The 144,179-nt window shown below is 44.6% G+C and overlaps 1 protein-coding gene and 1 long non-coding RNA gene across 2 annotated transcripts; one reads left to right on the top strand and one right to left on the bottom strand.

Moving 5' to 3' along the window:
• The first annotated feature begins 37,659 nt into the window (after positions 1-37,659).
• On the top strand, positions 37,660-46,002 carry LOC311231436. The gene is made up of 3 exons (XR_014619869.1): positions 37,660-37,998; positions 42,933-43,504; positions 43,708-46,002. It is a non-coding gene; the product is annotated as an uncharacterized lncRNA (long non-coding RNA).
• Positions 46,003-82,330: 36,328 nt separating this feature from the next.
• LOC311232641 (uncharacterized protein) lies at positions 82,331-133,057 on the bottom strand (the record flags this gene model as incomplete). The annotated part of the gene is made up of 13 exons (XM_084319500.1): positions 82,331-82,406; positions 106,787-106,908; positions 107,574-107,712; positions 108,482-108,655; positions 114,696-114,869; positions 116,410-116,583; positions 119,169-119,188; positions 120,021-120,180; positions 120,964-121,137; positions 125,253-125,426; positions 132,207-132,303; positions 132,431-132,484; positions 132,808-133,057. 13 exons carry the CDS (start codon positions 133,055-133,057, stop codon positions 82,331-82,333), a joined length of 1,788 nt encoding a protein of 595 aa, XP_084175626.1.
• Between the last annotated feature and the right edge of the window lie 11,122 nt (positions 133,058-144,179).

Here is a 144,179-nt window from a genome sequence, read left to right as displayed (position 1 = left end):
ATTGACATTCAAGAGGCCGACCAGACGATCGAATCTTGGTACGTGCCCCACCACAAGGTCCACCACAACGGCAAGGATCGCATTGTATTCAACTGCAGCTACCAGATCGGACTACAGAATCTGAATAAAGAACTCTTGCTCGGCCCGACACTCGGCCCCTCTCTCCTCGGCGTACTACTACGTTTCCGCCAAGACAAGGTGGCCATCAGCGGCGATATCAAAGGGATGTTCCTGCAGGTGCGACTAGTGGAGGAGGACAAGCCCTTGCTGCGGTTCCTATGGAGAGAGAGGATCAAAGATGAGCAACCATCCATCTACCAATGGGAGGTCCTCCCCTTCGGAACCACATGCAGCCCATGCTGTGCTACGTTCGCACTGCAAAAACATGTGACAGAAGACCCTGAAGCTGACGAGGAGGTCAGACAAAGTGTAGAGAGGAGTTTCTACGTGGACAACTGTCTGCAAAGCGTCTCGACGCCAGAAGATGCCGAAGCCCTCCTACTCAAGCTCCGCGCCTCACTGATCAAAGGCGGCTTTGATCTCCGGCAGTGGGCCAGCAGTGACCCTCAAGTACTTCGCAGCCTCTCCCCAGAGACAAAGGCAGCAAGCAGCGAGACCTGGATGGCGACCACCCCAGGTGAAGCACAGGAAATGACATTGGGCCTAGTCTGGCGCTTCAAAACAGACTCGCTCCATTACAAATACACACCCCTGACCACGGAGCAGGGAAGGTCGACCCCTCTACCGACCACCAGACGGAGCATATACAGAACACTCGCAAGTCAGTACGACCCGCTGGGGTGTATCCTACCTTACACCACTCGGGCGAAAATGATTGTATGAGAGCTGTGGGACAAGGAACAGGGCTGGGACGACCCCATACCCGACCACCTAGCTTCCACCTGGAGAGAGTGGGAGAGAGAACTCAGCTTGCTCCAAAATGTGAACATACGCCGAAGCTACTTCCCACCCACAGTGCGGCTGGAGACGTGCCAGATGGACCTGCACGTCTTCAGCGACGCCTCGGAAGTGGCCTACGGTTCGGTGGCTTACTTGCGGGCTCGAGAGGAGGGAGGAGAAATACACACAGCCTTCATCCTGGCTCGCTCAAGGATAGCCCCCCGCAAGCAACAATCGATCCCGCGTCTAGAGCTCTGCGCAGCTCTGGTAGGCGCGCAACTCGCCACGTTAATCCAACGTGAACTCACCATCCCGGTGCAAAGAACAATCTTGTGGTCAGACTCCATGACCGTACTCACATGGATCCAGTCCGATTCTTGTAGATACAAGGTCTTCGTGGGAGTCAGAATCATAGAGATTCAAGACCTAGTAGGATCAGCGTGCTGGAGGTACGTGGACACGAAACAGAACCCAGCCGATGTCATCACACGGGGGATGTCCCTAGATGACCTCACACGTCACAATATCTACAGTGACGGTCCTGAGTTCCTCAAGCTCCCGGAGGAAGAGTGGCCTACCCCCACCCCTCGGGAGGCTAGTCAAGAGGAGGCAGAGATCAAGAAATCTATGTTCTGTGGGTTGACGCACACCCCAGTCCCCACTGACCCTAACATAGACGACTGCCTCACCTTTGAGAGTGCGCAGCTAAAGTCATTCCTGTGGCACCACCCTGAGGTTCCCCCCACTACCGACATTGACGCATCGAACTACGCAGAGGCAGAACTCCTTCTGCTACAGCGAGCCCAAAGAGACTCGTTCCCCGACGAGCTAGACTGCCTGCAGGGAACTAAGCCAATCCCGTCAGACAGCAGACTGCTCCACTTGGCCCCCGAGCGCGACACCCATGGCCTCATCAGGGTGGGTGGTCGTCTGAGACGGGCCCCGGACTTAACGGATGACGTCAAGTTTCCTATAGTCCTCAACAGCTGACACAAGGTCACTGAGCTCATCATAAAGAAATACGACGAGGATGTGCACCACGCTGGGGCAGAGAGAGTCTTCGCTGAGATCCGACGTCGCTATTGGATACTGAATGGAAGAGAAGCAGTACGTCGCTTCCAGCGGACTCGTCTAGACTGTTGCAAGTGGCGAGCACAACGCCCTCGAGTACGTCTCAAGTGATGTAGCAGATGTCGACCCAGTCACCCCCAACACTCTCTTGATGGTGCGGCTGGACCCCGCGCTTCCACAGACGGTGTACAGACCCGAAGAAGCGAAAGGCCGAAGAATGTGGAGGTACAGTCAAGTATTGGCTGACAAGTTTTGGAACAGTTTCCTCCTCCACTACCTACCGTCTCTCCAAACCCGCCAGAAATGGGTAAAGGATAGAGACAACTTACAAGTGGACACAGTCGTTATGATCATAGACCAGTCACTACCCCGAGCTATGTGGCCGGCCGGCCGCGTAAGCAAAGTGATCACTGGTGCCGACGGAAAGGTCAGAGCGGCAGAAGTTATTGTCCAGGGGCGGACCTACACCCGACCCGTGGCGAGGCTGATAGAGTTGCCGAGGCTCCCTGACCCCCCTGATGACGATCATGACCCACTGACTTTGTAGATTGCCCTACTCCCCACAACAGACATTGAGCAGTTGACTGGACTATTAATCTGTCTCCCTTTAACTAATTAGGTGCGGACTAATTAGGAGGCGGCTGTTGTGAAGGGCCAGATTAAACTGAGAATCTACCTTTATTGTTTGATATACTTTGTATATTATTTATATATATACACGGAATATCCCTTTACCTGCGTTCAGACCAGAGTAATATTCGCTCTCCTATTGGACAGCGCCCCCAGGCGCCAGCGCGCAAGCCCCCAACGGCAAGTTCAAAGACAACTGCAGGCATGTCAGAACATGCCCGGAGTCAGCGTAGTGATACCAGACAAGGACTGAGGTTGGGACTAGATATTCAGCTTAGTTTTGCTTAGTTCAATTCAGTTACGTTCAGTACCTTACCCACCTTCACCACGAGTCAACGTGCAGTGAAGTGAGCAACCTTGCGTCTAACAGAGCATTGAGAACCGCGTGCGAATAGAATGGTAAAAGTGTCAGAGTTTAATGAAGTAACGTTGAGTTCGACTTAATCTAATGTGAAGTAAATAGTCGTTCATTTATTGTATATTGTGCGGCCACAGTTTGTCCGTGTGTAGCATTACCCAGCGGTTCGTCGTGTCTTTAGCTAGTGTACTTAACCAGGCTGTGTGGCCTAAATACGTCGCCCACACCCGAGGAGTCCTAGGCGGAGAACCGTTGGACATGTACACCGGAGAATCGACGTTGGCGATTGCAGAACCATTCCTGGTTGGATTATATTGATTTGGAACGTGGTACCCGGAGAAGAGCATCGTTGATTTCCACTATCGTTTGGGATTCAACCTTGTGAGGATTACAACTCGGGTCGGCCTCGTGGACGGGGCTGGCTAGCTGTCATCAATGCTGTCGAGCATCTGGATTACAATTATTACTTTGCTGCTGATCAAGGGAGTTTACAAGGACCGACTCCTGTACCTGGAGTCTCTTTATTCCTCATTGAATCAGACGGAGTACCCGAACATTCCTCTACCCTCCAGGCCTTACACCCCCGGAGGGAACCCATTGTCTCCAGTCGGTACCAGTGTTGCCCTATATAGTTGCTACTATACGACAGGTGGTGTCAACTTAGACCCATCGTAGGATTCCTGCTATTCTTAGTGACTCATGCTCTTGACTGACTTTACGTATATTCTTCGCCATACAAGCGCGACCCTAATTCTCATTCTGTAACCTAACGTTGCCTAATAATAATAAATTACCCTCAAAAACTATTTCTGTGTCAATGCCGTGTTCTTGTGGGTGTTCACCATCTATATTTGATGTACTGTCTGGCCAGTAATTAAAGTACATAACTAGCAGTGGTTTAATCTATCACAATCTTTAATACAGTCAGGGTTTTGTAACCCCTCAGTTACAATAGGGACTAACTTTGCAACTCTTCCTCTGCTGACATACCGCCGCGTTTCTATAGTGCTTTCTCATACCACGCGTTGAGCTACACACAGGCATATAGGACACATGTCCTCCTGGTGTGGATTTGTCCATCTGAAATAGTTATTCAGGCACTGGGGGACGAATTACACAGATGCTTCCTGGCTGTTTGGCCAGGATTGTTACCTGAGCCTTCAGATTAACGAGCTGTTCAGAAGAAGCATTGCCCTTTGTGGCATCACACCATTACAGGACACAATTAGCGTGGGTTAGCCAGACAGGGATGGGAATAATTCATGTAGAATTCGGTGCAGGTGTGCCACCCCCCGGTCAAAAAAACACACAGAAATAATGCATGCTCAATACAAGGGAGGAAAGGTTGTGGAAAATAAATACAATTTGATTTAGACTGGTTTCTTCTGTTCCGTTCCAAACATGTTATACAACTTCCTTGAATCTGTATAACACTGTTGAAAAGATACAAAAATATGGGACGTTCCAACACCTTGTGCACATTCTTAACATACTAATTGCGTTAAACAAACACTGAAGGCATGGATTCTGATAGTCAAATAGGTGATATTTTTTTTTTTTTTTATTGATCTTTTTCCCCCTCCTTTTTCCTCTGATTTTTTCTCCCATCCCAATGTTAGCCGTTATGCCAATTCCCAATCCCCTTCCTGGTCGCTGCACACGTACCCCCCACAGTCGGTCTGGGAGAGTGGAGGCTATCACGTGCTTCCTCCGACACACGTCTAGCCAATCAACCGCTTCTTTTCACCTGGCAGTGCGGACTCTCACTGAGAGGGTGTAACGTGTGGAAGGATCACACTACCCCCCTTAGATCCTATCCGCGCTGAGCAGGCGCCCCGACCGAACTGTAGGAGTCGCTGTTTACAACGACCCGGACCCACCCCGCCAGCTTTCCCACCCTCTAATACAGCCACTTGTATTAGTGTGAACGGCCAGCCAAGCTGGTGACAACGCCGGAGCTGTGAGCTGGATTCGAACAGGCGAATTCAGCGTCTCCGGTGTTGGTGACAAACGCAATCTCCGCTACGCCACCTGACCGCTCCAAATAGGTGATATTCTTGATGCAAATGAACATTTTCATAAAGTAGAGAAGAATATCGTCAAAAAGTTAATCGTTTCTTACATTTTACAAGTCAGGGGCCTGAATTAGGCCTTATGGAATCAAATCAATGTTGTTGATTACATTGTTGCATGTATCCCCTCCCTACTTCCCATTTCCCCACGTGGAATGCACCTGATTGGATAACTGACATGCTGGTGCTCTAGTTCGACATCTAGTGGTGAATGTTATCTATAGCACCTTTAATTACAGTTTGCATACTTGTGGGAACATTTTGGATGCTTCTAGGGATGAAAATCATGAAAGACTGTCAGGTTTTAAACTCTGTGAGTATCAAACAGGAAGAAAGACTGTCCGGTTTTAAACTCTGTGAGTATCAAACAGGAAGAAAGACTGTCCGGTTTTAAACTGTGTGGGTATCAAACAGGAAGAAAGACTGTCTGGTTTTAAACTCTGTGAGTATCAAACAGGAAGAAAGACTGTCAGGTTTTAACACATTCATGGCCATTTGGATCCGTCTAAAATCACTGTAGACGGCCAGCATTTCTAAACAGACTTGCATAGTCCGTGGGGCTGTTTGTAGAGCTAAATCTATACTTTATATTATTGCTACCTGTCCATTCTCATTGTCAATTGAGACCATAAACCGTCCCTTCAAAATGGCTTAAAGAAAGAATTTTTTCATCAATACGTTCTCATTTTATAGCATCTTGAATATAAGCGTTATAGGGGATTTCGGCTGGGATATTTCCTGGAACGCGAGATACAGGGCTAATAGCTACTAACGTTAAATCCAATGGCATTTCGGATATACAGAAGCTAGTTAAAACTCAAACTGCATATGATCGGGGGCGGGGGACGTTGTTTCTGATTATTGATTACCAATAACCGCGTTAGCCTCATTAGCCTCATTCGCTGATCGGGTGGATGGCTATCATAACAAGCCCTGATCAGCATGTAATTTACGTGAAAAAGATCTTACCGTGGGCCGGTTGGATCCCCCAAAGCATTTCCCAGTTATCGATCGCCATCTGGTAGATCCATATCGCCATTGGCTGATGATATATTCCTTTACTGCATAGTGAATTCGGCGTCGCAAAAGGTATTCCAAGCTACTAGGCTGCACATTCAGAATCCAGCTAACTGGAAACTCCATTGAAAGTAAAAAAAAAGAATGCACCGTTCTGCCACAGGGCACACTGCATTATCGAGACAGCGCCCCTAAGAGGATCTGGCCGGTAATGCACTTTTCAGAATTCGAAGAGGAGGGTAGATCTGCAGTGCAGCTCGTGACATCGAGTAGGATATTACAATGGAATAAAAGCCAAAACAACCTTGCCACGGACATGTCCGTGGTTGGTCCTCAACCGTTGGATTCGAAACAAGGATTTATCCGTGGTTGGCCCCGAAACGGTTAAACTGAGTATCAAACAGGAAGAAAGACTGTCCGGTTTTAAACTGTGTGGGTATCAAACAGGAAGAAAGACTGTCCGGTTTTAAACTCTGTGAGTATCAAACAGGAAGAAAGACTGTCCGGTTTTAAACTCTGTGGGTATCAAACAGGAAGAAAGACTGTCAGGTTTTAAACTGTGTGAGTCAATATTTGTATTGTTATTACCTGCATTGCTTTTACCCTTTTTCTTATTCTCTGCGTTGCTTTTATTCTGTCTATTTCATGCTCATGTTATGTCTATTTTACTGCTGTGAAGCACTTTGGGCTGCAATTCTTGTATGTTATACAAATAAAGTGTATTATTACTATCATCTTTAACATGATGAATGTCATTTAATTGTAAAAGCTGTACCACCCTCTCTGCTCACTGCTTCAGCTACACATTGGAGGATGTGTGTCCTGTTCCCTCAAGAGGATAATGTAACTTCAGTGGTCGTAACCTTAATTGCTTGTAAGGGGTCAGGGCCACAGGCCTCAAAGCCAATCACGTGCCATCTTTCCCCTCCCAACCGTTGTTATTGGATGGACCTTCTGCCAATAAGGGGTGCAAAGGTTTGAGATAAGATATTCCTTTATTGATCCCCTTGGGGAAATTCGGGGGTTATATTGTGTTCTAGTCCTTAAACCGTTAAATTTACCGCCCAGTTAAGTCAAGTTGTTTGAGGAAGTTGCATACCACTGTTGAAAAAGATACTAAAATATGGCACGTTCCAACACCTCCGAGGACGACTTGGTGGTACATTGAAGTAGTAAACTCTGTTAGTTTCATAACGGTGCATTCAGTCAGTCCTCGTTGACTCGTAAAGTCAAATTGACCTTGTGACAAAGTGGTAATAATTACGAGGTGATACTGTCTGGGGGCAAAGTAACTACTTAGGACCAGTCAGATGGAAGGCAGCAGATTCACTACTTAGGACCAGTCAGATGGATGGAAGGCAGCAGATTAACTACTTAGGACCAGTCAGATGGATGGAAGCAGATTCACTACTTAGGACCAGTCAGATGGAAGGCAGCAGATTAACTACTTAGGACCAGTCAGATGGAAGGCAGCAGATTAACTACTTAGGACCAGTCAGATGGATGGAAGGCAGCAGATTAACTACTTAGGACCAGTCAGATGGAAGGCAGCAGATTAACTACTTAGGACCAGTCAGATGGATGGAAGGCAGCAGATTCACTACTTAGGACCAGTCAGATGGAAGGCAGCAGATTCACTACTTAGGACCAGTCAGATGGAAGGCAGCAGATTAACTACTTAGGACCAGTCAGATGGAAGGAAGGCAGCAGGTTCACTACTTAGGACCAGTCAGATGGAAGGAAGGCAGCAGATTCACTACTTAGGACCAGTCAGATGGAAGGCAGCAGATTCACTACTTAGGACCAGTCAGATGGAAGGCAGCAGATTCACTACTTAGGACCAGTCAGATGGAAGGAAGGCAGCAGGTTCACTACTTAGGACCAGTCAGATGGAAGGAAGGCAGCAGATTCACTACTTAGGACCAGTCAGATGGAAGGAAGGCAGCAGATTCACTACTTAGGACCAGTCAGATGGAAGGCAGCAGATTCACTACTTAGGACCAGTCAGATGGATGGAAGCTGCAGATTAACTACTTAGGACCAGTCAGATGGATGGAAGCTGCAGATTAACTACTTAGGACCAGTCAGATGGATGGAAGGCAGCAGGTTCACTACTTAGGACCAGTCAGATGGATGGAAGCTGCAGATTAACTACTTAGGACCAGTCAGATGGAAGGCAGCAGATTCACTACTTAGGACCAGTCAGATGGAAGGCAGCAGATTAACTACTTAGGACCAGTCAGATGGAAGGCAGCAGATTAACTACTTAGGACCAGTCAGATTGATGGAAGGCAGCAGATTCACTACTTAGGACCAGTCAGATGGAAGGCAGCAGATTAACTACTTAGGACCAGTCAGATGGAAGGCAGCAGATTAACTACTTAGGACCAGTCAGATGGATGGAAGGCAGCAGATTCACTACTTAGGACCAGTCAGATGGAAGGCAGCAGATTCACTACTTAGGACCAGTCAGATGGATGGAAGCTGCAGATTAAATACTTAGGACCAGTCAGATGGAAGGCAGCAGATTCACTACTTAGGACCAGTCAGATGGAAGGCAGCAGATTCACTACTTAGGACCAGTCAGATGGATGGAAGGCAGCAGGTTCACTACTTAGGACCAGTCAGATGGAAGGAAGGCAGCAGATTCACTACTTAGGACCAGTCAGATGGAAGGAAGGCAGCAGATTCACTACTTAGGACCAGTCAGATGGAAGGAAGGCAGCAGATTCACTACTTAGGACCAGTCAGATGGAAGGAAGGCAGCAGATTCACTACTTAGGACCAGTCAGATGGAAGGAAGGCAGCAGATTCACTACTTAGGACCAGTCAGATGGAAGGAAGGCAGCAGATTCACTACTTAGGACCAGTCAGATGGATGGAAGGCAGCAGATTCACTACTTAGGACCAGTCAGATGGAAGGCAGCAGATTCACTACTTAGGACCAGTCAGATGGAAGGCAGGCAGCAGATTAACTACTTAGGACCAGTCAGATGGATGGAAGGCAGCAGATTCACTACTTAGGACCAGTCAGATGGATGGAAGGCAGCAGATTCACTACTTAGGACCAGTCAGATGGAAGGCAGCAGATTCACTACTTAGGACCAGTCAGATGGAAGGCAGCAGATTAACTACTTAGGACCAGTCAGATGGAAGGAAGGCAGCAGGTTCACTACTTAGGACCAGTCAGATGGAAGGAAGGCAGCAGATTCACTACTTAGGACCAGTCAGATGGAAGGCAGCAGATTCACTACTTAGGACCAGTCAGATGGAAGGAAGGCAGCAGGTTCACTACTTAGGACCAGTCAGATGGAAGGAAGGCAGCAGATTCACTACTTAGGACCAGTCAGATGGAAGGAAGGCAGCAGATTCACTACTTAGGACCAGTCAGATGGAAGGAAGGCAGCAGATTCACTACTTAGGACCAGTCAGATGGATGGAAGCTGCAGATTAACTACTTAGGACCAGTCAGATGGATGGAAGCTGCAGATTAACTACTTAGGACCAGTCAGATGGATGGAAGGCAGCAGGTTCACTACTTAGGACCAGTCAGATGGATGGAAGCTGCAGATTAACTACTTAGGACCAGTCAGATGGAAGGCAGCAGATTCACTACTTAGGACCAGTCAGATGGAAGGCAGCATATTAACTACTTAGGACCAGTCAGATGGAAGGCAGCAGATTAACTACTTAGGACCAGTCAGATGGATGGAAGGCAGCAGATTCACTACTTAGGACCAGTCAGATGGAAGGCAGCAGATTAACTACTTAGGACCAGTCAGATGGAAGGCAGCAGATTAACTACTTAGGACCAGTCAGATGGATGGAAGGCAGCAGATTCACTACTTAGGACCAGTCAGATGGAAGGCAGCAGATTCACTACTTAGGACCAGTCAGATGGATGGAAGCTGCAGATTAAATACTTAGGACCAGTCAGATGGAAGGCAGCAGATTCACTACTTAGGACCAGTCAGATGGAAGGCAGCAGATTCACTACTTAGGACCAGTCAGATGGATGGAAGGCAGCAGGTTCACTACTTAGGACCAGTCAGATGGAAGGAAGGCAGCAGATTCACTACTTAGGACCAGTCAGATGGAAGGAAGGCAGCAGATTCACTACTTAGGACCAGTCAGATGGAAGGAAGGCAGCAGGTTCACTACTTAGGACCAGTCAGATGGAAGGAAGGCAGCAGATTCACTACTTAGGACCAGTCAGATGGAAGAAAGGCAGCAGATTCACTACTTAGGACCAGTCAGATGGAAGGAAGGCAGCAGATTCACTACTTAGGACCAGTCAGATGGATGGAAGGCAGCAGATTCACTACTTAGGACCAGTCAGATGGAAGGCAGCAGATTCACTACTTAGGACCAGTCAGATGGAAGGAAGGCAGCAGATTCACTACTTAGGACCAGTCAGATGGATGGAAGGCAGCAGATTCACTACTTAGGACCAGTCAGATGGAAGGAAGGCAGTAGATTCACTACTTAGGACCAGTCAGATGGAAGGAAGGCAGCAGATTCACTACTTAGGACCAGTCAGATGGATGGAAGGCAGCAGATTAACTACTTAGGACCAGTCAGATGGAAGGAAGGCAGCAGATTCACTACTTAGGACCAGTCAGATGGAAGGAAGGCAGCAGATTCACTACTTAGGACCAGTCAGATGGAAGGAAGGCAGCAGATTCACTACTTAGGACCAGTCAGATGGAAGGAAGGCAGCAGGTTCACTACTTAGGACCAGTCAGATGGATGGAAGGCAGCAGATTCACTACTTAGGACCAGTCAGATGGATGGAAGCTGCAGATTAACTTCTTAGGACCAGTCAGATGGATGGAAGCTGCAAAGTAACTACTTAGGACCAGTCAGATGGATGGCAGCAGATTCACATTATTCAACCAGTCTTTCTTGGTCTGGGTCATTGAAACAAAGTAGAATATTCTCTGTCCTGGACGCCTGTATCAGTTCCGCAACCGTTCCTATTTCCGGGGTAGGCCTGATTGGCCTCGACAGGCACGTGACCCGCCGCGGCCACGCCCCGCGGCAGCCCCAGGACGCGGCAACGAGGCTGCTGTGGTTCACCGCCGCTTTCCGCCTTCAACGCCGCAGAGTTACCATACGCTATACAATATACTATGCAATGTACTAATATACAATACGGCTCACTTTTCCCACTTCAATGACAGAGCCGCTGTTTAATAATATTGTCGCGGCGGAGCTCCGTCGCGGCAGCATTATGTAGCAGTAATCCCCCCTTTTTTACCATTGACCACTAGCTCAATTGGTAACGCTGCTTGGCTGTGGATCCTATGGTCCGTTTGTGACAAGTTGGATTCCCTTATATATTTTTTTTTTAACGTGCATTGCACTATAGCGTATTGTATATTGTATATTGTATGGTACAGTAACGGTCTCTGGAGCGCAACAGTAAGAAGCATTTGCACTGCAACGCATACACCTTACTGTAAATTGTACCTCATCCCATTTCTGCTTTGCACTATAGCGTATTGTATATTGTATATTGTATGGTACAGTAACGGTCTCTGGAGCGCAACAGTAAGAAGCATTTGCACTGCAACGCATACACCTTACTGTAAATTGTACCTCATCCCATTTCTGCTTTGCACTATAGCGTATTGTATATTGTATGGTAACTCAGTTACTTCTATTCTGCATCGAACGCTGTACATATGTCTCTATACTATTTTATTTCATACAACAATGTATGTCTTTCAAATGTTAAATGATAAATGATTGCATGATACACACTGAAATAATCCTGCGCTCTCGCAAATTTGCTGCTGCGGGCGGCGTTGAAGGCGGAAAGCGGCGGTGAACCACAGCAGCCTCGTTGCCGCGTCCTGGGGCTGCCGCGGGGCGTGGCCGCGGCGGGTCAAGTGCCTGTGGGGGCCAATCAGGCCTACTCCGGAAATAGGAACGGTTGCGGAACTGATACAGGCGTCCTGGACAGCTATTTCCTGGCCAACTAAAAACACCTTTTCAATCAATATCTGAATTAAGATAAATAACCTTACTGTCTTGTACTATTGTGGATGTCTATGCATATACTACTACTGTACCTACTGTCTATACTACTACCTACTATGTCTATACTACTATCAACTATGCCTATACTACTACCTACTATGTCTATACTACTAAGATAAGATGATCCTTACTACTAAGATAAGATGATCCTTTATTAATCCCCTTGGGGAAATTCAGGTGTCAAAGCAGCATGGGTGGGGGGGATACAGAACTTCACAGTCCAATAATATACTATACGATACAATATAAAAGGTACAAGATAGTGCAATTTGAAGTGGTGTGTGTGTGCGCGTGTGCAGAGAAAAGGAGTCATCTTTCTAGTTGTTCTCGAGTTCTGACGCCGTTAGTTCTCCTGGCAGCAGAGCCTGTGTTCTGCCGAATTCTACTGCTTCCTTGAAAACTGCTGCCGTAGCGCGAATCAGCTGGGTGCTGAATCCTAGTAGTAGTTGATAATTCGAAAGAAAGACTATAGGAAAGCACTCTAATCCAAGCCCTTGGTTGAAGAGCCTGATGGCTGCCGGCAGGGGTGTAGCTCCAGATTCTGGGCCCCATGAAAGAATGTATTTGTAGGCCCCCAGTGAATGCGAGCGCGCGTAAGCGCGCGAGTGGAATTTTTTTTTGCCATTTTTTTATTGATGAAAACGCATAATATGGTTTTTACCTATACATTCGGATCAGCAGTTCAGCACCTGCACTGTTGGTGGGTGAGCCTAGTAAAGGATGTCGCATTGCGTTCATCTTCAATGAATGGACCAATGCAATAGTCTACCAAAGCCCCCCCTCTCTCTATATATATCTCACACACACACACACACACACACACACACACACACACACACACACACACACACACACACACACACACACACACACACACACACACACACACACACACACACACACATCAGAAACAAACATAGTATCAATGAGAGCATCAATAATACACCTGAGTGATGTCTAGTAAAAAAAAAAAAAAAAAAAGTTTGGGGGCCCCCCCCAGTGCTGGGCCCTTGGAATCATCCTAAGCTACCCCCCCCCAGCTACGCCCCTGGCTGCTGGTATAAAGGACCGGCCTAGGCGGTTTGTAGTGTGTCGGGGAGGAGATGAGTCTGAACGTGCTCTTCATTCTGGCTAGGTCCTCGTAGAGGGGTTCTCCAGGATGGTTTCTAGCTTTTTCCTTATCCTCCTCAGCCACCACCTCTAGATTAGCCAGCTCACCACCCACTACGGTGCTAGCCTTCTTCACCAGCTTGCTGGAGTCCCTCGAGCTGATGTTGCCCCCCCCCAGCAAAAAAGAGGACGCTGGCTACAACCGACTGGTAGAAGGATAACAGCAGTCGGTTGCACACGTTGAACGACCTGAGTCTATTCAGGAAGAACAGTAGTATACTATCTATACCTACTATGTCTATACTACTATCAACTATGCCTATTCTACTACCTACTATGTCTATACTACTACCTACTGTCTATACTACTACCTATGCCTATACTACTACCTACTATGTCTATATATACTACTACCTACTATGTCTTTACTATCAACTATGCCTAAGATACTACTACCTACTATGCTAATGTCTATACTACTATGCACTCAGAGTGAAGCACTCAAGTTAGACACTGTTTGACAATCTTACCTACTCTTAGCTGCGAGTTGTACCCTTCCTACTGACTTGTTGTACAGAACTTGTAGGTTGCTTCGGAGAAAAGAGTCAGCTAAATGACTAAATGTTTTAAATGTAGGTGGTCATCGATATTCAATGTACGGTCTATATATATTTTTTATTAATATCATTGTTTAAGTTGTATTTTTCTCCAAATTGATGGTCCAGTCATCTAATTTTATTGGGCTATAATGCAATTCACTTCCTATTGATGATGAAATAAAATAAAAACGATCCTGCACTTAAAGGGGCACTTCGCCAAAAAAACAACAATGCTGAGTCATGTAGCTGAACGCTTTTATCCAAAGTGACTTACAAGTTCTGTACGACAAGTCAGCAGGAAGGGTACAACTCTTTCAGCTGAGTAACAATGTTCATCAAACAGTGTTGAGTGCATAGTAGTAGAGACATATTAGTATAGTAGGTAGTAATATAGACAAGGAAGAGTATTTGGTGGAAGAGTGCATGATAGTAGAAGACAGTACGAAGGTTAGTCTTCTTCCATGATTCATTTTGTATTTATATAACCTCACACACGTCCAAAAAGGTTTTGACCACCTTCCTTTAGTTTGACAGTTATTGAGTATAAATGAGTGTGAATATGACCACCAGCGATGTCATCTGGGACATTGAATCCTTGTGTTGTGTTAATTACAGTTCCATGAACTGATAAGGTAGCAGTTCCCTATAAAAAGGTATTGCTATTTTTTTTTCATCTACAACATCATTACACGGAGCAGGAATGAACACATCTTCAACACTGGTCTTTACAGGAACCTGCAACACACAGAGCTCATCTCGCAGCCCCGTTATGATTCAACAATCCTTCCTTTATTACCGGACACATCTCATACAGCAGGAAGAAGAACAAAGGGACATTTTCACTTTAGTAGAACCAAATTCAGCAGATGTACCTCTATCTAAAGTCACCTACAAGTAACCTTAACAGTCTTACCCCCATCTAAAGTAATCTACAAGTAAACTACTGTAGCAGAGTAGCAGTCTTACCTCTATCTAAAGCAGGGGTCTCAAACTCGCGGCCCGCGGGCCATTTGCGGCCCGCGGGATGATATTTTGCGGCCCCCTACTTGACGTCAAAGTTTAGTGTTAATGCGGCCCGCGCGCAACTGTTTGCCGAGTCGTTGCGCGAGAGTTGGACGTTTTATGGGGCTGCGGCACTGCAGATATACCCTACTCCAATGATCCGCACGGACATTAGACGGTGTTGCACTCGCTACCCAGTCTGTAGCAGTCGTAGAGGCTCTGGCTAGTAGTGACGTTCGAATGTTGTGATTTTCGATGCAAAATAAATATCACCATTCTCTTTTGAGACTCCGCCTCAGACTCTTATCCTTTGGCACTTGGAACTTGCTGTACTTTGCTTGCAAGTCTGCAGCCATTATTGCTGGATTATGAATAGCACCAACTTTAGCCACGGTACCGTTGTCAAGCTAAGCTAGCTGACCTAGCTCGTCTTCCCCGCAAGGTTTTCACATTGACATTTGATAACGTTAGTCAGCTAACGCTAGTCAGTAGCTACTTGACTTAAATACGATTCACCGTGGGTGCATTATTGTTGATAGACGGACAGTGTCAGGTCCTGGAGAAAGGACAGGCCATCATCTGATTTGATGTAACGTAGCTAACGCTAGCTTTTCAGCTAATGCTATAATAACACCAAGCAAAACACATCCCGTCCGAGCTCCCTGTCAGTCACACGCTCTGTCGGGGACAATGGAATTTAAGAAAGTGTATCTGCTGTTAAAATGACAAACAGCATCACACTTTAAAACATGTTCATTTTATAATCCTCACTCTCCGCAGGAGATAAATGACGTCATGGGATCGGAGGCTAGAATTGACGTGTATTGATTGATTGATTGATTGATTGATTGATTGAAAACTTTATTAACAGATTGCAGAATGGGTACAATACAGTACAGCTCAATACACACAATTGTTAAGGGGATGCAGACCAGAGAAAGACTTTAGTCTCAGGGTCCCCCATTTTCAATTCATCAGGACATATACATACAGATACCAAGTCCTCACTCAGTGGCAAGAAGCCATTCTCTCTCTCTGATGCATGTAATAAAATAATGTATGACTGAAGTGATGGAGACCATGTTTGAAGGCAAACAAAAGCAAATCCCCCTCAGATCGCACAGCAACCAGAATAACTGAAATACTGGCTGGTGATTTGATTAAACAGCTTTGTGATAGAATAAAAAAAATGCACAGTGCATTTCCATAGCTGTGGATGAGTCCACTGACACCACTGAGAAGCCTATGTTCTGAAGAACCGTTCATGTTCTGAAGAACTGTTCATGTTCTGAATTGTTATTGCTAAAGATTGAGAAGATTGGATCAGTTGTACTTTTTTTTGGAATACTTGAAACCCTTTTTTTGTGGAATATTTGATGCGGCCCAGCCTCACCCAGACTCTACCTCCAGCGGCCCCCAGGTAAATTGAGTTTGAGACCCCTGACCAAGAGGATGCTCAGAAATTGACAGATGTAAAAATGTACAGAGAAGCTGTAGGTAGCCTCATTTATTTGACAACATGTACTCGCCCTGACCTATGTTTTGTAGTGAGTAAATTATCACAGCATTTTGCTGATCCCACAGAAGAGCACTGGATTACAGCAAAACATGTTTTTCGTTATCTCAAAGGCACAGCAGATAAACAGCTTTGTTTCAGAAAGAGCAGCGAGGGCTTAGGGCTTCAAGCCTATAGTGATGCAGATTGGGCGGCAGACGCCACAGACAGAAGAAGTACCACAGGGTATTGTGTGAGTATGGGTACAGACAGCTCACTGGTTTCATGGAAAACAAAGAAACAGCCCACAGTGGCACTATCAACGTGTGAAGCCGAATATATGGCTCTAGCTTTGACAATACAGGAATGTATTTATCTAGAACAACTGCTTGAAGGAATGGATACCTATGTATATAAGAAAACTGTTGTTTATACAGACAACCAGGGAACCATTGCACTTGCTAGAAACCCTGTGTGCTGACAGAGGTGTAAACATGTGGATATAAAATATCACTTCATTAGATCTGTCATCAGAGAAGAAAGGATGACACTTGTTTACTGTCCTACAGACGACATGGTTGCAGACGCTATGACCAAGCCTGTCTCCAAACTGAAATTGAAAAGATTTGCAGAGGTCATGTTTGGTGTGTAAAATATTGCCTGTTATGTAATATTGACTGCCATGTTCTTTTGATGTTTTGAACTGTATTTTTTCTTGGAAAAGTTTGTACAGTATACACGTCATTCATAAGTGGGAGTGTTAAATGTAAGTAATAATATGATTGAATATAACTGCACTTTAACTGTTCCACAAGAGGGCGCTATAGGCGTAAGGAGATGCAGCTATAGCAGCTGACGTCAGGTAGCAGGTATAAGAGGGAATGTTCCCTCCCCCTCTGTCTCTCTCACTCTAGCTCTCAAGGAGAGCAGGTCTCGTGGTGCAAATGTACATATGAAAATAAACCACGGCAGTTAAGGCTAAAGAGGACCTCGTTGTCATGACCAGTTATTTTGGCTCCCCAGGTGACTCTGTCCACACACTGCCACCAAGCCTCTTCAAATCATTGTTCTGAATAAAGAGAGTTATGTACCGAAAAAAGGTACCGTTGGGTACCGATACCGAATTCCAGGAACTGGTACCGGGTTGAGCCCGAACCAACCTCTCAAAAGTAACCATGCAGCACCAGAAGTCGCATTAAAAGTAAGACATTTAAGACTCAGAAGAAGCTTCTATCCCCAGGCCATCAGGATGCTCAACGAACAATAACACTATGTAACAACCATCAAATGCACTCACAGCACACACATGTACTTCTGTATGACAATTAATAAAGAAACTTCAACTTGAACTTCAACTTGAATAAAATTTATTACAAGTCAAGAGAGGTACAGTATGTAAATTATCTCTTCTGTTGGCTGTCCTTGTAGGCATTCCAGGCATCCCTATGCCCTTCATAGTACTTGTGCTCCTTCGCTTCCTGGAAGTAAGATGATAATAATAATATTAATAATAATAATAATCCATTACATTACATTTATATAGCGCTTTTCTAGACTCAAAGCGTGTAATAGTTTTGACGGCAACGCGTTCTTCATCTCCAGTAGCCCGCGGTGCTGTTTAAAAGTCACACGTTTGAATGTCACACACCTGTTCAGCGTTGGTCCGATTGATCGCACCCCACTTCTGATGAAACGATGGCTCGTTTTCCTGCAAATACAAGGTAAGAAACCTTTTTTTTTAACATGTAAAACATCACTTTACAACAAGTCTTGTAAATAAATGTGATGTTATAATTAGCTGCTCTACAAACGCTCTACACATTTGCACGCAATAGTTTTGACGGCAGCGTGTTCTTCATCTCCAGTAGCCGGCGGTGCTGTTTAAAAGTCACACGTTTGAATGTCACACACCTTGGGGGCCTCGGGCTGTATCTTTTGCTTGGGACGGGCCCGGGGGCGTTGTCCACTTCGACCGGGTATGTTAAACTGCAAATACAAGGTAAGAATTTTTTTTTTAAACAGATAAAACATCACTTTACAACAAGTCTTGTAATAAATGTGATGTTATAATTAGCTGCATTTTGAGGTGAAATGTGAGTTTTAAAGATGTTTTAAATGAATAACCATACATCATGGTGTCCTCCCTGTTGCGCCATCTCCTGTAGGATATAAATCAAATCAAATCAAATCAGATTTATTTATAAGGCCCGACAACACACGTTAATGTCCCCATGGGCCGTACAGGTCTTAAAATATATATATATGTCACTGTGCCCAGCTAACTCACACACACACACACACACAAACTTCTCTTAAACACTATCAATGATGCTTGATACACCCTATACTTAACCTTCCACTGCCACACTGCAGAAGGTTAACCTTTTCACTAACACACTACAGAAGGTTCTGTATCGTTAGTGGCTTAGCTTGGCATCGCCTTCTGCACTATCTCGCGTACGTGCACGCGTACTGAATAAACCACAAATGTACCTCTAATACCAGTATTAGTCTGACCACACCCCTCATCAGCTTACCTTCATAAGCAGGTGTGTGGTCACCTGCTCTCCTCCTTCTCGCTTTCACCACAAGGAAGAGGTGCCTCGGTAGATCCCCACACTTGACACCATGATGGAAGAAATTGGATTAGGAACAGCTTGGGAAACAAGGATACGTTGACATCATATCTTTATTTTCTCTCTCACTATTTTCGAGAAAATACGGCGATATTGTCTTCGTACTGGAGTGTCTAGAAGATGATGATCATTCTACAAACCCTCCACCGGTTTTCGTATTGGGAGCACGCCGCTGCATGCTTCTCAACTGCAGTTCCTTGCTGTGTTTGTTGGGGTGAAACCTGTCAGGCCACAGCTGAACTGTCGGACATGCCGCTGTTGTGAGGAGCGGTGCGTTCCAGGTTGGGTGAGTAGTGTTTGCTGGCGGGCTCCACTTGTCTGTTAGTGCTATGGGGGCTACTTGACAAAGTTTATGGAAACCGGCCCCAGGCTAGGGTCCTTTGTTTAGCCGTCTAGGCGACAGAAGGCCTTGGTCTGGCGACCATTATAGTTTTAACTAGTGGGCCGCGACCATTGACACTGGTGATCCCTGTGTGTTCTGGACGAGTGGATTCTCTCTGTCACCGTGTTAAGACCCCATCTTTCATATCCAAATGAGAGTATTCCTTCACGAGGGGATATGTGCATGTAATGTGCGATAGCGGCAGATTCATGTTCAAAGTCAGCTATACAGGCCAGTTGGTACTGTGCTGATTCCGCCGGACGTGTTAATGTCACCGTTGTGAAGCGGTGTTGACGTCTTGTTTTCTCTTTTCTCTTAAAAAGTGAGGAGGGTTCAGAACGGCGGCCTGTCTGGGTGAGTGTTATGTCATTGTTTACATGTTCATAGCTTACGGTTAGCCGGTCGGTGGCCTGGCGCGGGGTAGCTTGGCTTCTCGCGCGCCGCCGGGAGCTCGCTCCTGATCGCGTGCGTCGTAGATCGGCGTCTCGCGAGCGGAAGCAATAGCACCCGAACGGTTGGAGCAGCCGTTAGCTTGATGCTATTCTGTTGAACGTGCTTTGATTTTTAACATGTTTTACACTCTTGACCACGACGTCATCCTTGACAGGGGATGTTCGTCAACCCTGCCTGAGCCTAGACGGGGATTGCGTCAACAAAGAGGACTGTAGCGACTGGTGGAGCGGCGACGCTGCCCGGATCGAACAACACGGGACGGCTGTGTTCTACGGTGGCTTGTGACTGCACTTCGCTGATCTGCGTTCCGGGCAGGTACGGGGTTGGCCAGACCTCATAAACACGTCTTCTGGTTTTACCTTGCTAAATGTATTGTGAATAACGGTGTTTTTTCCCAAAACGTGTGTTGTTGCAATGCATTTGAGATACGTTGCGGGTTGTGTGTGAGCTGTTTTTGTCACTGGCAGTAGCTTCTCCGTGCAGATCGTGATGTATTGATCTGGTTGTTGTGTGAGAAACATCATGGTGTTTATGTGTACCGTGTACTCACTACTAAGGCAACTAACCTATGAAGCTATGCTTGGTGACGAGTGAGTAAAAGAATGTTCTTTCTCAGACTGTAATGACAATGAACAGTGAGTTCACACATTAACAGGTTTTCCTGTTTTAACTGGCCGTATTGAGGGTAAAATAGGAGGATTGTGTTTTCCCCCCCCGGTTCCCTGGGGACTTTATCACCTCCTATCAGACATGTTGTGCATTAATTGTGTCTTTTGTGTGGTAGGGATACGATGTAACTCTCAGCTTGATTGCTGAGGTTGTGCTAAATCTGCTGGAGAAACTTATTTCCTAAAGGGAAATTGGTTTGGTTGCTGTCATGTGTGCTTAGCAAGGCCTGTGGTCGATACTAATCAAGAATGATGTATTCTCTCATTGTGAAAAAAACGGCGTTCCTCTGTTGAGTGTTTTTGCCATTTTTTGTAGGTGATGATGGGTTGTGTGTGTCATGTGACCTACAACTGGGTTGTACTGGCCACAGAAGCACATGTGTATGTTGGACCGGGGTTCTTAGAGCCCTCTCTATTCTGTGTTTTTCCTTAGTAAAAATCAGATAGCAGGTTAGCTCGTGCGCTGTGTGGAGCTGTGAAACGCTTCATAGAGCTGACTATGACTGTGTCATATTCTCTTTTTGTCGTTACGTCGTATCATGGGTGTGGGGTCGTAAAGGGGTGAACTGGTAACCTTTCCTCTCCCCATTGTTCTGTCGGTCAGGGGTACACCCCCTGTCCTTCAAGGTTCCCGTCACGTGGCGGTTCGGCACGTTACGGGGGGGGGGGGGGGGGGGGGGGGAGGGAGTTCCTGGTCCCACGGCCTGGTATATTGGGCGTGTGCACCGCAGGAATTCCCCCGCCATAGAGTACGTCACCGTGCGCGTCTCTGTTGGTAGGACTTCCGTGTGCTGTTCAGGTCCATGTGATGGATCTGTTTTCAGGGGGGGTGGTCAGGGCTCCTCCTCACCAAGCGCCTACTCAGGCCTTCTGTGAGTTCGGACTCCTTCTTCCATGTGAGGAAGCCTCCATCAGAGTACAGAGCCTTCCTCCTCAGATTGTCAAAGTGAGTGGACCCTCTAGAAGGGTCCTTTTCTATTGTATGTATATTCGATTCAATTCGTTTATTGAGTGTGTATGGGTTCGGTGCCTCTTCCCCGGAGGCCCTAAAACCAGTTTTTTACATGGCTCAAGGTGCAATATATTCTTTTCAATCTGTACAGCTCGCGTGGGAAGTCTCTCTGGGGATCCCCGTCTCTTTCCTATGGGAGGGTGGTGGGATGTAAAAATGTGAACATTTTTTACCCCGGCTGTGTAGACTGGGATACATACTGTTGATGCTTCCTTCTTTCTATTCCAGAAGTGTTGGAGTTAGGGAGTGTCACACCCCTCTTGTCGTTCCCCTGGGCGCCTTGGGGATTCAATGACAGGTCTAAATAGCCTGTTCATTGATGGGGGTGTGTCCCGACGCACGTATAGTGCTAGCTCGCTGTAAACAGGCGATTGACTGGCACGCCTTAGTTGCTTGTGGTTGAAACAGCGTTTTTATAAAGCAACTGAGATGGGGGTTTTTCCTCTTCCGGCGACCACATCCCATGACCTGGGTGGGTTGTCGACGGATTCTCGTTCATGTCTGGGGGATGATGACGGGATGGATCTGAACATATGTAGTGGGGTCTCACGCCCTTGGGGTGGGCCACCAGGCGCGGTTCGTCCCGACGTCTGGGTGGCGCCTTCTTTTCATGTTAAGATCAACACGCATATCTGCCCTTCTCCTGGGGCATGTCGGCGTGGTTAGGGCACGGGACTGGTTCTGGTCACGCTGGTCCAGATCAGTTGAACCCGTTGTCCGCCGGGGATGCAGATCTGCTGTTCTGGTACCCTGAGGGACTTGGGCTTTTTTCAGGGGGAAAAATGCCAGGTCGGTCTGGGTGTCACAGGGTTAAGCGCTATGGAGACCCTGGTTGGGTATGTTTTTACTCAGCACTGTCGTCATGGCTTACAGCCATGCCATTCTGTACGCGCTCGATCTCGTCGGATCTCGGCCGCTACACAGGTTGGTCCTGGTTAGTACTTGGTTGGGAGACCGCCGGGGAATACCAGGTACGGTGTGCTTAGGGGCTGGTTCTCCATTATTTTTCGCTCCTCTCTCACGCATGGCGAAGAGGGGCCTGTGGGGGTGGTTTTTTGACCTCCTCTGGTGACCCTGTGCTTCCCGTACCGCCAGGCCCGGTCCGAAGTGATGTTTGCGACCCGTAGGCCTGGGTTAACCCTTTTTGGAAACTGAAACACTTGTACTGCGGTATAGCCGGTGTATACCCGCAGGTGTGTTTTGGAGTTTTTTCTTGAGGGGTTATAGGAACAACCACCGCATTGGGTAACACCGAGGTGGTTGATTCCCTGGTGTGTTGGAGCAGTGTCAACTCCCGGGTTCACCGTTTGAGGGTGCCCCTGCACGTTCATGACGTCTGCCAATCGTGTCAGCCTTCTCTGCCTCGACCCCTCTGGGTGGGGGTTGTTCAATGGAGGCTTGGTCATGCAACACCGCCAGCTTACGCTCCTTCCGCCGGGGCGGCTGTGTTCAGCTGTCCCCTCTGGCGCCTGTCTCGTCCGCAGTCTCCAGGCTAGGGTTAACAGCCTGTTGCCTGGTTTTTCCCCGGTGCGCTGCCTGCTTCCGTTGGTTAACCTTTTTTGTGTGCTTACGGCCATGCTGACTGCCTATTCTGCAGGGTCAGTGTGCCAGGCGGTGTACTATTGGGGGGACGGGGCCCGCTCGGCTTACGGCCATACCGACCTGAACACGCCCGGTCTCGTCCGATCTCGGAAGCTGGGCAGGTTCTGGCCTGGTTGGTTCCGCCTGGGAATACCAGGTGCAGTAGCTGAGGGGCCTTTGTCCGAATACGCTGGCGATGTGGGGGGCGGGGCACTACGTGCCCACCTGGTGGGGTCTTGATGCTGGCATCATGGACTTCTCCGGGCCCCCATTCCAGGGAGTCCAGTCCTTTTGGTGGGTCTGGGTCTTCCTTCGTGCTCCGCTGCTACGGCCTTGCCACGGGGTTGGGTTTGCCCTTGACCCCGTGATTCTGGGGGCAGTAACGAGGTTGTTCCTCCGTTCGTTCCCGGGTGGCATGCGGGTTGTGCGTGTGTGTAGTCGTGGGTCAAGCCACGGTCTGCTCACCCTGTGCGTTGAGTTGCTTGAGTGCCTCTTCGCACGGTCGGGTCCGTCGCCCTCCCGTGACGTCCCTAATAGGGGGGCTACCCTCCATTAGGGGGGGTCGGGGGGGCTCGGCCCTCCCTGTTCTGATGGTTTTGGGGGGCTGTCAGCGGGGTGTATTTGTCAGCCAAGTGGCTCCGCTTGGCCTCCCTTGTGCAGAAGGCGATGCCAAGCTAAGCCACTAACGATACAGAACGTTAGGTTATGACTATAACCAAGTTCTGTTAGTTAGGGGCGATGCTTGGCATCGGACGCCGCTGCAGCCCTTGTCCTCACCTTGTGGTGAAAGCTTGGGAAGGAGGAGAGCAGGTGACCACACACCTGCTTATGAAGGTAAGCTGATGAGGGGTGTGGTCAGACTAATACTGGTATTAGAGGTACATTTGTGGTTTATTCAGTACGCGTGCACGTACGCGAGATAGTGCAGAAGGCGATGCCAAGCATCGCCCCTAACTAACAGAACTTGGTTATAGTCATAACCTAACGTTAACCTTTCACTACCACACTACAGAAGGTTAACCCGTTCACTAACACTACAGAAGGTTAACCTTTCACTACCACACTACATATGGTTAACCCATCAGCGTATTTAGACCACTATCAGTAGGGCTGATGAGCATCTGTGCCCCACTGATAAAAAAAAAAAAAATCTTTTTTTAAACAAATGTTTTTTATTTTCCCTTTTTTAACATGATCAAATGATCATTTAACATGATCAAATCATTATTATAATATTGTTTACTTCGCTTTGAAATATTATAGTGAAATATTTTACACTGCATTTATCTTGTTGAAATCCTCCAACAGGCTCTTTTTTGTAAGTTGACTGGTTTGCACACCAATAATACAGTGCAATAATAGAATAGTAGAATAGATAGTAAAATTATGCAATAGAATGGCCAGAGTAAAATAATGCTACAGTACAATCAACAGCGGGGTGTATTAGAAGGCTATGGTGAAGAGGTACGTTTTTAGCTTATTTCTGAAAATATTAAGAGATCTAGCTTCCCTAATGTCCATAGGTAGTGTGTTCCATAACTTTGGTGCATAGTTAGCAAAGGCTGCATCCCTGATTTTCTTTAGACTGTGGCTTGGAACCTTCAATAGACCAGTAGTAGATGATCGCAATGTTTATACTTTGTATATAAGGAGGAGGACCTTGAAATCAATTCTAAATGTTACCAGAAGCCAGTGTAGGTTACTTACTTGTAACTTCGGGTTTGATCCAAGGAGTAAGTTGCCCCATATTGCTCTGTAACATTTCTCTTTTTGTTATAGGACCGACTAGTAGGATTTCAGTTTTGCCCTCATTTAATTTTAGGAAGTTGTTCGTCATCCATTTGTTTATTGCTAAGAGACAGGCGGAAATGGAGTTTATAGCTGTGTGATAATTTGGTTCAGCGGAGATGTACAATTGTGTGTCATCTGCGTAACTATGGAAACATACATTGTGCTTTCTAATGATGTCTCCTCAATGTTCAATGCAATGTTCAATGCAAGTAAAGCACTTTAAACTTTAAGTATGACTAAATGCTTTCTTGACTATATATATAGTAACTGTTCCAAAATGCATAGATTTCTATGTATTTTAGGGGTTTGGGTGGCTAGCTCTTTTTAATATAAATGTCAGATTGTTTTATTTATTTCATACGTAGATTTCTATGCATTTCAGGAGTTTGGGGGGCTGGCTCCCCAAAATAATTAAATAACATAACCCCAACCTAACCCTAAAACCGAAATAAAGTAAAAAAAAAATTGTTACAAAATCCACCCATTTTCGCCCACAAACCGGCCAAAACCGGCCAAATTTTTTCCGCGGTCGAGCTACGCGCTCCCGCTTCATACAGTAGTTTTTGGTGCCCTTCTGTGCCCTACTGAAGTGCTGGGTCTAGATACGCCCCTGGGTTAACCTACCACAATACAGATGCTTGGCCGTCTGTGGTGTAGTAGTGAAGGGGTTGACCTTCTGTGGTGTGGTTGTGAAAGGGTTATTAACCCATTGTCATGTGGCAGAGAAAGGGTAATAGAAATAAAAAAGATACACCCATACACTGGCGGACTCAGGGGGGGGCAGGGGGGCGATCGCCCCCCCTGGTGCCCCTACGGTAGAAAAACACGCGCTAAAGTGCCCTTTTGAGTGGCGAAAAATTTGAGGGTTTGCGCTATTGGTGCTCTTCCAATGGTCTAAACTTGACCATGTGCCCCCACAGTTGAAAAACATCACGCAAAAGTGCCCTTTTGAGTGAAAAAACTAGAGGATGTGCCCATTGGTGCCCGTCCAATGGTTTAAATGTGACCATGTGCCCCCACAGTTGAAAACATTACGCTAAACCTAAAGTGCCCTTTTGAGTGAAGAAAACTAGAGGACGTGCTCCTTCCAATGGTTAAACTTGACCATGTGCCCCCACAGTTGAAAACATCGCGCTTAAGTGCCCTTTTGAGTGGCGAAAATGAGAGGATGTGCCCATTGGTGCCCCGCCAATGGTTAAACTTGACAATGTGCCCCGACGGTTGAAAACATTGCGCTAAAATGCCCTTTTGAGTGTCGAAAATGAGAGGACATGCTCATTGGTGCCCCTCCAATTGTGAGGGCTGTGTGTGTGTGTGTGGGTCATGAGCAGATAACGGACTCTTAAAGTTATCTGTGAAACGGACAACCACTAGACTGCTTACGCAGATATTTTAGGAGAGGGGAAAAATTAAACAGAAAACAACCTTTACAGGTGGAAATCTCAAAGTGAGTAATTAAGAAAATAAATCAAGCCCCAAAAAACAGGACTACTCTCAATAAAGAGGTATAGTATAAAAGTAAATAAGCCACAAGGACACCTCCTAATAAAGGAGTTTATATTGGAAAAAGTAAAACAATAAACCTCCACTAAGGGAGTTTATGTGTAGAATCACGTGAGTAGCCTAAAATAAGAATGACTACCATAAAGCTCAATTCTGAATCAGAGATCAGACTACGGGGGGGCAGGTGGCGCACGGAGATTATGTTCGTCACCAACACCGGGAGACACTGGATTCGCCTGTTCGAATCCAGCTCCCGGCGTTGCTATCAGCTTGGCTGGCCTCTCACACTGATACAATTAAGCATTACATCACGCGCAGGAGTGGTTTGTGAACAATAAACCATGCCTAGGGGTGGTCGTTAGACCCCCCTAGGCATGGTTTATTGTTCACAAATCACGACTGCAAGTGGTGTAAAGCTTTTATACAACTGCCAGATTCATTCAACCTTATTGCTATACAATAAACACACATTAATCGAAGATTTATTGAAAAAACCATCCGCCAGAAAAAGTTGTTCCCACAACTACAAAAAAGACAATTTGCCTCCATGTGGAAGCAGCTCGGAAGTGCATCCAACCAACTAACACATCCAACTGTGTATTATTGGAATGATTGAGAGAAGTTGCCTCATGTGGAAGCAGCTCGGAAGTGCATCCAACCAACTATCACATCCAACTGTGTATTATTGGAATGATTGATTGAACATTTTATTACCAGATGCAGAATGGGTACAATACAGTACGGCTCAATACACACAATTGTTAAGGGGATGCAGACCTACTTTCTATAGAACTTCATTCTTAGATGCTTCTATAGAAAGTAGGTAAAACAAATTAAAACGTTTTCTTTGCCCTATAGGAAAGAAAAGTTTTCTTCGCCCTATTTTTTTATTTATTTTTTTAGCCTAAACTTAACCAGTTGGAAACCAGGCGTACAGTAATAAAATTAGCAATCAACCAATCAATCAATTCAATAGACCATGCTCACTTAAAACAGCGCAGCACTCAGCTGCTCCTCTCTCAGTCTGACTTTCCCCCGCTGTTGCAGACAGGTGTGTGTGTGTGTGTGTGTGTGTGTGTGTGTGTGTGTGTGTGTGTGTGTGTGTGTGTGTGTGTGTGTGTGTGTGTGTGTGTGTGTGTGTGTGTGTGTGTGTGTGAATGTGTGTGTGTGTGTGAATATGTGTGTGTGTGTGTGTGTGTGTGTGTGTGCGTGTGTGTGTGTGTGTGTGTGTGTGTGTGTGTGTGTGTGTGTGTGTGTGTGTATGTGTGTGTGTGTGTGTGTGTGTGTGTGTGGGGGGGGGGGGGGGGGTGGCGGCGGTGGGTGGAGACTAGAGCCAGCGCTGGAGTCAGAGGGAAGGAAAAAGAAATTGAAAAGAAAATAGCAAATTAATCAATCAATCAATCCGCGATTTTTCTTTTGTTCTGTATTGACTCATGACCCATCAATTACATCATTGATTGATTGATTGATTGAAAACTTTATTAACAGATTGCAGAATGGGTACAATACAGTACAGCTCAATACACACAATTGTTAAGGGGATGCAGACCAGAGAAAGACTTTCGTCTTGTTTACATCAGGGTCCCCCATTTTCAATTCATCAGGACATATATGACATACATGACATACAGATAGTCAGTACTGCTACATCTATACATTTATGACATACCAGATTTGCAAATACCGTACTGTTTGTGATACAGAAGGAGTCAAGAAAAGGGAGTATATACATTTGACGTAGAAACTGTACATTGGAGGAGGTTGGGTGGGGGGGTTGGGTACATTGGGATATTGACAACCATACTGGGTAATTTACATTGGAGGTGGTTGGGGGGGGGGGCACACTGTATAAACAAGCAAAACTGTACATTGAGGGGGGGGGGAGACACTGTACAAACAAACAAAATTGTACATTGGACTATTGACAAAACCATACTAGGTAAATGACTGTACATTGGAGGGGGTTGGGTTAGGATATTTACAGGGGCCAGTGTTGAATTGCAGTCTCCCGTAGGTGTCCCTTGAGAGAGGTTTTGAAAGTGGGTAGTGATCCACATTCCTTTACAGCTTTGGGTAGGGCGTTCCACATTGATGTGGCATAATTGCGAAACGTGTTTAGTCCCTTATTTGAGCCGAATCTGGGTTTAACATGATTTGTGGAGCTCCCTCTGGTGTTGTGATCGTGGTATTCACTGACCTTTGGGAAGTATTTTGACATGTACATGGGTACCTTGGTCGTGTAGTGTATCTTGTAGACCAGGCCCATTGCAAGTTGCTGTACTCTGTCGTCTACTCTAAGCCATCCTAGGTTGTCAAAGTGGGCAGGGGTGAGGTGGGTTCTAGGAGTAAGGTCAAGCAGTAGTCCAACATTGTTTAAAGGACTACGACATTCGCCGTGACAGAATCGCTTCATATTTAGTCGTTAGGACGCTATCATTGTTAAAGATTATTGTCCGCCATCTTGTGATCCGGCGGAGTGATGTGAAGTGATTCGGTTGTGGGCGGGTCCTAGGACCAGCCAGCGTGGACTGTTCCCAATACATACGTGTAAATGGACTGTTTCAGCCAATCAGAATCGAGAAATTTGCAGGCCGTTGTATAATTGGCTGTATCAGAGGGTGGGAAAGCTGAAGGGTGGGTCCTGGGGGTTGTGGACAGCGACCCCTGCAGTTCGGTCGGGGCGCCTGCTCAGCAAGGGTTGGAACTAAGGAGAGATAGTGTGGCCTCCCACACGCTACACTCTCCCCGGTGAGAACCTGCGCGGCCAGGTTGGCCTGCCGGCAGGCTGCACATGCGTCGGAGGAAAGCATGTGACAGTCTCCGGTCTCCCGGACCAACAGTAGGGGAAAGTACGCAACAACCAGGAAGGGTGGGATGGGAGAAAAATCGGGAAAAAAGAGGGAAAGAAATATAAAAAAAAAAAAAAGGATCAGACTACACTTCAATATAATGAGCGTGACCAAAAGGACAGCCAACACTAGGAAATCTAAAAGCAGTTGACACTGCGATCTCCAAACTTAAATAGACTCCACATGGCCATAGGCACAGCTGCACTGCATCAGGTGCAATCAAGCCCACACACCTGCCGACCCATGAGGCAATTAACCACAGGGAACAGGGATTGACAGCTATCCCTCACAGAGAGGTGAAATAAAGCAAAAATAGACAGCTGTCCCTCACAGAAAGGTGCAATAAGGCAAAAACCATGACACCAATGGTCTAAACTTGACCATGTGCCCTGACGGTTAAATAATGTCACGCAAAAGTGACTTTTTGAGTGAACAAAATTAGAGGACGTGCCCTATTGGTGCCCCTCTAATGGTTAAAAGTTACCATGTGCCCCCACAGTTGAAAACATCGCGCTAAATGCCTCTTTGAGTGGCGAAAATGAGATGACGTGCCCATTGGTGCCCCTCCAATGGTTACATTTTACCATGTGCCCCAGAGTTGAAAACATCACGCTAAAATGCCCTTTTGAGTGGCAAAAATTTTAGGATGTGCCCTATTGGTGCCCCTCCAATGGTCTAAACTTGACCATGTGCCCCCACGGTTGAAAAACATCATGCTAAAGTGCCCTATTGAGTGGTGAAAACATAGCAAGAAAATGAAATAACGTGTCTTAATGACTGCTCTGTTAGTGGATAAAATGTGATGCCGCTTACTAGGGCAGGCTTTCCCAAAGTGGGTGACATGATGAAGACAGTATAGGGATGTTGCAAAATAGTTAAACCCTGCTTATATTCTAAACACATTATATGGCCATTAGCAAATATTTTCTGAGTTTTTGCAAGGAACCGATGGGCTAATATCTAGCTAACATTTTGATGTTTCTCGATCTGCACTTGTCCCGGTGCCCAAGAAGGGACGACCCAGCACCCTCAACGACTACAGGCCAGTTCCTCTGACGTCACACGTCATGAAGACGTTTGAGAGACTGGTCCTGCAACACCTCAAGCCCCTGGTGCGTGACTCCCTCGACCCCCTGCAGTTTGCATACCAGGCAAACATCGGGGTGGAAGACGCCATCATCTACATGCTCCACAGAGCGTACACGCACCTGGAGAAACCGTGCAGCTCAGTGAGGATTATGTTCTTTGATTTCTCCAGTGCCTTCAACACCATCCAGCCGTCACTGCTAGCGGAGAACCTCTCTGCGATGCAGCTGGAGCACGGCTTGGTGGCCTGGATCAATGACTACCTCACTGAGAGACCGCAGTCAGTCTGACGTACTTGTGAGTAACACCGGCACCCCCCAAGGAACTGTGCTGTCACCCTACCTCTTCACCCTCTATACCTCAGACTTCTGCCGCAACTCAAGCGGGTGCCACCTGCAGAAGTTCTCAGACGACTCCTCCATCGTAAGCTACATCACCGACGATGATGAAGAGGAGTACAGAGCCCTGGTGGAGAGCTTTGTGGGGTGGAGCGACAGCAACCACCTCCAACTCAACACTAGTAAGACCAAGGAGCTGGTGGTGGACTTCCGGAGGGGCAAGAAGAGGCCCCCCCCGATTCCCATCACCATCCGAGGGGTGGAGGTGGAGGTGGGGGACTCATATAAGTTCCTTGGGGTATACCTGAACAATAAACTGGACTGGTCGGATAACACAGGCCCTCTACAGGAAGGGACAGAACAGGCTGTTCTTCCTGAGGAGACTCTGGTCCTTCAACGTGTGCAATAGACTGCTGCAGTCATTTTACCAGTCTGTAGTGGCCAGCGTCCTCTTCTATGCTGTGGCATGCTGGGGAGGCTACATCAACTCAAGGGACACCAACAAGCTCAATAAGCTGGTGAGGAAGGCTAGCTCCGTGGTGGGAGTCGAGCTACCTAGACTAGAGGTGATGGCAGAGAGGGGGATGAGAAGGAAGCTGGCTGCCATCATGGAGAACCCCTACCACCCCCTCTACGACGAGCTAGTCAAGATGAGAAGCTCGTTCAGCCACAGACTCATACCCCCCGACACTCAACTAACCGCCTCGGACAGTCCTTCATACCAGCAGCCATCAGGCTTTACAACAGTGGGCAGCGACTAGCTGCCTCCAGGCTCCACAACAGGGGGCAGCGACTGCTGCCAGACATTGACCTGGGACTAATAGGAACCCAAGGAGGACAATAACACTACCTTAGGCATACTGCACCTTATGTGGATACTGTGATACTGTGAATAATGTATATTTCAGTGGATACTGTGATACTGTGAATAATGTATATTTCAGTAGATAGTAAATTATAACACTACCTTATGCATACTGCACCTTATGTGACACTGTGAATACTGTGAATATATTTTTCAGCTAGTTAGATAGTAAATTATATTGACCTATTTGTTTACACTGCTTGTGTTGTTTTTACTACCTGTACCCCCCCCCTTCCCCCATGCTGCTATGATGCCTGAATTTCCCCAAGGGGATCAATAAAGGAATATCTTATCTTATCTTATTTTGACTCAATAGTAGGGAGCTTTAGTTCTGCTAAGGGTGGAGAACTTACCAACAAAAAGAAAAATTATATTTGGGTAGAAATCACCCAGAATGTGAATGCCATGGGGTCTGGCCAGAAGAGGACCACAGAGCAAGTGAAAGCTAGATGGAAGAATTTTAGGGCCAGCGCAACAAAGGACCACGCTGAAGCCAAAAACACCCAAACAGGCAACAAGCCCTTTAAGAGGGGTGATTACACATGTGTGGTACTTGACATTATTGGAGGTGAGACGTCACAAACTGCATGGGATTCAAGGTGTTGTAGGGGATGGTGAGCCTGCGATTGGAGAGGAAAGTGAGCCAGTTCCTCCTGATCCAGAGGACACATTTATTTTGGATCTCAGCCCCAACATTGAGGAAGAAGGTGAATCCTCACTGGTAGAGCCAGTAGTTGCCACAGGAGCTCAGAAAAGAGGCTTGAAGTGTCCTTTGGCAAACGGAGATGGTGATTATAAGGCACTTCTGTAAAGAGAGACTGAAAGGGCGGAAGTACAGACTCGTCTGGCAGAGGAACAACTGACTCTTACCTGACTACAGCAAAGCAAGGCTAGACTTGAGATCCGCCTCCTAAAAGCCAAGCTTGTACAAGCTGGTCTCTCCACAGCAGATGATGAAGAACTCTGAAGTTATTTATTTTTGGTAAGTATTGGACATTTAGCTTTTTTATTCAATTCAATACATCTTTATTTGAAACTTGTTCTAAATATCCACAATGTACAGTATTTGTGAGTAATGTATATTTTAATTTATTTGTTGTAGGTCTCAGATGAGCTGACTGCCGGTTTCCAAAAATAGAATACTTTTTTTGTTTTATTGTGTGGTTTTCTGTTAAAATAAAAAAAATTAAAACACTTGAAGTGACCCCACGCTGGCTATTCTACCTGTCTACATAGTAGCCTACATTGTGATAGCCTATCCCCTTTCGAGCACTGGTTATCCGGATTTGATAATCCTGAAAAGTTTGTATCCGGATCAGAGTAATCCAATCCGATGTTGCTTTGAAAAAACGGCACAAAAATAAACTGGATTACGTGATCCTGGATAGCAAAACATAGGATTTCCAAATCCCGATCAGTTTTATCCGGATTAAAACTTTTGAACAACCGGCCTGGAGTTCAAAACTTTGAATCCCTATCTGATCCAATCAGATTTTTAAATCCCATTTTTTGTGATCCAGGATCAGACAAATCGGACAGATTTTGTCCCGGTATTTCAAAGCAATCCAGGATAGGATCACCCTGATCCAGATTCAGACTTTTCAAGATGACTAGATCCTGAATATCAGTGCTTTAATCCTACCGATCTCCATCTAGTGGATATACATTTTTTTTTAAACCAGATGATTCAGGCGTGCTTTGAGGGGCTGAATTCTAAGTGAGGTTTGCTGAAGGTGATGAGTGATGACGGACTTTTTTTGTTGAAGATATTTATTCTTTAATCTAAATTACATTTGTGATTGACAATCTGTGTTGTGATGCTTTTATGAGCATAAACATTTATGTAATCAGCATTTGGTTGAAAACAAAATAGGCCACCACAAGTGTGATCAAAAGATAAACATTTAATTGATTTGCCATGAAGGCTAACATTTTGTATTATTTCAGTTAACAAACTTTGCCATCTTATTTATATTGAAACATATTTTAAAATAAATTGTATAGTACATTTTGCTCTTGTAATCCACTGGAAATCCACCCCTTTGGTGGGATCAAGTTAATCCAGTTTTTTGGGATGTTGTCGGTTTGAACTACCCGTTTTGAAGATTTGATAAAATGCTGTTTCCCAAATATTTATATTCCTCACTGATATATTTAGCATTGAGAAATGCACTGTACCACTGCAGCAATGGTTTAGGGCAGGCCTTCAAACACCACCATAATCTACTTTTCAAACACCATGATAATTTACTTTTCAAACACCATGATAAATCGATTCTACAGCCTGAGTCCGCCACTGCATACAATACATTACAGAAAATCATTCACAATTAGCACATTAGCATAGCAAAACATGTTAATTTGTTGACATGCTAGCACTGTCTAACTACCGTTATAGGGTAGACCCTATTGATGGTGGATCGGTTGTGTGAAAGTGTTAGCAGCCAATTCTAAACAGTTTGATGTACTAAATCGGAATTGATTGATTGAACTTTTCAATCAATCAATTCCGACTTAGTAAAACTTTAAAAACAAGTTAAATAGGTGTTTACTCACGACACACTTTGGACAATTTGTCTTCAGTTGTAATTAAGTGGTCAGCGGTTATCCGGCACTACTGTGGGAGTACAAGAGGAGAATGAGAGGACAGGAGGAGAGGACATGAGGAGAGAAGGGGAGGAGAGAAGGAGAGTTAGGAGAGAGAAAGGAAGATTTTTTCAACCAAGGAATGATTTTAGTGAAAAATACATGATTGCAATCAACTCAGAATCATGGTAAAACCCTAGTTTGACCCCTCACAAGTTACCCAATGCCAAACAGAACATTTTAGATTTTTCGGAAATCGGTATTCGGTACCTCAACTTTGAGCAGTTGAAAAAACATACAGGATTTGAACTTCAACTTTTTAATACATCTTACTACACACCTTTACAAACACATTAGTGATGAAATTGATTGGTAAGGAATTAGTTTGCAGATGTTCATATATTTATAAGAAGAAGCTCAGCCAGCACTAAAATTAACTTCAACTGTTAAACTGTTTTATATCCTGTAAAATGAATGTTGTAAATAGCTTTTAAAGAATAGGTTCACTATTTTTCAACCCAGACCATATTAAAATGCTGTTTCCCAAATATTTATATTTCTCACTGATATATTTCTTGATATTATTTTTATTCAGTGTTTTAACAGATACAAACAAAGCAGACAGGACAGACAAAATCAAGACACCCCAGCGACAAAATAAAAAATTACCCCCCTCCCAAAATAAAAAAATAAAAAAAATAAAAAACAAGACAACCAGTCACTCCTTCGTGTCTCTTACCAGTGTTAGACCTAGACACATCAAATCAGATATTGAGAATATATATCTATAATAGACATTCAGTCCACATAGTCCATTTATAGTCTTTGTACAAAATACCATCAGGTCATCAAGAGTCCCTTTAGTTGATGCCTATAGAGGAATGAGCCGAGGGAAGAAACATCACACAACAATCACATAGCAAAAACAAAACACAGAAAAATAAAAAAAATGGTGCTCTATAAGTTCACATTGTTTTAGATATCTACAGTATATATGTAGTTGTTTGTTAGTTTTAAGATAGATAATCAAGAAAAGGTTGCCAAATGTCTTTAAATGTGCTGGGTTGCCCTGCGTTCTCATAGCGTATTCTCTCCATGTGTAGCATATTAATGAGTTCTGTCAACCAGGTTTGGAAAAGTGGTACTGTTTCTTTGTTCCACAGCATTAAAATGCATTTCTTTGCAATTACCATGCCATACTGTATAGTCTGTATCTCAGAGTAATTGAGTGTTGTCATATTATGTGACCAGGCAGCCAAAGATAGCCACTATTGGGTCTGGGGGAAAGTCATGGGTGTAGATGTTTGAGTAGCATTGGAACACCTCACTCCAGAACCTATGGAGCTTCGGGCAAAACCAGAAGAGGTGACCCAGTGAGCCCTCAGCAGATTTACATCTGGTACAGAGTGGTGAGACTGAGGGGTATATTGAGTGCAATCTTGTACAAGAATAATGAAGTCTATGCATCACCTTAAATTGAATTAACTGATGTCTGGAATTAATAGAACAAGAGTGGATACTGCGGAAGCCCTCATCCCAGGTGTCTATTGGAATGTCCACCTGAATATCTCTCTCCCAGGACCTCCTCAAGCATTGTGTGTAGATGGAATATAGTGTTCTGTAAATGAGTCTACAAACTTGGATATCAGGCCTTTGGTATTGGGCTCTGTATTCATAAGGGAGCAAATACTGCTGCATGGTCATGCTGGACCTACAAAAGGCCTTCGACACTGTCAATCACACCATTCTGATTGACAAGCTAAAAGCAATTGGTTTTGATAGTCTATCAGTGAGCTGGATACAATCCTACCTGGAGGGGAGAGAACAGATGGTGGAGGTAAACGGTACCCTATCCCCCCCCTCACAGTGAGCTGTGGTGTTCCACAAGGAAGCATACTAGGACCGCTACTATTCCTAATTTATGCAAATGACATGTCGTCAGCTTGTGACTGCAACTTGTTCCTGTTTGTGGACGACTCAGCCCTGCTGGTCTCTGACAAGAACAAGTTACAGGTTGAAAAAGCCCTCAGCTCGGAACTAGGCAAAATCTGCATATGGCTCGCAGACAACAAACTATCATTACACATGGGCAAAACAGAGTCCATTCTCTTCGGTTCAAATAACAAACTCAGCAAGACCGACGGCTTCTCAGTTACAGTGGGTGACAACATTGTCACAAGGAAAGATGAAATTACCTACATGGGTTCCATCCTAGAGGCTAATCTTTCCTGTGACAAAATGGCATCCAATGTAATAAAAAAAGTCAACCAACGAACTCGATTCTTGTACTGGATCTCCTCTCTGGTAAACAAGAATACCCTGAAGACTCTGGCAGGAGCACTCATTCAAGGGTACTACGACTATGCTTGCACCTCATGGTACCAAAGCACCTCAAAGGCACTAAAAAACAAATTACAAACATCTCAAAACAAACTAGTCAGACTACTGCTTGACCTGACTCCTAGAACCCACCTCACCCCTGCCCACTTTGACAACCTAGGATGGCTTAGAGTAGACGACAGAGTACAGCAACTTGCAATGGGCCTGGTCTACAAGATACACTACACGACCAAGCTACCCATGTACATGTCAAAATACTTCCCAAAGGTCAGTGAATACCACGATCACAACACCAGAGGGAGTTCCACAAATCATGTGAAACCCAGATTCGGCTCAAACAAGGGACTAAACACGTTTCGCAATTATGCCACATCAATGTGGAACGCACTACCCAAAGCTGTAAAGGAATGTGAATCACTACCCACTTTCAAAAACACTCTCAAAGAACACCTACGGGAGACTGCAATTCGAAACTGGCCCCTACAAATGTCCTAACCCAGTTGTACAGTAAATGACCAAGTATGGCTTTGTCAGTATTCCAATGTACAGTGTGTCTCCCCCCCCCCCTACCCAACCCCCCCCCCCCCCCCCCCCCCCCCCACCTCCAATGTACAGCCCCCCACCCACCCACCCAACCCTACCCCACCTACCCAACCTCCTCCAATGTACAGTTTCTACGTCAAATGTATATACACTCTTTTTCTGGACACTTTTTGTATCACAAACAGTACTGTATTTGCAAATCTGGTACGTCATAAATGTATAGATGTAGCAGTACTGTCCAGCTGTATGTCATGTGTGTCATTTATGTTATGATGAATTGAAAATGGGGGACCCTGATGTAAACAAGACGAAAGTCTTTCTCTGGTCTGCATCCCCTTAACAATTGTATGTATTGAGCTGTACTGTACTGTACCCATTCTGCAATCTGTTAATACACTTTTCAATCAATCAATCAATCAGGTTTTTTTCATGACGACAACGAGAAGTGACGTCACGTTATTGAAGACCACGTGACGCCAACGCTACTAAATAGTTAATTATATATCGTTGACCACAACTAAGGACACGAAAATGTAATTTACAAAAACCAGGACGAAATTTCTCTTCATGTATGTTCATATTGTTGACTAAAACAAGACGAGACAAAATAATTATAACTTTTTGAATTATTATTTCAGTATTTCCGTTTCCGGCTGTGACGTAGGTCTCTGCAGCAGGCAGGGGACGCAGCGCGTGGGGCTTTCATTCTTTCCCTGACACAGCACAAGCACGGAGGTAGAAAGACCAGTAGGTGGTATACTGGAATTATCAAATAGCTCAGCTGAGCCGCCCCCCTCACTCAGTCAGACAATGGCGACCGCGAACCAACAGCAACAGGGTCGTCTCAACAATGATCAATTATCTCGTGGGCTTGGAAGAAAACGAAGACCAGACCTCTGGTGGGCATACTTTATATATAGCTCGAAGGACTGACTGAATGTATTGTTGAAAAAAGTGAAACACGAGGAGAGCCCGCTCCGCCCGGGGAGAAATGTGGTCATCGGATGAAGGGAAAAACACCACTAATCTCAGACGCCATCTGAAGACATTCCACAAGGAAATCCAGGTAAATGTAAAAATGCATTAGCACCATATGACTGAGTGAATTTGTGGTGGATTAGCCCGTCTGTTGCTAGCTACTCACAGGGCCCGGGGTTGGCTCACGAAGTATAAGTACGCTTAAGGCGAGACACTACAGGTGAATAGGGTAAAAGATTTAACTAATAGATATCACAATGAAACTTCCCCAGTTGATTACTTATATTAAGACGAGACTTTTTTGTATTACAAGTTTTCTGATTGTATGTTTAAATATGCAAATGAGGCATGCTCTACTTAAATATGCAATAATTTGCATATAATTCCAGGACAGAAATCTGAACATTGGATAAAGCCATTTTCAAAATTAGTTTCATTTTGTTGACGTATTAGAGCCAAAGGTTATTACAGAGGGGATTTTGGATCTCTTTTTATCACTCCATAAATCAGAAAATACTCCATTCAGTCAATTTTTATGGTAAAATTCCATATTTCGCCATGTTTTTAGGAATAAAATGTGATATAAATCAGGGTATGAATGCGATATCAACGAACCCTTATGTAAATACCTTCAGAACATAGATATGAATAGAACTGGAAGGTTTGGTGTATGAGTGTTACTGAAGTGGATATTTCTGGCTCAGAGTATGAGGAAAAACTCTTAAAACTCATTTTTGGGAAAACACCTTCAAAGTTCTGTATTGTAAAATGCCATACTTTTTTTTTGAAACAGATATTTACAAACACAATACCTAATCAAACCATTAGTAATAGACAACCTAAACACATGCCTGATAACTGAATAATAATAATGATGTTATTGAACTGAACAGAACTACACACAGGCTACAAACAGTGTAGTACCCCCCCTAATAGGCAAAAATATTTGAATAGATATCACTATGTAACTTTCCCAGTTGGTTATGTACATATAAACTAAGAAAAAATATATTGCAAGTTTTCAGAATTTTATGTTTATATATGCAAATGAGGCACTTCCCCATTAAATATGTGCACATTTATGGATGCAATAAGGCAAAATGAAGTAAAATAAACAACTAAATGTGTGTTATTGATGTTTTATTGTCACTAGTTTCATAGAAGACATGTTTAGGAAGCTAAATATAACAATCTCAAAATCAACAAAAAAAGTATATTTGCCTATTCACCTGCAGTGTCTCCCCTTAAACCTAGCTAACGTACACCCTGTGACTAAATGTAAAAATGCATTAGCACCATATGAGTATGACTTGAGTGAATTTGTATGGACTAGTATATATCATGGAGCCATTTGTGGTGGATTAGCCCGTCTGTTGCTAGCTAGTAGATGTAGTGGTGATCCCCAGGATATATAATTAATAGTTGTGTGTGTGCAGGGGAGGAAACTAACTTTTTGGCTTACCAGCCAACTGGCGAGTATCTGATTTTTTTTACCAACCAAACAGATTTTTTACCAGACAAAAAAAATCGCTAATTGTGATAATTACTTCTTTGTATGTCAAGCCGTGTCAATGTTGTGTATGCATCTGGGTAGGCACACTGTGCCTTTAAGACAGCACGGTGGTCTTACGACAGTGCTGTGAAGTACCGTCAAGTGTTGTGGTAACGTCAGTTGGGTTGGTGTGCTGTTGTGCACAGTGCACTGGTTGAGCTAGCCCCTTTCGTGACTGCGATGTGCAAGCCAGGGGCTTTTGAGCATGAAATAAAATGTCTAACCTTACGTCGTAGTCCGGTGCTTTTTTGGAAACATTATAGTCATAACAGATACACCTAGCTGGCTGCTTTGAGCACACGGGGCTAACGTTAGCTAGCAAGCAGCTATAGCTAAAAACGCTAACTAGAAGCTAACCACTGTATACAGTTCCAGTAGACTAACATTACACCTCTGTGATTTAAATGTGTCCTTAGTAACTTATACTCGAGGGTTGTACTAGGGTTGGATGCAGTTCCCCGTTGGTCAGTCTGTCTGTTTTCCATCTTCTGCTGTGTTTAACGTTATCTGTTTGAGAGTGCTCCTGATGGCTAGCCTAGTACCGCGGGACTTTTATTATTATATGTCCGCGGGTTGGCCAGTACTCCGCAAACGTTTATTAAACATTATATGTCCGCGGGTGGTCTTGTGCAGTGCTCTCGTGGCACTGTCAACTAAAGCGAACACTCGGAAGACGCGCACCGTTTGCCAGTGCAGTGATTGCAGAATGTTTAATTTTTTTGTATACTCGCCAGCAGGGGAGGAAACAAACTTTTTGGCTTACCAGCCAACTGGCGGGTATCTGATTTTTTTTACCAGCCAAACGTAAAAAATACCAGCATTTGGCCAGTAAAGTGGCCTAATTTCCTCCCCTGTTGTGTGTGTTGAGGAAGGGGAAAGAGCTGTGAGAGAGGTGGGGTGTGTGATTACTCAGCTCTTGTGTGGGTGAATGTAACAAGTTCCTAACGTTGGGAGGGAAACCAGCTACATTTCCCAATTGGCAAAGACAAGGTAGTTGTGGTAGTTGTGAACAAACTTTCTGACATATACAGTGAATACGGTCTCAGATCCTTTCAAGAGCTCAAACAAATCTATAATGTCCCTAGTACATCCTTTTTTTATTTACAGTTGCGCACTGCAATGCGCACTTATGGTGTCCCATGGAATCAGCCTTTACCAGTTCATCCTTTAATGATTATAGTGAGTGGCATAAATGTTAAAAATGGTTTTGTTTCTGGGTTATATAATAAAATACAAGTAAAACTAAACGGAACTACAGGTAATACCACTGTCTGGAACATAGATTTAAAGGATTACAACGCCTGCATAAATTGGCAGAATGTATGGGATAATATTCCGTTAACCTCTCGTAATTATAATAATCAATTAACTTATTACAAACTGATACAAAGATTTTATCTGTCACCCAGGAAACTGTCAAATAAAATTTATGTCCGCAAAAAGTCATAGGAACATACATACATATAAGTACTCGCTTTTTGGGCCAAGGTTGCGTTATTTCTCACTAATATAACGGAGATAAACGTACCTTGTTTTGCCACACATTTTATTATTAAACGATGATTCATATATAAAAATCACAACTGCAAGCAGGCAGGCTACACAGTATATGACTATACTGACGGACAATCTATATACTGAAAAGACACTTTTTTATGCCACTGGGAATTAATATGAAATGCTGATGTGAATGTCTCTTTCCTCTGAACTAAAAAAAAAATTTATACAGAAAGAGGTATTATTTACATGAATTAATATTTAGTAGTAAGGCTTGAAAGAAAAGAGCTATTGTTATTTATAGGTTGCTTTTTAAGTTATTTTCTTGTGATTTGTCAGATGACTAAGCATAATAAAGCATGTTGAGTAACTTTGGTTATAGAGATATAATTGTTATATAAATAATAATTGTATATCCATAGTTGGTTACAGAGGAGGCATACTTTAAATATATTAAAATTATAAGGCATATCTTTGAGTCAACTTTAAGTATCTTGAGGCTGTGGGCACCGTCCTCTTTTTTGGAAATCACAATATGGTCACCAGGGACCGAAACTAAAGCCCGCCGCCCGCCAGGGGCGGTCTGTTTTTACCTTTGGCGCATGACACTTAGAGGGCTGCCCGCCGTGTGGCGTGTAGACGTGTAGTTCATAAGCAGGCCCCTAAAAATATTTGTATGCGAACGGTAAAAATCAATTACGCGCACGCTGTGCGAATACAGATTATAGCCTCTCTCGTCTTTTTTTTCCTCCGCTGCGAGATCGTTAAAAAACTACAAGTCCCACATTGCACTCAAGCCAACGGTCCAATCACAGTAGAGTGAAGTGACTGGTTTCATGGGAAATAAAGCAAATGACCAATCGGAAGCTCTAATTTTTCTTGTTTACTTCCTGAAACTCCGCGATCAGGGCTCTCGTTTTCCGAGACACCAACTTATTATAGTCTCTCTTACCAATAGCAATAGATTTTAGAACACCTAGATTTATCGATAGCAATAGTAATATAACGTTAATGCAACAAAACGAATGCCTTGCTTTGTTAATCATAACGTTGATGCAGTATGTCGGTGTGTTGGCTGTAACGGACATGACAATAACATAACGTGTACACATTAAAATTGCGATAATCTATTCTAACATTTTCAAATCGATGCAGTTGAATTTCCCCCTTAGGATCGATGCATTGTTACACCCCTACACCAAAGTCACTGGCCCACTGTGTATCTGTGTGTATAATAACTTGGCTAGCGTTATCAACAGCAGAGGTGGGCAATGGGTCCAGCTGCAGCACCGGAGTGCAAGCGATGTGATGTAATTGGCAGACTCGACTGTCAATCAATGGTCTACCTGACACGCAAACTCAAACAATGTTTCTGTACTGGAGGTGTGATTGATTGATTGATTGAAAACTTTATTAACAGATTGCAGAATGGGTACAATACAGTACAGCTCAATACACACAATTGTTAAGGGGATGCAGACCAGAGAAAGACTTTCGTCTTGTTTACATCAGGGTCCCCCATTTCAATTAATCAGGAAAGTGTACAGTAGGAAAGTGTACAGTATTTCAATAGGCAACCCTGAAAGGATTATTTTTCTAGAAGAGCAACACAGCCAAAACAGACAGTGGAGCTGTTTGCAGATAGCAAGCATTTTGACTTATTGCGTGGTGGCGATGTCTCGCAGATAATACAACTACAAGTATGATTATATAATATATATTTTATTTTAAAAAAAAGTTGTATATATAAAATATATATTGGCAGGTAAGAAATATGCTTGGCGGGTAGACTCTTCCCATCTACCCGCCACTGGCCGGTGAGTCAAACAGTTAATTTCGCTCCCTGACATTGGTCACCCTAGAATATACAGTCTCAGCCCAGTTACTACTATGTAACCTCTGACCTATAGTGGAAGAGTTAGACTTTTCAGAAGTTGCATATTCTGTTCTGACTTTATTTATTCCTGTCTTAGATTGCAGATGTGAAGAAACCCAAGACACTACAGCCAAAGCCTCCATCCACAGGTGATTTCTTTGGCGCCTTGTACAAACAGAACTCCCTCAAGCAACTAAGCAGAGAGGAGGCAGTCGCCGCCTGGATCAGCCGCACGGCACTCCCTGCACGTACAGTGGAAGATGACGATTTCATAATGATGTTGCGAACATTTGATAAAAGGTTCAGAGTGCCAAAAAAGACTAAAACAAAGTATGTGGAACAACGAGAAAAATGCAGGCACAAGGTTGTCCATGGCACGCAAAGTAACCAGAGGATAATAAGCCTGAACATATTCTCCTGAACCTAAAGGAAATGGTTCACCCCCACACTGCTCAAGCTATAAGTGCGCTTGTGGAGGAGTGCATAGAAGCCTGGGGGATCCCAAAAGAGAAAATCCTCACGAGGATCACTGACAATGGCAGCAACATGGTGGCTGCGTTCCCGTTCCGTACTGCAGAAGAGGCCACAACTTCTGAGGAGTTGGACTGAGGATGACATTGACGAGAACAACAACGATGTGCTGCAGGAAGGAGAGGATGACATTGACGGGTCAGTCTGCTTGAAGTTGAAATAATTCTATATTCATTCGAATAATAATAAATAGGTAACTGCCTGGTTATAATTGAATTTCATTTACATAATAAATAAGTTAATACGTTAAAAGGTTAAACATTGTAAATTGAATAAATAAGTTAAAAAGAATTAATGGATTGAACTATGCATTTGTATTTTTTCTTATCTCCATCATGTAGGGACGACTATGCCTATGGAGCAATGGAGAGGACCCCATGCGTTGTGCACACCCTCCAGCTTGTAGTAAACATGCTGCTGGTGACCTGGTCAACCAGTTCCGCAAATCATCTGTCGCCACAGAGCGCTTGCTGCAGAGGTCTGGTCTCATCCTCATCAAAGACTGGCTCACCAGATGGTCCAGTTGTCACGCCATGATGGTGCGTTGTCTTCAACTCAAGGACCACGTCACAGTGGTAGAGTTGTGACACAGAAGATGCTTTTCAACATGCACAATCGTTTCAGAGTCTTCCTTGACGTCACAGCCGCCAAGTTCTCTCCTCTTGCTGCAGCAGCATGTTTTCTTGACCCCCATGTATCAGCTGAGACCCTTATTGAGAATGAAGACGAGGGAATGCAGGATCTTCTACGAAAGGCAGAAGACTACATTGCTCACAGCATGCCACGAAGAGTGGAAGTGCGAGTGGAGCAGGTGACCGATGAGGAGTAACTGGAAAACGTGGCTTCAGGAGAGACGCCCTCGGCAGAGATTTTCAGTGCCAGTCGTCCAGCAAGGCCAAAGATGCCCAAGACCACTAACATTAGACAGGAGATTCTGAAATACAAAGAAGGGCTGTCCAAATGTGATTTATCATTTTATATGTTTATGCAAGCAGATTGCAATCATATTGCTACTGTGTGTACTATACACTATTGTACTGTACTATTATCTACTCAAGTAAGTTCAACTACTACTGTACTGTGTTTGTTTGTTTGTTTACAACACAGACCGTATCCTGTTAGTTAGTGTTTGACACTGTTACTGGCTGCTACGGTTATTTAATATTTCAAATAAATCTCTGCCAGGTGAGCAAGGCAAGAGATAATGTGACTGTCTTAAGTTATTTATCCATTCACAGATCGACAGTGAGTGACTGAGTGCACCCTTCCTGTGTAGTACTTGCCGCAGACTCAGATTCCCCTAGTTTAAAAAATAAATACGCAATTTAAATCAGAATATGTTGACTAGTTCTGACTTCTGACAAGTTTTTTTCCATTGACTAAAAATAGACAAATGTCATCCGTTTTCGTCGACTAAAACAAAAAAGACAAAAACTGACTAAGACTAAAATGCTCAGACATTTAGTTGACAAACTGACTAAACGAAAAATAAATGAAAATGACCAAATATGATAAACGAAAAAGGAGCTCTTGACACATGACTAAGACTAAAACTAAAATGAAAATAGCTGCCAAAATTAACACATTCCTTTTTCCTTCCATTTGAAAAAAATTTGGTCTGATTGTGGTTATGACAGATGGGCGTACAGACCGATGTCTGGTAATTTAAATACTTTTCTGGTCTGGTACCATATTTTCAACGAGTTCTTTATCATAAAGTTGTCTCTTATAGCGGCCCCAAGGGATCTTTTTGTTGCAAAGAGAAGTGCTGGGAGAGAGATACTACTAGAATTCTGTTCTATGGCCAGCCATGTAGTGGTGGTCTCACCAGGGTATGAGTCCTGCCAGTAGACCAGAGCTCTTGCATTGGCTGCCCAGTAGTAGTGTTGAAACAAGGCAAGGCCTCCCATATTTGTAGGCTTGCACAGGTGATTTTTGGAAATACGGTGTGTTTTGCAGTCTCCCGTAGGTGTTCTTTGAGAGTGTTTTTGAAAGTGGGTAATGAATGAATGAAAACGTTTATTTTTGGACATGTTCTCCATATTTCTCCGTCAAACCAAACAATCGTAACAACAAATAAAAAAAACATTAACAAAAAGAAAAGAAAAAAAGAATTATAAACAAAAGGTCAAGAGCAATGTTTGGTTAGCAGACATGTCCAAAAAAGGAGTATGAATGAATGAATGAGAACTTTATTTAACAGATTGCAGAATGGGTACAATACAGTACGGCTCAATACATACAATTGTTAAGGCGATGCAGACCTGAGAAAGACGTTTGTCTTGTTTCCATCAGGGTCCCCCATTTTCAATTCATATAGTAGAGGGAAGCTAAGCTTATTGATCCCTACCCCCTTACATTTATATTTGTTCCTCCATTAAATTTACTAGATATAACATAATTTAGTATATTACAATATAGAATATACTTTTACTTATATTAAAAGATTACAAGAAAAAACTAGAACCAATGAATATGGTACAGCACTAGTACATACACAATATAACAACTATTTATCCTCGATACTCATTTCTGTATTACTTGTTTTCAACATGCGTTTAACCCTGTAGAGGGATTCACTTGCCATTTTGTCGCTGTTGTAGGTTTACAATGAATGAACTTTAAAAACACCTTGTTGATGCTCAAACTCACATCTGTTGAAAATGACCTAAAGTGACATTTTTGAAGTTGCTTCATTGATAAAAACATTCTCACACCCGTTTCTGCCTGAGTATCGACCCACAGTCCCTCGTTTGAGCCGAATCTGGGTTTAACATGATTTGTGGAGCTCCCCCTGGTGTTGTGATCGTGGTATTCACTGACGTGTAGTGTATCTTGTTGTAGACCAGGCCCATTGCAAGTTGCTGTACTCTGACAACCTAGGATGGCTTAGAGTAGACGACAAAGTGGGCAGGGGTGTTGTGTAGAGCTTCTCATAAAAGTCCTTAAAACATTTGTTAATTTCCTCTGGGCTGGTAATGAGGGACCCAGAGCTTGATTTTATCTTATGAATAGCTCTTTTGGCCTGGGTACCTCTCAGCTGATGTGCCAATAATGAGCTTGGTTTATCTGCTAACTCAACTTTTTGTGCTTTAATTTTAATAACATTACAAACCGATATATTCTTTGACAATGGTAGAAAATCGTTGACAGAACTGAACATTGATTGATTGAAAACTTTATTAACAGATTGCAGAATGGGTACAATACAGTACAGCTCAATACACACAATTGTTAAGGGGATGCAGACCAGAGAAAGACTTTCGTCTTGTTTACATCAGGGTCCCCCGTTTTCAATTCATCAGGAATACATTACAACCAGTGATAGTTTTCATTACAACCAGTGTGTTGAGAAAATCATCATTAAGCAAAGTCTGATTGAAACGCCAGGTATATATAGCCTACTGTGGTCTTGAGATTAAAATGTTGTGATATTTGGAGGAGATAATATTGGATGTTAATTTGGAATCCGTTATGAAATAGTTATCTTTGTATATGATTTATGTACTTAAAAAACGTTAGCATAAGATGTTAATTAGTTGACATGCTAACAAGTTAGCTAGTAGTACCCGTCATTGTGGTCACATTAGCACTTAGACACTTTTAAACAGTTTGATTTACTTTAGTTTGATTGAACTTATCAATCAATTCGGACTGATTTAAACTATAAAACAAGTTACATTGGTATTTACTCACGACACAATCAGACAATTTGCAGAAGCGGTCTTCTGTCGTGATGACCAACTGGTTCACTTCTAAGTTCTAACCGAACTACTGATATACAGAGAGTACACCAACGGCTTTTGATATTGGTACCCTCTATTGATGATACAGGTGTGAGGTACACAGTGTCACCACTGAGCGGCGCTATTTCCCAAGCGAAGTCCAGCCCCTTCATTAAAAACATCCTAGGCTGTAACAACTGCATTTCCCCGTCTCTGATTGGCCGCCTGAATGCTTTTTACTGCATTTCCGCGTCTCTGATTGGCCAGGTCATTTCTGGTCATGTGACATGTACGCCCAATCGTGGGACCGCAAGTTTCTACACTGGTTAGGCTGGGCGCTCGTTCGAAGTTGGTTATGGTTAGAGTTTGTCTTAGAGCGTGGCGATAGAACGCCTGCCCTGATTCCGACGGTTAAGCTTAGGCACTCTTTCGAAGTTGGTTAAGGTTAGAGTTTGTCTTATGTGTGTCATTACAACCAGTGTTATAGTGATGTCATGTGTCATTACAATCAGTGTGTTGGTGATGTATTGAGAAAATCTTCCACTCTTCAACATCACTTGTGAGAAATAACAATATAAAGTTTATTATACATTCTGTCAATCACCAGGTGAAGGAAAATAGATCAAAATAATTTAAGATAATAACAATATTAAGCATTCTACTCTGTTCATTCTAATTGAGGCGCAAACCATTCTTTGGTGCATTTGAAATGTGTTCAATTGACAACAGTTGGGATTGGGAAGACTAGTTTCCCCTTCATTAAAAACATCCTTTGTTGACACACAAATACTAATGTTTTTCAGGACATGGTCGAGAATATTAACATTCCATAACAGATGAATGTTGAAAGGTAAGACATGGAAGAACAAGCATAAACTTGGGGACAACAGTTGAATCTTAAAAATACTATCGTACAGATCACTCATTTTGATATGTGGTTCCAATTAAATATTTGTCTTGATATCAAAATCAAATCAAATTTATTTATAAGGCCCGACAACACACGTTAATGTCCCCATGGGCCGTACATGTCTTCTTTAAACAAGTCAAGAAGAAAACATAACAATAAGTCAAGAACAGAACAAGAACACCATAAGGTCCAAACATTTTTAGATGAATGCAAATAAAAGAAAGAATGCAAGCACTCCCAGACATACCCCACGCGAAGGTAAGGAAAAACTCACTAAAACCTAACAATAGGGAAAAAAGCTCCACAGGCAGTGTGGAGGAGAGAAACCTTAGAAGGGCCGTTCAAGGGGGGATCTCCCTTCTTAGATGTTGGTGATAATAGTGTTGCAGACGGACAGTTGGTAAGCATGCACTCATGTGTGTGGTGAAACACAGATGAGTGCATGCAATAGCAACTGTACATTTTGAAAAATTAAAGATAGAGCTAATAGCGATAGCAACTGAACATTTTGAAAGATTAAAGATAGAGTTGATAGCGGATCTATTTGAGGCACAGGGGCGGCGCAAAGAGGGTCACGTCCTCCCCGTTTTAGTCACGATGTGATGTCGTATCAAACCTGTGTTCAATATGCCTCGTGTGGTAGCCATTCCTAGCGTAAACACCATCATAGGTTTCCTGTGTCTGAAAATGTACTTTAACACCTGAATAAATAGCATGAATACTGTGGGTCGATATATCAGGTACCAAGTGACACCAAGGTGTTAAATGTTAGATGGGCCAGACACCATGGAAATATGTATCGTCCAGGTTTAGTTGTTTGTCTTAAAGTTCTTAGTGAGGTTCCAGTTTTTCACAAAATCCACCGTGTTGTTCTTAAAGATGAGAGGTTACTGTTGTTTACATTTGCACTACAAACCGTGTCTCTGGATGACCATTTTATGCATTTAAAGTTGTGTGTACTACAGATGGATGGACCTCATGTAGTTGATGTCAAAGAGCTTTTGTTTTACAAAGCATTCGATATACAGATGTCATACAGTGATGACGATTCAAGCTCATTTATTGTTCCATGCTGTTTCCTGTGATTTAAAAAAGGAAAAGAGAAAATCACTAAGCTCTTGAACTATTGCACTGGGGATGAACACTATTAGTTTTCTTTTATTTCTTTGGGGTGAACAGATGCTGCTGTCACTTTACAGAGGCCAAAATGTAATTGATCGATTACTCTCCCCATGAAGCCTTAATTGAATTCATGGTGATTTCTTTTTTGTTGCATTCCTGAGCCAATAATTTGATGACTGGCTTGAATTATTGGCTCAAGAATGCGACAAACAAACAAATCTCCATGAATTCAAGGATTCATGGCGTGTGTAATTGATAGATAAGTCAAGTTAAGAGTTTTATTGGTCACGGCATCCAAGTATACAATGAAATACGGGTGGTCTTGCCCGCAACGATGTGCAATACAGTAGTAACAACATATAATAGAGTCCAATAAAACAACATTCTGCAATAAACAGGTAACATAGTAGGGCATATCGGTATTTGTACATAAGTTATTTACAGAGCATGGAGGACATGCTAGGTCCTTTGGTAGTGCAATACACTGTTACTGTTACTATACTATTTTTAAAGTGACCTTTCCTTAGTGGCCATAAGTGTGGGCATGTGCAGCATGCGTGTGTGCTTGCTCATGTTAAAGTGGCTGCTAGTGTGTGAGCGTGTACAGCGTGCGTGTCGTGTGTGTGCTCATGTGTGCTTGTGTGTGGAGAGTTCAGTGTTCAAGGCTCTGATGGCCTGGGGGAAGAAGCTGAGCCGAAGTCTCTCTGTCCTAGTAGCTGGGGTTCGCAGGCGTCTGCCTGACCTCAGCAGCTGGAACAGGCTGTTGTTGGGGTGGTGAGGGTCTTTCATTATTCTGCAGGCTCTGGATTTGCACCTCTTGTTGTATAGAACCTGCAGGGGAGGTAGTGCAATACCCGTGGTACGCTCGGCTGAGTGCACCACTCTCTGTAGGGCAGGGGTGCAGTCGTAATATGGGCGGAGGCCAAACGGTATCCTATTATTATGCAAAGTCTAGGCACTTATCACCTAGACTTTGCATAATAATAGGATGCGCGCACTTCGAAGCCCAAACGCCGTTTGACCGCGGTTGCCCAGCACTGCACCACTGCTGTAGGGCCTTCTTGTCCTGTGCCGTGCTGTTTCCATACCAGGCAGTGATGTTTCCAGTCAAGATGCTCTCTACAGCTCCGGAGTAGAAGGACTGGAGTATCTTCCCAGATACTCTGAACTTCCATAACTGTCTCAGGTGGTAGAGGCGCTGCTTCGCCTTTTTTACGACTGAGTCTATGTGTGTTGTCCATGTCAGATCCTCTGAGATGTGGACCCCCAGGTACTTAAAGCTGCTCACCCTGTCCACGGTAGCCCCGTTTATCTTCAGTGGTGTGTGTCTCCTGCTGTCCTCTCCTATAATCCACGATCAGTTCCTTGGTTTTACCAATGTTCAGGAGCAGGCTGTTGTCCTGGCACCAGCGTTCCAGTACCTCAACCTCCTCCCGGTAGGCCTTCTCGTCGTTGTCCGAGATTAGCCCCACCACCACCGTGTCGTCTGCAAACTTCACTATGGAGTTGGAGCTGAACTTGGCCACACAATCGTGTGTGTAGAGTGAGTACAGCAGGGGGCTCAGAACACAGCCCTGCTCAGGGTGATGGTGTTGGATTTCTTTTTTTGGGTGAGCTATCCCTTTTTAAAAGGGTGTACAGATGCTGCTGTCACTTTACAGAGGCCAAAATGTAATTGATCGATTACTCTCCCCATGAAGCCTTAATTGAAGTCATGGTGATTTCTTTTTGTTGCATTCCTGAGCCAATAATTTGATGACTGGCTTGAATTATTGGCTCAGGAATGCGACAAACAAACAAATCTCCATGAATTCAAGGATTCATGGGGTGTGTAATTGATAGATTTCTTTTTTTGGGCGAGCTATCCCTTTTTAAAAGAGTGTACAGATGCTGCTGTCACTTTACAGAGGCCAAAATGTAATTGTCTTTTATTTATGACCTTTTTTCTATCGATTACTCTCCCCATGAAGCCTTGAAGTCATGGTGATTTTTGTATATAATGGAGTTGTTTGCAGAGGGGCTCACTGAATCTAACAATCACGTAGACATATACCAAGTGTGATTAGCAAGAGAGGAATGTTTGTGACAAGTGTAATGTAAAAAGATCACATTAGATTAGGAAGGATCCACACCAAGCAAGTTCTTCCTCAGACTCGTTTTTTTAATATTTTTTTACTATGTTACATTACATTGGGCGTATAGAAACAAAGATCATTTCAAAGTACAAACATATACAGTATGTGACATAGAGGCGCTTTTTGGATGTGTGACATTTTGGATGAGGCTATAGGCTCCATGTTAATAAGCAACTTGGGGTGAACAAATGTCCAACACACCCATGTCTGGTTTCTTTATAACAAACTGAAACGCCTCCTTGTCGACTTCAGTGTTTTAAGTCATCATAGACCTTTAAGTCCAAGGTATTAGGAATTTCAAATTTCTTGGCAACTGAAGACAAAACAAGATTGTACAAGCTTATTGATAAATCTTATTTGATTTATGACCTTTTTTTCTATCGATCGCCCCTTGAAGTCATGATTCTTGTTCACACGCTGTTGTAAAACTGTTTGCATCCCAAAGGATATGCCTGTTGCAAATAAAAGTGCATTGTTAAATACTGATTTCTGCTTTGACCCTGTTTATTTTAAATGTATTATTCCAGAGTAAATTATTATTTAATTCTATATCGAGTGAAATATGATATTCTATATTGAGTGAAATCTATTCTATATTGAGTGAACTACAACTGTTATGGTTTGTAACCGACCCCAATCGCACAACACAAGACAGGTATGAGAGTAAGCCAAAACAGGGCAAATCTTTATTATAGAACAAAGGCGGCACAGTCCCTTTATGGGAGAACACAAAACCACTAGAGTCAAGGAAAACTGGAAAATGCGGCACTGTGCCTTTAAGAGGCGAACAGGCTAAGGGACTAGGGCTAAAGGACAGGGCCAGGGCTAAATGTCAAGGACTAGGACCAGGGGCACTGGAGAGGGGAACAGGGGAGAACACAAAACACTAGAGTCAAGGAAAACTGGAAAATGCGGCACTGTGCCTTTAAGAGGCGAGCAGGCTAAGGGACTAGGGCTAAAGGACAGGGCCAGGGCTAAATGTCAAGGACTAGGACCAGGGGCACTGGAGAGGGGAACAGGGGAGAACACAAAACACTAGAGTCAAGGAAAACTGGAAAATGCGGCACTGTGCCTTTAAGAGGCGAACAGGCTAAGGGACTAGGGCTAAAGGACAGGGCCAGGGCTAAATGTCAAGGACTAGGACCAGGGGCACTGGAGAGGGGAACAGGGGAGAACACAAAACACTAGAGTCAAGGAAATAAGGAAAATGCGGCACTGTGCCTTTAAGAGGCGAACAGGCTAAGGGACAGGGCTAAGTGTCAGGGACAAAGGCTAAGGGTCAGGGCTACGGGCCAGGGCTGCTTACAGGGATGAGGACAGGGTTCCGACGGCGGAGGCCTGGCAAGGGGACAGGGGCCCGACGGCGGGGGCCGGGCACGGAGACAGGGGCCCGACAGCGGAGGCCGGGCACGGAGGCAGGGGCCCGACGGCGGAGGCCTGTCACGGGGACAGGGGCCCGACGGCGGAGGCCTGGTACGGAGACAGGGGCCCGACAGCGGGGGCCGGGCACGGAGACAGGGGCCCGACGGCGGAGGCCTGTCACGGGGACAGGGGCCCGACGGCGGAGGCCTGGTACGGAGACAGGGGCCCGACAGCGGAGGCCGGGGGGAAGAGGCGCAGTTATGTAGAAGAGAGGGGTGTGGTCAGGAGTAACCTGGTGGATCTTAAAAATGAGAGATATGTACACCCCTTGTCTCAGGTTTCTGTTCCCATAACCTCTGTACCTAATGATACAGTCTCTGCCACAGTTAGTCTGAACAGCCCATCTGCCTTCAAGGATAGGAAAGGGCTTGGCCTAATCCATTTAAACATACGAAGCCTCCTTCAACAACATAAGTTAGACCATCTGAACATTTTAGTATCTCAGGCTGATCCTGATGTTCTGGTTTTGTCGGAAACCTGGTTAAAAAAATCTGACAATGACTCATCTGCAGCTTTACAGCACTATAATTTATATAGAAGCGACAGAGCTGGCAGAGGGGGTGGGGTTGCAATGCATGTAAAATCCTGTTTGTCTGTTTCAGTATTGAATACCATCACAGTTCCAAAGTGTTTCGAATTACTTGTGCTGAAGGTTGATTTGGGGCCTTGTAACTCTTTAGTTTTGATTGGTGTCTATAGGCCTCCCAAAGCTGAGGCTAGTGCTACTGATAAAATTATGGATATACTGTCATTATATTCTAATTCAGAGATGCTAGTGCTGGGTGATTTTAACTTGGACTGGCGAAATGCTGCTTCTAGTTACCTGAAGGAGGTGAGTGGTAACCTCTGCCTTACTCAGTTGATTACTGAGAGCACTAGACCAAACCCTAAAGATCATGCTAAATCCACTCTCATTGACTTGATATTTTCTAACAGATGTGACAGGATCTCTGCTAGTGGTGTTTTTGATTTAGGCATTAGTGATCATTGTCCTACGGTCTGTGTATTGTTCAAAGGAGAAATCTTAAAATCTTTAACCCCCAAACCTTTTTGGAGGACATTGCTACTAATAATAGTCTATGTTAGCAGGGTCTGATAATTAAGGATAGGGTGGCACCGTGGTTCTCAAGTGAGCTGTCAGCATTATTTTCTGAGCGGAACTCTGCATGGTCGCGTGCTAGAGTCTAGACGCACTGGGGATACGCAAGACTGGCTTTCCTTCAGACAACTTAGAAATAGAACTACTGCAGCTGTGAGGAAGGCAAAATCTGATTACTTTTTAGACTTAGTCTCGAATTCCTACTCTAACCCAGCTAAATTCTGGGGTGCAGTAAACCTGTCAAAAAATAACCCTGCTACATTGCCATTGTGTATTAATGTGGCTGATTGTAAAATCTCGGATCCTCAGGAAATTTGTCTTGCTTTCAATAAACACTTCATTGAGGCTGGGTCCTTATTTGACAGGTTGTCTACTGGGCTGGCTCCACTGGATGTTGACTCTGACCCTAGCCCAATCTTCGATCATGCCTCGTGTGTACCTACATTTTCCTTCCAGCCATTTTCATCTAGTGAAACTCTCAATATCTTGCAATCCATAGACCCTAAGTGTTCTACTGGTGTGGACAATTTATACAATTTTTTTTTTATAAAACTGGCAGCCCCTGTCATTTGTGAGCCATTGTCACACATCTTTAACCTTTCTATTGTCAAGTCAAGTCAAGTCAGTTTTATTTGTATAGCACATTTCCAGGCAGCGGTAGCTGACACCAAAGTGCTTCACAAGCAGGTTGATAAAAACAAATTAGTGTGAGGCAAGGTATAAGATTAAAAGAAAGAAATAAAAAAAACATGGCAAAGCAATGAAAGCAACAAAACAAACAATATGGTGCAAGATATAAGATTAAAAACATAATAAAGCAATGAAAGTAATAAAAACTGGTAGGACACAGTAAAACAAAGAGGATAGAAGGGTCAGGGGTCTAGTGGTAGTTAGGTAGGGGGGAAGGCCAAGGAGAACAGGTAGGTTTTCAAGAGTGATTTAAAAGCCTGTACGGTCTGGGCAGTCCGTACGCTGAGGGGGAGGCTGTTCCACAGTCTAGGCGCTGCGGTGGAGAAAGCTCTGTCTCCCCTAGTTTTGAGCCTGGTTCTGGGTACTACCAATAGCATCTGGTCAGCTGATCTGAGGGATCGGTGGGGGGTGTGGCGGTGCAGGAGCTCGGACAGATAGGAGGGAGCCGTGCCATTTAATGATTTAAAAACATTTAGTGCTAATTTAAAATCGATCCTGAAGCTAATAGGCAGCCAGTGGAGCGAGGCCAAAACTGGGCTGATGTGTTCGTATTTTCTTGTTTTGGTGAGGAGGCGCGCGGCTGCGTTCTGCACCAGTTGTAAGCGGCGGAGGAGGGACTTGTCAATGCCAGTGTACAGAGCATTGCAGTAGTCGAGGCGGGTGGTGACAAAGGCATGTATCACCGTCTCTAGGTTACTTTGGGAGAGGTATGCCTTTGTCTTCGCCAGGAGTCTAAGGTGATAAAAGCTATTTTTCACTACGGCGCTGACCTGTCTATCGAATTTAAAATTACTGTCGAAGATGACCCCGAGGTTCCTGACAGAGGTGGAGAGGTTTGGGCCCAGGGGACCAAGTGCGTCAATGAGGGGGGGCGGGGGGGCACTATTAAAAACAATGACCTCGGTTTTCCCTTCGTTCAATGTCAGGGAGTTTTCGGACATCCAGCACTGGCAGCCCCTGTCATTTGTAAGCCATTGTCACACATCTTTAACCTTTCTATTGCATCTGGCATAGTCCCGCAAGTGTGGAAATCTGCCAAGGTGCTCCCCTTGCATAAAGGGGGGGATAGGGATAAGATGGATAACTATCGTCCTATCTCCAAACTATCATGCCTAGCCAAAGCACTGGAGACCTTGGTAAACAACCAATTAAAAACCTTTTTCTCAAGTTGCTCAGTGCTAAGTAGTCACCAATCAGGTTTCAGAGCAAATCATAGTACTATTACAGCTGTTACTTTGGTCACTAATGACATTATTTCAGCCCTGGACAATGGGAAGCATTGTGCAGTTCTCTTTGTAGACCTCTCAAAGGCGTTTGATACAGTAGACCATCACTTGCTTTTGAATAGTCTAGCTAGCATTGGCCTGGATAAAGCCGCTTGTGCTTGGTTTCAGGACTATTTATCTTCAAGGTGTCAATCTGTGAATTCAGGTAACTTTCAATCTGATTTCCTGCCATTGTCTAAGGGTGTACCACAGGGTTCGGTATTGGGGCCGGTCCTCTTTACAATCTATATTAATGATATTGTTTCTAGTCTTTCAGCACTAGCAGGTTGTCAGGCTCATCTATATGCGGATGATACAGTTGTCTACTGCATTGCGGATACTTTTCAGGAAGCTATTGTGAACCTGCAGCTTGCGTTTGACACTCTCCAAAATTCTCTAGCTAAGCTCAAGTTAGTGCTTAATGCTAGTAAAACCAAGTCTATGATGTTTTCTAGAGCCAGGGTTATAGATTATGACATGCTACACCTAACAACAGCAAATGGTTTGTATATTGAAAGAGTTAGTGAGTATAAATATCTTGGTATATGGCTGGATGATAAACTTTCTTTTAAATTCCATATAGATAACCTAGCTACAAAATTACGGCAAAAGATTGGTTTCTTGTACCGTAACCGCGCTAGTTTTCCTATGTTCTGTAGGAAAAGAATTGTACAGGCTGTTTTTTTGTCAATATTGGACTATGGTGATGTCATTTACAGGCATGCGTCTCTGTCTACATTAAGGCCTTTGGATTCTGCCTACCACTCCGCCCTAAGATTTATTACGGGTGACAAATATGATACTCACCATTGTCTTTTGTATGAGAGGGTAGGCTGGCCATCTCTCTCGTTGCGACGTAGTTATCATGGGTATCTTTTTATCTACAAAGCAATTATTGGCAAACTTCCACCTTATATTACATCTTTGTTGGTCTGGAGTGCTGTCACCTACCAAACTCATTCGAATGATCGGCTTGTGCTCAGGGTGCCTCGAGTTCGGTCTGAGCTTGGAAAGTCTGCCTTCTCCTACGATGCTCCGTACACATGGAATACCCTGCAAAAGACTCTAAAGCTCGGAACATTCCCGTCATTCATGGAGTTTAAAGGCATTGCACTTGACCTATGTACTGAATCATGTAATTGTTTTTAATCCATCATTGTAGTAATTGTAATTCATTGTAATTGTTAACTGTTATGATATTTGTGTCCTTTGTTAACTCGTCATCACTGTAAATGAGGGAAACCTCAGTGCTTTCACGAGTATAAATAAAGGTTTGAAATGAAATGAAATCCTCCCGTGGAAATAGGGAGCGATGACGCGCCGGCTTAACGTCTGGAGTGGGAACTCTGGCAACCTCCCGTAGAGAATTAGAGAGCGAAGGCGGTGTCCCACTCCAGGCACGGAGATCCTCTTCCTCCTCCTCGGGGGGGCCGGGCACGGAGACTTGACTTGACTTGACTTGAGACAGGGGCCCGACAGCGGAGGCCGGGGGGAAGAGGCGCCATCCTCCCGTGGAAATAGGGAGCGATGACGCGCCGGCTTGACGTCTGGAGTGGGAACACTGGCAACCTCCCGTAGAGAATTAGAGAGCGAAGGCGGTGTCCCACTCCAGGCACGGAGATCCTCTTCCTCCTCCTCGGGTGCTGCAGACGGGCAGCGCAGAACAAAGGGGTCCCAGGGGACCGGGGCGAAGAGACGCCATCCTCCCGTGGAAATAGGGAGCGATGCGCGCCGTCTTGACGTCTGGAGTGGGAACACCACTCCAGGCTTGGCACGGAGATCCTCCTCGGATGCTGCAGACGGGCAGCGCAGAACACAGAGGTCCCAGGGGACCGGGGCGAAGAGATGCCATCATCCCGTGGAAAATAGGGAGCGATGACGCGCCGGCTTGACGTCTGGAGTGGGAACACTGGAAAACCTCCCGTAGAGAATTAGAGAGCGAAGACGGTGTCCCACTCCAGGCAAACGGCGACAGGTGGTGATGGCTGGCATGTCGTCTCACGCCGGAGACGCGGCAGGTGATGGTAACGTACAGGATGGTAACGTACAGAACTCCATGAACACAGAGTGAACACAGATACAGAACGACCCGACCAGGACTGGAAGGGAGGTCCAGGTATATCAAGCCCTCTGGGGCGCTAATCATAAACTATGACAGCTGCGTGAAGGTAGTCCAAGGGTGGGGGCTGGTGAAGAGTAGAGGAGAGTAAATCATCGCAAGGGTGGGGGCTGGTGAGGGAGAGTAGACAGGGAAAAGTTCAGGGAACAGGCGAATCCTCACAACAACTCCATATTGAGGGAATTACAACTCTATATTGATTAAAATACCACTCTATATTGAGTGAAATATGATATTCTATATTGAGTGAAATCTATTCTATATTGAGTGAACTACAACTCCATATTGAGGGAATTACAACTCTATATTGATTAAAATACCACTCTATATTGAGTGAAATATAACTTAAAATATCTCTATATTGAGTGAAATATAACTCTATTGAGTGAAATATAACTCTATTGATTAAAATACCACTCTATATTGAGTGAAATATAACTTAAAATATCTCTATATTGAGTGAAAAATAACTCTATAGATTAAAATAACACTCCATATTGAGGGAATTATAACTCTATATTGAGGCAATTACTACTCTTATACAGAGTCAAATACAACTCTATTGATGGAATCACAACTCTACGGAGTAAAATACAACTCTGTGTTGAGTGAAATGATGTTAGAGTTGTTTTTACTTTATGCTAAATGGAGCAAATTGGCATTTTGTAGAGTGTTAACACTAAATGGAGTAGAAATAACTCTGAAGAATTAACTCTGTGACAAGAGTCAATTTGACTCTATTTGGACTAGGAGCCAATACTGTCTTTTTGGGAGTCAAATTTTACTCAATTTGAGTAAATTTTACTCTGCGAATTTTCCTGTGTACTCTTCATTCTGCCATACAGACGAAGGAGGCAGAAACGGGTGTGAGAGAGAGAATGTTTTATCAATGAAGCAACTTCAAAAATGTCACTTTAGGTCATTTTCAACAGATGTGAGTTTGAGCATCAACAAGGTGTTTTTAAAGTTCATTCTCGTATACATTGTAAACCTACGACAGCGACAAAATGGCAAGTGAATCCCTCTACAGGGTTAAACGCATGTTGAAAACAAGTAGGATATAAAAAGGTTTGATATTTGAACTCGAATCGAGGCAAGAATGCTGAACCCACATTTAAATGGTTTTAAAAGTCCACATTCAAAAGATGTAGTCAATGTAGTCTCCTGGTCCTTCAGAGTCTCCGCCGGGTCCTTCCTCAGGCCCCACGATGCAGCGTGTCGAGACATCCGGCAAGAATGTTGTGTGGAAAAACTTTGAATAAAAAATCTGTATGAGAATTTGTGTGGAAATATTTCAATGCACATCATTTTGATGGTACAAAATGACTCTAAGACTTGACACTGTATGTGTGCGAGTGTGACTGTACATGTCTGTAATCATGAAACTCTCTACTCTTCCCGTCATCAGTCTTGTAGGCAAGAGTCCCCCCGGGCAGCGCTGTGGCTTCTCGTTGGGGGGTCACTCCATGCCTTCCGGGTCGGCGTCCAGGCTCCCCTTGGTCTTGGACATGTAGGCGTCCAGCTGGTTGTCTAGCTGCTCCCTGGTCACCACCGCACCACGGCCCACTCCCCCTCTGCCCCCCCGGCCTCCGCGCCCTCGACCGCCACCCCTGCCGGGGAAGGCGCCACGACCTGACGGGGGACCAAACAGATTAGATTAGGCCTGTCAAGATAACACATTTTGCTGGGCGATTAATTGTCCCAGAAAATTTGATATTATTGCGGTTTTGAGAGATTTATTTTGTTGAGAAATGTATTTCCCAAAGGTTTTACTAATATAATAATAGCATAATAATGCAAGGAAACAGTTTCAAAGTGCAATAAACCTTTATTTAACATTGGAAGGCATTTTAAATATCCTAAATTACTACCTTGTGGTGACACTTATCACGCACAATTGGTGCAGACATTCACTGGACTTGAGGAGCGGGGGAATGCTCCTTTAAGCCTGGGGATTCTGGGAACGGGTTGGGTATTTGGTGACGTATATTATGTCACCTGTCAGCTGTCAGCTGGCTGCTGTCACTTTGAAGTAATAACGTTAAACGTTTCTGCACTCTGTTTTGATGTATGTAATTTATGTTGGGAAGTAAAGGAAAGACTCGACTACCGTCTCCCGTTTCATCCTTTCTTGCGATCCCACATTGGTGACCTGAAGTACGTGAATATTACATCATTATGGACGGAGAAGTGAACATTGTCTACGCCGCTGCAATTAAGTTACCCGACTTCTGGCATCACAGCCCTCGACCCTGGTTTCAACACATTGAAGCTCAGTTCGAGTTGAGAGGAATAACACAGGATGTTACGAAATATTATCATGTGGTAGCAGCATTGGATGCCCAGACGACGGCCCGCGCTATGGGGCTGCTGGAAGCAGGCACGCGGGAACTATAAAACGGCAGGGGGTGCTGGGGGGTCGCCAGATGGAAAAAAAATAAAAAATAAAACATTTTTTTTTGCGGTCAGGCCACTGAGCAGGCCAGGCCAGTGTTTCTATTTGCACCAGCGCAATAGTTAGATAACTTAGGTGGGGAACAACCAGGAGATCACTGCAACTCACACAAGTTGAAGAACTATCTCTCTCTCTCTCTCTCTTGCTCTCACACACACACAAAGGGAGCCGCATGTGATTGGTGGAGGCGGGATCCTTACGAAAAACTGCTAATCATTGACACATGCTAGCCTGTAATAACCCCCCCCCCAGAAAAATGTACTTTGCATTTGATATATTGCAAATATATGCCATCACACACACTGGCATTTAAAGGGTTAGAATTATAAAATGAATATGTGGTGTTATGATCAGGGCTGAAGTTGAATAAAATATTGTATTTATCAATTACAAAAAACTGAAAATCCATAAAAATCTGTGTTGTTGCTAATCATACATATGCTAGCCTGTTTTTTAACAATAAGTTGTGATGCCATCACAAACACTGGCATTTAAAGGGTACAAATAAAAAAAATGCCTGCACCAGAATGCAGGAAATTAAGTCTTTGTAACAAAAAAAAATCCTGGTGGCCTGCTTAAAAAGTGGCCTGACTGGGGCTATATTTCCTGGCCTGAATGATTTCCCCAGTCCGGCCCTGGTTAAAAGCCTCCAATGCTTATTAGTGTGTGTGCGTTTGAACGTTTGCATGTTTCAACCATACATTTCCATTTAAAATAATTATTTTTTACCTCCTATAATAGTGGGGGTCGCGGCTCTCTGACACCGTTTTTTTTGGGTCGCGGCCTGACAATTTTGGGAACCCCTGGTCTAGCCTGTACCCCCCAGACATGTTGCTGGCCCCGTCAAAACAGTATCCTATCAGCCTCTCCATGGGCAGGTCGAGGCGTAAAAGTATTTTATACACAAAAACAGCGTCTCGGCTGTTGTGTTTGGGCCGGGCATTGTAAAAACCCCAAAAGAAGTTCTGAGCTTCCAAGTTGTCATCGGCTAACTGTATATTACACAAGAATTGTTCTTTTCCAGTGAGTGACATCAGTGGTTCCGTCAGCGCTCAAGCCAAAGATTGGGCTTTTGGATGCTTTGCCTCTAATTTGTCGCTGAATATCATGGGCAAGCAGCTGTAAGATTTCGTTTTGGATGTTGTTGGACATCCAGTTGTCTCTCTTTTGGAGCCAATTCTTCAACTCGGGATCAGACTCGGTGCGCACTCTTTCCATCATGAGCTGCCATAACACCCCATCCCTATTTGCATCACCCCTCAGTGGAAGCCCCTGGCGCCCGAGGGGGGGTATAGGGGAACAGACTCAGTTAACTCTTCAATACCTGATGCTGAGGCTGAACCTGTCGTCTCTGTCTCTCTCTGACGTTTATCAGATTTAGTGGGACTGTCACTGGGACCGGCGGGACGCTTCGAAAATAAATCTGATATTTTTCTTTTCTGCGAGTGAGACATTCTGTGCTAGCAAAGTCTGACTACTAGCTCAAATCGACTGACTGCGCAAGCACTGTATCACAGTAGCTCAGTGGTTCGTGGCGCGTGGGAAGGGCGGGAGACGGGAGGTGAATACAATTAGTTGTTTCACCTGTCATTCAATCAGTCTGTGACAGTCTGTCATCACTCGAAAATCTACTCGGTTTTACACGTATGATTGTGTACATACAGTAGTGTAATGAATGAATGAAAACTTTATTTAACAGATTGGAGAATGGCTACAATACAGTACGGCTCAATACACACAATATTAAAATGGTGACGTGCTTTGAGCAGGATAAACTTATAATATACAGTGTTAGTGTTATACAGTTACAGTATATACAAATATATAAATACTGACATAAAAAAAAAAAAAAAAAAAAATTATATATATATATATATTTTTTTTTGCAATAATTGAGAGGGGGTGCTGCAGCACCCCCCGCACCCCCCCTTCCCGCGTCCCTGGCTGGAAGCCCCGCCAGCTGCCGGCAAATATGACGCTATCAAGGCATTCCTTTTGCAATTATTTGAACTGTCGGAAATTGAAAAGGCGGATCGTCTATTGTCACTTAACGGCCTCGGCGACGGCAAGCCGTCCGAACTGATGGACAGGATGCTGTCCGTTTTGGGCTCGGCAGATCCCTCTTTTTTGTTTAAACATGTTTTCATGCGTCAGCTCCCAGCGCCTGTGCGCACCGCCCTGGCCAGCTCTCCCGTCTCCTTCACCAAGGACTACCGCGCGCTGGCTGCCGAAGCGGACAGGATTTATCTCGCCAACCGGCAGCAGTTTGTGCATGCGCTGCTTCCAGCCTACCACCCACCTACCCACCTAGTGGACGCTGCGGACGCCGCTGCAGCAGTGACTGCCCGTCGCCAGGGTAACAGTGGATGGTGTTATTTCCATAACCGGTTTGGCGCCAGGGCCAAACAGTGTCACCCACCGTGCAATTACAGTGACCAGGGAAACGCCAGGGCCAATGCTCATTAACAGCCATGAGCGTTGGCGGAGGCAGCAGGCTGCTATTTATTAAGGACACCTTATTTGGCCGGCGACTACTAGTCGACTCGGGCGCGCAACGCAGCATCCTGCCTGCTACAGCTGTGGACACTATGGCTGGGGGCCACGGTCCCCCCATGGACGCTGCTAATGGCACGCCTATATGTACCTACGGAACCCGGTATGTAGAGGTGTGTTTTGGCGGGCGCCGTTTCGGGTGGGAGTTTGTCATGGCCGCTGTGTCAGTTCCTCTCCTCGGTGCGGACTTCCTGTGTGCGTTCAGGCTGCTAGTGGACATTACAAACTGTCGCCTGATCGATGCTGTCTCCTTCGCTACCTACCCGTGCATGCTGGGAGGGCCAGGGACACTAGGTCTGTCCAACATGTTTGCTGCTGGGGATGTATATCAGCGCCTCCTAGCGGAGTTCCCTATCCTCACCACGCCTACATTTTCCTCAGCAGTCGCTAAGCATGGCGTGGAGCACTATATAGCCACTGTCGGTCCCCCGGTCTATGCACGTGCTCAGCGCCTTGACCCAGCTAAGCTCTCCATTGCCAGGGAGGAATTTGCAACCATGGAACGCCTTGGAATTGTGCGCCGTTCTGACAGTCCGTGGGCCTCCCCCCTGCATATGGTCACTAAGGCTGATGGTGGGTGGCGTCCCTGTGGCGATTTCCGACGCCTAAACAATGCCACGCCCCCGGACCGGTACCCCGTCCCGCATATACAGGACTTCTCCGCCCACCTGGCGGGGACCACCATCTTTTCCAAGGTGGACTTGGTGCGGGGATACCACCAGGTACCAGTTCACCCACGGGACGTTCCCAAGATGGCGGTCATCACTCCTTTTGGCCTGTTCGAGTTTCTGCGGATGCCCTTTGGCCTCAAGGGGGCGGCACAGACTTTCCAGCGACTGATGGACTCGGTGCTGCGGGATATGGCATTCATGTTCGTATACTTGGACGACATTCTCGTAGCCAGCACGTCTGCAGAGGAGCACCTGACACATCTCAGGCAGTTGTTTGAGCGGCTCAGTGCACATGGGCTCATTGTTAACCCCGCCAAGTGCCAGTTCGGCCGGTCGTCTATTGATTTCCTCGGGCACAGGGTCTCAGCAGAGGGAGCCGTTCTGCTCCCTGCCAGGGTGGACGCCGTTGCCAGCTTTCCACGCCCCCGCACCGTGAAGTCCCTGCAGGAGTTCCTAGGCATGGTGAACTTCTACAACAGGTTCATTCCCCGTGCTGCTCACCTCATGCGCCCCTTGTATGAGGCCCTGCGTGGTAAGGACCCCAAGGCCGAGGTGGACTGGTCCCCGTGTACCGACGACGCTTTTTTGGGCGCTAAAACTGCACTGGCCAATGCCGCATTACTGGCACACCCATATCCTACCGCCCCTATCGCCCTCACAACTGACGCCTCAGACTACGCAGTGGGGGCAGTGTACGAACAGTGGGTGGGGGGGGGGGTGGCAACCGCTTGCTTTCTTCAGTCGCCAGCTGCGGGACAATGAAAGAAAGTACAGCACCTTTGACCGGGAGCTCCTAGGCCTCTTCCTGGCCATCAGGCACTTCAGATTCCTGCTGGAGGGCCGACGGTTTACTGCCTTTGTGGACCACAAGCCACTCACCTTCGCCATGGCCAAGGCCACCGAGCCGTGGTCAGGGCGCCAGCAGCGCCAACTCTCCGCCATCTCCGAGTTTACCACGGACTTACGGCATGTCGCAGGTAAAGACAACTACGTCGCTGACCAGGCATGCGGGAACTATAAAACGGCAGGGGGTGCTGGGGGGTCGCCAGATGAAAAAAATAAAAAATAAAAATCGGTCAGGCCACTGAACATAGAAGCAGGCCAGGCCAGTGTTTCTATTTGCACCAGCGCAATAGTTAGATAACCTAGGTGGGGAACAACCAGGAGATCACTGCAACTCACACAAGTTGGAGAACTATCTCTCTCTCTCTCTCTCTCTTGCTCTCACACACACACAAAGGGAGCCGCATGTGATTGGTGGAGGCGGGATCCTTACGAAAAACTGCTAATCATTGACACATGCTAGCCTGTAATAATCCCCCCCAGAAAAATGTACTTTGCATTTGATATATTGCAAATATATGCCATCACACACACTGGCATTTAAAGGGTTAGAATTATAAAATGAATATGTGGTGTTATGATCAGGGCTGAAGTTGAATAAAATATTGTATTTATCAATTACAAAAAACTGAAAATCCATAAAAATCTGTGTTGTTGCTAATCATACATATGCTAGCCTGTTTTTTAACAATAAGTTGTGATGCCATCACAAACACTGGCATTTAAAGGGTACAAATAAAAAAAATGCCTGCACCAGAATGCAGGAAATTAAGTCTTTGTAACAAAGAAATTCCTGGCGGGAGACCCCCAGACCCCCTGCTTAAAAAGTGGCCTGACTGGGGCTATATTTCCTGGCCTGAATGATTTCCCCAGTCCGGCCCTGGTTAAAAGCCTCCAATGCTTATTAGTGTGTGTGCGTTTGAACGTTTGCATGTTTCAACCATACATTTCCATTTAAAATATTTTTTTTTACCTCCTATAATAGTGGGGGTCGCGGCTCTCTGACACCGTTTTTTTTGGGTCGCGGCCTGAAAAGTTTGGGAACCCCTGGTCTAGCCTGTACCCCCCAGACATGTTGCTAGCCCCGTCAAAACAGTATCCTATCAGCCTCTCCATGGGCAGGTCGAGGCGTAAAAGTATTTTATACACAAAAACAGCGTCTCGGCTGTTGTGTCTGGGCCGGGCATTGTAAAAACCCCAAAAGAAGTTCTGAGCTTCCAAGTTGTCATCGGCTAACTGTATATTACACGAGAATTGTTCTTTTCCAGTGAGTGACATCACTGGTTCCGTCAGCGCTCAAGCCAAAGATTGGGCTTTTGGATGCTTTGCCTCTAATTTGTCGCTGAATATCATGGGCAAGCAGCTGTAAGATTTCGTTTTGGATGTTGTTGGACATCCAGTTGTCTCTCTTTTGGAGCCAATTCTTCAACTCGGGATCAGACTCGGTGCACACTCTTTCCATCATGAGCTGCCATAACACCCCATCCCTATTTGCATCACCCCTCAGTGGAAGCCCCTGGCGCCCGAGGGGGGGTATAGGGGAACAGACTCAGTTAACTCTTCAATACCTGATGCTGAGGCTGAACCTGTCGTCTCTGTCTCTCTCTGACGTTTATCAGATTTAGTGGGACTGTCACTGGGACCGGCGGGACGTTTCGAAAATAAATCTGATATTTTTCTTTTCTGCGAGTGAGACATTCTGTGCTAGCAAAGTCTGACTACTAGCTCAAATCGACTGACTGCGCAAGCACTGTATCACAGTAGCTCAGTGGTTCGTGGCGCGTGGGAAGGGCGGGAGACAGGAGGTGAATACAATTAGTTGTTTCACCTGTCATTCAATCAGTCTGTGACAGTCTGTCATCACTCGAAAATCTACTCGGTTTTACACGTATGATTGTGTACATACAGTAGTGTAATGAATGAATGAAAACTTTATTTAACAGATTGGAGAATGGCTACAATACAGTACGGCTCAATACACACAATATTAAAATGGTGACGTGCTTTGAGCAGGATAAACTTATAATATACAGTGTTACAGTTATACAGTTACAGTATATACAAATATATAAATACTGCCAAAAAAAAAAAAAAAAAATTATATATATATATATATATATATATTTTTTTTTTGCAATAATTGAGAGGGGGTGCTGCAGCACCCCCCGCACCCCCCCTTCCCGCGTCCCTGGTCTTCGCCAGGTAGTAGTGTTGTTGAGGACACCGGAGGACTGTTATTATCTAGAGTCTATTAGATTGTGCTCTTTTTTCTATAACTTTCGTAAAGTCCACACTTTTGGGCAAACATGCTGAGGATAAAACGGATATTCCCAAAGAACTACACGGTAGGATGACATGTACTTTTTTTTTTGTAATTTACTTTATATGAATGGTTATTGATTTTAATAATCAACTCCACCAACGTTTCCCATGGCAGTGTAGAACATAAGTTACATTATTATTATTATTAATAATAACGTTAACCTTTATTGAATCAGACATGTTAATTAATATACAAATTCTTATTTACTTGCCCTGAGGCGTAGGCGTATTGAGCTACCTGCGTTTTTCAACCACTTCCTCATTTTGTGTGTGTGTGTGTGTGTGTGTGTGTGTGTGTGTATGTGTAGAGGGAGGGGGGGGGGTATTTGGGAAGGGGTGTGTCTTGCAAAATTCCTTCAGATTGTGGGGAACTAACACCACACTCTGAAAATGTGTAGGCCAAAATGTGTTCTATTGTTTTATTTTTTATTGCATTATTTATTTATCATTCATGTACAATTTTTTTTTATATTCTAGTAGGAGTAGGATTATTGCAATGCTCTTTGATTTTAGTACGCTCTCAATGTTCATATTATGTTAAACAAGAGACAGACAGGCAGGCAGGAAGGAATGACATTTTTCATCTTCAGTGTTCAGCTCATGTAATTTGGGCATTGTTGTTGTTTTTCAGCAAGTTGACCCAAAACTGCGTTTTATCTAATACAGTTGAAATCTACATTGAAACATGAAGAGAAAAACGGCATTGAAACCGCCCGCCATTGAAATCAACATTGATAGTTTGATAGCTTGGAATGGAGCACTCTCTCTTGACTCGTTAGTTGTACAAGTCACAGCATTTGCTTTGTATATTCATGATCCCTAGAGGGGAAAAAAAGTTCATTTTGGTGACCGCATGACCTTTCCTGTGGATATCGAGGGAGGGGTGAGTGTTACTCATTCAATCCCCCAACCAGATATTTCCTGTTGGTCCAGGGGATTGAACGGGTGACATGCCCGCTTCTCTAACTATTATCAGTTTGTCCTGACGGCGGCGCTAGAGGAAAGGTCACAGGGTTGCCGAAATAAATAGGTTTCCTCCTCTAGGGGTCATGAATATTCACAGCAAATGCTGTGACTGCACACTCCCACTTGACACTTGACAGCTCACTCCCTCAGCTATACAGTGTATAGTATATACACAGTCGTTGGGGTGACTGGTTCTCGATATGCGCAGGACAGATGCGAACTATAGACCTGTTCGCTGTTTACAAACATACCGTGTTCGAGCCAATCAGCAATACCAACTGAGTCACATGACTAAGTTGCCCCGGACGCCTGTATCAGTTCCGCAACGGTTTCCATTTCCGGGGTAGGCCTGATTGGCCACGACGGCCACGTGACCAGGCGCGGCCACGGCCCGCGGCAGCCCCAGGACGCGGCAACGCGAGGCTGCTGTGTTGGACTTGAGGCTGGAGTTCGCGGCGCCTTTCACATCGCAGTCATCAGTCATAATAATATCGCGCCACCCACGCTGCAGTCGGCAGTCATCAGTCATCTCTAATAATATTAATCACTGTTCAACGTTGAATCTTACTGTTGCGCTCCAGAGACTGTTACTGTACCATACAATATACAATGCAATGTACCAATATACAATACGCTATACAAAGCAGAAATGGGATGAGGTACAATTTACAGTAAGGTGTATGCGTTGCAGTGCAAATGCTTCTTACTGTTGCGCTCCAGAGACTGTTACTGTACAATATACTATGCGATGTACCAATATACAATACGCTATAGTGCAAAGCAGAAATTCTACTTTTGTTTTGATGGGGAAAGTGATGCTGCATAAGGCGTCTGCACTTAGCACTGACTGAGAAAGTACATAATAGTTCTACTTTGACGTTTTAATGTTGGACCAAAGCAGCGCATGTAATTAGAATACAGGCAAATAAAAGTAATTTAGTTTAAAGTACAATCTTGGCTGTCTTTTTCTCTCAACGCTTCAATGTGTAGATCTTGCCTTCACCAAAAAAGAAAAAAAGGTGATCTTGGGCTTAAAAAGGTTGGTGACCACTGCAGTAGAGGTACGCCTTACTGTAAATTGTACCTCATCCCATTTCTGCTTTGCACTATAGCGTATTGTATATTGTATGGTACAGTAACGGTCTCTGGAGCGCAACAGTAAGAAGCATTTGCACTGCAACGTGTACACCTTACTATAAATTGTACCTCATCCCATTTCTGCTTTGCACTATAGCGTATTGTATATTAGTACATTGCATAGTATATTGTATGGTACAGTAACAGTCTCTGGAGCGCAACAGTAAGAAGCATTTGCACTGCAACGCAACGCAACGCATACACCTTACTGTAAATTGTACCTCATCCTATTTCTGCTTTGCACTATAGCGTATTGTATATTGTATGGTAACTCAGTTACTTCTATTCTGCATCGAACGCTTTACATATGTCTCTATACTATTTTATTTCATACAACAATGTATGCCTTTCAAATGTTAAATGATAAATGATTGCATGATACACACTGAAATCCTGCGCTCGCGCATCCTGCTTTCCATCGCCGCCGCGCAGGCCATGTAAGCGGCGCGGCACGTGAGCGGCGCGGAGCGGGTGGTTTTGACGTGAGCGAGGAGTGGGTTTTAAAATGAGTTGGCGCGACGTCCGGAGCGAGAGTTCTCCTCCGCTCCAATCCACTCCAGGCCGCTCACAGTGGTTTAACACTGTTGATGTAATATATACATGCAGTACAATGCCAAAGCAACAGATGGCGATGTACAAACATGAAGGCCATTTTCAACCAATGAGAAGGGTGAACCTGTGATATCCTGTTCAGGCTTTGTCACTCACTCCTGTTAGAAAAAGTATCGACGCCATTGTTGTTGTCGTTAGCTTACATGCTAACATTAATGGCAGCGACAATAGCATTGTGGCTCGGCTAGCCTATCATCGCCTAATAGAGCTAGTGAATGGATAAACAACGTTATTTAATGTAACTGCCCCCCGGCTTGGTGGTGAAATAAAGATGCGGTTATGTTTCGTACAGGTGCTTTTATTTATTTTTTATTTTTCTTTTGCATTTCAGCATAGCATCACTGTCGCCTTTCTTTGGTAGTTGTCGTTGCACCGTAGTTGTACATGTTGTGACGGTTGCATCGTTTGCTCCGTTTGCACCGTTTGCACCGTTTTGCACCGTGAAAACTGTGACAGTCAAAAACACAAACATATACAATTAGTTATATTGTTCACAGTTCAATATTGTTCACAACAAAGCACCTAACGTGTTCAAACAAACATTTGAATGTAATGATATTATTGAGGGTGAACTCGTCTTCCATAATAAAGGCATTTAAGGAAAAATAATGATAAATAGTAACGTTACTTGTTCGGCAGCAGGTGCTTTTGATTAGAACCTAATCAGTGAGTGCACCACTTTACATGTTTACCACACATAAATATAGACCTCTTCAACAACAGTAATAATAATAATAACAATAATACATTTTAGTGTTCGACGTACCTTATTCCGCTTTACCAAGGGGTGTTATTTACTGAAGTAAGGTCCTTATATTCTACATAATTCGCTGTCTGCTCCATCGTTGTCTCTGAGTTACCTCCTGCCTTGGTCACACACAGGATGCTGTGACCTTTATACTATAGGAAAGACGAGCTCTGCCCCCATGTGGACACGAAATGAAAATGCACAAGTGGCTCTGAAATATTCTTTTCTTAAATAGAAAGCTCAGTATTCTGAGCTAATAAAGAGAAGTCGATCATCTAGACCAGTGGTTCCCAACCTTTTTCCCCCCAGGGACCCCCAAACATCTCTGATGAAATTCGCGGACCCCCTCCTAATAAGATACCATAAAATACTTTTTTTTTTTTTCATTTTAATAACAAACTGCTTATACACAGGCATATGCATCACAATTAGACCCACTATGCTTCTTTGACTTGTGCCTTCAATCAACAAATCTCATCTTGCACCATATGCATTTCAAAATGTTTGGCCAATATTCAAATGCTGTATTCATCCTCTCAAATCAGGCCCTAATGGTGAACGGTTTGCATTTATGGAACAAATCAATGCAACAAATTAAACTAAATATGAGACAGGAAATTCCAATCAGTAGCAGAGAGAATCTGTCCTAGCTGGGTTTAATACCTTTTTTTTGTCATTTTAATAACAAACTGCTTATACACAGGCATATGCATCACAATTAGACCCACTATGCTTCTTTAACTTGTGCCTTCAATCAACAAATCTCATCTTGCACCATATGCATTTCAAAATGTTTGGCCAATATTCAAATCCTGTATTCATCCTCTCAAATCAGTCCCTAATGGTGAACGGTTTGCATTTATGGAACAAATCAATGCAACAAATTAAACTAAATATGAGACAGGAAATTCCAATCAGTAGCAGAGAGAATCTGTCCTAGCTGGGTTTAATACCTTTTTTTTGTCATTTTAATAACAAACTGCTTATACACAGGCATATGCATCATAATTAGACCCACTATGCTTCTTTGACTTGTGCCTTCAATCAACAAATCTAATCTTGCACCATATGTATTTAAAAATGTTGGCCAATATTCAAATCCTGTATTCATCCTCTCAAATCAGGCCCTAATGGTGAACGGTTTGCATTTATGTTGAATGAAGTAAGGATCCACTGCAGTAAAAATATCCTGGTAGTAAGGTTGACTGACATGAGAATGTCCTGCTTCAGATCCTCATTTTCAATATATTGCACATAAACGATGAGCACAGCCTCGTCTGCGACAGTTGTAGTTTCATCAAGTTGTATGGCAAATGGACCCTTTCTAAGCTTTTCTGACAGCTGCTGCTCGCAATCACTTGACATCTTATCAATTCGGTCTTTCACTACATTGTTCGAGAGTGGTACTGATTTTAGTTTATCCGCCACCTGTGGGCCGCACAGTTTCTAAACCATTTTGATGCAGGCTGGTTTGATGAGCTGCTCGCCAATATTGTGCGGTTTCTTTGCTTTTGCAATTAAAAGCGAACACTCAAAGGAGGCTTCGGTAGCCTTCTGTAAATCACTGCCACCCCTGCTCCACGCTACTCTAACATCAACAGGCTTGTTCGCCTTGAGAGACTGTTCTTTCCTCCGAAAAAAGTCTGGATCCTTCCCAACGGTTTCTGGGTGCTTAGATGCCTGATGTCTCTTCAGCTTGCTGGGCTTCAGGCTCGAGTTTGCCAACTTTTCTCCACAAATCACACACTCAGGTCGTTTGTCTGGTCCCTCAGTGAAGCCCATGGTGATGTAATTTTCGCGATTGCTGTAGGTCCTAACTTTTTTTGCAGATGAGCTGCCGTCATCTCCTTTTCGTTTGTCACACATTTTCGCCTCTGGCGGCTGACTGCAGACGAGCCAAGAAAGTTAACTAGCGTGCTAGGCTAGCTACAGAAAGTGATACAGTCAACTGATTCGCGTTTTAGCGGCTACCCGGTAGCCTACTGTTAACGTTCAAAAATCATGTCTAGATGTTTATTTATTTATCTTTATTGTAGTGGAGAGACTATTCATGCTTCTGATGATAAAAAAAAAATCAAAAAAAAAATCAAATTAAAAAAAAAAAAAAAATACCTCAAATCATCTGTGGTCTGGCGGACCCCCTGCGCCCCCTGGCGGACCCCAGGGGGTCCGCGGACCCCAGGTTGGGAATCACTGATCTAGACCAACGTAAATGAAAGCTTACTGACAATAAATGTAAATGCAGCTGTCGCCTCTAGAGGGCGCATGTTTATTTTTATATTTCTTTTATCTCATGTGACGTATCACGTCCTGTCTCACGCTCTGACCCAGGGTAGTTTGAGAAGATCTGGCAGAACGTGTCCAAACTTGTCGGAGAAGACAGTTCAGCAGATTTATGCACTTCATTTGTCAAAGATAAAAGATTAAAGTACTAGAGTTTGAAGATAACCCCCTCCCATTGAGCTGCAAGCAGGCCAAAGTGGTTCGTAAAGTTTATTCACACTTTTCGTTTTGTTTTTTGTAATTCTATTGACCGAATTGTATGAGTATTGACTGTTGTAATTTCCTGCTTTGTAGTTCTACGGTGGTGATGAACGTGTATTCAAGAATATGCATCAATAAACAGCCATCTGTAATTAAAGAACTCGAACTCCTCGTCGTGCACCAATGGGCGGCACAGTAGAACACTGGACTGTGGAGTTGAAGACTCCATATGAGAACGTCGGGTAGAGGATTGTCTGCAGTCGAAGATGTATCGTCATGTCTGGGGAACCTTTGTGCTGGGAAGGAGCTGCAGCGGAAGAAGGCTCGAGGTTGGCGCGGCCGCGCGGGTACAGGACTCTGCCGCTGAACTTTTCCACGTATCGGTAGGATTTCGCAGCATCCATCTTAAAAGAAGCAGCAGACTTCCCCCTACATTGAAGTTGAACTGCATAGGCAAACAAGCGAGCTCGTGGAATATGACGGCTCGAGGCTGGCGCGGGTACAGGACTCTGCCGCTGAACCTTTCCACGTATCAGTAAGATTCACAGCATCCATCTTAAAGAAGCAGTAGACGTTTTCCCTACGTTGAAATTGAACTGCATAGGCAAATGCCATTCACCAAGTTGACTGACTACACGTCTCAGGTATTGACTTTTCAGAGAGAAGTATTGTTGTAGGCTACAATTGCATTGCAAGTGCGCACATTCTTGAGACTATATAAGGTTGTTTACAGTTTAATATTTTTGGCCATTTAAGAATAGGTTGATATTCATTAATGAAGTCTAGCTTTATAAGGTTAATTTAGAAAAGGCCAATCATAAAGGGTATATTCGAACTTAATACTTGCATTTTCATAATAGCCTACTAGGCTTACATTTTCATTTCGTTTTTTGAATTTCATATTAGCCTACACTTTTCCCAGTATAGTAAGCTACTATAATATACACCTAGGCCTATGGTTTATTTGTTATTTTTCGTGATTTGTATTTCACATTGAAGAAAGGTGTAGATTTGAATTAGCCTACAATGTTCAACTAAATTAAGCATTTTATTTTTGAATACTTAAGACATTTGTTGACACTTTTCATTATTAGGCTTACACATTTTCTTAGACTGAATTCATATTAGCCTACCCCTCTATTTACAGATCATAGTTCTTATTCCATAGATATGGTTCATAAATATTTAATGAATACATAATTGATTTATTTACTACACAGTAAACATGTCACAAAGGGGTGAAATAGAGCAGACTGAATCTCAGATTGAGACAGACAAGCTAGACGATAGTGAGCCAGTGATGGATCTAAAGGTGAACTTCAAAATGGCATATGAGAGGTGGAAGCACTACATAAATAAACTGAAAAGATCCTTCAAGTATAAGGACGACTCTGACCTAATTGAGACCATGGCCAAAATAAATTCAGCCCAAAGTGAGATTGATGGTATTTATCTAGAAATGAGAGACACTTTACATCCCGATCATCCAGACTCAGAAACCTGTAGAAGGAATGATACATGCCAATCGCTCACCAGGACTGCTAATACAAAGGCTCAGCAGTTCATCAACAACAAGAGGAGAACCAGGACTGCTAATAAAAGGTCTCAGCAGTACCACAACAACGGTGGTTCTGAAATCTCAGTGTCACACAACGCAAGACAAGCTGCAGCGGAAGTAGCCGCAGCTACAGAGGTACTAAAAATAATGAGAGAGCGCCATGAGCAAGAAGAAGAAATCCAAAGACTGGAGCAGGAAGATGAAAGGCGGTCGGCTGAAAATGACGCAGAGAACGCCAAGATCCACGCAGAGAACGCCAAGATCCAGGCAGAGAAAATATTCATCATGGAAAGTGCTGATAGAAGAAAAAAGCTGAATGAGAAAAAGAGAGAAGTGGAATGGTTAGAGGAACTCAAGAAACTCAACGCAGTTAAGGCAAAGCTAAAGGTTTACACTGAAAGCGTTCATAATGTTGATGAAGAAGATCATCTGTGGTTACCTCTTCTGTGGTTACCTTCAGCACATTCGCTAGCTCTCACCCCACAAGAAGAACTGCGTCCTCTTGCGCCTCCAGTGTTCCAACAAGGAGAGAGCCCGTCTCAACAAGGAGAGAGCCCTTCTCAACAAGGAGAGAGCCCTTCTCAACAAGGAGAGAGCCCGTCTTAACAAGGAGAGAGCCCTTCTCAACAAGGAGAGAGCCCTTCTCAACAAGGAGAGAGCCCGTCTCAACAAGGAGAGAGCCCTTCTCAACAAGGAGAGAGCCCGTCTCAACAAGGAGAGAGCCCGTCTCAACAAGGAGAGAGTCCGTCTCAACAAGGAGAGAGCCCTTCTCAACAAGGAGAGAGCCCGTCTCAACAAGGAGAGAGCCCTTCTCAACAAGGAGAGAGCCCTTCTCAACAAGGAGAGAGCCCGTCTCAACAAGGAGAGAGCCCTTCTCAACAAGGAGAGAGTGAGCGAGAGGAACAGGAAGAGCCTGTCATTCTGACTGGACCAGAGCCATGCACTGCCACAGCAAACGGTGTGAAGAATGAAGATGAGAATCAACAAGGAGAGAGCCCTTCTCAACAAGGAGAGAGCCCGTCTCAACAAGGAGAGAGCCCTTCTCAACAAGGAGAGAGCCCCTCTCAACAAGGAGAGAGCCCGTCTCAACAAGGAGAGAGCCCTTCTCAACAAGGAGAGAGCCCTTCTCAACAAGGAGAGAGCCCGTCTCAACAAGGAGAGAGCCCGTCTCAACAAGGAGAGAGACCTTCTCAACAAGGAGAGAGACCTGGAGAGAGACCTCATCGACAAAAAGAGAGACATTCTCATCAACAAGGAGAGAAAACAAACCCAGGAGAGTTTGTGAAAGAAGACTTCTATCTTCAGAAAAGATGGAAGAGAGTTCAGTTCCTGTCAAATGACTAGGCTAGGTGGAGAAAGGAGTACCTGCTTAATCTGCAACACAGAAGAAAATGGACCAAGGACAGGAGAAATACCAGCAAGATGAGAACTTGCCAAGAAATCAGTGGAAGTTAGCTGCTGACAATAGGGTCAGAAGAGTTAACCAGTTAGTCAGTGACACAACACTAGACAACAAAGGCGCATGCACATCTCAGCCACATTATTTAGAGAGAGCCATACACAAAACGGTACTATTACAGGAAGCAGAGTAAAGGCTCTTTGAAACCTTTTTTTTGTTTTTGTGTATTTGGTTTGTTTAAAGTGTTCCCAATGTTTAAAGGGTTCCTGATGTTTTAAATGGTTATGTTGAAAATCACATGTTATGTGATTGGTGGGAGTGTAAATGCAGCTGTCGCCTCTAGAGGGCGCATGTTTATTTTTATATTTCTTTTATCTCATGTGACGTATCACGTCCTGTCTCACGCTCTGACCCAGGGTAGTTTGAGCAGATCTGGCAGAACGTGTCCAAACTTGTCGGAGAAGACAGTTCAGCAGATTTATGCACTTCATTTGTCAAAGATAAAAGATTAAAGTACTAGAGTTTGAAGATAACCCCCTCCCATTGAGCTGCAAGCAGGCCAAAGTGGTTCGTAAAGTTTATTCACACTTTTCGTTTTGTTTTTTGTAATTCTATTGACCGAATTGTATGAGTATTGACTGTTGTAATTTCCTGCTTTGTAGTTCTACGGTGGTGATGAACGTGTATTCAAGAATATGCATCAATAAACAGCCATCTGTAATTAAAGAACTCGAACTCCTCGTTGTGCACCAATGGGCGGCACAATAAAGATGATAGGCATCTTTACCCTTGGCGGTCAGTTACATTTAACATTGCAGAATGGGTACAATTACAATGCGGCTCAATACAAACAATTGTTAAGGGGCCCAGGGGGTGTAGACTGTTGTAGTTTGAGCTAATTTACACCATGCTCCAAAAAAAAGAAAAATATCTGGCGCGGGGAGCGGGGAGCGCTCGATTCAAGGTGAGCGGGGAGCGCTCGATTCAAGGTGAGCGGGGAGCGAGCGGAGAGCGACTTGGGGGCGGGGTCAACATGAGCGATTAGTCAAGTCAAGTCAAGAGTCAAGTCAAGAGTTTTAATTGTCACGGCATACAGGTATACAATGAAATGCGGCTGGTCTTGCCCGCGACGATGTGCAATACAGTGGTACAACATATAATAGAATCCAATAAAAATACAGTGGTACAACATATAATAGAATCCAATAAAAACAACAGTGCAATAAACAGGTAACATGGTGTGCCATCTCGGTATCTGTACATAGTATTTACAGAGCATATAGGACATGCTAGGTAGCTTTAGTAGTGCAATACACTGTTCCTGTTGTTATACTAATTTAAAGTGGCCTTTCCTCTGGCCATAAGTGTGCGTGTGTGCGGCATGAGTGTTAAAGTGGCTGCTAGTGTGTGAGCGTGCTCAGCGTGCGTGTCGTGTATGTGCTTGTGTGTGCTTGTGTGTGGATAGTTCAGTTTCTGTGTCTCTCAATGTTCATTGTTCAAGGCTCTGATGGCCTGGGGGAAGAAGCTTAGCCTAAGCCTCTCCGTCCTAGTAGCTGGGGTTCGCAGGCGTCTGCCTGACCTCAGCAGCTGGAACAGGCTGTTATTGGGGTGGTGGGGGTCTTTCATTATCCTGCAGGCTCTGGATTTGCACCTCTTGTTGTATAGAGCCTGCAGGGGAGGTAGCGCAATACCCGTGGTACGCTCGGCTGAGCGCACCACTCTCTGTAGGGCCTTCTTGTCCTGTGCCGTGCTGTTCCCATACCAGGCAGTGATGTTTCCGGTCAAGATGCTCTCTACAGCTCCTGAGTAGAAGGACTGGAGTATCTTCCCCGATACTCTGAACTTCCTTAACTGTCTCAGGTGGTAGAGGCGCTGCTTCGCTTTCTTTACTACTGTGTCTATGTGTGTTGACCATGTCAGATCCTCTGAGATGTGGACCCCCAGGTACTTGAAGCTGCTCACCCTGTCCATTAGCGGAGCGGACCAAGCTTTAAAGAGCGAAGAGCGGATTTCTCGGCCGCGCCGATCCGCTCACGTGGCCTGCCGCCGCGACAATATTATTAAACAGCGGCTCTGTCATTGAAGTGGGAAAAGTGAGCCGTATTGTATATTAGTACATTGCATAGTATATTGTATAGCGTATGGTAACTCAGTGGGGAAAGTGATGACAATTTGCTGCTGCGGCGTTGAAGGCGGAAAGCGGCGGTGAAACACAGCAGCCTCGCGTTGCCGCGTCCTGGGGCTGCCGCGGGGCGTGGCCGCGCCTGCTCACGTGGCCGTCGCGGCCAATCAGGCCTACCCCGGAAATGGAAACCGTTGCGGAACTGATACAGGCGGCAGGTTCGCACATGAGCCTGAAGCCATGTATAAAACCAGTTTTTGCACAGGCGAGGTTATCGTCTGTGGCTGGCGTGCAGAATGTGAAGCTGTTACCCTGTTACCCTATAAATGTGCTTCATGTGGCACGCTATGACTGGTGTCATGGCTCTGCTTTGTCGTTGCATCATATCAGGGGTGAGGGGTCATGAGGGGTGGGCTGATAAAATCCTCCCCCCTCTTTACTGATTGGCTGGGAGGTGGGACCTCCTGCCTGGCAGTTTTCCCTGTCGGCTGAGGGGCAGCACGTCACAGGGAGGGGGAAGGGGGGGGGGGGGGGGGGGGGGGTGGTTCCCTGGTTCCACTCCCTGTTAGAATGGGTGGGTCACGGGATTTTCCCCCCGGCCATGGGATACGTCACTGAGTGCGTTTCCTATTGGCCAGGAGACGTCTATGAGGTTACAGGCTCTGTGCTGCAGACCGCTGTCTTTGTCAAAGTTGGATGATGCGTTGCATTAGAAAACTGTTCGTTTTCTGCTCTGCTCTCTATTACAGTGTGTATTGGGCTGTTGGTCACTTGGCCCAATTATTATTGCATGTATCTTTTTCAATTGTACTCACATGGAGGTCTCTCTGGGGGAACTTCTGTATTTCCCCTCTTATGTGAGGAGCGGAATTGACGGGGTTGCCCTCAGTCGCGTCATATAAGGCCCGTGTCTGCTGCTTGTCCCAGACAGCAAGAAGGGGAAGTCGTCTGGTGTTTTCTTGTTAGAATTCACCATTGATGTGTTTCGGGTTCTTGACGTGCATATAGCGTTCCTATGTGGAACCACCATTGGCGGAGGGGTCTCACGCCCATGAGGTGGGCCACCAGGTGCAGTGCATTCACGTTCTGTCCATCTTGGTGGCGCCCTCTGTGATGTTTTAGATCGACACACGTACCTACACCCCTCTTACGACTGGGGATGGCGGCGTGACTAGGAGGCGGGACTGGTTCTGGTCACGCCGGACCAAGTCAGTTAACCCGTTGTCCGCCGGGGCGCAGATCTGCTGTTCTGGTACCCCGGACTTTGTGCTTTTCCGGGGGGAAAATGCCGGGTCGGTCCGGGCTTCGCAGGGATTGATGTTGTGGATATGTGTGTCATGTGTATGCCACTACGGCTTGCCCATAACAGTGACGTGCTTGGTCCATACTGTGTTGTACCTTGCGCTGTGTTAGGGGGCCTGGTCCTTCTCCATTGTGTCACTCCTCCCTCCCCCTGCTGGGCAGGTATGGGAGGGGGCTGTCGAGGTGGTTGCTGTCAACCCCTCTAGGCATCCCTGTGTAGGTCCCGGTCCGCCAGGCCCAGGTCCGGACTCATTCCCGTCGACCTGTTGGCCTGGGTTAACCCTTTGAAAACTGAAACACTCTGTTTCTAGGTTTTTCTTGGTGGGTTAAGGGAACAACCGCCTCCTGTTAAACTAAACATAGGGGGGTGGTTGGTTCCCCGGTGTGTTGATAGCGGAGTCGACTCTCGGGTTAGGCCGGGCTTGACCCCGTCTGCCTGCGAGTATGCCCCCGCACTCTTCATGACGTCTGCCAATCATGTCAGCCTTCTCTGCCTTGGCCTCTCTAGGGGGTCAGGTTTTTGTGGAGGCTGCGACATGGTGCACAGCATACTGAACGCCCCTTCCGCCGGGGTGCTGTTCTCAGTAGACGGCGCCTGTCTAGTCCGCAGTGCTCCGGGCACAGGTTGAGTTACGCTTTTGACCTGTTGCCAGGATTGAGGGATCAACCTCTTTGGGGGTTGTCTCCCCGGTGCGCCGACTGGCCCCACAGTGTTGTGGGGGTGTATCCTCTGTGGAGTGCTTCAGGGCGGCATGCTGTAGGGGGGAAGGGCCTGCTCTTGGATTGGGCCCTGTCCGATACGCTGGGGATGTGGGGGGTGGTGTCACTAGTGACCGTCTGGTGGGGTCTCGATGCTGCGGCATCGTTGGCCTCACCAGGCCCCCTTTTCCGGGGGGTCCTGGCCCTCAGGCTGTTCCTGGGGCTGGGTCCTCCTTCGCGCTCCACTGCTACGGCCTTGCCACAGGGTTGGGTTCCTCCCTCCCCATCAACATGGACCCCCTGCAATTTGCATACCGCCCCAACAGGTCCACGGAGGACGCCATAGCCCATGTGCTGCACACAGCAGCATCACACCTGGACAAGAGGCAGGGGAACTATGTGAGAATGCTATTCATCGACTACAGCTCGGCATTCAATACCATAGTCCCCTCCATACTCATAGCCAAGCTCAGGGACCTGGGCTTGAACTATGACCTCTGCCAGTGGGTCTTGGACTTCCTGACTGGCAGACCCCAGGTGGTGAGAGCAGGCAACTGCACCTCCTCATCCATCACCCTCAACATAGGGGCCCCCCAGGGCTGTGTTCTGAGTCCCCTCCTCTACTCCCTGTACACACACGACTGTGTGGCTCAGCGGAGTAGCAATACAATCATCAAATTTGCTGACGACACAGTGGTGGTGGGCCTGATCTCTGCCAACGACGAGAGGGCCTACCTGGAAGAGGTCAAGGTCCTGGCGGGATGGTGCCAGGAAAACAGCCTCTCCCTGAATGTCAGCAAAACAAAGGAGATGATTGTGGACTTCAGGAGGTCGGGGTCAAGGACTACAGCCCCCTCAGCATCGACGGGGCACCGGTTGAGAGAGTCAACAGCTTTAAGTACCTCGGAGCCTACATATCCGAGGACTTGACATGGACCACACACATTGACAGTGTTGTGAAGAAGGCACGACAACGCCTCTACTTCCTCAGGCGCCTAAGGAAGTTCCAAGTCAGTCAGAAGATCCTTAAGAACTTCTACTCATGTACAATAGAGAGCATCTTGACCGGCAACATCACCTCCTGGTTTGGGAATAGCACTGCACAAGACCGAAGCAGACTACAAAGAGTGACACGTTCAGCCGAACGCACAATTGGAGGGGGGCTCCCCACCCTCCAGAACATTTACAACAAGCGTTGCAAGGGCAAGGCTAAGAGAATCATTAAAGCCTCCAGTCACCCGAACAACTGCCTCTTTGAACTGCTGCGGTCAGGCAAGCGATACCGGAGTCTCAAGGCGAGCACAGAAAGACTCAGAAGAAGCTTCTATCCCCAGGCCATCAGGCTGCTAAACGAACAATGAATGAACACTACACAACAACAACCACCAAACGCACATAGCACACACATCCACACGCACACACTCACTTTAAACAAACACACTGTAGCACCCACTCCACACACTTTATAGCACACAACCACTTTAAACAAACACACCGTAGCACCCACTCCCCACACTTTATATTTATTGATGAAGGATTGCACTACAACTCGTACACCTTACTGTAAATTGTACCTAAATTGTACCTCATCCCATTTCTGCTTTGCACTAGATAGTACTGTACATTAGTACGCTGCATAGTATTGTATATTATATGGTAACTCAGAACATTGTACATATGTCTATACCGAACACTGTGACCTCATTTTCTTCTTCTAAATTACATGCTATACTATGTTATTTGATACTATCTTGTCTAGCACAGTCTCTGGAGCGTAACAGTAAGAAGCATTTTGTATGAAAGTATTCTGTACTTCTGTATGACAACTATTAAAGAACTTGAACTTGAACTTCTTGGCCTTTGACCCTGTGATGTTAGGGGCTGTAACAGGTTTTTTTCTTCCCGTTCGTTCCCTAGTGGCATGTGGGATGCGTGCCTGTGTGAAGGTAAGTCTCACGATCTGCTCACCCTGTGCGTTGAGTTACTAAACCCTCTTCGCACAGTCTGATCCGATTCCCTCCCGTCCCCCTCTAGGGGGGTCCGGGGGCTCGGGTCCTCCCCGGTTCAGATGGTTGTGGGGGGCCTCAGCGGGTACATTTGTCGAGCTTCCGATCTGCTCAGCTCCTGTGTTCCACTAGAGCGCAGAGCGTAAGCTATATGATATATAACATACGGTTATCCTATAACCATAGTTATATGAGTATAGCGAGCGCTCTGCGCTGACTCACTGAGGACCCCGTGGTCTTCGCCTTCGGTGGTGAAAGACTTTGGAAGGAGCTGTCAGTATGGCCACGACCCCGCTTATGTAGAGGAGCGGATGTGGGTGTGGCCAGGCGGATGGGTGTGTACATGTGGAGAAAGATTATTCAGTGCTAGATTGAATAAAGGGATAGTTCCACTAGAGCGCTCGCTATACTCATATAACTATGGTTATTGGATAACCGTATGTTATCGGCTGTGGCTGGCGTGCAGGATGTGAAGCTATTACCCTAACAGGTATATATGCGCTTTGTAGCGCGCTGCAACTGGTGTCACGGCTCTGCTTTGTTATTGCATCATATCTGGGGTGAGGGGTTCAGAGGGGTGGACAAATAACCCCCCCCCCTTCAGATATAGTTATATCCTTTGCGAAACTGATTGGCCAGGAGGTTGTACCTTCTACCTGTCAGTCTCCCTGTCGGGCTGAGAGAAAGTGCGTCACGGGAGGGAGAGGGGGGGATTTCCCTGTTTCCCACACCATATTAGGATGGGTGGGTCACAGGATTTCCCCGGCCATAGAAGACGTCACTAGGCGCATTTTCTTATTGGCCATGAGACATATCTGTGAGTTTCAGGGCCTGTGCTGCAGACTGCTGTCATTGTCAAAGTCTTCCCCATCAGCGTATTTAGGTACAGGCCCCATTGTTCATCATCTGTGCCCTAGTGATCCAGTTGATCAGCTGTTAATACTTTGCTTTGAAATATTATAGTGAAATATTTTGCACTGTTGTTGCATTTATCTTGTTGAAATCCTCCAAAAGGCTCTTTTTTGTAAGTTGATTGATTTGCACACCCCTATGACAGGCTAATACATGGTACATCCCAGCAGTCAGCTAACCTCACGCAGTTCACAGCCAGGTAAATCATCACACAGTGCTCATCGAGGCGCCACGTTTCTTTTTAATTGTGACGATTTGACATGGAGGACAATCACAATGGACATCAGAAAGTTATTCGCCATGGGCAGAGATAAAGCGTCGCAGAGGAAAAATGAGAGAGGTAAGAGTTGTAAACTTGTAAGACGGTCAAGACCCGCATGAATTTGAAGAATCTCCCATCCCTTAACCGCAACGTTACCGGAGGAATTAGCTGCATAACGATAGAGGCTAGCTATACAAAAGCTACTGACCATGTAACGTGCTTACCAGATACTATCCCTGATACTATTGTCCGCTAGCGCAAGCTCACGTTAGCTACTAGGCTACATACACTGAGTGTAGCGCAAGCTCACGTTAGCTACTAGCTGGCTACATACACTGTAGCGCGAGCTCACGTTAGCTACTAGGCTACATACACTGTAGCGCGAGCTCACGTTAGCTACTAGGCTACATACACTGTACTACTACGTTAGCTACTAGGCTACATACACTGAGTGTAGTGCAAGCTCACGTTAGCTACTAGGCTACATACACTGTAGCGCGAGCTCACGTTAGCTACTAGGCTACATACACTGAGTGTAGCGCAAGCTCACGTTAGCTACTAGGCTACATACACTGTAGTGCGAGCTCACGTTAGCTACTAGGCTACATACACTGTAGTGCGATCTCACGTTAGCTACTAGGCTACATACACTGTAGTGCGAGCTCACGTTAGCTACTAGGCTACATACACTGTAGTGCGATCTCACGTTAGCTACTAGGCTACATACACTGTAGCGCGAGCAAATGTTAGCTACTAGCCTACTAGGCTACATACACTGAGTGTAGCGTGAGCTCACGTTAGCTACTAGGCTGCCTCGCCTGTTTCTTTCACCGGTTAAGCTTAGGCACTCTTTCGAAGTTGGTTAATGTTAGAGCTTGCTGGAGCTCTCATACAGTGTCACTATGACCAGGGTTCGAATTATCACCTGAGAGCTATGGGGGCCCCTTGAATTCTTTTTTTTTTTTTACATTTTTTTTCCCTGAAATTGTGGCTGTTTTCGAAGTCATATTTAGAGGAATATCTCATTAGGATTAGTCTAATACTAAGTAATAATGACATCACACACAACAGTCTAATCATTAGACTATTGTGTGATGTCATTATTCAGTCTCATTCTTAACCATCAATATTTGTTAATTTTCTTACTCACCTCTGATATATAATGCCATATTTACATATTTGCATTTTGCATCTGATAAAATACAACAATTTTATTTGAAAAATTAGACTAAATTTATGAACTTGAATTAACATTTATTTGTCTCTGCACTTATAAATCGAAAACTAACAAAATAATCTAATGGAAAATAAATAGTTGTATGGCACAACAGCAGCATTTATCAGGATACAGTAAGTAACATTATCATCTGATAATAAAATGAACATAAAATAAATACTTGTATAAATCAAAATAAATAATGTTATAAACAAATGTGCACAGGTAATCAAGAACTGAATGAAAAATAAATTACAAGTCATAAGGGGGTTCAATTTGGTAAGGCAACCTTTCTTTAGCGACAGTATATGCTGCCCTGAATGAACTTGGCTGTCTCCTTGAGCAAAGCAGATGTGATTTTGCTCACTTTTCTTGGAAGCACTTCCTTCTGGTTCTGACTTTCTATTTCTATAGCTTGCTTATGAGCAACGCTATCACTGTGCAAGTATATTTTCTTCCTCAACTTCTTGCTCTGAGAGCTAGTCACAGTCCCATTCATCCACTGCTCTGCCAAATGGGCTCCAAATGATTTATTTAACAATATCTTGGCGTTTTTACATGGAAGGCAGCCAATGCATCCCTCCTTGGCAAATAACCAGCTATATTTATTTTTTCAAAAGTTCCACTGACTCGGACCCCAGCATTGTGGTGGTTGAGTAGCAGTCCAGGTCTAGTGGTGGAGACTCGGGTCTGGCAGTGGCAACCGGCGCGGTAACAATAACAGGCGCACTGCGCACAGGAGCAGCAGAGCTAACACTAGTACTAGCACTAGCAGTGTCAACTTCAGTGACAGTAGCACTGCTAGCTGCTGCACTAACAGCGTCAGTCTTTGGCCTTTTTATAAAACCAAAGCTGTCCAGCTTTGTACAGCCTTGCGGCGGGTTGAGCCTTTTTTTTGGCGGCATGTGGCGTACTGTTTAGTGTTTATGTTTTCAGTTGCAGGACACGGACCGGCAGCCTTCTGTTTACAGCAGCTGCTTGCTGCTTCTTCTTCACTAGGTTGGAGTAGCGTTAAACTTATGGGGCGACGCATAGCGGCTTGGAGGTGAAATGCAGCCTATTCCACAACATTAATTACTCTGTTCTTTTAAAAACTGAAAAGAAAAATATGATCTATTAACAATTTATTTAGGTAACATAAATAATAATAATTCGTACATAAAAAAAAAAAATATTATATAATTTTTTTGAGAGACCCCCACAGGGGGTCTTGACTATGGGGGCTCAGACTATAGCTATGGGGGCTGAGCCCCCATTGGCCCCCTCATAATTCGAACACTGACTATGACTATGCGTGTGGCTCCTGGTACAACAGTGCCCCCAAAAGTCAGAAAATAAAACTACAGACATCACAAAACAAGCTAATCAGGGTAATTCTAAGGCTACCTGCTCGAACCCACCTTAACCCATCTCACTTTGAGGTCATGAGATGGCTTAAGGTGGAAGACAGAGTAAACCAGATAGGGATGTGCCTAGTTCACAGAATAGTGCATGTGGTAGTGCCAGTGTACTTTAACAACTACTTCAACCGAATCAGAGACACCCATGCTTACCAAACTAGGCGCAGCTCAACTGACTTTGTGCCAGTCATATTCAGGAGCTGTATGGGGAAGGAGTCATTTTTATATTCAGCAGCTGTCTATTGGAATAGTCTGCCCAGTGAACTGAAAACCATAGACAGTGCCGTTAGATTCAAGTCCAGCCTGAAGACATGGCTCAAAAGGGACTATACCTAGCAGGGCTGTACGCTAAGCTTTTTCACTAGGGGCACACTTGCCCCTAAATTAGAAATTTAGGGGCAAAAAATATGTTTTAGGGGCACATTTTTAAATAACAATTTTACCATTATAGTGCAAAAAAATATGTTCCTCCTGCCTCATTACTGTGGTCCTTTTATTTAACATTTAAGTGCTTTTGTTGTCAGGTTTGTATCTTTTATAATGAACCAACTAGGGCTGGGCGATATGGCCTAAATATGATATCACGATATTTTCTGACCTTTCGGCGATACACGATACACATCACAATGTTTTTCTTTTTTACCCCAAACAATTCATTATGAGGCTTACCAAGACAGTATGAGTTTGCAAGCTAACATTAAAGACAAAATAAAATACCCATGCATTTAGCATTTTTATATTATATATTAGATTTAGATTATTGGATTATTAGATTATATATTGCATATATTTAGCAATGAGATATTATATGATTTAGATATGAAATATGATGAATTGAAAATGGGGGACCCTGATGTAAACAAGACAAAAGTCTTTCTCTGGTCTGCATCCCCTTAACAATTGTATGTATTGAGCTGTACTGTACCCATTCTGCAATATGTTAATACAGTTTTAAATCAATCAATCAATAGCATTTTAGCATTTTTATGAAACTACTGTATATTTGTATGTCTCTAAATGTTTTGATGAATTGAAAATGGAGGACCCTTATGTAAAAAAGCCGAAAGTCTTTCTCTGGTCTTCATCCTCCTGTACTGTATTGTACCCATTATGCAATCTGTTAATAAAGTTCTCATTCATTCATTCTGATGGAAAACAGAATAATTTTGATTGACAGTAGAGTCTGCCAATTACGTCACAACGCTTGCACCCGCCCTGCTGTTCTTAGCACCAATCGGCAAGCGCATTCGTTTTTGACTTCCTGAATGCCCTGTGTGTTGACAACAACAAAGCTACTGTGGGATATTTGTAGATATCCTGATGAAGAATGTTCTCAGTCAACCGAGGCTTGGATAATAACAAGGGTTTATTAACCAAACAGATAGAATTACATAGAGAGAATGGCTGAGGGCTTCCCCCAGGTGATCAGCTGAAATGACCTAGGTAAAAGACCTGGATAGATCTCGGGAGGAGATCTATATAGGTAACAGGGGGGGGGGGGGGGTGTGGTCCCATTTGATAGGTCAGATGGGGGGGGGGGGGGGGTACAGGTTTGGGGAGAGGAATGTCTTATTCCACAGAGAGGGGGGGGGGGGGGGGTGTATTTACATGAGGACATATTATACCACAATACTCACTTTTCTTTCTTATAATGTGGGTGAGATTAATGTATAATATACCAGGATTGTTTGGAACAGGTAAAAGTGAAAATAGAAAACAATTAAAATAATGAAAATTTTGGCCGATGTGATGTTGGTTGGCATAACAGTTTAAAATAGAATTATTTACATCTATGATTCATGACATGATTGACTGGACTGCGGTCTGTGTTATTTTGATATCAGAGATGTGGGAATAGATATCACAATTTTTTTTTATTAATCGCTCAAAATCAATGAGTGGTCCTCAACTCTGATATCAAACAACAATTAACATAATCATTAGAAGCTATCGCTGTGCAAATATCTTGGCATACCTTCAGTCGTTCATGTCGTGACTCAGGGGAGCTAATGTGATGGTTGTGCATACAGGCATCGTAATAAACCAATTAAATACATGCACTGTCTCTGTGTGGTCAGAGTGCACAGGGTGAAAACACAAAATCGTGTGCATAATTATTAGGAATAGGATTTACACATAAGCATTAACTTAGTGGCTAATGTGTACAAAAACATTTAAACAACCGTTAACCTAGTGGTTAATAAAACTAACATGATTGATTATGGGAAACTGTTCAAAAATATATATACGCACAATTTATAATGATTCTTGATGAAATTACTTAGGATCCAGTTGTATTTAACCTGAGTTTGAGTGTCACTTTCATCTGTGATTGCCTCAGTTTTGTTGGTCTTTACTTAGAATCAGGCAATTTTGTAACCTAAGTAATTTAAATGTGATGTAATGTGATCATGTGACCACTTCTTCCTTCAGCAATACATTTTGGCTCATTATTACTAACCATTGTTAATGCTTTCTCATTGATTTCTTTTCATCACATCCCTAGTTCATTGTTTTGCAGATACATACAATTGTGTGAAAAGTTTCCTGCTTGTGAAGGTATTAATCTGAATGATGTTGCGTCGTTGTTGACAAGGTGTTCTCTGTCGGTCGTGTGGCAGGGCCAAACAGTAACACATAAAAATTAAATAAATACATAACAATGTGGACACTGTGTGTTCAGAAGTCTCTTGGTTCACAGGTCTCTGATGATGTCTCTTCTTGACGATGCAGTCGGGAACATTCACTGGTCGCCGTTCATTCCCTGTCAAGGGTCACCTGTAGCAGTGTGGCGGTCAACTATAGTGGCCTTGCAGACTCTTTTCCTGGAGCCTATGTTGTTCTCCACCACCATCACATGTCTGCCACTGTGCTCACGCTTGACCTTTATCAGGCCTTGAGACATGGCGGTAGGGTGGTCTTGAACGTGCTGTGTGGTGGTTGGTCCCCCGCTCCCCGTCATCGCGGTACCAGAGGGGCGAGGGTTTGCTGGTGTAGTGGCCTGTCTGTAGGACGCTCTCTCTCACACGGATGACAATCTTGTCATGGGAATCCACCTTGATGGTCAGGGCTTTGGTTCCCATCTGCAGGTGATGGGTTTGGTCTGCCGTGGTCTGCAGTGCCGGGGTGGAGGCCGTCAAAGGTTGATCTCCTCTTCGTCAGTGTCTCCTTGGTCAGTCTCCTTCGTGGTCCCCTGCTCCACTTTCTTGGGGACGTCTGTGGGCTGGGTTGGATGGCGGCTCTCCCACTGTTGCTGTTGTCGTCCTGGTTGTGTCCGCAGCTCCTTGGCGGCGTCCCTGGTGGTCCTATGCTGTCGTGGGTCGCTCAGGTCACTGGGTTGTGTTCCTCTCTGCCTGGTCCTGCCGTCGTTCGTGGTTCAGGTCACGCGTCGTCTCACTCCTTCTCACTTGTCGTGTCCTCTCACCAATATGATCTGAGGATGATAAAATTGCCTTAGAAAACCTCCTCACATAAATGATTCAACGCCTTTCTGCTAAAGAGGAAAATCATTTTGGGATTAATTCAATTCATTGTAAATAAAATCACTTAATTGAAAATAGGAAATGCAAGCCAATTGCATTAGCAGTGATTCCTTATGTCAAGAAGGTCACATTCACTACAATCTTATCAGATCTTGTATCTAACTAGATCTTACAGCATTAGGCTTTAAATAAAATTGTAAATGAATGGCCAAAGTCTTGAATCAGATAAAATAGCTCTTTCTCTTCATAGTCTGTGATGTTAAATTGAATTTGATCTTACCTCAGGCCGCGTACGATGGTGTGTTTCTTCAAGATACTTACCTCGCCATGACGTCTCGGTTGTTTTTTACGTCTCAGTGTGGCTCGTCATAATTTAGCATGGGGAAAACATAAATTCTAGGCAGCCAGTTAATTTTGCATGAAATACATCCATTCATTTTCTCGTCTACTTTTAAGTAGCATTAATTTAATTACCTCTAATATACCTTGTGCATTTTGATAATCATTGTGTAAATGATTATCCTGCTTTCAACTGATACAAATAATTCTAACCCTAGCTAACCTTACTGTCATGCATTTGTCCTAATAAACTAACCTACACTGTAGCACTCAACACTTTGATGACCATTGTTACTCAGCTGATAGAGTTATGCCCTTTTTGATGTCCTGTCGTACAAAACCTGTGAGTCGCTTTGGATAAAAGTGTCAGCTAAATGATCAATGTTGTTGATAATCATTGTGTACCTCTTGGCGGTTTGATATTTGCAGTCATGGAAATGTATTAGTTGTTAAAAGAATAATCATGCATGTTATTGGTTATAAGCAGAGAATAGAAGGAGGGGATAGCATGCAAGTTATGTTATTTTGTTAGTATGGGAAATATGGTGCCTTTCATGACTGCAAATTCATCACTAGTGTCTGATTCATGTTAACTAAGTGGTTCTCTGTTGCCATCCACCGCCAGGTGAGTCCACCAAGTCTGTGGTCACGAGTGCAGGCATTTGCATTGCTTTGTCTCCCAAGTGCCCACTCTGAATATCGTCTGTTATCGTTGGCGTTCCTGTAAAAGAAATGTACATGTGGGTGTTTGGATGCAGATTTGTTCCAAATGGTCAATCGATTGTCTCTCAGCTCCACACGATCTTCGGTTGAGTCTCGTGGTAACAAAGAGAAAATCTGCATCTAAAGCGATACTTCCTACTATACTAAGTGGAGATACTAAGTTGAGTCTCTATAGGTGTGGTCAGACTGGCTATTTGCATTGTCTTTCAACTCCACATCGTCCTCAGCTGGTTTGAGTGAGTGTTTTAAACACTGCTTTGTAATTCAATTTAGAGTTAAATCCATCTGCCTCTCCTGATTGTCTGCTTGCTTCCTGTAAACACAAAAATATGCTAGTGACGCTTTGACTGTCTGGGTTGTGTTGATTAGAATCCTATTTAAAACTAGCTTTATGTGACTTATAATGTGTAAATTAAAGCAACATAAACATTCAAGTGATCTGAGATAGTTGTAATTTACTGTTACTGAGATGATAGTTGTGTATGTACAGTTTCTACGTCAAATGTATATATTGACTCCTTTTGTATCACAAACAGTACTGAATTTGCAAATCTGGTATGTCATAAATGTATAGATGTAGCAGTACTGACTATCTGTATGTCATATATGTCCTGATGAATTGAAAATGGGGGACCCTGATGTAAACAAGACGAAAGTCTTTCTCTGGTCTGCATCCCCTTAACAATTGTGTGTATTGAGCTGTACTGTATTGTACCCATTCTGCAATCTGTTAATAAAGTTTTCAATCAATCAATCAAAGCATCTATAATTATGATTTTCATACTCACCGGGGAAAGCTGTTGTGTTGACGTCGTATATTATAATCGAATAGTGGTTCCAGAGGTTGTAGCACGTTACGTGTCGTCAATGCAATGTTCGGCTCGTTTCTCCGGTGGTCTGGGATAATGCAACTCTGGAAACACTCTTCTGCATCTCGCCACCGCAACTCAACATTTTCCAATAGCAGCGCGCACATACATATACAAATAAAACATATACTACAAGTGGATTTCACGCACCTTCGGCCTTGGGCACATTAAACTTTACGTTTGCCTATGGATAGTTTAATATAAAATCATAACTTCACGGCGCGCATAGCGTGACGTCATCGCTCCAAGCGACATTCGTGCGTTCTCATTCGCCTCGGAAATAACGCTTTGCAATTCATACAGTATTTTTCCCACGAGCTCTCAATAGCCTGGAATTCCTAAACCAGCGTTTTGTTACCGAATGAACGCGCCTGTGCATATGTGAAACGTAAACAAACTGAAACGATAAAACTATACTTCCCCAAATGGTCGTTCCCGTGGGCCGGTTTTGTTGATTCCGGAAATTACTATCCTAGTTTGTCCCGTGAGTTGCACCTCAATGTTATTCTCTGTATAACGGTAACTCGTCTCCCTATGCTCGTCGCGCTATCCGTCGGTTTCTTTACTCAATACAGCACTGCGGCGGGTTCTATACTGTGCACATACAAACGAGACTTTAAACAGACAAACAAACATTAATACATATAAGTTAACGTGTCTGTATATCTGACTGTATTGGATCGCTTGTTCGTTTAGTCGGCCAGCACTCTGCTGCGACAAGGCATTTATCCCTTGATATAACTACACATCGTTATTAAAGTCATAACGACCGAACCTGACTTCGAAATTTACCAGCGATATATTAGATTATATATACCTTTTAATCATAGTCTCGGTCCCTTCGACCCGCGACTAATGTCTCGTTAAATGTACATTCACGTACTGCCGAGGCATCGCCGGTCTCCTTCCCGCTCTCTGTATGATTAATTGATTAATTCAATCCAAATATATCGTTTTCAGGAATGGACGAGGTTGTGAGCTTAGTTTAAGGTTGCATCTATGAATATATATCGTTACTCTGTTAAATCTAATTAGATTATAACAGCTTCTCGGTCCTAACTTCCCGCCTCTTTGCCAAAAGAATCATAGAATAGTTTCTAAGAGAGTAGCATTTTCCAATGATATCACTCTAATAAGCTCACGTATCTCCTTTTGTTGCCTATATTTCAGCCTGAATTAGACTTGGGTTAGCAATCCGACAACCTTACTGTGTGCCTTAGCTTTTGGTCGGCTCCGACTCGACCAGGAATAGCACTTCAACCTTTGTGCCTAAACTTTCGGGAATAGCACATATAACCCATCCTCTCAGAACCTCCTGATAAGGACCCAGGTGCACGCGCGCCCTGGTAACGATTCTCAATACAGATCAGATATATTAATGCACATTATTCTTACTCAGCCATGATCTCAATATTTGACAACATTCTGTAATATTCACCTGGCACAGAGAAAAGCGGGAAGGTTTTAATTCCTTGCCATAAATTTTTGGTCGACCATTCTATTATACTCACTTTTCTCTGTATAGCTGAAACAATACAGCACGCCGGTAGGACGCAAGAAGTCCGTCACAAGTTCGTAGACGCCAATTGTGGGATATTTGTAGATATCCTGATGAAGAATGTTCTCAGTCAACCGAGGCTTGGATAATAACAAGGGTTTATTAACCAAACAGATAGAATTACATAGAGAGAATGGCTGAGGGCTTCCCCCAGGTGATCAGCTGAAATGACCTAGGTAAAAGACCTGGATAGATCTCAGGAGGAGATCTATATAGGTAACAGGGGGGGGGGTGTGGTCCCATTTGATAGGTCAGATGGGGGGGGGGGGGGTACAGGTTTGGGGAGAGGAATGTCTTATTCCACAGAGAGGGGGGGGGGGGGGGTATTTACATGAGGACATATTATACCACACTACCAACATTAGCTCCCCGCGGCCCACGAGTAGGAGACCAGTGCTCTGCAGGATGACTAAATGAGGCATAATGATTTTACCTCAACGAATGTTATAATAAAAGCCTTTCCATACATCTGTCTGATTGAAAACTTTATTAACAGACCGCGGAATGGGCATATCTCAGCACGGGCTGAGATATGAACGAGTAACGTGTGGACCAGATTGACGCGACACAAGGTTTACACAACAGCCCCCACCCCTTGTTTTATTGTATTTGTACCTGTACTACCTGCTGTCAGCTGTTTATCTCTCTCTGTGAGCTTGATTAGCTCACGTTAGCTAGCGTTAGCTCCGCGGCTAACCCTGAACTAAATCAATGACTAGGTTCTAAAGCATTTCGAGTAGTTTTCACTGCACATAGAAGCAGCCAAACAGTGGGAGAATTTCGGGAGCATATGGCCAAAACCCAGTTAGGAACCATCGATTCCCATCCCTACTACTAACTTTACTTTTCTTCATAGCTAAATCATAGCCAGTCTATCAGAGTGAGTGCTCAGTTGATTTTCCCGCTGATCATATCTGAGTGCTCAGCGTCATCACACGCCTTGGATCATTTAGGAGTGAAATGCGAATGCAAGGCTTGAAATCCCTACTCGCAAGCCCGCCCCCAAATATTATTTACCAATCGCAACGGCCAATTAAAGGGGCAATTTGCGATGAGATCATCGCAGCGTACAGCCCTGCCTAGACACTTAGCTTAAGGCACCCTTGCATGTTGTATGAGTCTGTATGTATATAAATGTTAAATGGTATATGTAACTGAGGGGTACAATTCCCTGACTGTATTGATAAGTATGGTATCATTAAACCACTACCGCTTTATGTACTTTAATTACTGGCCATACAGTACATGATATCTGAATATGATGAACACTTTCCACAATGAAAACGGTTCCACACAAAGTAATTATTAAGTATTTAATGGAGCAAAAGGTACATCATACACTTATATTATACTTTGATTGCACTTGTAAGGCAAAGGAATATGCGTAGGCAAATCAACACTGAATGTCCATTCTCTGGTTACGCAGGAGGCAATTATACAACCTGAATCTTAGGGAATTATATCTATGGTACACTAGTGATATAGCGGGATATACTGGAAGGGTCCCCCCGGTAGTAAGCCGGCAGGGGTGGGGGGTCTGTCGGTAGTAGAACGTCTGGTCAACGATGACTAGGGAGACTCCGAGTACAGGAGACAGTGCGATAGCCTCTTGATCCACGGACGAATACAGCTGTTCTCTTGTAGACTGTAGCTCCACAGTGAAGAAAGCTAGTCGGCCTCAGGCTGTCTGAGGCGCCGACTCGACTTGACTCCTCGCGGGGTAAATCCAACACTCACAGGCGTCGGCGATTATCCGCTCCATAAATCACAGGACCAAAGCAAATATATTCCAGCCGCGAAGGGCTATGTAGTCGTCGGGTAGATTAATCCAGTGTACATGCCCATACGGTTCTCGCCTAGGTCTCCTCGGGTGAAAGCGCCATGTGGTCAGCCCAGCCTGGATAAGAACTCTAGCTAATACGAGGAAGCGTTGGAGATGCTGGTCACTGTAGAACTCTAACCGCACGATACACTATACACAAATAGACTATTATTGACTTAATAGAAATATGTCGCACTCTACGGTATAGCGCCAAACTCTGACAATTCAGTTATTAATTCGCACGCGGTCTCAATGCTATTCTGGGGCCAAACAGGCCATACTTCACCGCACGTTGTATCGTGGGTGAGGCTTCAACTTATTGGTAACTCTACTTCTGTATTCACCTGCGCCGTATTTATATGCACGGTGAACAAACTAGTGCCACTCTCATTTCTGTCGCCGTATCCCTGGGCAGGGCCGGGCAAGTACAGACATGTCGTGTCGGTGACTTTGAACCTGGCTCCGGAGGCCGGTCCCTGGCGCCTGTGGACCGCTGTCCAATAGGAGAATGAAATATTATGGTCTGGACTAGGCTAAAGGGACATCCCGTGTATATGTACAAGGAATATACAAGGGATATCAAACGATATACAAATACTATGCAATATATATCAATAAATAAATATATATATTCGGTTTAATCTGATCCTTTGTAACAGCCGCCCCCTAATTAGTCCCACCTAATTAGCTAAGCAGAGACAGATTAACCGCACTGTCCACTACTCAATGTCTGTTGTGAGGGTCAGTCAGTTCACAAAGTCATGGGGTCATGGTCGTCATCGATAGTATCGGGGAGCCTTGGCAGTTCTATTAGCCTCGCCACGGGTCGGGTGTAGGTCCGCCCTTGGACGAGCACTTCAGCTGCTCGGACCTTTCCGTCGGCACCGGTGATCACTTTGCTTACGCGGCCAGCCGGCCACATAGCTCGGGGTAGTGACTGGTCGATAATCATGACGACTGTTCCTTCTGTCAAATTGTCTCTCTCTTTTACCCATTTCTGGCGGGTCTGTAGAGACGGTAGGTAGTGGAGTAGGAAGCTGTTCCAAAACTTGTCAGCCAATACTTGACTGTACCTCCACATTCTTCGGCCGTTCGCTTCTTCAGGCCTGTACATTGTCTGGGGTAGCGCGGGGTCCAGCCGCCCCATCAAGAGTGTGTTGGGGGTGACTGGGTCAACATCTGCTACATCACTTGAGACGTAACCGAGGGGCTTTGAGTTCAATACTCCCTCGATCTCCGTGAGGACTGTCATTAGGACTTCTTCCGCCACGGTCTGGGCCCCAAGCACGGCGTACAGGGCTGTCTTTATGGAACGTACTTCTCGTTCCCAAGTTCCACCGAAGTGAGGTGCGTTCGGGGGATTAAACTGGAAGTCAATCTGGGATGGAGCGAGGTGGGTCTTAAGTTCTGGGCCCATAGCTTGGAAGCTCTCTCTCAGCTCTCTTTCTCCGCCTTTGAAGTTTGTCCCGTGATCAGACAATAATATAGACGGTTTGCCTTTCCGCGATGTGAATCTTCGGAAGGCCATAAGGAATGAGTCTGTGCTCATGGTTGAAAGGAGTTCTATATGCATCGCTCGGGTGGTCATGCATTTGAATACAATACCCCACCGCTTCTCGGTTCCTCTTCCTTTCTTTATATACAGCGGGCCGAAACAGTCCATACCGGTGGAGTGAAAAGGCTTGTCGCCGAGTCGGAGGCGACAGGGAGGTAGGTCAGCCATCCGGGGTATACTGGGCTGCGCTCGCCACTTACGACAGTCTAGACAGGTTCGCTGGAAGCGCCGCACTGCTTCTCTCCCTTGCAGTATCCAATAACGACGTCTGATCTCCGCGAAGACTCTCTCTGCCCCTGCGTGGTGCACATCCTCATCGTATTTCTTTATGATCAGCTCTGTGACCTTGTGTCGGCTGTTTAAGACTATCGGGTACTTGACGTCATCCGGTAAGTCTGGAGCTCTCCGCAGATGACCACCCACTCTGATGAGACTATGGGCGTCGCTCTCGGGGGCTAGGTGGAGCAGTCTGCTGTCTGATGGGACGGGCTTTGCTCCCTGTAGACAGTCTAGCTCATCGGGGAACGAGTCTCTCTGGGCTCGTTGTAGTAGAAGAAGTTCTGCTTCTTCGTAGTCAGCTGCTGTAATGTCAGTAGTGGGCTGAACCTCTGGGTGGTGCCACAGAAATGTCTTTAGCTGCGCACTCTCTAGGGTGAGGCAATCGTCTATGTCGGGGTCTGTGGAGACGAGTGTGTTCAATCCACAGAACATAGATTTCTTGTTTTCGGCCTCCTCTTTACTCGCCTCCCGTGGGGTGGGTGTAGGCCACTCTTCTTCCGGGAGCTTGAGAAACTCTGGCCCGTCACTGTATAGGTTGTGACGGGTGAGGTCATCCAGGGACATTCCCCGGGTGATGACGTCAGCTGTGTTGTGTTTTGTGTCCACATACCTCCAGCTTGCTACTTCTGTTAACTCTTGAATCTCTGTGACTCTGACTCCCACGAAGACCTTGTATCTGCACGAATCAGACCGGATCCATGTGAGTACTGTCGTGGAGTCTGACCACAAGATTGTTCTTTGCACCGGAATGGTAAGTTCACGTTGGATTAACGTGGCGAGCTGCGCTCCTGCTAGGGCTGCGCAGAGCTCTAGACGCGGGATAGATTGTTGCTTTCGTGGGGCTATTCTTGAGCGAGCCAGGATGAAAGCAGTATGTATTTCTCCTCCCTCCTCTCGGGCACGCAAGTAGGCCACCGAACCGTAGGCTACTTCGGAGGCGTCGCTGAAGACGTGCAGGTCCATCTGGCATGTCTCCGGCCTCACTGTGGGTGGGAAGTAGCTGCGGCGTATGTTGACACCTGGGAGTGAGCTGAGTTCCGTCTCCCACTCTCTCCATGTGGATGCAAGGTGTTCGGGTATGGGGTCGTCCCAGCCCTGGTCCTTGTCCCATAACGCTCTTACAATCATCTTTGCCCTGGTGGTGTAAGGTAGAATACATCCCAACGGGTCATATTGTCTGGCGAGTGTTCTGTATACACTCCGTCTGGTGGTCGGTAGTGCAGTCGACCTTCCCTGCTCCTTGGTCAGGGGTGTGTGTTTATAATGGAGCGAGTCTGTTTTGAAGCGCCAGACTAGTCCTAGTGTCATTTCTTGGGCTTCTCCTGGGATGGTCGCCATCCAGGTCTCGCTGCTTGCTGCCTTGTCCTCGGGGGAGAGGCTGCGCAATACTTGCGGGTCGCTGCTGGCCCACTGCCTGAGATCAAAGCCGCCTTTGATCAGGGAGGCGCGGAGCTTGAGTAGAAGAGCCTCGGCTTCTTCTGGCGTCGAGACGCTTTGCAGACAGTTGTCCATGTAGAAACTATTTCCTACACTTTGTCGGACCTCTTCATCTGCTGCTGGGTCCTCTGCGACGTGTTTTTGCAGTGCAAACGTAGCACAGCATGGGCTGCATGTGGTTCCGAAAGGGAGGACTTCCCATTGATAGATGGCTGGTTGCTCATCCCCGATCCTCTCTCTCCATAGGAACCGCAGCAGGGGCTTGTCCTCCTCCACTAGTCTCACCTGCAGGAACATCCCTTTGATATCGCCGCTGATGGCCACCTTGTCCTGGCGGAAACGTAGTAACACGCCTAGTAGAGAGGGGCCGAGTGTTGGGCCGGGCAAGAGCTCTTTATTCAGATTTTGTGATCCGATCTGGTAGCTGCAGTTGAACACAATACGATCCTTGCCGTTGTGGTGGACTTTGTGGTGCGGCACGTACCATGATTCGGTCGTCTGATCGGCCTCTTTAATGTCAATTTTCTTTATGTGTCCCGCTGTGATTAGCTTGTTAATCTCAGCGCGGTACACAGTCTCTTGAGCGGGGTCTCTGGCTAGGCGCCGCTCTGTGTTCAATAGATACCGCTCCGTCGCTTCTTTTGTGGCGTGGAAGGTGGGCATACCCTCTCGCCTCAGGAGTGGAGTTGCGTATCTCATCACTCCGTTGACTTTGACTCTCTTTGTCCCTTGCTCGAGGAGGGCTATAGCGTAAATGTCTTCCTTGGAACGAATGTCTTTCTTTTCGTTCTTAAAGGGCATTGTCTCTAGTGTCCATAGCCTCTCGACATGCTGTAGGAGGGTGGTGTCTTCTTCTGTCACTCTGGAGTGGAGGCAGTTAGTGGCTGCTGTTCGGTTAAGAGACTTAGCGAGGGGGCCTTGTAATGTCCATCCTAGGCGGGTCTCGACTGCTGCAGGACAGCCTCTGGGTCCTGTGTGGACCCGGTCTATCGGGACTATGAGGTCTGCATGGTCGGAGCCTATCAGCAGGGTCGGGGTGGCACCGTCTATGAGCGGGATAGGTAGTTGACGCAGGTGCACATATTTATCCATCAGCTTGGCGATGGGGTAGGTGTACTGCGACAGGCCTATTTCTTGGCTGGTGAAAGCATTAGTAATCCTATACCGTCTCTCTGGCTGCCCGCTTGCTGCGATAGTGAAGGAGACATTCTCGCCCTTTATCGTCTTTAGATCTCTTCTTATTGTCCGAATCGTCATCTGGTTTTCGCTCCCCCGCAGCCCCAGCTGGGCCGCAGTGGACGCGAGGAGAAGGGTCTTCTCTGACCCGTCGTCAAGGACGGCGTAAGTGTCCATGACCTTATCTTGGTAACTCAGTGTTACGCGGACCACCTTTAAGAGCACCTGGGCGCCCCCGCTGCTGGCGGGGTCAATGTACATAACACTTGCCTTTGTGCTGCTTGAGGGTGCAGGCTTTCTTCTGTTACTGTCGTGTAGGACATCTAGGTGGGCTCCGTCACACCGACTACACCTCTTCTTTAAGCGGCAATCGGCTGCCATGTGACTGCGCGCACATCGGTAACAGCGTCGGTTGGACTTTATCCATTGACTCACCTCGTCGGCGGTCATCTTCTTGAACATGTCACATTGTGACAACCAGTGTTCCTTTTCGCAGTACGGGCACACCATCTTCCACTTCTCTTTCATCGAGGGGGTACTGTGGTTCTTGCTGCTCGGTATTGATTCTGATTGGTGCATGACAGTCACCAATCTTCGGCCATCGTTTGCTCTCCTAGGTCCCTCTCTGGAGCTTGGTGTGCTCCGCACGAACGTATCCAATCGTAGGCTGCTGACTTCTCTCGCCAGGAAGTCGGCTAGGTCTAGGAGGGATGGCTCGGGACCGTTAGGATCACGGTGGTCTCTTTGCCGCCTGAAGCGCTCTTGTCGGGCGGGCGGAAGCTTCTCTAAAATCCTCTCGACATTAGAGTTTGCGTACAGTTCGTGCATACCCTTTTCTCTTTGCGCCCCCAGCATCCCTACCAGGGATTGTACCTTGATAGACAGGTCATCTAGTGAGCGATTGTCTGTGGCTGGGGGTAGGCGGTCAATATGCCTTATCTCTTGTATTACGTAGTCCCATATGCGTCCATATCTTTGGTCAAGTGCTGCTAGAGCCGCTGTGTATGGGGTAGTAGAGGTGGCATAGGCCAGCGCTATATTGTGCGCTCGGGGCACCTTGAGGTGCTTCAATAGGATAGCATACTTGTGGCGTTCATCAGCTACATCGGCCATCATTGTCTCTAAGCACATTCGTAGCTCCGTGTACTGTGCTCTGTTCTCATGGGTGAAGTCCGGAAACGTCGGTGTGCCAATGTATGATGCCGTAGATGGCTGGCACATCGGTGAGCGTTGGAAGAGAGGCCTCCTAGGCGAGTCTCCTCTTACGCCTCTCGGTGGGCTGGTACCGGCGGGGTACCATGGCCCGCGTATCCAGGTGCTATTCCTCTGGGCTGGTCGTGCGTCAAGCTCACCCGTGAATTGAGTCGGGGGTCTGTAGCGCAGAGCCGCGGGGGTAGAGCCTGGGCTGTACTGGACCTCCTGGTCCTGTGGAGTACTGTGCTGCTGTCGGGCTTGACTCTCCTCCTCTCCCTCTTCTTCTTCCTCTGGCAGGTCCTCTAGATCCTGTAGTCGTCTATTTAGCCTCTCCGCGGTGTATACCGTTTCTTCCTTGTAGCTGGGTCTCACTGGGACCGGTCGGGGAAGGAGTTTGGAGGGGGGTATAGGCTCTCTCTGGTGGTCGGGCTCAGGGTCGCTTGATCGGTTAGGGGAGGGTGCCCTTGACCCGTGTCTTGACGAGGCCCTGGAACCCCGTGCGGAGGGAGGGGGTGTTGCCCTGGCGATCAGCTGCTCCATTATGCTCGATGTCGCGCTCTGCTTCTCTTTGGGCACCGGCAGCGGCGCGCTGGGCTTCGGCGGCGGCGCGCTGGGCTTCGGCGTGGTCCCTTACCATATTCTCTTCCGTCTGAAGGCGTCTAATCTCTAGACGTATACGATCTTCGTCGCTCCGTTGCTGCGCTTGAAGGCGTTCTCTTTCCATGGAAGAATGTTCGCGCTCACTAAGCGTCTGTGCTTGGAGTCGATCGCGCTCTGTTGAGGCTGCTAGGCTGGCGAGGAATGCCTGTGCCAGCATCTTGTCCGCCTCGCTGGGGGAAGACGCTGGTTGAGGTGATCCGCTCCTGGCAGTACTCGTTGGAGATCTGTTCTCCTGTGGGGAGTCCTGGAGATCCATCTCCGGGGTGCTCTCCTCTTCTTGTTGCGGGTAGAGTTCCATCCCTGGAGGGCTGTCTTTCTCCTGGAGCTCTCCGGGGACTACTTCTTCGGTCTTGGCGGGGGGTAAAGTCGTGTCGGGTCCCTCCTGGTCCCTACCGTGAGCTTGGTCAGTTACATTAGAACCCACTAGGGCCTCTGTTGGCGGGGTAGCCTGGTTGATAGGGTCGGACATAATTTTACTTTCTACTTTTTCCGCGTTTACCGTCTGTAGAAGGCTAGGTAGTATACTGGCAACGTAATCCTCTAAGTACTGAGGTGTCTGCCGTCTACGCTGCGGGCGATCTACTTTAGGAGGACCGTTTTGTGGAGTGTTCATCATAGGCCATGTCAATATTAATACCACTATATTAATATTACACTAGTTACCCTCCGGCTCGAAGGACCAATTGTAACTGAGGGGTACAATTCCCTGACTGTATTGATAAGTATGGTATCATTAAACCACTACCGCTTTATGTACTTTAATTACTGGCCATACAGTACATGATATCTGAATATGATGAACACTTTCCACAATGAAAACGGTTCCACACAAAGTAATTATTAAGTATTTAATGGAGCAAAAGGTACATCATACACTTATATTATACTTTGATTGCACTTGTAAGGCAAAGGAATATGCGTAGGCAAATCAACACTGAATGTCCATTCTCTGGTTACGCAGGAGGCAATTATACAACCTGAATCTTAGGGAATTATATCTATGGTACACTAGTGATATAGCGGGATATACTGGAAGGGTCCCCCCGGTAGTAAGCCGGCAGGGGTGGGGGGTCTGTCGGTAGTAGAACGTCTGGTCAACGATGACTAGGGAGACTCCGAGTACAGGAGACAGTGCGATAGCCTCTTGATCCACGGACGAATACAGCTGTTCTCTTGTAGACTGTAGCTCCACAGTGAAGAAAGCTAGTCGGCCTCAGGCTGTCTGAGGCGCCGACTCGACTTGACTCCTCGCGGGGTAAATCCAACACTCACAGGCGTCGGCGATTATCCGCTCCATAAATCACAGGACCAAAGCAAATATATTCCAGCCGCGAAGGGCTATGTAGTCGTCGGGTAGATTAATCCAGTGTACATGCCCATACGGTTCTCGCCTAGGTCTCCTCGGGTGAAAGCGCCATGTGGTCAGCCCAGCCTGGATAAGAACTCTAGCTAATACGAGGAAGCGTTGGAGATGCTGGTCACTGTAGAACTCTAACCGCACGATACACTATACACAAATAGACTATTATTGACTTAATAGAAATATGTCGCACTCGACGGTATAGCGCCAAACTCTGACAATTCAGTTATTAATTCGCACGCGGTCTCAATGCTATTCTGGGGCCAAACAGGCCATACTTCACCGCACGTTGTATCGTGGGTGAGGCTTCAACTTATTGGTAACTCTACTTCTGTATTCACCTGCGCCGTATTTATATGCACGGTGAACAAACTAGTGCCACTCTCATTTCTGTCGCCGTATCCCTGGGCAGGGCCGGGCAAGTACAGACATGTCGTGTCGGTGACTTTGAACCTGGCTCCGGAGGCCGGTCCCTGGCGCCTGTGGACCGCTGTCCAATAGGAGAATGAAATATTATGGTCTGGACTAGGCTAAAGGGACATCCCGTGTATATGTACAAGGAATATACAAGGGATATCAAACGATATACAAATACTATGCAATATATATCAATAAATAAATATATATATTCGGTTTAATCTGATCCTTTGTAACAGTATATGTGATGTGTTGTGATGTCACGTTTTGTATGATGCATGTTTTAAGCATCACATTCCCCCACCCCCCTACAAGGACCACAATGGAAATAAGCTCTGAGCTTTTTTGTGTTTCATCCTTGGCAGTATATCCCGACTGTGCTCTCCTGTCACATGTTTATTTTTTATATTGTCAAATAAAGTCATTCATTCATTCATTCATTCATTCAGAGTTTGTCTTAGAGCAGGGCGATAGAACACCAGATAGAACACTATCCCCAGGCCATCAGGTTGCTCAGTTGTTTGTCATCCATTTGTTTATTGCTAAGAGACAGGCAGAAATGGAGTTTATAGCTGTGTGATCATTTGGTTCAGCGGACATGTACAATTGTGTGTCATCTGCGTAACTATGGAAACATACATTGTGCTTTCTAATGATGTCTCCTCAATGTTCAATGCAATGTTCAATGCAAGTAAAGCACTTTAAACTTTAAGTATGACTAAATGCTTTCTTGACTATATATATAGTAACTGTTCCAAAATGCATAGATTTCTATGTATTTTAGGGGTTTGGGGGGCTAGCTCTTTAATATAAATGTCAGATTGTTTTATTTATTTCATAGATTTCTATGCATTTCAGGAGTTCTGGGGGCTGGCTCCCCCAAAATAATTAAATAACATAGCCCTAACCTAACCCTAAAACCGAAATAAAGTAAAAAAAAAAGATAGTTACAAAATCTACCCATTTTCGCCCAAAAACCGGCAAAAAAAAGTTTCGGGGCTTCTGTGCCCCTGTGCCCCAGTACAGAGCTGGGTCTAGATACGCCCCTGGTCTTCCCCTCTTACATAAAGAGCAGAATTGACTTTTTTTCTTTATTCCCAGTCTCGTCATGTGAGACCTGTGTCTGTGTCTTTGTAGACCGGCTTCCTGCTGCTCGTCCCAGACAGCAAGGGGGAAACATTGTGTGGTGCTTTCTTGTTAGAAATTCGCCATCACTGTTCTCTGGTTCTTTGTGAGCATACACGCTGTTTTATGAAATCAGCGTGTGGTCTTACGAGACCGATTAGCACTGGCCCAGGGTGTTTTTCAATGTTTGAATCCGCTTTGTGAGCCGGCACGCCTTGGTTGCCCAAACATCATAAAAACTGCATTTTTTTATGCGGTTGGCTGGGAAGGAGACTTGTCTCTACCGAGCGCCAGTACACTAGGTTAGACTCACACTCACGTCACAGGGGTTGTTGACATGAATGTGTGTGTCATATATAGATGCCACTACGAGTTGCCCTTAACAGTGGTGTGCATTGGTCCATACTGTGTTGTACCTTTTGCACAATGTTAGGGGGTTGGTCCTTCTCCATTTGTTTTCACACTCCCTCCCTGCTAAACCGGGGATGGGAGGGGGCTGTCGGGGAGGCTGCTTCTGTCAACTCCTCTATGCATCCCTGTGTAGGTCCCGGTCATGGGAGGAAATTAGGCCACTTTACTCGCCAAATGCGAGTATTTTTTACGTTTGGCGAGTGATTCATGAAGAGCACTCGCCAGTCTGGCGAGTACTAGTAATTACAAAACAAAACAAAAAAATCATTCCGCAATCTGCTGATTCGCTCACTGGCACAAGCCGAACTCTGACTCCCCCCTTGATTCTTCCCATTTGCGCCTCATAATAATCCGACCATAACCAATGAACATCATCGTTGTACAGATGCGCTCTAAGCTCCTCCAATGAACACTCGTTTTCTAGAAGGTGTCGCGCATCTAGGGGAAGTGGACAGACCACTGCGCGCAGACCTACAAACTCCTGTCACCGGCTTGACAACGTAGACACACTTAGACAAAAACACATTGTGGATGAAAATAATTGGATGTAGAGTCGTCGCTTTCGGATATCAGTGCGGTCTGACATGGGGACGAACAACAGCACACGACGTTCTCCTTCGAGTCGGATGAGAATGACAAGTGGACGTGAGGCTAACCAGCATTAGCCGGCTAGCTACCTAGCATCAAGCTACCATAACGCGCATTCAACATAGTGGACTATACTGAGCGGCTTTGCTTAAATGCAGCCGAGTGACATTTTATTATTACCGGGTTTCCTCCCATATCACCACTCGCCCATATGCCCTTCACAACGGTGATGTTGTCATACTTGGCATTCAGAATACACCTGCTGAACCCCTAGCGTTGTCATGAGATTCGGTTCCAATGTATTGTCATCATACAGCACAAGTACAGTACAACCAGAATACGTTTGGTATCCAACCAGAGTGCAAATGTAACAAGTCAAGTTCAAGTTGTTTTATTTAGCTATTACATTACAGTGAAATGCTTGGTTCTTTCACTGCCCAGCCCAGTCCAACCTAGACCAGCCCAACCCAGTCCAACCTAGACCAGCCCAACCCAGTCCAACCTAGACCAGCCCAACCCAGTCCAACCTAGACCAGCCCAACCCAGTCCAACCTAGACCAGCCCAACCCAGTCCAACCTAGACCAGCCCAGTCCAGCCCAGCATCTTTCACTGCCTAGTTCAGCCCAACCCAGTCCAGCCCAGCATCTTTCACTGCCTAGTTCAGCCCAACCCAGTCCAGCCCAGCATCTTTCACTGCCTAGTTCAGCCCAACCCAGTCCAGTCCAGCATCTTTCACTGCCCAGTTCAGCCCAACCCAGTCCAGAATAGTTCCCTCTTTCATGTTAATATGTGATATCCTAATATTTTATAAGAGTAGAGACAGTGTGATTAATACATGTTGTATGCTAATATTGTGGAGAGTAGAGACACTTATTCATGTTTTATGCTAATAAATATTTTAAAGAGTAGAGACACGGTGTGATTATTATAATATTACTATGATTGAAAATCAATTTAGACGAAGACATACAAAGAAGTAATTATCACAATTAGCGATTTATTTTTGGCTGGTAAAAAAATCAGTTTGGCTGGTAAAAAAAATCATCTACTCGCCAGTTGGCTGGTAAGCCAAAAAGTTAGTTTCCTCCCCTGGTCCCGGTCCGCCAGGCCCAGGTCGGGCCTTGCCCTCAATGACCTGTTGGCCTGGGTTAACCCTTTTTAAACCTGAAATGCTTGAACTGCATTGTATAGCCTGTGTATATGTGCATTTATGTTTCTGGGGTTTCTTAGTGGGCTAAGGGAGCTACCACCTCCTGTTAATAAACATAGGGGGGTGGTTGTCTCCCCGGTGTGTTGGTAGCAGAGTCGACCCTCGGGTTGAGGCCGGGCCTGACCCCGTCTGCCCGAGAGTATGCCCCCGCATCTTTCATGATGTCTGCCAATTGTGTCAAACTCTTTCTCTGAACCTCGACCCCGCAGGATTAATAAATTGGCAGGGTAGGGGTTCGTGGAGATTGTGACATGGTGCACAGCATACCGAACACCTTTTCCGCCGGGATACTGTTCTTACAGTAAGCCCCTTAGGCGCCTGTCTAGTCCGCAGTGCTCTGGGCGCAGGTCGAGTTCTGCTCTTGGGACCTGTCGGCCTGGATTGAGGGATCAACCTCCTTGGAGGGTTGTCTCTCCAGCGCGCCGGCTGGCCCCACGATATTGTGGGGGGGAAGCCTCCTTGGGAGCGCTTCGGAGTGGCGTGCCAAGGGGAGAAGGGCCTTCACCTGATTTAGGCCCTGTCCGATACGCTGGCTATGTGGGGGGTGGTGTCACCAGTGACCGTCTGGTGGGGTCTCGATGCCGCGGCCTCGTTGGCCTCACCAGGCGCCTTTTTTCAGGGGGTCCTAGCCCCCGGGATGTGGCCTGGGGCTTTGACCTCCTTTGCGCCCGCTGCTACGGCCTTGCCACAGGGTTGGGTTTTTTTAACCCAGACCCCGCGTTGTTGGGGGCTGTGACGTTTTTTATAGGATAACCTTCGTTCTCCTACATGCCACAAAAGCTAACCCTAACTTATTAATTTACGTAAACCGTTCCAACTGTAGTTTGTTAGCTGGCCTGCTGACATGACTCAATAAAAGGTTAGATTCAGAATAAACTATTCATTATGACAATGTTGTTTTGCACTTGATTTGACCAGAACAGTCTCCGCTCTGTGGAAATTACTTTTTATTCACCCTCCACTGATCGTTTTAAAGTTAGAAACCACACTGTTCAATGTTTTGGTCCAGAACTCCAGTACAACAGTACCTGGGTCAGACAAGAGATAACAACAGTCATACATGAGTTTGTCCAGTCCAACAGAGAGCAGTTTCTCTCTTGAATCTCCCGGGTTATTGGAGCTCAGGTTCAGCTCTCTCAAGTGGGAGGGGTTGGAACCGAGAGCTGTGGCTAGAGGAGCACAGCCTTCCCTAGTAACACAACATTGGACCAGCCTGCAAAGAGTTCAGCATTATTAATACTATAAATATAATAAATATATTACAATTGATCATTTACAATTGAGCCATTTTGTTACTTTTTTATTTTGTAAAATGTGGCATGAATATTAAGTACATGAATATTAAGAAGGATTTATCAACAACCATAGAACAAGATGAAATTGTGTGAATAAAAAATGTATTACACCAGTGCACACAGTGAGAGGAAGCATTGTTTTCACTCCTGTCTGTGATTCTGTCTGTGATTCTGTTATACCAGCCATAGCTCCTACAGTTATGATAGGCCAACAATTCTCAAATATGTTTAAAATCAATCAACGACAAGTATTATATTTTAATTAATTTCCATCATTGTCAATTGAAATCAATATTAAGGGTAAACATGAACGCACAAGGGTGATGCTACTGTACACAAAGCCTCAGCTAGACTCTGGTAATCAGCTCTCTGGCAAGAGTTTACAATATGGAAATGACAGAGTGACCTTGTAATGTAGTTGATACACCTAGCTTTGGGTTTTAAAATCACTTAATTTCATATATAAATATACATTTATTTTCTTTTTACAATTCTACATTTTGTTAAATTTCTTTGAGTAAAATGTGTCTCAATATAATACTCTCTCTTCAGTCCAGCAGAGAGCAGCTTCACTCCTGAATCCTGCAGGTCGTTGTTACTCAGGTCCAGCGCTCTCAGACTGGAGGAGGTAGAGCTGAGAACTGAGGCCAGAGCTTCACAGGATCTCTCTGATAGTTCACAGTAGGTCAGCCTGAATGAAGATGGATGGGAAGGAAACCAGAATGAACCCAGCATGCAGGAAATATTTCATTATTTATACAGGTAAAAAGTAGTCAGTAGTCATTAAACTAACCCTACCACTCAGTAGAGCAACTGATTTACAGAGTTGCCTGTCCTGCAGCAGAAATACAATATATAGAATGTAAATAGAAAATAGAAAGAAGATGACATTTTTTTTTAATTGTCTTGGGAAAGAGGATGAGAAAGTACATGAATATTAAGAAGGATTTATTAACAACCATAGAACAAGATGAGGTTGTGTGAATTATGAATGAATTACACCAGTGCACACAGTGAGAGGAAGCATTGTTTTCACTCCTGTCTGTGATTCTGTCTGTGATTCTGTTATACCAGCCATAGCTTCTACTGTTCTGATCCAGTTTGGGTGAAATGTCGCACATATAATGTAGGCCAACAATTCTCAAATATGTTTAAAATCAATCAACGACAAGTATTTTAATTTAATTAATTTCCATCATTGTCCATTGAAATCAATATTAAGGGTAAACATAAACGCACAAGGGTGATGCTACACAAAGCCTCAGCTCGGTAATCAGCTCTCTGGCAACAGTTTACAATATGGAAATGACAGAGTGAACCTTGCAATGTAGTTGATACAGTTAGCGTTGGGTTTACAAATCACTTAATTTCATACATAAAAATATACATTTATTATCTTTTTACAATTCTACATTTTGTTAAATTTCTTTGAGTAAAATGTGTCTCAATATAATACTGACCTGAGAGTCTCCAGTCTACAGTGTGGACTCTTCAGTCCAGCAGAGAGCAGCTTCACTCCTGAATCCTGCAGGTCGTTCATATTCAGGTTCAGGTCTCTCAGACTGGAGGAGGTAGAGCTGAGAACTGAGGCCAGAGCTTCACAGGATCTCTCTGAGAGTTTACAGCCCTCCAGCCTGAATGAAGATGGATGGGAAGGAAACCAGAATGAACCCAGCATGCAGGAAATATTTCATTATTTATACAGGTAAAAAGTAGTCAGTAGTCATTAAACTAAACCTAACACTCAGTAGAGCAACTGATTTACAGAGTTTCCTGTCCTGCAGCAGAAATAAAATATATAGAATGTAAATAGAAAATAGAACGAAGATGAAATCTTTTTTTGTCTTGGGAAAGAAAGGATGAGAAAGTACATGAATATTAAGAAGGATTTATTAACAACCATAGAACAAGATGAGGTTGTGTGAATTATGAATGAATTACACCAGTGCACACAGTGAGAGGAAGCATTGTTTTCACTCCTGTCTGTGATTCTGTCTGTGTATCTGTCTGTACCAGCCATAGCTCCTACAGTTATGATCCAGTTTGGGTGAAATGTCGCACATATACTGTAGGCCAACAATTCAAATATGTTTAAAATCAATCAACGACAAGTATTAAGGGTAAACATAAATGCACAAGGGTGATGCTACACAAAGCCTCAGCTACACTGTAAAAAAAAATCTTTCACAGGAAATTCACTGTATTATTTTACAGATTACTTTTGTTTTTCTACTTGTGTAAATACCATAACAATACAGTAAATAACATTTGATACAAATATTAACCATTAAATAAAGGTTGTAATCTGTAAATTGATTTAATAAGAAATTATCTTTTTTTTACAGGATTATTCCATTGCTTAACCCTTTGATCGCCGGGGTTAAATTCATAATTTACCATCCCTCGCCAGCCCTATTTAACATGGAGAAGTTCCCCTTCTTTGCAGGGCTATAACTTTTTAAATTGTATTGCTAAATTGACATTATTCTAGCCCATTCAATGTCCTATATCTATTGTTCAGGGTGTAGCAACGTTATACTTTTTCATTCACATATTCATACTAAAATACGGTCTAAAGTATAAGTATGTTTTTATCGTTTTCTGCAGCTTTCTCCAGAACTTGATTTATAGCCCTAAATGCATTATATTGATGATCAAATACAGTTTGGTAGGAATCTGTGCGAGATCAAAAATTTCAACTGGATATCTTCTAGAAGTTACTACGTATGATCTGATGATGACCGGATGGGGGGGGGGGTCGGTTATAATTCCGTGGGCAACGTTATATCATTCATCTAGTGTGGGTGATATGATCATCAGAGCAGTTAGTATCGAAGACATTAAAAAATAACGCTGAAACTCACCGTACCTTCCTCGTGGCGTTGGGAGATGAGCGTGGAACAGAATTTCTTCTATTATGGGATGTCGAAATACCCGATCCATTTCCAGGTTGTATAATAGTATATACGTCCAAATCATGTTGTTTATCGAGTTATTGGTAACGGATTGCTATCCGTTGTGATCAGCTCGAGGTCTGCATCCCCTTAACAATTGTATGTATTGAGCTGTACTATACTGTACCCATTCTGCAATCTGTTAATAAACTTTTCAATCAATCAATTCGTGCATGGACCTTTTTAACCCTTTCTGAGTGGCATTTCCGGCGTCAAATGGAAAAAAATAAATAATGAAATTAGATACCAATTGATTGATTGATTGATTGATTGAAAAGTTTATTAACAGATTGCAGAATGGGTACAGTACAGTACAGCTCAATACATACAATTGTTAAGGGGATGCAGACCAGAGAAAGACTTTCGTCTTGTTTACATCAGGGTCCCCCATTTTCAATTCATCATAACATATATGACATACATGACATACAGATAGACAGTACTGCTACATCTATACATTTATGACATATCAGATTTGCAAATACAGTACTGTTTGTGATACAAAACGTGTCCAGAAAAAGGGTGTATATACATTTGATGTAGAAACTGTACATTGGAGGAGGTTGGGTGGGTGGGGTGGTGTTGGTGGGTGGGGGCTGTACATTGGAGGGGAGGGGGGGTTGGGGTAGGGGGGGGGACACTGTACACTGGAATACTGACAAAGCCATACTTGGTAATTTACTGTACAACTGGGTTAAGACATTTGTAGGGGCCAGTTTCGAATTGCAGTCTCCCGTAGGTGTTCTTTGAGAGTGTTTTTGAAAGTGGGTAGTGATTCACATTCCTTTACAGCTTTGGGTAGGGCGTTCCACATTGATGTGGCATAATTGAGAAACGTGTTTAGTCCCTTGTTTGAGCCGAATCTGGGTTTAACATGATTTGTGGAGCTCCCTCTTGTGTTGTGATTGTGGTATTCACTGACCTTTGGGAAGTATTTTGACATGTACATGGGTACCTTGGTCGCGTAGTGTATCTTGTAGACCAGGCCCATTGCAAGTTGCTGTACTCTGTCGTCTACTCTAAGCCATCCTAGTTTGTCAAAGTGGGCCGGGATGAGGTGGGTTCTAGGAGTCAGGTCAAGCAGTAGTCTGACTAGCTTGTTTTGAGATGTTTGTAATTTGTTTTTTAGTGCCTTTGAGGTGCTTTGGTACCATGAGGAGTCTTCAGGGTATTCTTGTTTACCAGAGAGGAGATCCGGTACAAGAATCGAGTTTGTTGGTTGACTTTTTTTATTACATTGGATGCCATTTTGTCACAGGAAAGATTAGCCTCTAGGATGGAACCTAGGTAGGTAATTTCATCTTTCCTTGTGACAATATTGTCACCCACTGTAACCGAGAAGCCGTCGGTCTTGCTGAGTTTGTTATTTGAACCGAAGAGTATGGACTCTGTTTTGCCCATGTGTAATGATAGTTTGTTGTCGGCGAGCCATATGCAGATTTTACCTAGAATTTCCGAGCTGAGGGCTTTTTCAACCTGTAACTTGTTCTTGTCAGAGACCAGCAGGGCTGAGTCGTCCGCAAACAGGAACAAGTTGCAGTCACAAGCTGACGACATGTCATTTGCATAAATTAGGAATAGTAGCGGTCCTAGTATGCTTCCTTGTGGAACACCACAGCTCACTGTGAGGGGGGGGGGATAGGGTACCGTTTACCTCCACCATCTGTTCTCTCCCCTCCAGGTAGGATTGTATCCAGCTCACTGATAAACTATCAAAACCTATTGCTTTTAGCTTGTCAATCAGAATGGTGTGATTGACAGTGTCGAAGGCCTTTTGTAGGTCCAGCATGACCATGCCGCAGTATTTGCCCGCGTCCACCTCTTGTTTGATGTGGTCGTTCAAATAGAGAAGGCATGTGTCAGTGGAGTGGGATGTTCTGAAGCCAGATTGGAATTCGTAGATTAGATTTTTTTCCGCGAGGTACTTTTCGATCTGTTCGTATACTATTTTTTCCATGACTTTCGAGATGGATGGATAGAAACAGGGCGGTAGTTGCCTGGGTCTAGTTTGCTGCCCTTTTTGTGCAGGGGCGTTACTCTCGCAATTTTGAAGTCCTTGGGGACGTGTCCCTGTTTTATGGAGAGGTTTATTATGTGTGTGATGACTGGGGTGATGGCGGCTGCTGAGTCTCTGAGGAATTTGGAGGGGATGTTGTCATGGCCAGTGGCCTTGTTCGGTTGGAGGGCGCTCAGTTTTTTGAGTACCTCATCTGTAGTTACCATTTCCAGTTTGAAGTCGTCTTTGTGGACGCCTAAGTTCTAGTAGTATGCTACTATGTGTTCTACCCCATACTGCCCTGAGTGGGAGGGTAGTTTGTTTACCAGTGTTGTGGCTATGTTTGTGAAGAAAGTGTTTAAGTAATTGGCTACATCCAGCTTGTCTGTGATGAGCGTGTTGTCCGTCTTTATGTTTATGTTTGAGAACCTGGTTTTAAGTTTTTTTACAATGATATTTTACAATGATGTAAACTACCCATAATTGAAGAGTAGGGTTTAACCTGCAAGTTGCCCTTTAATTGTCTTGAATGTTAAATTACAGTACATGTAAAAACACTTAGAATATACACCCTTTTACTGTATGTGAAAATAAGGCAACTTTCTGTTTTTTTGCTGTTAACACTATGGTCGCCAAAAACGCTGTAGGACATCTTTCCTCGCCATGCTCATTCTGCCGAAGACGCCGTAACACGTCTTTGATATCAATATTTCAAAAATCTGTGATTAAAATCATATTTCTCCTCCGGGGACCTGAGATATACTGCTGGGTTCCACTCAACTCTCTAACGGTTCAAGAGCGCCATCTGGTGGCCGATCGGCAGATCACCCAACAGGAAATGACTCGCCAGACAGGAAGTGCTCACCCATATTTCGTCCGGGCACTCGCGATCGTTAGCAGGACTCCATCTCAACACACTGGATAATCAATCGCTCGCCCTAACTCAATAAACAACGTTATTTGGACGTATATACTATTATACAATCTGGAAATGGATCGGGCATGTCTCCATCCCATAATAGAAAAAATTCTGTTCCACGCTAATCTGCCAACGGCGCGAGGAAGCCACGGTGAGTTGCAGCGTTATTTTCTAACGTGTTCCATATAAACTGCTCTGATGATCATAAGACCCACCCTAGATGAATGATATAACGTTGCCCACGGAATTATAAACGACCCCCCGCCCATCCGGTCATCATCAGATGATACGTAGTAACTTCTAGAAGTACCTCCAGTTGAAATTTATTATCTGGCACCGATCGCTACCAAACTGTATTTGATCATCAATATAATGCATTTGGGGCTATAAATCAAGTTCTGAAGAAAGCTGCAGAAAACGATAAAAACATACTTATACTTTAGACCATATTTTAGTATGAATATGTGAATGAAAAAGTATAACGTTGCTACACCCTGAACAATAGATTATAGGACTTTGAATGGGCCATGATAATGTCAATTTAGCAATACAATTTAAAAAGTTATAGCCCTGCAAAGAAGGGGAACTTCTCCATAGACAAATAGAGATGGCGAGGGATGGTAAATTATGAATTTAACCATGGTGATCAAAGTGTTAAACTTTAAATGTAATGTTACATAATGTTAAAAAAGAAAATATACTTTTTTTTTTAAAACAGTAAAAACCTTCAGTTATTCTACAGGTACTTTTTCTTAAATACATGTATTTGCTAAATTGTGTTGAATGTTAAATTACATTGAATTATAAAACACATAATATACTCATAGTTTTACTGTATGTGAAAATAAGGCAACTTTCAGTATTTAGAAATAGATATTTTTAATACAGATATTTGCTATATATTCTCTGTATTTTTACAGCCCAACTGCTGTATAAAAACTCAAAATTACATTCAAATTACCCTATTTGAAATCCCTTAAAAGTATCTTGTCAGCATTACGCTTTTACTTTCCCATCTATTTACAGTAAATTCCTATTAAATATTGGTTTTATACTGTACAAAAAAGTAAGATCATGTGATAATAGCTTACAGAAAGTTAACAAACTTTACTTTATATAGACATTTGATAGTAATTACTACAAAGGGTTGTCATAGAATCCCTAAAAAGTTGTCTATGTGTGCTTTGGTGTGGCCTTCAGTGGTGTGAGCTGCAGAAAATAGAATGAACATGAAAAATAGTCTTGGGAAAGAAAGGATGAGAAAGTACATGAATATTAAGAAGGATTTATCAACAACCATAGAACAAGATGAGGTTGTGTGAATTATCAATTAAGTACACCAGTGCACACAGTGAGAGGAAGCATTGTTTTCACTGTCTGTGATTCTGTCTGTGTGTCTGTCTGTACCAGCCATAGCTCCTACAGTTCTGATCCAATTTGGATGAAATGTTGCACATATACATACTGTAGGCCAACAATTCTCAAATATGTTTAAAATCAGTCAATGACAAGTATTTTAATTTAATAAATTTCCACCATTGTCAATTGAAATCAATATTAAGGGTAAACATAAACGCACAAGGGTGATGCTACAAAGCCTCAGCTCTGGTAATCAGCTCTCTGGCAACAGTTTACAATATGGAAATGACAGAGTGAACCTTGTAATGTAGTTGATACACATAGCTTTGGCTTTTAAAATCACTTAATTTCATATATATAAATATACATTTATTTTCTTTTTCTTTTTATAATTCTACATTTTGTTAAATTTCTTTGAGTAAAATGGGTCTCAATATAATACTGACCCGAGAGTCTCCAGTCTACAGTGTGGACTCTTCAGTCCAGCAGAGAGCAGCTTCACTCCTGAATCCTGCAGGTCGTTGTCACCCAGGTACAGCTCTCTCAGACTGGAGGAGGTAGAGCTGAGAACTGAGGCCAGAGCTTCACAGGATCTCTCTGAGAGTTTACAGCTGAACAGCCTGAATGAAGATGGATGGGAAGGAAACCAGAATGAACCCAGCATGCAGGAAATATTTCATTATTTATACAGGTAAAATGTAGTCAGTAGTCATTAAACTAACCCTAACACTCAGTAGAGCAACTGATTTAAAGAGTTTCCTGTCATGCAGCAGAAATAAAATATATAGAATGTAAATAGAAAATAGAACGAAGATGCATTTTTTTTTATTGTCTTGGGAAAGAAAGGATGAGAAAGTACATGAATATTAACACTTTGGTCGCCAGGCTTATATTCATAATAAACCATCCCACGCCAGCTCTATTTGTCTATGGAGAAGTTCCCCTTCTTTGCAGGGCTATAACTTTTTAAATTGTATTGCTAAATTGACATTACTATGGCCCATTCAACGTCAAGTATCTATTGTTCAGGGTGTAGCAACGTTATACTTTTTCATTCACATATTCATACTAAAATACGGTCTAAAGTATAAGTATGTTTTTATCGTTTTCTGCAGCATTCTCCAGAACGTGATTTATAGCCCTAAATGCATTATATTGATGATCAAATACAGTTTGATAGCGATCTGCGCGAGATAAAAAAATTCAAATGGACGTGCTTCTAGAAGTTACTACTTATCATCTGATGTTGACCGGATGGAGGGGGGGTCGTTTATAATTCCGTGGCCAACATTAGATGATTCATCTAGTGTGGGTGATATGATCATCAGAGCAGTTTATATCGAACACGTTAAAAAAAATGCTGAATCTCACCGTAGCTTCCTCGTAGCGTTGGGCGATGAGTGTGGAGCAGAAATATTCCTATTATGGGATGTAGAAATATGCGATCCATCTCCAGGTTGTATAATATAGTATATACGTCCAAATCATGTTGTTTATCGAGTTATTGGTAACGGATTGCTATCCATTGTGTCTAGCTCGAGTCCTGGGACTATTAGCGAGTGATCGGATCGAATTGGAATGAGCACCAGCTTCCGTTTCCTGTTTCCGGTTTGGGCGATCCGCTGATCGGCCACCAGATGGCGGTCTTGAACCGTTGGAGAGTTGAGAGGGGATCAACAGTAGATCTCAAGTCTCCGGGGGAGAAATATGATTGCGATCACAGATTTTTGAAATATTGATCTCAATGACGTGGTACGGCGTCTTTGGCAGAATGAGCATGGCGGGGAATGACGTGGTAAGGCGTTTTTGGCGACCAAAGTGTTAAGAAGGATTTATTAACAACCATAGAACAAGATGAGGTTGTGTGAATTATGAATGAATTACACCAGTGCACACAGTGAGAGGAAGCATTGTTTTCACTCCTGTCTGTGATTCTGTCTGTGTATCTGTACCAGCCATAGCTCCTACAGTTATGATCCAGTTTGGATGAAATGTTGCACATATCCTGTAGGCCAACAATTCTCAAATATGTTTAAAATCAGTCAACGACAAGTATTTTAATTTAATTAATTTCCATCATTGTCCATTGAAATCAATATTAAGGGTAAACATAAACGCATACATTTCTTTGAGTAAAATGTGTCTCAATATAATACTGACGCGAGAGTCTCCAGTGTACAGTGTGGACTCTTCAGTCCAACAGAGAGCAGCTTCACTCCTGAATCCTGCAGGTCGTTGCCACCCAGGTTCAGCTTTCTCAGACTGGAGGAGGTAGAGCTGAGAACTGAGGCCAGAGCTTCACAGGATCTCTCTGAGAGTTTACAGCCGTACAGCCTGAATGAAGATGAATGGGAAGGAAACCAGAATGAAACCAGCATGCAGGAAATATTTCATTATTTATACAGGTAAAAAGTAGTCAGTAGTCATTAAACTAACCCTAACACTCCGTAGAGCAACTGATTTACAGAGTTTCCTGTCCTGCAGCAGAAATAAAATATATAGAATGTAAATAGAAAATAGAAAGAAGATGACATTTTTATTTTTTTTTATTGTCTTGGGAAAGAAAGGATGAGAAAGTACATGAATATTAAGAAGGATTTATTAACAACCATAGAACAAGATGAGGTTGTGTGAATTATGAATGAATTACACCAGTGCACACAGTGAGAGGAAGCATTGTTTTCACTCCTGTCTGTGATTCTGTCTGTGATTCTGTTATACCAGATGGCGGTCTTGAACCGTTGGAGAGTTGAGAGGGGATCAACAGTAGATCTCAAGTCTCCGGGGGAGAAATATGATTGCGATCACAGATTTTTGAAATATTGATCTCAATGACGTGGTACGGCGTCTTTGGCAGAATGAGCATGGCGGGGAATGACGTGGTAAGGCGTTTTTGGCGACCAAAGTGTTAAGAAGGATTTATTAACAACCATAGAACAAGATGAGGTTGATTGACAACATGGTTTGACTCCCAAGCATTAGCATCTTGGAGGAAAATAGAAGAAAACATAGTAGCCCCACATAGACTGAAGGACATAGCATACACTAAACTACCAATCAAGCACTGTGAACGAAAATTTGGCCCCATAATTACTCATGCGATCCGGATATGGCGTGAATCACAAAAAAAAAATCCTAACCCACAAGAATGGCACAACCATACTCCCTTATTCAATAACAATGCTCTCTTAATTGGAAAACGACCTATAAGATTCCCTATATGGGAAAAGCAAGGCATACACTCATTAGGGGATATTTTTAACAAACAGGGTTTTTGTAGTGATAAAGAAATACGCAAAAAATTTAATCTCACCAAGTCCACATGGCTTTTTCACAAACAGTTAGAGCTATGTTTGAAGTCTCACGGTGTTCCATTAGACAGACCAATTGAACACCACAGATACCACAAATTCTTCTACTCAAGAGAGACATCGAGAGGTTTTGTTTCAGAATTTTATCATCAATTACTAACGTCCTCGTATGAAACCCTCCAACTTGACTCTGTCTGGAGGAGGGATATACCAGACCTGGAAAATGACTTTGATTGGCAAGGAGCCTGGGCAAATGTCCGACTTACATCAAGGAACCCGGATCATCAACAAATCAATCTTAACTATATTCACAGGACATACTTGACTCCTATAAGACTGTGCCGAATGGGGCTCAAACAAGATTCCAAATGCACCCAATGTACAAATGGGGACGAAGGGACATTTATGCACATGTATTGGGACTGCTCACCAGTTAAGGCATTCTGGGAAGATGTGACCCAACAAATATCAAAACTCGTATCTTGGAATATACCTGTACACCCCTCGGTATTGCTGTTGAATGATGTTTTTGAGTTTGCAGTGAATCCACAGCTAAAGAGATTGGTTTTATCGGGTATCACAGTAGCCAAAAAGCTGATCGCATCACGCTGGTTTCAACCGGAAAAAATGTGCCGTAAAGTTTGGTTTCTTACATATCTCGATGTAATTTACCATGAAATATCTACAGCAAGAATTCTGGGTCTCAATGAATCCAAAATGTCAATGTGGTTAGAAGTGGTGGAGAGAATAAAAGCTAGCTTATAATGGTAGTGTCTGGTTAGGTGCGAGGGATAGTGGAGGTACTTCTCAAGGTGGGGTCCGGGAGGGGGGGTTTCGAGCTGAGCATATGTATGTAGGGTTTTTTTTTAGATAACAGGTATTATGGGTATATCTTATATAAAACAACTAACCAAAATGTGATCTCATTGGATGTGCCCTGACAATTAATGCTTGTATATCTTATCGTGTGTTGTCATGTTTGTTTATATGTTTGTTTTAAAAAAGAATAAAAAAATAAAATACAAAAAAAGAACAAGATGAGGTTGTGTGAATTATGAATGAATTACACCAGTGCACACAGTGAGAGGAAGCATTGTTTTCACTCCTGTCTGTGATTCTGTCTGTGTATCTGTACCAGCCATAGCTCCTACAGTTATGATCCAGTTTGGATGAAATGTTGCATATATCCTGTAGGCCAACAATTCTCAAATATGTTTAAAATCAGTCAACGACAAGTATTTTAATTTAATTAATTTCCATCATTGTCCATTGAAATCAATATTAAGGGTAAACATAAACGCACAAGGGTGATGCTACACAAAGCCTCAGCTCTGGTAATCAGCTCTCTGGCAACAGTTTACAATATGGAAATGACAGAGTGAACCTTGTAATGTAGTTGATACACCTAGCTTTTAAAATCACTTAATTTCATATATAACAAATATACATTTATTTTCTTTTTCTTTTTACAATTCTACATTTTGTTAAATTTCTTTGAGTAAAATGTGTCTCAATATAATACTGACCCAAGATCCTCCAGTGTACAGTGTGGACTCTTCAGTCCAACAGAGAGCAGCTTCATTCCTGAATCCTGCAGGTTGTTGTTACCCAGGTTCAGGTATCTCAGACTGGAGGAGGTAGAGCTGAGAACTGAGGCCAGAGCTTCACAGGATCTCTCTGAGAGTTTACAGCCGGACAGCCTGAATAAAGATGGATGGGAAGGAAACCAGAATGAACCCAGTATGCAGGAAATATTTCATTATTTATTTATTTATACAGGTAAAAAGTAGTCGGTAGTCATTAAACTAACCCTAACCCTACTCAGTAGTACAACTGATTTACAGAGTTTCCTGTCCTGCAGCAGAAATAAAAGATATAGAATGTAAATAGAAAATAGAACGAAGATGAAAATTGTCTTGGAAAAGAAAAGATTTATTAACAACCATAGAACAAGATGAGGTTGTGTGAATTATGAATGAATTACACCAGTGCACACAGTGAGAGGAAGCATTGTTTTCACTCCTGTCTGTGATTCTGTCTGTGTATCTGTCTGTACCAGCCATAGATTCTACAGTTCTGATCCAGTTTGGGTGAAATGTCGCACATATTGTATAGGCCAACAATTCTCAAATATGTTTAAAATCAGTCAACGACAAGTATTTTAATTTAATTAATTTCCACCATTGTCCATTGAAATCAAGGGTAAACATAAACGCACAATGGTGATGCTACACAAAGCCTCAGCTCTGGTAATCAGCTCTCTGGCAACAGTTTACAATATGGAAATGACAGAGTGAACCTTGTAATGTAGTTGATACACCTAGCTTTGGGTTTTAAAATCACTTAATTTCATATATATAAATATACATTAATTTTCTTTTTCTTTTTATAATTCTACATTTTGTTAAATTTCTTTGAGTAAAATGTGTCTCAATATAATACTGACGCGAGAGTCTCCAGTGTACAGTGTGGACTCTTCAGTCCAACAGAGAGCAGCTTCACTCCTGAATCCTGCAGGTCGTTGCCACCCAGGTTCAGCTTTCTCAGACTGGAGGAGGTAGAGCTGAGAACTGAGGCCAGAGCTTCACAGGATCTCTCTGAGAGTTTACAGCGGTACAGCCTGAATGAAGATGAATGGGAAGGAAACCAGAATGAAACCAGCATGCAGGAAATATTTCATTATTTATACAGGTAAAAAGTAGTCAGTAGTCATTAAACTAACCCTAACACTCCGTAGAGCAACTGATTTACAGAGTTTCCTGTCCTGCAGCAGAAATAAAATATATAGAATGTAAATAGAAAATAGAAAGAAGATGACATTTTTTTTTTTTTAATTGTCTTGGGAAAGAAAGGATGAGAAAGTACATGAATATTAAGAAGGATTTATTAACAACCATAGAACAAGATGAGGTTGTGTGAATTATGAATGAATTACACCAGTGCACACAGTGAGAGGAAGCATTATTTTCACTCCTGTCTGTGATTCTGTCTGTGTATCTGTCTGTACCAGCCATAGCTCCCTACAGTTATGATCCAGTTTGGGTGAAATGTCGCACATATACTGTAGGCCAACAATTCTCAAATATGTTTAAAATCAATCAACGACAAGTATTTTAATTTAATTAATTTCCATCATTGTCCATTGAAATCAATATTAAGGGTAAACATAAACGCACAAGGGTGATGCTACACAAAGCCTTAACTAGACTCTGGTAATCAGCTCTCTGGCAACAGTTTACAATATGGAAATTACAGAGTGAACCTTGTAATGTAGTTGATACACCTAGCTTTGGGTTTTAAAATCACTTAATTTCATATAAATAAATATAAATTTATTTTCTTTTTACAATTCTACACTTTGTTAAATTTCTTTGAGTAAAATGTGTCTCAATATAATACTGACCAGAGAGTCTCCAGTCTACAGTGTGGACTCTTCAGTCCAGCAGAGAGCAGCTTCACTCCTGAATCCTGCAGGTCGTTGTCACCCAGGTTCAGCGCTCTCAGACTGGAGGAGGTAGAGCTGAGAACTGAGGCCAGAGCTTCACAGGATCTCTCTGAGAGTGCACAGAAGTTCAGCCTGAATGAAGATGGATGGGAAGGAAACCAGAATGAACCCAGCATGCAGGAAATATTTCATTATTTCATTATTTATTTATTTATTTATTTATTTATACAGGTAAAAAGTAGTCTGTAGTCATTAAACTAACCCTAACCCTACTCAGTAGTACAACTGATTTACAGAGTTTCCTGTCCTGCAGCAGAAATAAAGGATATAGAATGTAAATAGAAAATAGAACGAAGATGAACATTGTCTTGGAAAATAAAAGATTTATCAACAACCATAGAACAAGATGAGGTCATGTGAATTATATGAATTACACCAGTGCACACAGTGAGGGGAAGCATTGTTTTCACTCCTGTCTGTGATTCTGTCTGTGTCTGTCTGTACCAGCCATAGCTCCTACAGTTCTGATCCAGTTTGGATGAAATGTCGCACATATACATACTGTAGGCCAACAATTCTCAAATATGTTTAAAATCAGTCAACGACAAGTATTTTAATTTAATTAATTTCCTCCATTGTCCATTGAAATCAATATTAAGGGTAAACATAAACGCACAAGCAGGGACGTGCACAGGACTTTAGAGGGGCAGGTGCTCAAATGCTGAAAAGGGCACTACACTTGTGTGTATATATTAACCGAGCACGCGTAGCGCGCAAGCACGATTTTTAACCCATTCTCCGCCGGGCATTGTACCCATCCTAAACCATCCTCTGCCAGCTCTATTTGTCTATGGAGATGTTCACCTTCTTTGCAGGGCTATAACTTTTTAAATTGTATTGCTAAATTGACATTACTATGGCCCATTCAACATCAATTATCTATCGTTCAGGATGTAGGAACGTTTTACTTTTTTATTCACACATTCATACAAAAATACGGTCTAGAGTATAAATATGTTTTTATCGTTTTCTGCAGTATTTCATAGAACGTGAGATATAGCCATAAATGCATATATTAGACCATCAAATGCAGTTTGATACCGATCGATGCCACATAAAAAATTTCAACTGTACACGGTCCTAGACGTTATGACTCATCATGCGTGGATGAACGGAGGGTGGGGGGGGGTCGTTTATAATTCAATGACCGACGTTAAATGATTCATGTAGTATGGGTGATATATTGATCAGAGCAGTTTGTATCAAAAATGGTAAAGAAAAATGCTGAAACTCACCCCAGTCTCCTCGTAGCGTTGGGTGATGAGAGTGGAGCAAAAAGATCGCTATTATGGGATGTTGATCAATGCGATCCATTGCCGGGTTGTATATTACTAATACACGTCCAAATAATGTTGTTTATTGAGTTATGGCAACGGATCGATATCCACGGTGTCTGGATTGAGCCCCCGGACGATCACCGAGTGGCCGGACGAAAATAGGGGACGGACCAAGCACTTCCGGCCACTTCCGGTTTGGCAACTCGTCGATCGGCCACTGAAATGATAATAAAATAAAAAAAATAAAATAAAAAAAAAATCTAACCCTGACTAACCTTACTGTCATGCACTTGTCCTAATAAACTAACCTACACTGTAACACGCAACACTTTGATAAACATTGTTACTCAGCTGATAGAGTTGTACCCTTCTTGCTGTCTTGTCGTACAGAACTTGTAAGTCGCTTTGGATAAAAGCGTCAGCTAAATGACAAAATGTAAATGTAATGTAAATGTGAGGTGGCGGTATTGAAGCGTTGCAGAGTTGAGCGGAGTCCTACAGCACCAGCCAAGACTCCGTGGGTGAAATGTGAATACCATGACGAAAATATGAAATATTGATCTCAAAGACGCCTTACGGCGTCATTGGCAGATTACGCATGGCGGAGAATGACGTGTTAACAAGTCATTGGCGAGCAATGGGTTAAGGGCCCTTTTCGGGCGGGGGGGCCCCTTTTTATGCTTTTTGGGGGGTTTTGGTGATCAAATATTGAATATTGAACTATAATAATCAGTGCAGGAGCTCACTTATCCTTGAAAGACACTTTTATCACTGACTTAAAAGGCCCATACATCTCCATAAATGTTCAGGGAGGAGGGAATAAATGCTTACCCTACAGACCCCAAGAAGTGCTGTATATTCTGTATTGTTTAATATAAATGCATTTTTTATTCCAATCCCGATTTGTATTTGAGATGATTGATTGATTGATTGATTGAAAACTTTATTAACAGATTGCAGAATGGGTACAATACAGTACAGCTCAATACACACAATTGTTAAGGGGATGCAGACCAGAGAAAGACTTTCATCTTGTTTACATCAGGGTCCCCCATTTTCAATTCATCAGGACATATATGACATACATGACATACAGATAGTCAGTACTGCTACATCTATACATTTATGACATACCAGATTTGCAAATACAGTACTGTTTGTGATACAGAAGGAGTCAAGAAAAGGGAGTATATACATTTGACGTAGAAACTGTACATTGGAGGAGGTTGGGTGGGGGGGGGTTGGGTGCATTGGGATATTGACAACCATACTGGGTAATTTACATTGGAGGTGGTTGGGGGGACACGCACTGTATAAACAAGCAAAACTGTACATTGAGGGGGGGGGGGGGAGGAGACACTGTACAAACAAACAAAATTGTACAGATTCCCAAATCCCATCGGACTTGACTTCTTCGTGTCCCTCAATGAGTGTAATACCAGCATTCAACTGTATGCGCCACAGCGGTTTCTATCATCATCATCATCACCACCCACGCTATGCATAAAATATATAGGTCCGCGGAGAGGCACGCTGAGGAGGCTGTGCAAACTGCAATGGAATATGGGGCATCTCTCTCTTTACTTAATATTTTGATTCTATCCTGACATTTTTCAGTTGGAAGGGCAGTCTATATGCGTAACAAATTTATTTATTTATTTTTCAAAAAGGGCACTTTTTCGATGAGGCTCAAAAAGGCAGGTGCTCAAGCACCCCTTAGCCTCTATGTGTGCACGTGCCTGCGCACAAGGGTGATGCTACACAAAGCCGCAGCTCTAGTAATCAGCTCTCTGGCAACAGTTTACAATATGGAATTGACAGCGTGAACCTTGTAATGTAGTTGATACACCTAGCTTTGGGTTTTAAAAGCATTTAATTTCATATATACAAATACAACTTTTTTTTCTTTTTACAATTCTACATTTTGTTAAATTTCTTTGAGTAAAATGTGTCTCAATATAATACTGACCCGAGAGTCTCCAGTGTACAGTGTGGACTCTTCAGTCCAACAGAGAGCAGCTTCACTCCTGAATCCTGCAGGTCGTTGATATTCAGCTCCAGGTCTCTCAGACTGGAGGAGGTAGAGCTGAGAACTGAGGCCAGAGCTTCACAGGATCTCTCTGATAGTTCACAGTAGGTCAGCCTGAATGAAGATGGATGGGAAGGAAACCAGAATGAACCCAGCATGCAGGAAATATTTCATTATTTATACAGGTAAAAAGTAGTCAGTAGTCATTAAACTAACCCTAACACTCAGTAGTACAACTGACTTACAGAGTTTCCTGTCCTGCAGCAGAAATAAAATATATAGAATGTAAATATAAAATAGAACGAAAATGGAAAAAATAAGAAAATTAAAAAAGAAAATCTTGGAAAAGAAAGGATGATAAAGTACATGCATATTAAGAAAGATGTATTAACCATAGAACAAGATGAGGTTGTGTGAATTATGAATTAATTACACCAGTGCATACAGTGAGAGGAAGCATTGTTTTCACTCCTGTCTGTGATTCTGACTGTGTACCAGCCATAGCTCCTACAGTTCTGATCCAGTTTGGATGAAATGTCGCACATATACTGTAGGCCAACAATTCTCAAATATGTTTCAAATCAATCAACGACAAGTATTTTAATTTAATTAATTTCCACCATTGTCAATTGAAATCAATAGGGTAAACATAAACGCACAAGGGTGATGCTACACAAAGCCTCAGCTCTGGTAATCAGCTTTCTGGCAACAGTTTACAATATGGAAATGACAGAGTGAACCTTGCAATGTAGTTGATACAGTTAGCGTTGGGTTTACAAATCACTTAATTTCATACATAAAAATATACATTTATTATCTTTTTACAATTCTACATTTTGTTAAATTTCTTTGAGTAAAATGTGTCTCAATATAATACTGACCTGAGAGTCTCCAGTCTACAGTGTGGACTCTTCAGTCCAGCAGAGAGCAGCTTCACTCCTGAATCCTGCAGGTCGTTCATATTCAGGTTCAGGTCTCTCAGACTGGAGGAGGTAGAGCTGAGAACTGAGGCCAGAGCTTCACAGGATCTCTCTGAGAGTTTACAGCCCTCCAGCCTGAATGAAGATGGATGGGAAGGAAACCAGAATGAACCCAGCATGCAGGAAATATTTCATTATTTATACAGGTAAAAAGTAGTCAGTAGTCATTAAACTAACCCTAACACTCAGTAGAGCAACTGATTTACAGAGTTTCCTGTCCTGCAGCAGAAAGAAAAGATATAGAATGTAAATAGAAAATAGAACGAAGATGATTTTTTTTAAATAGTCTTGTGAAAGAAAGGATGAGAAAGTACATGAATATTAAGATGGATTTATCAACCATAGAACAAGATGAGGTTGTGTGAATTATTAATTAATTATACCAGTGCACACAGTGAGAGGAAGCAACAAACTATCATTACACATGGGCAAAACAGAGTCCATTCTCTTCGGTTCAAATAACAAACTCAGCAAGACCGACGGCTTCTCAGTTACAGTGGGTGACAATATTGTCACAAGGAAAGAAGATATTACCTACCTGGGTTCAATCCTAGAGGCAAATCTTTCCTGTGACAAAATGGCATCCAATGTAATAAAAAAAGTCAACAAACGAACTCGATTCTTGTACCGGATCTCCTCACTGGTAAACAAGAATACCCTGAAGACTCTGGCAGGAGCACTCATTCAAGGGTACTACGACTATGCTTGCAACTCATGGTACCAAAGCACCTCAAAGGCGCTAAAAACAAAATTACAAACATCTCAAAACAAACTGGTCAGACTACTGCTTGACCTTACTCCTAGAACCCACCTCACCCCTGCCAACTTTGACAACCTAGGATGGCTTAAAGTAGACGACAGAGTACAGCAACTTGCAATGGGCCTGGTCTACAAGATACACTACACGACCAAGGTACCCATGTACATGGCAAAATACTTCCCAAAGGTCAGTGAATACCACGATCACAACACCAGAGGGAGCTCCACAAATCATGTTAAACCCAGATTCGGCTCAAACAAGGGACTAAACACGTTTCGCAATTATGCCACATCAATGTGAAACGCACTACCCAAAGCTGTAAAGGAATGTGAATCACTACCCACTTTCAAAAACACTCTAAAAAAACACCCACGGGAGACTGCAATTCGAAACTGGCCCCTGTAAATGTCCTAACACAACCCCCTCCAATGTACAGTAAAAATGACCAAGTATGGTCTTGTCAATATTCCAATGTACAGTGTTGCTTGTACAGTTGTACAGTGTCCCCCACCCACCCCTCCTACCCAACCTCCCCCCACTCCTACCCAACCTCCTCCAATGTACAGTACCCCCCCCCCACCTACCCAACCTCCTCCAATGTACAGTTTCTACGTCAAATGTATATACTTCTTTTCTGGACTCTTTCCGTATCACAAACAGTACTGTATTTGCAAATCTGGTATGTCATATAAATGTATAGATGTAGCAGTACTGTCTATCTGTATGTCATATATGTTACGATGCATTGAAAATGGGGGACCCTGATGTAAACAAGAAGAAAGTCTTTCTCTGGTCTGCATCCCCTTAACAATTGTATGTATTGAGCTGTACTGTACCCATTCTGCAATCTGTTAATAAAGTTTTCAAGCAATCATTGTTTTCACTCCTGTCTGTGATTCTGTCTGTATATCTGTCTGTACCAGCCATAGCTTCTACAGTTCTGATCCAGTTTGGATGAAACTCCAAACGCACAATTCTCTAATATCTTTAAAATCCGTCAACGACATGTATTTTATTTGAATACATATCCACCCCTGTCCATTCATATGGGCACCAGATGCCCTGGCATACACACATACAGCAAGCAAATGCAACAGGACATTCCCAGACTCAAATGCAACATTCCCTTTTTTAAACAAAACATCATGCACACAAAGAGCTACAGTAGGACAACTCCATTCTAATCCGACCAGCTGATAAAGGTGGAGCTGTAGTTGTCCTTCACACTACACTGACTACCAAGCAGAAGCCACGTGACAGCTGATACCAGTACATGGCATGTATAGGTCGGTAGTAGTGGGCAATTGAGCAACAGACCCAGTACATCCACTCGCAATATCATCAAACCGGTTATTGATGATGCTCTCAAATAAGACAAGAAGCACCTTTATTAGCCCCTGTAGGGAAATGCAGGTGTCAAAGCAGTAACAGCAACAAGAATAAGACAAAGGAGAGGTTGTGAGGTTTTGCCCGCTGCTCACTACCTTTTCTCTGTTTCTTTAAGCCTATACTGTTTATTTCCCTTCTATACTGTTTATTTTCCCTTCTCACTCACTCTCTCTAGCCCCCACCCTCTCGTTCCTTACCCTTAGTGGCCACACCTGTTCGATATTCTATTATCTCTCGCACCTGTGGTGGCAGGCTAATTAGTCCCCCTGTGGGCTTTAAATACCAGGGCGCTTCCCCTCGTTTTGGCTGTGGGGTCGTGTTGTATACTTGCCGAGTCATATTCTCTAAACTTCTAGACTCTTTCGGGAGATCCTCTGTCTGCCTATGCTGTTCCATTCTCCGGCGTCGAGATGTTTGCTCCAGCCTTCGCCAGCTGTCGCCGTTGCCTGTGGGGGAGACTGGTCTGCGCTCCCTGTACTTCCACGGGAGGCACCCCAGCGTTCCACTGCAGACCCCCGCGCAGCTGTTCGTCCTGACGCACATCCAGACCAGCGCAGACGCTCTCCAGTCCTCAGCGCGCAACGCGCATCTTCCAAGAACCCTCGAGCTTGGCACGCTCTCCAGACCAGCGCGCAACGCGCATCTTCCAAGGACGCTCGAGCTTGGCACGCTCTCCAGACCAGCGCGCAACGCGCATCTTCCAAGAACCCTCGAGCTTGGCACGCTCTCCAGACCAGCGCGCAACGCGCATCTTCCAAGGACGCTCGAGCTTGGCACGCTCTCCAGACCAGCGCGCAACGCGCATCTTCCAAGAACCCTCGAGCTTGGCACGCTCTCCAGACCAGCGCGCAACGCGCATCTTCCAAGAACCCTCGAGCTTGGCACGCTCTCCAGACCAGCGCGCAACGCGCATCTTCCAAGGACGCTCGAGCTTGGCACGCTCTCCAGACCAGCGCGCAACGCGCATCTTCCAAGAACCCTCGAGCTTGGCACGCTCTCCAGACCAGCGCGCAACGCGCATCTTCTAGACCTTCGTGCTGGGCACACTCCTCCTCGCAGACGCACCCCGACGCGTCTCTCGGTTCCGGTGCGCACTCAAGCAGTGGCGCACCACTCTGTTCCTCGGCTCCGACAGTCGGCTACCCGGTGACGACACCTTCGCCACCGCCGCCTGTTCCAGCACCACTCTGTCCTCGGCTCCGACAGTCGGCTACCCGGTGACGACACCTTCGCCACCGCCGCCTGTTCCAGCGCTCTGTTCCTCGGCTCGGACAGCCAGCCACCCGGTGGCGATGCCCTCGCCCCGTTGCTGTCCCCGTACCATTACGCACACGCCTGGGTGAGTTTTGATTGTGATGTCACTCACCCAGCGTAGTGTCCTTGCCCCCGTTCCCGCTGCTGTTCCTGTACCTTTACGCATACGCCTGGGTGAGTTTTGATTGTGATGTCACTCTCCCAGCGTATTGCCTCTGTTAGTTTGTTTGGACATTTCATCTCCCAGCGTATTGCCTCTGTTAGTTAGTTTGGACATTTCATCTCCCAGCGTAATGCCTCTGTTTTTGGTTCTCACTTAGAATAGTATTTTTGGACTTTACATCTCCCCCTGTGTGTTTGTCACACGAAGATATTATTACTTTGTTCACTTTGTTATTTGGACTGTTCTGCACCTGCTCTGTTTTTTCCCTTTTGTGCATTAACTCTCTCCTCTGTCCTGCAGAGCGGCCCAGATGTTTTCCCACCAGTCCCCAGTTCCTCCCTGTACCCCAGCCCGCCTCCGCGGGCCTCAGTCCCCTCTGTCCCAAGTTCTCCCCTTCTAGTTCCACCTAGTCCCTAGTCCTCTTTCCCTAGTTCTCCTAGTCCCTAGTCCTCTATCCCTAGTTCTCCTAGTCCCTAGTCCTCTATCCCTAGTTCTCCTAGTCCCTAGTCCTCTATCCCTAGTTCTCCTAGTCCCTAGTCCTCTTTCCCTAGTTCTCCTAGTCCCTAGTCCTCTATCCCTAGTTCTCCTAGTCCCTAGTCCTCTATCCCTAGTTCTCCTAGTCCCTAGTCCTCTATCCCTAGCTCTCCTAGTCCCTAGTCCTCTCTCCCTAGTTCTCCTTGTCCCTGGTTTACCTAGTCTCTAGTTCCTCTTTCCCAAGGCGTTCCCTTAACCTTCCCTTAGGCGTTCCCTTACTTTCCCATAGTGTTCCCTTTTCCTGCCCGCCTCTTAAAGGCACTTTTCCTTCCCCTCATATTATATTCCTGTATTTGTGATTCTCCCTTAAAGGGACAGTGCCCTTTTCCCTGTATTTCCCTGTTGTTCAATAAATATCTGTTTCTTGGCAAACCATCATACCTGTCTTGTGTTGTGCGATTGGGGTCGGTTACAAACCATAACAGAGGTACAGTTGGGAATAAGAAACTAAATATGAATAAAATATATAGTAATAAGATCAAGTAAACACAGGGCTGCTTCCTCTTAAAATATCTTGAGTGAGTGACTAGGTGAAGCATATGAATACTCAATAATAATCAATGAATAATATAAATATGTGTGTATGTACAGCCCACCTTGGTATAAATATACAGACCTAACACTATCCTAAGTCTACCCTGGTACAAATATGCATAACTCCATACTATCCCAGGTCTACAAATCGCTATCCTATGTCTGCTTTGGTATAAATATACAGAACATAACTCTATTCTAAGTCTGCCTCAGTTCAAATGTGTATACCTCTAACCTAAGCCTGGTACAAATATAACTAACTATCCTTGGTCCATTACTGGCACAATATTATATATAACTAACCTAAGTCTATCCTGTGCAAATATACAGTACTCCATACTAAGTCAACCCCAATTTAGTATTTACTCCCAAAAATCCACAGGAACAAAACCCAGCCTAATTCACTAACATTCTCGTATGTTTCCTCATAAGAAGTTCGAATTTGTATACAGAAATGCCCAGCCAGCTACTTATGAGGGCATGAAGGATTGTGTGCAAACAGATTCAACTGCTCCTTATATCGGAAAGGAGAGATTTGTGAATGAATTAATAGTATTTATTATTATTATTATTATAATTATTTAAATCCAATACATCTCCCTGCTACACCTCTTAAACTTGTTCTATATATACAAACTGCTACACCTCTCAAACTTGTTCTACCTGTATATACACCTGCTACACCTCTTAAACTTGTTCTACCTGTATATATACCTGCTACACCTCTTAACCTTGTTCTACCTGTATATATACCTGCTACACCTCTTAACCTTGTTCTACCTGTATATCTCCCTGCTACACCTCTTAAACTTGTTCTACCTATATATCTACCTGCTACACCTCTCAAACTTGTTTCCACCTATATATCTACCCGCTACACCTCTCAAACTTGTTCTACCTATATATTTACCTGCTACACATCTTAAACTTGTTCTACCTATATATCTCCCTGCTACACCTCTTAACCTTGTTCTACCTGTATATATACCTGCTACACCTCTTAACCTTGTTCTACCTGTATATCTCCCTGCTACACCTCTTAAACTTGTTCTACCTATATATCTACCTGCTACACCTCTCAAACTTGTTTCCACCTATATATCTACCTGCTACACCTCTCAAACTTGTTCTACCTATATTATTTACCTGCTACACATCTTAAACTTGTTCTACCTATATATCTCCCTGCTACACCTCTTAACCTTGTTCTACCTGTATATATACCTGCTACACCTCTTAACCTTGTTCTACCTGTATATCTCCCTGCTACACCTCTTAAACTTGTTCTACCTATATATCTACCTGCTACACCTCTCAAACTTGTTTCCACCTATATATCTACCTGCTACACCTCTCAAACTTGTTCTACCTATATATCGCTGCTGTCGGGACAAAACTTCATAACTCCAAAAACCCAACTTTTCAGCAGATGAAAAAAACGAACACAGATTTGAGGGTGAATAGAGTTAGGAGGTTTAGACAGATGATCGGTTTAATGCTTTCCCATTGTTTAAACTTTGTAAAACCCACACACACATATGGAGGATGATCTACGGAGTTGATTTATATTAAAAAAAAATATTAAAAAAATGGAGTTATGAGGTTTTGTCCCGACAGCAGCGATATTTACCTGCTACACATCTTAAACTTGTTCTACCTATATATCTCCCTGCTACACCTCTTAACCTTGTTCTACCTGTATATCTGCCTGCTACACCTCTCAAACTTGTTCTACCTATATAGATGGAGTTGAGTGGGGATAGGGGGAGGGGTTGATATTACTGGTCACACCTCAGCCTCCGGAGAAGAGGTCTTGAGAAATTCACTGTATAATAAGTTACTAAACTTCAACCCACACATTAGACAAAAAACTAAAAATGTAAACAAAGTACAATACCAAGTACAATTTTTTCCTAGAGGTCGCTATTACATTACAGAGCATCTTCAGAGCATTTTTTTCAGAAACTACTCACAGAATTTAATCAAGGGAATATTACCTAGACATTATCTAGACAGCACACCTAATTATCTAGAATAGATAGTACCTAGACAGAACACTTCATTTTCTACATATTATGTAGACAGAACACTAAATGATCTAGATATTACAGAACACTTATCAAGCTGTTAATTATCTAGATATTATCTAGACAGAACAATTCATTATCTAAATATGACAGAACACTTACAGAGCTGTTAATTATCTAGACAGAATACTTACAGAGCTGTACTGCAGGCTTTGACCAATGGCAGCAGTCCCAGAAGACCCTCCTCTGATGCAGAATATTTCTTCAGGTCAAACTCATCCAGTTTCCTTTCTGATGTCAGGCAGAAATGGCCACTTTTATTCAGCAGACAGATCATTTACAAAAAGCAATCACCACTAGAGTCTCTCCACCTACTGTACATCAGGATCAATTAATTTAGAATTCATATTTAATTTACCAGTTTTAATGGGTCCAGATGCTTTGGAGGTTGATCCTGTCTCATCCCTGACTGCTGGAGAACAAATAAGACAAAATAAGTAAGAACACATCTACACAGAACAGAGAAGACAGCTGGAACACATCTACACAGAACAGAGAAGACTGCTGGAACACATCTACACAGAACAGAGAAGACAGCTGGAACACATCTACACAGAACAGAGAAGACAGCTGGAACACATCTACACAGAACAGAGAAGACAGCTGGAACACATCTACACAGAACAGAGAAGACAGCTGGAACACATCTACACAGAACAGAGAAGACAACTGGAACACATCTACACAGAACAGAGAAGACAGCTGGAACTCATCTAGACAGGCTGACAAGAATACCTGTTTGTAGATCTGCCACCAGATCATTCCTGCCAACCAGCTTCAGTATCTCCTCTGTAGTCTTCAGAGCTCCATCAGGACCATAGGTCTGCACCATCACCTCCATCATATCCAGTCTGATAGCGTTCTCTAGCCGGCATGTTGGGATGGGAATGTAGCCATGCCCTTTATCCTTCAAATAAAACCTGAACTTCTTCAGCTCCTCCTCCTTCAAGTCATCCAGAATGGTGATGAGTTGATGTGACACCATTGTTGATCACTGGAGAAACAGAGCAGAGCTTGTAAATGTTCTCATCTTGAGACCAAAACTGAGTCAATTCAGTATTGAGAGCTTGGATCCAAGCTCTTTCATTCATTCTAGTTTGTTGTGTCAATTTCAAAGCTATTTTCTATCAACAATGCAGTCATTAGAAGTGTGCATGTTTGTTTGAATTATGACCAAGATGCATAATCTTAATTAATTAATTGGGCAATACATAATTAGAATCTGAATATATACTATGAGTAAAGTATAGTAAACAGTATACACAGGTGCAGTATACACAAGGTACCATAACTGGCATGATATACATCATACGTCATGATATACGTTGTTATACATTGTAGTCTGTGGTGGTAAGAGTCAGACACACTTAGTAGGGTCTATAGATAAATACATTATATAGTTAATACCTGGCTTATATGTTATGAGTCTATAGATAAAGACATTATATAGTTAATACCTGGCTAATACGTTGAATACGAAGTTCGAGAGACTGGTCCTGAGACACCTCAAGCTGCTGGTGCATGACTCCCTCGACCCCCTTCAGTTCGCATACCAGGCAAACATGATGCAGCTGGAGCATGGCTTGGTGGCCTGGATCAAGGATTACCTCACTGACAGACCGCAGTACGTCAGACTACAGGACAGTCAGTCTGATGTACTGGTGAGGAACACCGGCGCCCCCCAAGGAACTGTGCTGTCACCCTTCCTCTTCACCCTCTATACCTCAGACTTCTGCCACAACTCAAGCGGGTGCTGTAACTGAGGGGTACAATTCCCTGACTGTATTGAATAAGTATGGTATCATTAAACCACTACTGCGTTATGTACATTACTACTGGCCATACAGTACACAGGTATATGTGATGAACACTCCCACAATAACACGGCTTCACAAGAAATACTGTTTAGAATAATATTTATTAGAAAGCACGAAGATTATCTTACATTACTTATCAAGATTGAGAGTTGCGCTTGTAAGGCGACGAATGTGCATGAATAGGTCAAGAGCGTAAGTCCATGAGAATATTACGCAGGAGATAATTAATACCACCTGTATCATAAGAATTATATATGGTACACTAGTAGGTCCGCTGGAGATAATAAAAGGGTCCCTCCGGTTGTAAGCCAGCAGGGGGAGGAATGTTCGAATGCAAAAGTATGGATCACCGAGGAATCAATAAGCTCCAGCTACGGGAGGCGGTACATTACTCCCTTGATCGGCAGACGAAAGCAGCAGCTATAATCCAAGTATGCGTGCAGCATAGGTGAAAGCCAGCCAGCCTCTCCTAGAGACGGGCTCGAGTGATGCTCCTCACGGGTAAATCCCACACAGTAGTGGGTGTAGACGATTCTCCGCTCCAACAGCCACAGGACCAAAGCAATAATCCAGCCGGAAAAGGCTCTGCATTCACCGGTGTAGATTCTCCGGTGCACGGTACTTCACATTAACTAGGTCGAACTTGACGTTATTCCACTAAGCTCTGACACTTTTACTGTCCTATTTGCACGCGGTTATAAGTGCTCTATTTAGATGCACGGTTGCTCACTTCACTTGGTCGTTGACTCGTGATGAAGGCTTTACTAGTAAGGAACGAACGATACGTTGAACGAACGTTTTAGGATAAGACAAGACTACTGCTGTATCCACCTGCGACGTATTTATACGTACGGTGAATAATCTAGTACCAGCCTTATTTCTGTCTCGTATTCCTGCGCAAACCTGGGCATGTTGAGACAAGCCTTAGCGGTGGCTTTGAACTAGACATTGGGGGGTATGGCCGTGGCGCCTAGGGGATCGCTTCCAATAGGAGAACGAATATTATGGTCTGTCCTGTACCAGGTAAAGGGATATTCCGTGTATATGTACAAAGAATATACAAGGGATATCAAACGATATACAAATATTATACATGGGATCTCAGGCAATAAATATATATATTCGGTTTAATCTGACCCTTTGTAACAGGTGCCATCTCTGATGATTCCTCCATCGTAAGCTACATTACTGACGACGATGAGGAGGAGTATAGAGCCCTGGTGGAGAGCTTTGTGGGGTGGAGCGACAGCAACCACCTCCAACTCAACACCAGTAAAACCAAGGAGCTGTTGGTGGACTTCCGGAGGGGCAAGAAGAGGCCCCCCCCGATTCCCATCACCATCCGAGGGGATGAGGTGGAGGTGGTGGAGTCATATAAGTTCCTTGGGGTACACCTGAACAATAAACGATAGGTTATGTATATAACCTAGTTATATTAGTATTGGCTGAGCATCCTGCTCTAGCCTAATGAGATACCCCTTATCTCCTAGTACCTACTGTACACCACCACGAACAACTTAATGCACCCATACCTGACCGGGCCCGCCCCTATGGAGGCGTAGCCTATAAGACCATGGTTATGGTCACCAAACACTCTTCCTCGCCAAATCTCGTTCCAGTAAAAGATCCCTCAACCAATACTAATATAACTAGGTTATATACATAACCTATCGTTATATATCGTATATGGCTATCGCGTCCCGCTCTAGCCTAATGAGATATGGGTTAGAGCGGACGCGAGACCCGACAGATGTACCCCCTGAGGACCCATAAGCCCACATCAAGGGGTGCGGGGAGCCCTGTCACCCCATCCTTCCTAATGAAGGGGGGGCGCAGTCAACTCCACCTGAATGCGAACAAGAGGGAACTAGAACCCCTTGAACACACCGCACAGGCGGAACCACGTGTGACTCAACACACTGTGGCCCATACCCACACACTCCTGCTACCCTACCAAAGGACGGGAAGCAGGAAAGGCCACAGACCCCAGAACCACCTGGGAGACAGAACCCCCGGTCATGTCCATGAGGTAAAACCTTACAAAGGGGCCCGGGGAGGACCATGAAGCTGCAGCACAGATGTCCTCCACCGAGGCCCCACCCAGGAGAGCGGCAGAGGCAGCCACCCCACGAGTGGAGTGCGCCCTGACGCCCCCAGGGGGATCCTGCCCAGCCAACGTGTAGCAGAGGGCAATGCCCTCGCACAACCAATGGGACAGGCGTTGTTCGATAGTGCCTTACCGGCATGAGAACCACCGTGACAGACAAAAAGCCGAACGGTGACCCCGAGGTCCTGAGTACGGCTGAGGCAATTCCCAAAGCACGGACCGGACATGACAGGTGAAGGCCTGCATCTAACTCACCACCGTGAGGAGGCGGATGAAACGCCTGAACCACAATATCCCTGGAGCGGAAGAACTCCGGATATTTACAGGCACGAAGGCAGGATTAGGCCGCAGAGTGGCACCGCAATCGGAACGAAAGACAGGCACTCTGGTCGTACCGAGAGAGCATAAAGCACACCCACGTGTCAGCGGAGGTGACGGCCAGCAAGAACGCGGTCTTGAACGACAGCTGTTCCAACGGCGCCTGCTCGAGCGGCTCAAACGGGGCCAAGGACAACCGACCGAGGACCAGTTGAAGATCCCAAGTCGGAGCCCAGGAGCGTTGCACCGGCTTAACGCGTCGAGCGCCAAGCAGGAAACGCTTCACAAGAGGGTGGCTGAACAAGACATCCCCTCAAACCCCTCATGATAGGAGGATATAGCTGCTGCATATACCCTCACCGTCGAAGCCGACAGTCTATCAAGGAGAGACTGGAGGTAAGTAAGGACAGCATCCAGGGGGCAGGAGACTGAGTCCCGGCCCCCCGCCTTACACCACACTTGGAACATACGTCATCTGCCCGCGTAAGCGCGACAGTGGAGGGAGCATGCGCATTCCGGATGGTAACACCATCAGGATCAAGAACCTGCGCCCCTCAACATACCCATCCCAACAACTGACCTAACAGATGTATGGGGAAGAATCCCAGGCGGCACGGCATCGGTCCCAGACCTGCCTGGCTATGTCCGGACGTAATCCCCACCCGTCAGGATGAGGACCCCCCCGCGACAGTACACCTGTACCCACATTCTCCCTGCCGGGGATGTGGGGAGCCCTCAGGCCGCACAGATGGAGGACGCCCATAGCCAGCCGCCCGCCGCCTGGTGCAGACGGGGGGAGCGTACTCCTCCCTCCCTGTCGATACACGACACTGACGTCGTATCGTCCGTCCTGATCAACACCATTTGTGGACCAGAAGGACCGCTTTCAACACCAACACATTGAACGTAGCGCAGACCGGGCAGCATGGTTTGCCAGCTGCCCCCTACTGCGTTGGCCCGACGCGTCACCAGCGAGGGAGGCGTCGGTGAAAACGCAACGTGAGACAGCGCCGTAACCGTCCTAGGACGGAACCTCCCGAGCGTGTTGACAACACGCTCTGAGAGGGATGCCCATAGCCCTCGAACCGTTAACTGGGAAGAGGAGTACTCTACTTCCAGTCTACAGCAACCCCAGGCTAGTAGAGACCTGCCTGGTACGAGACCTGACGATCCACCTTGACCGCGAAGGACTAGAACGTCGTCAGGGCAGAATACACTCCGTAACCCCTGACGACGCAGAGGCCCCAGTGTGGCCTCCACGCACTTGGTGAAGATGCGGTGAGCCAGAGAAAACCGAACGGCAGCCTCTGGTACTCATACGCTAACCCTGCAAAGGAAGCGTAGGTAAGCCCTAGGATGGAAGATCGGAGATGCGCATACGCATCCTACAGGTCTATGGAGGAGAACCAGACCCCCACCTGACAGTGTTCAACAGGTAGGAGACGATCCAAAAAATGCTGAACCTTCCCATGGGACAGGTCCAGCCTGGGTCTGATACCCCCCCCTCCCGATTTCTCAGGCAGAGAACACCGGGAGGAGAACGCCACGACGAGGGCTTGCTTCGTCCACAGAGATTGGATCTCGTTGACCAGAGCTGTCACTGCTGGAGACCCTGACAATAGGGTCTGTACCAAACCTGAAAACGGGTGGGGTTGTGTAAACACAAGTCCCCGCCTCAGCGTTCTCTCCATCCACCTCGACATATGGTACTGCCGTAGTCATATGTGATGACACTCCCAACGCACCCGCCGCCATGTGGCACAGGTCCGCCAGGAACTGTAGATAGTTGGCCCGGTCCCCTCGCTGTGCGTAGCCAACCCTGGAACCGTGCGAGCAGAGCGTTCCGTGTCGGGACATCTGACCCTGACACCACCCACGAGGCAATCGCACCCAAGGGGGGATCCCGACAGAAAGGGCCGGTTTGATACGGGGGGCTTCCTAGGTGAAAAAAGCCCCCCCACTGAACACCCCTCCAGAACATGCTGAGGAGTTGTTCTGCAGCCGGACATGCAAGGTGTAATGACCCCATGGGTTCCTACACACCGTAGCCCTGCAGTGATATTACTACCACCCCAAATCATGCGTGCCTGCGAGACCACTGCCAATGTTTCAGGAGTGGGAGGCACCGACATGATACCTGGCCTGGCGAAGGCGAGGCCGGGGAAGCCCGCACTGTGTGCCTCAAAAGGTTTCGAGCCCCCCTGCTGACAACACTTAAGTTGACAGACGTAACACCAGGCTCAAACAACACAGCTTATGGTATGGGATCCGCTTGACAGCACAACATTCTCACGGACAGACCCAGGCTCAGCCATCAACTGGGTGTCAGCCCCTGTCCCCATGAGAAGCGAAAAGTGGGGCCGCCCGCGCTTCAACGAAGGCACGCGGCCCGCAGCCAAAGGAAACAATCAGAGCCCACTTTTTCCGCTGGTGTTGGGGAAGGGAGTGATCGGAGAGCAGGCTGCTCGCGGCAGGACGGTGACGGCTTGTTTGTTCAAGCCGAACCCATCCAACACGGCCGATCCCTCGGCCGCCAAGGCTGTCGGCCTTGTGGACACCTGTCAATTCAACGCCCAGGATGCGTGAATATTAAAGGCAACCAACTTGTGTTCGGCTTTTCTCTGATTGGCCGCGACCCCCCGCCCCCACGCGCAGCCAAGCGGCAGGCCGTCCCACATCCCAAATGAAATCCAAGGAGCAAGCGGCAGCGCGGGCAACTAACTTGTGTACCAACCAACTTGTGTCAGCTGCTGTTCCAACCAACTTGTGTTCAGCTGCGGTAGCAGTGGAGCGCTATGAAATGCGCTGAACTAGAAAGCGCAACGTTATTATGTTTCGCGTTTTTAACAACCAACTACCAGATTCACTCGTCACTGTACATCACGTCTGAAGTAGAAACAAAGCCCATACAGTTATGAAATGCGCTGAGCCCATACAGTTATGAAATGCGCTGAACTAGAAAGCGTAACGTTATTATGTTTCGCGTTTTTAACAACCAACTACCAGATTCACTCGTCACTGTACATCACGTCTAAAGTATAAACAAAGCCCATACAATTTTTTAGATGAATGATTGTGGATATAATATAGAAAACACATCATTATGATATTGTCAGATGGCGCAAAATACAATGGTGAGTGAGAAATATATCTCCAGTGATAAAACCCAGTGCTCTATGTCTCTATGATACACAGCGTGGATGGGCTTTCAGAGGGAGAGGCATGCATGTACATAATTTCACCATAATCAAATACAGACATAATTGTGTGGCTTGACGCAGCAGCGGCGCACGGAAGCCGGGGATAAACCACCGCACAGTGACACCCAGCAGAGTTTCTAGTTACAGTAGTGACGCGTGAATCGATAGTCCTAACAGTGTTTATTATTAAGAGTCAGATAGTCCGCACGCGCACAGTGTTTATAGTCCTAACAGTGTTTATTAGTAAGAGTCAGATAGTCCTAACAGTGTTTATTAATTTAATTAACGTCATAAACCACATATCTGTTGTAGAAGCCTTTCAATGACAGCGCTCTCATATTTTGCGAATGCATAAACTATATCTTAAATTATGGCTATGTGTCTAATATGGCTGTCGCTTATCAATGACTTTGCGACAGCCATATTAGACACATCGCCATAATTTAAGATATAGTTTATGCATTCGCAAATATGAGAGCTCTGTCATTGAAGTGGGTGGTGGCAGGCTGGCAGCGTTACTAACAGTAGCGATTTTTATTGTTTTGTCATGACCAAACATAATCCCAACATAGCTAGGAGGTGTACTGTATGTCAAATGTCGGTCATGTGGTGGAAGAGTTTAGTACAGTCACACAACAGAACACCAGTGTTTCTAGTAGATATGTTTATTAATATAAATAAACACCTCTGTCTGAACTGGTTGGACCAGTGCGTTGGTTCGACCAGCGCTTCTGCCGCGTCTCTCAGCGGAAAAAGGGCGTGTGCTAGGGCGGTCACGTGGCCGTGTGGCCAATCAGAGAAACGCTGAACGAAAAGCTGAACACAAGTTGGTTGCCTTTAATATTCACGCGCCCAGCGTACCTCCGGCGGGGGAAAACATGGCCGCCTGTCGAGGGCCTCGTCATCGCCGCTGACGAGGCCGTGCTCTCTCTTCTTCTGGCTGCGCGGTGTGAGGCGGTGTGGGGCCTAGGACAATACCGCCCGCACTCCAGCAGAAGACCAAAATCCCCTGCGGAGAGGGGAACCCTGAGCGGTTATAGCTTCCGGCTGGGTCAAAGCTAATAACGTCAACAACCTTGCGCGATGTGTCGACGTCGGCTGGCCCTCAAGGCCCCGCCACCAGATTAGTCTATTTGCCATCCCATAGAGCCCCATTGTGAACCCGGAAATTTCAGAACCACCAAAGTTTTATGATGGATATGGATAGTACGGGTCCCCAGCACTCAGAAACTGCCGGATGCTAAGTTGTAAATGTTGGGCAACTTTTTTTATTTGCATAATTAGCATTAATTTCCATAATCGCCTAAATGGACAAATCTCAGAAACGACTTGATCAATTTCAACAATGTTGGAGTTGTTTTGGGGGTTATTCAGGATGCTGAATCCATTTATGATAAGTTTCAAAATTGCAATATTTACTGGAATTTACCAAATTTCTACTCATTTTGGTGCCATTTTTTATGAATTTTCTGTTTATAAATGTTTCAGAAGATGCTGAATTTATAGATCATTTTCATGGAAAGTTCAATTGTAAACAGAATGATAATAATAATAATAACTTTAATTTGTAGAGCGCCTAATGGGGTACTCTAGGTGCTTATGCTTGGTTACTGGGGTAACTGCTGCAGTTGAGCTCTGCCATGAGTCCACGTGGCAGCGGAGCAGTTTGCTGCCACAACTAGAAACTATTCTACTGAATTTTTGTATGTAACTGTTACCTTATCAAATGTCCTCAGAACCCCAGTTCCTAGCCTTGACTGAGACTTCAGTGCGCTAATCGTTAACGCAAAACTTCCAAGTGAGTAGTGGCTAATTTGCACCATGATCTCATTCCTACTGTGGCAACGAGCAACTGCAGCTGCAGCAAATACAGACCTCTGATTTTCAAGGATTGTTGTTTCAATGCAAGTAAGTTGAGAAAATAGAAACAGATACACAAACTGTGGTTTTACTATCCAATAACAAACACTGAATATAATATGATCACAAGCTGTCAGATGGCTAACGTTAACCCTAAGAGCTAGCTTACTACAGTAAGCTAGCTCTACAGTAAGCTACAGTAAGCTACAGTAAGCTAGCTCTTAGGGTTAACGTTAGCCACCTGACGGTAACTAATGTTAATGCATAGCTAGTTAGCTATGTTAGCAATGTATGTCATGTAGGGGTGTAACGATTCGACCTCACAACGATTAGATTCGATTACGATTCTTCAGGCAACGATTCAATGCATCATGAAATCTCTTCATTTGACCACGATTCGATTCGATTAATTTTCTATCAGTTAATTCCCCCAAAAATGTTGAATACACAAATGTGGCTGGGGGAAATGATTCACTCAGCATGAATGGACTATAGGTCAACAAAAACAATACAAAAAAAAAGTTTTTTTTAAATATATATATATTTTTTTGATTATAATCGATTCTAACATTTTCAAATCGATGCAGTTGAATCGTCACATTAGAATCGATGCATTTCGATGCATCAATGAATCGTTATACCCCTAATGACATGAATGTGTGATTATTACCTAGCCTCGCGTCACCAGGCTCTATCCCTTGTCACACAGAGAAGCATCAAGTTTGATTCTAAATATTGTATAGAGTATTCATATGGTACTTTTGCTCTCCTTAATGTAGAATTGTGTGATAGAAGATCTGAGGCAGAGAAAGAGACCCAAAAGGTAATGCAAATACCAGTCAAGATCATGTAGGATACCAATAACATGGGAAATACATGTTTTCATTGGAATAGTGAACAGCCCGTCCGAAATGTACATTCTGGCAATGTATCCATATTGCTCTGTAATGTAGAGTGTGTGGTAGTGCAGAGACGGAGGATACAAATAGTGCATTCTTCTTTTGTTAATTTCAGATTGACATGTCAAGGAATTAATGCCTATTCAAGCCCTGTGACGGCAAGAACAATGACTTCAAGACAGCTGGACCAAAAGGCATTACAGCTTTGCTTCAGAAGAGTGAAGAGCTTGACGATTCAGCTACAACTGAGACTTTATTGAACATCATTGCTACCCATGGTGTGTCAGCCTCTGTAGTTTGTCACAAATCATGTTATAGCTCATATACCTCTAAGTCTAGAAAGGCAACCAAAGGCAAGCTCAGCTCATCTGATGGTCAGCTAGGGAAACGTATGTCTCATTATCATGCCTTTGACTTTTCTAAACAATGTCTGTTTTGTGGTATCATTTGCAAACCCAAAGACACCAAACACCCTGATAGATGGAAGCCAGTGAAACAATGCCGGACTGTTGAGAGACCAGGAATGCCATCCTTCAAAAACACCATCTAGTCTAAATGTGATGAGCGCTAGGATCAATGGGCTGAGGAAGTGGCTCTATGGGTAAATGCCGTCCTGGACCTGCATGCAACTGATGCCCAGTATCCCACCAAGTGCTACGATGACTTCAAGAGAGTTTCCTCAAGTGCAAGTTCCCAGTGCAGACCGTTTGATAGCTATTTAGCTGCTGTCATTGACCACATGAATGCAGACAAGTCATCAACCTGGACAGTGTCAGAGTTACATGATATATATGTAGCCAACTCCGGGCACCTCTGCAGTAAGAGGATGCTATCTAACTTGTGTGACTTTTATGGTGATGCTGTAGCTGTCATGAGGGTGGAAGGGTGCCAGACTATTGTTGATTTTAGACATTCCATGAGTATGTCACTCAAACTGGTAAAACGAGATAAAACCACTGCTGCTGATGAATTTATCACCAAGCTTGTGAAGAGAGTGCAAGCTGAGGTGCAGAATATTCCCTTGCACCGTGAATATGACCGTGGAAGCTTCCAGCATGACAAGATCATACAAGCCACAAGTCCATCCCTTTTGAAGTTTGTCTTCTGTCTGGTATCAAAGGAAGGAAAAGTGACCAAACCATCACTTACACTCGCTCAGTGCATCCAGCAGCACATCAGTGGGAGCTGGAATCAGACAACCCTGGGGCTTGCCGTAAGACTCCACCATAAATATGGTAGCGCAGAGCTGGTCAAGAATCTTAACGAGCATGGCATTGTCACCACCTATGATGAAGTCATACGGTTCCGGAAGTCAGCTGCCAAATTATATGCTTCAGAGTACCCAGATAAGTATCTGCGCACAGTTGGCTTGGAGAGGCAGATTGGCCCCATCCACAGTTGGGGTGACAATTTTGACCTTGTGGTCTCACACTGAACGGTTGCCGCACGACTCATGCCATGGCCACTCAGTTTGTGCAGAATCCTGCAGGTATTCTGTTCCCTGGAGGAGCCACTCCTGGTGGTGGGGTCATGTCACTAAAACGTCCTCGTCTGACAAAGCTTGACGCTGGGAAACTCTGTCTGGCTCACAAGAGCAGTTTTGTGATCGAACATTACACAGGCCCCAAGAAGATGACACCACCAGCTCTGAAAGAAGTCCCAAGAACTGATGCTATCCACGATGCCATCACACAGTGTGTCAAGAGCACAGAAGAAGGATGCTGCTTGGCTCTCGCAGCTCCACTCTTCCCCTCTTCCCCTGGACTGGTCAGCATACAATGCTGTGCAAGATCGCAGTGATGATAACAGAGCTCCAAAACTGAAGACCATAAGTGATGACATTAAAGTAAATTCAGAGGAAGATGAAGACAGTGGGGAGGAGTTTGATGATAAGGAGTTTGATGAT

The sequence above is a fragment of the Notolepis coatsorum genome (assembly GCF_963971535.1).
Source record: "Notolepis coatsorum genome assembly, chromosome: 7".
Taxonomy (NCBI): Eukaryota; Metazoa; Chordata; class Actinopteri; order Aulopiformes; family Paralepididae; genus Notolepis; species Notolepis coatsorum.
The sequence above is the reverse complement of the archived record's forward strand: the minus strand, read 5'-3'. Positions and strand labels throughout refer to the sequence as shown.